The sequence below is a fragment of the Lampetra fluviatilis genome, chromosome 19, assembly GCF_964198595.1.
Source record: "Lampetra fluviatilis chromosome 19, kcLamFluv1.1, whole genome shotgun sequence".
Classification (NCBI taxonomy): domain Eukaryota; kingdom Metazoa; phylum Chordata; class Hyperoartia; order Petromyzontiformes; family Petromyzontidae; genus Lampetra; species Lampetra fluviatilis.
The window spans coordinates 7,311,113-7,439,961 of record NC_136293.1 but is presented as its reverse complement, the minus strand read 5'-3'; the positions used below and the strand labels follow the sequence as shown (position 1 = coordinate 7,439,961).

General features: G+C 51.5%; 2 protein-coding genes across 2 annotated transcripts; one reads left to right on the top strand and one right to left on the bottom strand.

The window, feature by feature from the left end:
- Positions 1-7,805: 7,805 nt before the first annotated feature.
- Positions 7,806-91,767, bottom strand: TBC1D4 (TBC1 domain family member 4). The gene is made up of 19 exons (XM_078864911.1): positions 90,694-91,767; positions 80,821-81,039; positions 49,326-50,477; positions 47,240-47,329; positions 45,355-45,459; positions 43,753-43,885; positions 41,830-42,035; positions 40,754-40,873; positions 38,868-38,957; positions 37,740-38,131; positions 30,032-30,231; positions 29,366-29,656; positions 22,199-22,363; positions 21,502-21,660; positions 20,965-21,209; positions 20,491-20,650; positions 19,085-19,254; positions 17,739-17,948; positions 7,806-16,965 (listed from the first exon to the last, which is right to left on the bottom strand). The coding sequence occupies exons 1-19, from the start codon at positions 90,883-90,885 to the stop codon at positions 16,708-16,710; spliced, it is 4,557 nt and encodes a 1,518-aa protein (XP_078721037.1). The 5' UTR covers positions 90,886-91,767; the 3' UTR covers positions 7,806-16,707.
- A 6,335-nt stretch (positions 91,768-98,102) lies between these two features.
- On the top strand, positions 98,103-105,963 carry MZT1 (mitotic spindle organizing protein 1). Its single transcript, XM_078864910.1, has 3 exons — positions 98,103-98,203; positions 101,628-101,773; positions 104,687-105,963. Exons 1-3 carry the CDS (start codon positions 98,152-98,154, stop codon positions 104,720-104,722), a joined length of 234 nt encoding a protein of 77 aa, XP_078721036.1. The 5' UTR covers positions 98,103-98,151; the 3' UTR covers positions 104,723-105,963.
- The last annotated feature ends 22,886 nt before the right edge of the window (positions 105,964-128,849 follow it).

Here is a 128,849-nt window from a genome sequence, read left to right as displayed (position 1 = left end):
GTCTGACATTTTGTGACGCCGTGTGACGACGGGGGGGGGGGGGGTAAAAAATCGTCCAAAATCGCGTGACGTCATTTATGGACGGCCCCGATATACCTACGTGACTTTACCGACAGAACTAAAGAGTATCATTTGAGAATCTCTTTTATCACGAGGCTCGTGCTGCTGCTGCTGCTGCTCCACTCGGACGTTTGGCCTTAAATCTCCATTGCAGATCACCACGCACACGAGAAGCACAACGCTCGAAAGCTCCGCACAGATGGATGCAATCCGCACACTCAGTGTCAGCGAGTGGACGGACCAGCTCTATCTGCGGACCGAACCCATCGCTTGACCGCCGCCTCCTGGCACATCGGGGAGAGAGAGAGAGGGTAGGGAGGAGGAGGGTTGCCCACACGAGCAGCACTTAACCAGGCTCTACGCTCCGAGATGCGATGCGATCGAGAGAGCAGCATGCCCGGAGACGTGGACGCAGGGCCACGTGGTGGGTGAAATCTGTCTCGTTAATGCGAAGGCGCTCGGCCAAATGGAAGTCCAGAGAGACGTGTGCGGAGCTGTGATGAATCCTTCATCATCATCATCAGCCATGGTCAATCTACCGCTGGATGGATGTCTTCCCCAAGCCATCACTATCATCAGCCATGGTCGATCTACTGCTGGATGAAAGCCTCCCCAAGTCGTCGCCATCTCTCGCGGTCGTGCGGCACAACTAATGTCGCGCCCGAACACCACGAGCTGATCTCGATGGCTCCGCTCCATCTCCTCGGCGGCGGTGCTGAGCTCGGCCGAGTTCACTGCCCTTGCAGTTACGCGAAGCGTCCTGCGGCGTAGGCTCCGTTAAAAAAAAAAAATCTCAACAAAATAAAAAAAAAGCGGATAATGTCTCCCGGCATCACGAGGAGTGCTCCTCACGCAAGCCCTCGGCCCAAGGGCCTTCTGGGAGTGTGTCATTTCAGCAGCAGACCTCTGTATCGGTTTCGTTGGTTCGACGGATCGAATGAGGCACACACTTTAATCTTCATACACACGGTATACGTCAACTAGCAGCACCGCACGTCATTTGCACGTGACAGACCGTCCATCCTGTCCGTCCGTTCGTCCCGCCGCTCGCTCTGGGGCGTGACGTCCTGCCATCCATACAGCCAGCAAAACCTTTGTGTTGTTGCGTGTCCTGCTGTGTAGTACGATGCGGAGAGACGGGCATGCAGTTGGACACGTGGGCAAGGCACGAAGCCTTCTGGGGGATCCAGAGGGGTGCGGGCCCGAGGGCGGAGCCTGGCCACGCTGGGGAGGATAAAAGGACGAACTCCCACTCACAGTCGGGGCTGCTGCGAGCTGGAATGGAACTCGTCATCGTGATCATCGCCCTCGTCAAGCTGTGGGTCTGGCAGCGTGTTGGCTGTCCCGATCCCGTGTGTGGTTATCCCCTGAGGCTGTGAAGGCCGGAATAAAGAGAGAGAGAGTACCTCCTCCTCGTGTCTGTGAATTCTTACACCACATTTGTATTCTCCACAACGCCGCCGATGATACCGTTGCCTTGATGGGGGGGGCTTCCTTCTCAGTCAACATAATGCCCGTGACTCACGCACCTTCTCAAATCCACGTCTTCCTTTACGGGGAGGTGGGGTGGGGGGGCGACGTTAAACTAAACTATTTAAAAAACTACTAAACAATTTTTTTTATGTTACCAGGCAAGGCAGACTGAGCTATACAGCTCTTTTTCCGAAACGACCTGGCCAGAAATGATAGCCCAACAAAGGGGCTCTTCACGTGGAAATGTATCGCAGCCAAATAGTCGAAACGCATGTTCATGACAAAGGTGGAGAGAAAAAACCGAAGGACCCGAAAAAAAATCCACGCGACCGTGGGGAGAGAGACACGCAAACTCCAAATGTACAGCAGGCGTCAGGATCGGGATCGAACCCACGACCTCCTGTATACCAGGCGAGGTAGTTAACATCTAGCCACCGTGATGATGGTGAGAGAGAGAGACACGCAAACTCCAAATATACAACAGGCGTCAGGATCGGGTTCGAACCCACGACCTCCTGTATACCAGGCGAGGTAGTTAACATCTCCTAGCCACCGTGATGATGATGATGAGAGAGACACGCAAACTCCAAATATACAGCAGCAGGCGTCAGGATCGGGATCGAACCCACGACCTCCAGTACACCACGCGAGGTAGTTAACATCTCCTAGCCACCGTGATGATGATGAGAGAGAGAGACACGCAAACTCCAAATATACAGCAGCAGGCGTCAGGGTCGGGATCGAACCCACGACCTCCTGTATACCAGGCGAGGTAGTTAACATCTCCTAGCCACCGTGATGATGATGAGAAAGAGAGAGACACGCAAACTCCAAATATACAGCAGCAGGCGTCAGGGTCGGAACCGAACCCACGACCTCCTGTATACCAGGCGAGGTAGTTAACATCTCTTAGCCACCGTGATAATGAGAGAGACACGCAAACTCCAAATACACAGTAGCAGGCGTCAGGATCGGGATCGAACCCACAACCTCCTGTACACCAGGCGAGGTAGTTAACATCTCCTAGCCACCGTGATGATGAGAGAGAGACACGAAAACTCCAAATATACAGCAGCAGGCGTCAGGATCGGGATCGAACCCACGACCTCCTGTACACCAGGTGAGGTAGTTAACATCTCCTAGCCACCGTGATGATGATGAGAGAGAGAGACACACACACAAACTCCAAATATACAGCAGCAGGCGTCATGATCGTGATCGAACCACGACCTCCTGCACCCCAGGCGAGGTAGTTAACATCTCCTAGCCACCGTGATGATGATGTTGATGAGAGAGAGAGAGAGACACGCCAACTACAAACATACAGCAGCAGGCGTTAGGATCGGGATCGAACCCACGACCTCCTGCATACCAGGCGAGATAGTTGACATCTCCCCACCGCGGCGGCTCCAATAATGGGGGGGGGGGGTGGTAGCCCCCCCTTCTGACTCCCCCACCCCGCATAGCACGCACAGCAGGCGTGGTTCTTCCCCAGGGTGTGGCGCTCCGGGTTCGAGTCCTCGCCCAGCGGGTTAATGATTAGCAGCGGACTCTGAGCGCGGTCCGGCCGCGTGCGCGACCCTTGGCACGCGAACAGTCACCGCCCCCCCCAGCCCCCCCCCCGCCGGGAAGGGGGGGGGCTGTGGTGGAGGGGGGGGCTGCGGGAGATAGAGAGGGTGGGGGTTTCGCAAGAGGTCGGGGGTCACGTGTGGGGGCGGGAGGAGGGTCAGAGGAAAACGTGACTAAGCACTTTGTAGCGACCGCATATTTACAAAGACAAAGATCCCCCGTATAGCCGTAACAGACTGTTGGGGCAAGTGCTGTTAGCGAGCACCTATGATGGTCGGAAAGGTACAAGACCACGCCTGGCCGCCCTTTTATCCAAAGTGTCGATGTTTACACACCGCACCAGGTAAAAATATTTTGGCTGAGTCACCCTAGGTGAGGCCCAGGACCGGTTCAAATAATCGTCACTGCTGTTGGTCGTGAGCGGGAATTGAACTTGGGTCGCCGGGTGTGTAGCGCAGCGCGTTCAACGCTAAACTACCACTCCCCTGAGGTGCACGTGGGCACACACACACACACACGTGGGCACACACACACACACGTGGGCACACACACACACGTGGGCACACACACACACGTGGGCACACACACACACGTGGGCACACACACACACGTGGGTACATGCACATACCTAGCAAAGATGGAACGTTGCAGCAACGTTGGCATGATGATTGGAACCATTGGCGCAACGTTCCATGTTTTCTCTGTATGCACATACACGTGGGTACACGCACGTGGGGTACACACACGTGGGGTACACACACGTGGGTACACACACGTGGTACATACACGTGGTATACACACGTGGGTACATGCATTCCTCATCAGCCGCGTCCTCCCCTCGTCCCCGTCTGACAACGCCAACGAACCCTAAACTCCCTCTCGCCTCTCCCTCCCTCCCTGCCTCCCTCCATCTCCATTCCCTCTCCCCCTCCTACTCTCCCACCCTTCCTTCCCTATCTGCCTCCCTCCCCTCTCGATCTGCCTCCCTCCCCTCCCCTCCCCCTCTCCCCCATCCCCCTCTCCCTGCCACCACTTTAATTCAGCAATTAACTTGAGCCGGGAGCTTCTGGGAATTCCGTGTAAGCACTGGGAGGGTGGGAGAGAAGCGGGGGAGGGGGGGGGTCTCCTCCTGTCCCCCCCCCCAACATAAAAAAACACACTGCATCCTCCGCCACACACCAACCACACAAAAGACAAAGATCCCCCGTATAGCCTTTCACAGACTGTTGGGGCAAGTGCTGTTAGCGAGCACCCTATGAAGGCCAGCACGGCACACGAGGGGGTGGGTGGCCAGCACCACGCCCGACCGCCTTTGTCTCCCCAGTGACGATGTTTACACACCGCACCAGGTACTCATTCGGAGGCTGAGTCGACCTAGGGGAGGCCCAAGACCGGTTCAGATAATCGTCAATGGGCGTTGGCCATTTAGCGGGAATCGAACTCGGGCCGGCGGGTTCGCAAGCGCAGCGCGCTAACCGCCACACCACCGCTCCCCACATCACACACGGGCATCTTGAGCCCACGAGATTTCTCCCTCTCCCATCATCCCTCGTCAGCGCAGAGATTGGGGGGGGGGAGGGCACGTGTGCTACTCGCTAACAGCACTTGCCCAAAGACTCTGCGAGTGCTATAAGGAGAGGAATCTTCTTGTCTTTGTTGATGCGAGTGATTGCGGGAAGCGGCGGTGCGAACCCGGGGCCACCCGAGTTCGATTCCCGCTCACGGCCAACGCCAGTGGCCGCACCTCCCCTAGGTCGACTCAGCCGGGAGTGAAGCTGGCTACTCGCCCCCTCGTGTGCCGTGTCGGCCTTCATCGGTGCTTCTCGCTCACAACACCTGCCCCAAAAGTCTGTTGAAGGGCTGTCAGGGGGACCTTTGTCTTTGTCGAAGGGCCATGTACAGTACGTGGGGGGTTGACGTGGATGGGTGATGCAACAAATGCTCAACTGCGCTACGAAGTTAGCCTCATCACTTGAATCTAAGTTGTTTTATGGTTGTTATTGTTTGACTTGCATCCCACTGGGATTTCTGCACACAGCGTTGAAACACGGTGTTTTTCTTCTGGAAGACTTTGCTGTTTTTTTTTACCCTGGATTTTTCTGTTGCGTGGAGTCACTTGAAGATGTTTCTTGTTCGTGTTTTTGTTTTGTTGCGGTTGCACCCGAGTCAAGAGCCGCGTGGCTCACAGGGTTATACCTAATACATGAAATTGAAACAAAACTGAAACGAAACCGGCTCCCGAAACGAGTTTGATTCGGGGCCAAGGTTAACATCAGTGTGGTGAGTGATATCTGAGCATCATAATGTGTTAATGTGTGTAGGGGATGCTGTCAATTAGACTCGCGTGCCCTCCACGACCCGAGGAATCAACATCGTCCCGTGGATACGAGGCGTGCCGATTGATCTTTGTTTCTTAGCAACACCGGTTACGGTCATAATATAGGTTTTTTTAAGTGGTTACATCGCGAAAATATATATTAAACCAAGAAAAAATCCTATATTATGGATATTGGTCGCGAAAGTTGAAAAAGGCCAGCGGAATTTTGAGTCCAATTCTGGCTCCGCTTTCTCAGCAACGTCACCGGGGATGGAGAGACGCAACGAACGTGCGTGCTGAACTTCTTTCGCACCGTACGTCGCCCAACCTAATTGGCGCGTCGTTGGCGGGTGGTGGAGGGGCGGGCGACTCATTGACAGAAATTCCCCACACAACCAGGCTCGACACGAAGCGATTGAAAATCTGAATGTTGGTCGTAAAAAAAACCCTCCGTATATTAAGAAAGACTGCATATGCAGGGGTGGTCAAAATGCCAGGACACCGAGCTATTTTAGGAATTTTAACAAATCACATAAAGTGACTTCATTTATTTTTAAATCCTTTATATTAAGTTCACTTGCTTGCGCGCTTACGACCGTGCAAATCTTTCGGTCGTTTTTTAACCCACTTCCCGTGATCCAATCGAGCTGACATTTTGCACACAGACTCGTTGTGCGTGACAATTTATTTTCGTGAAAATTTTTTTCCAAAATTTTCCACTTTTTAGGAAAAAAAAATGTCATATTTAATTAAAAATACCAATGTGATAAAAATGAAACTCTTACTCAAGAAAAACAGAAATGAATAATAAAATAAAACCGATGCCACGCATATAAAGGATTTATAGTGAAAAACGTTGTTTTTACGGGTTAATTTTAACAAATGTCCAACGACTTCCATTGACACTAATGCACGAATTGAATGCATTTTTTACTTTTTTTTTACTGGGTGCAATTGTGAAAAAACAGCCACGTCAGACATGAGTACATCGAATCGGCATAACCATTGGTTCACTGCAGCTCAAAGACTCACTCGTGGGTGAGGTGAGGTGAGGTTAGATGCTCACGTGCTCGGCATTTGAAGGCGTGGAGACCAGACCCCCGTGATTTTGCCGACTGCGTTCAGGAAGGCAATTTCATATCCAGATAGATGAGTGAAGAAGAAGGGAGTTATTCATAATAAAGGTTTTTTTGGGTTAGATCGCATAAATATAAATGTGTCGTTACCCTCCACCACCCGACACAGCCAATTAGTACGGGATTTGTCACGTAAACAACGCACCAGTTAGTTACCACTTCAGCCCACCGGTGTGTTGGAGAGTAAATCCACAACATTTCCAATGTGAGTATGACGACGTTTCGCTGGTAATTACATCCAGCATCATCGGGCGATTTGCCAGATGAGCAAATCGCTATTTTTGTTTACGTAACAAAAATCCCTTACGAATTGGCTGTGTCGGGTGGTGGAGGGTTACGACGCATTTATACTTACGCGATCTAACCCTAAACACCTTAATTATGAATATTGGTCGTGAAAGCCGACGTGTTAACAAGGGAGTTTCTGTCCAAGAAGCACGGTCTGTCTTAAAAAACGATTAAAGGTGTAATCATTGAACATTCATCAACTATATTATGTTGAATTGTCTCCATTAATTCTAGGTTCTTGATTTTGTAATCGACAGATTTGAGGTGACCCCACAGTAATAAAACGAAGTTATTAATAATGATAATCGAAAACATATTAAATTAAATAATAAACAATTAACATGTTTTAGTGAGTGTTAAAACAAATTAAATAAGCCCGTGTGTCCTGACTTTTGGGCCACCCCGTGTAATACTTTTACAGCCGTGCGTCGATCCACACTGTCGGAGCTATTTGACCATACTTCACCACCCTGGTCAATGCGGGTAGATTAAGAAGGATCACTTACACCATTGGAACCTCATTTGCCAGTACAAAATATGATAATAGTTTTTTTTACCTACCTATCTGGCAACAAAACTGACACCTTTTTTACGAGGAGTCATGTTTGCATTGACCACAATACCTGCGGTCGTAATGCAAACAAAAAACACAACTCTGATAATGTGTGCACTGTCCTTGAAGTTGCGCCTTTTGGCGTCATCTGGTCCAACCCATGTGAGACTAGGCTCTAAGGAAAGCTCTCTCGGGTGTGGACCAATCAACTTCAAGGACAGTGCACATTATCAGAGTTGTGTTTTTTGTTTGCATTATGACTGCAGGTATTGTGGTCCATGCAAACATGACTCCTTGTAAAAAAAGGTGTCAGTTTTGTTGCCAGATAGAAGGGTAAAAAAACAATTATCAAGGATCACTTAGTCATACAACACAGACATCACGACTTAGCGACTAATCCACTCCAGTCCAGAGTCTTTATTTATTTATTAATGTGCACGTGTGTGCGTGCGTGCGTGTATATTACATACAAAGACAAATATCCCCCGTGTAGCCTACGTAGGTTGTTAGGGCAAAGCGGTGTTCGCGAGCCGCCGCCGCCGCCTATCGTTTTCGCAAATCCGCCACGAATCCCGCGGACTTAATTATATTCCAGGCCACGGCTGGCATCAGTGGCGAGTGATATCGGCACCTGTCCAGGACCTCCCCTAGGTTTACTCGGCCTTTAACCGACTACCCGGTGCCGCGTGCGCCCATCGGCGGATGGGTCGCGCGCAGAGGTCGCAAACGGGTTTTGATTCCGTACCCGTACCCGGCCGCACCAAGGTCGCAAATGGGTACCCGTTCCCTACCCGTACCCTACCCGAAATGAGTGCCAAACGGTTACTCACCAGTGAGTCACGGCCTACCCGCACCCGGCCGCACCAGGGTCGCAAACGGGTACCCGTACTTGGCCGGGTACGGGTAGCCGGGTATCGGGTAGGGTACGGGTATCGGGTACCTGGTTGCGACCTCTGGTCGCGCGTGGTGCTGACCACCCACCGCCCTCTCGCGTGTGCCACTCCGGCGCTCGATTCCGGGCTCGGCAACAGCACTCGTCCCCGAAAAGGATGTGAGGCTACACGGGTAGAAGAATCATCGTCTCTTTCTGTACATTACAAACATTTAATTCAAGAGGCAAGCAAGGAATGGCGGCTCACATCACCGCTCGTGTTCTTTTGCTCGGTGGGGTTTGCCGCAGCAGCATTCGCGAAGGCAGTATCATCATCATCAGCAGCTGCAGCATTATCATCATCAGCAGTGCTATGCGGAGATCGCTGCCCTTTTAACACCTTGTGAGCTGGAGCTGTGACTGCCAAAGTGAGAAGCAATCAAGAGTGAAAGGGAGGCGGGGAGTTGATAAAGTTGGCGATGGTGGCGGTCGCGTTCAGAGACAAATTGTGGCGTTAGGATTTGGGTAGGGATAGAGTCTGGTTAGCTCGTTGCGGTTAAGGGGTCGATCTAGGGCTGAGGTTATGTTGGATAGTGTGGTTAGGATTTAGGTCTGATTGACCAATGTTGCTAGACTTAGGGCTGGGGTTATGTTGGATAGTGTGGTTAGGATTTAGGTCTGATTGACCAATGTTGCTAGACTTAGGGCTGGGGTTATGTTGGATAGTGTGGGTAGGATTTAGGTCTGATTGACCAATGTTGCTAGACTTAGTGCTGTGGTTATGCTGGATAGTGTGGTTAGGGTTCAGGTCTGATTGACCAATGTTGCTAGACTTAGTGCTGGGGTTATGCTGGATAGTGTGGTTAGGGTTCAGGTCTGATCGACCAATGTTGCTGGGGTTATAGGGATCGAGTCTGCTTGACAAGTGCGGCTCGGGTCATGGTCGCGATGTTATAAAGTTCGTCTCAAGTTCGGGCTGTGCTCCCCATGGCGAACGAGGCTCGGGGGTCCAGTTTGGGCGATGGATCTCATTGGCTCGCCCGCTTCGCACCACCGCCACCTCCTCCTGCCCGTGCCCAGAGAACCCCACCCCGTTCCACTTTCGGACTCCCTCTTCAATGTTGGCCTCACAGCGCCACTTACCGATGCACAGCCAGACCGGGAACCCACCGGCGGTCCCACCAACAACGCCAGACCGAAGCTCGCTTTAAATGGCACACGATGGCTGAGAATACAACACTGCCTCGTGACGTCACGAGGTCTTTAACATCTGTCTCGCTGGCAGACGACGGCGCTTTTTTGGTGACTTCGTCAAAACAAACCGAAACCCGAGTCGAACTTTTGTCGCGAGAGGTCTCCGGCCCAATCGGACGCGGCAACACTGGAAGAGAACAGCGCTGAAGTTGGTGCTCGGAGAGGAACGATTTGATTGGGGGCCCGCGCGCGGTGCTCGAGATCCAAACACGAGCCCAGGCATCAACCAGAGCCCAGCCATAGTCCTAACCACACTGACCAACCAGAGCCATAGTCCTAACCATACTGACCAATCAGTCCCCAGCCATAGTCCTAATCACACTGACCAACCAGTCCCCAGCCATAGTCCTAACCACACTGACCAATCAGTCCCCAGTCATAGTCCAAACCACACTGACCAATCAGACTCCAGCCATAGTCCTAACCACACTGACCAATCAGAGCCATAGTCCTAACCACACTGACCAATCAGAGCCACAGTCCTAATCACACTGACCAATCAGAGCCCAGCCATAGTCCAAACCATACTGACCAATCAGAGCCATAGTCCTAACCACACTGACCAATCAGAGCCATAGTCTTAACCACACTGACCAATCAGAGCCAAAGTCCTAACCAAACTGACCAGAGTCCAGCCATAGCCCTAACCATACTGACCAATCAGAGCCATAGTCCTAACCACACTGACCAACCAGACCCCAGCCATAGCCCTAACCACACTGACCAATCAGAGCCATAGCCCTAACCACACTCACCAACTGGACCCCAACCACAGCCCTCACTCGATTGACACTGGCTAATCAGACCGCAGCCGTAGCCCTAACAATCACCAGACTAGCCAAGCTCAGCCACAATTATATTGACACTCGTGAACCAGACCCTAACCCTGAACCAAACCACGCTAGCCAACCAGATCCGAACCTAAACCCCAATGGCACTAATGGTCTAGACCAGAACCCCAACTACACAAGCCAACCAGAGCCTAACCCCAACGACACGAACGTATATGCCCTAACTGGCCATCTGACACTAAACCTCTACCCCTAACCCCAACCTCCATCGTAATCATCATTGTCATCTCGCCGCCTCTGCTTTCATTTAAAAAAAATCCGATTCTCGATTTCCCGAGGTCGGTGGAGAGGCGCGGCGGTGTCGTTATGGCACACAGTGAGACAACAGCAAATAATAATAACAAACGTAACAAAATAATAACACATTCAATTAGCATCTAAATACATTAAAAGCTTCACAAGATGCTGTGTACAAGACGCGGTCAAACTCGCGATGAGGACGTCCACTTTTTTTCTGAGACTCCACGAGCTCACGCCACTCTCACCCAATTTTTCCACTGCCACATCTGAGCCGAGCTAGCGCGGACCCCCTCTCGGGACGGGTCGTTTCCCACCGGCTATTTGCCGTGTCAAACCGGAACCGTGCTATGCGGGTCTCAGAAATCATCTGACTGTGGGTCGGGGCCAAGCAGGGCCAGGTGCAGGGCTAATCATCCGACTGTGGGTTGGATGAATTTTTTTTACCAGGTAAGGCTCACTGAGCGAAATATCTTATTTTTTTATCGACCTGGCCACAAATCATAAATCAACGAAGTCGCTCATCACGTGGAAAGTTATAGCAGCCAAAAATGCTCTAAACGCATGTTGATTCTAAATGTGGAGGGGAAAAAAACAGAGGACCCGGATAAAAATTCACGTGACCATGGAGAGAAAGAGAGACACGCAAAATCCAAATATACAGCAGCAGGCGTTAGGGTCGGGATAGAACCCACAATCTCCTCCATACCAGACGCAGGAGTTAACATCTCGCCGCCATGATCGTCACGTGTGCCGACCGCGTGTCTGGACTCGTTCGTTCGTCGGCGGTGGCGCCGAGGCCTCGAGTCTCGGGTTCCCGTAGTTGGAGAAAAAACGACAGCACCTTAGTTTGGCTTTGCATGGTAAGGTTGGGGATGGTTTAGTTTTAATTGTATGTTTTTGGGTAATTTGTTTGCATTTCCTGTACTTTGCCCCCCCTCCAATCGTGTATTTTTTTTTTGTTTGGAGTTGTAACGTTATCACCCGCCACTACTACACATCTGTGAAAAAGAGCTTTATAGCGCATCGGATTCTTCCAGTACAAAAAAAGTCAATATTCCGATTCTGAGCAGAGCGCCAACATGGTTCGGCACGGCCCTGGCACGGCTCGGTTGTGGAGTGGAAACAAAAAAAGAGAGGCGTTTCGGTCCTGAGTTCATCACGAATGCACGCACGCACGCGTTTACTGACCCGCTCGGCACGTGGTAGCGTGTGTGGGTTTTACATTCAACTGCTCATGCGTTTCAGAGCAAGTTCCCCCCCCCCCCCACACACTCCAGGGCTTGCGACCTGCTGCGGAGACGTATTTACAAGTTAAGCAATTTTCACTGAGCTCCATCCAAATACGAATTAAGTGGTTACAAGCCGCACAAGCCTGATGATTGTGAAACGCGCTCCACGTGACGCAGACGGCCGATTTGTGTTCAGAGACAGCTCGTGTGCGTGTTTGTCTTTGTGCGTGGGCGTGTTTGTCTGCGTCTTTGTGTGTGGGCGTTTGTGTATGCGTGTGTTTGTCTGTGTTTGTCCGTGTGTGCGCGTTTCGCTTTGTGTGTGCGTGTTTGTCTTTGTGTGTGTGCGCGTTTATCTTTGTGCGCGTGTTTGTCTTTGTGTGTGCGTGTGTGCGTGTGTATGTCTTTGTGTGCCCCAGAAAACGTGGAGCGCGCTTATTAAAAAGCCACCTCCACGTCTATCGGCGCCTAAAAAGTAATTTGTCTGAGCCAAATTTAGTTTTACTGGAAATGGAGTTTGTTTTTTATTGTTGATCATGTTTGTGCAGTTTTTGTTGTTGGTAGATGTTTGATCGCAACTCCGTTGTTTTTGCCCCGATTTCTACTTTGTAGGTTTTTTTTGCTCCCGATGTCCGCTTGCTTGCTTGTTGTTGTTAATTATATTTGGTTGTTGTTGCTCTGGATTTATTCTTTGGTTGTTTTGGATCTCATTCGTATTTGGTCAGGGAAGACTGGCGAGCCGGCGGCAGCGGACAGCTGGAAGTTAGAGGAACCCTTTAAAGCTTTCGTGACTGCAGGGATTCATCTTCTTGGTTCTTTCGGTAAAGTCACGTGACTTTACCGAATGAACCAAGAAGATAGAGGAACCCTCTTCGAAATCTTCAACATCACAGCGCGGGCTGTCCTGTCCCGACGTTCAAAACGTCCCCAACCCTCGATTAGCAAATCATTTTTTTTAATTCCCCTAACGCCAGTGTCTCTCCTCTCCTCCAACGTGCAGCACGTGGCTCCAATCGACGGGGACTCGAATTTTCCTTCGCAGGAGCGGAGTGCTTTACTTACAAAATGAGCTGCAGACACCACACGTGACCAAAGCCAGCCTTGACGGCCTCAACCCCTGCAGCACCCCGGACAGTTGCGTCACACGGGGCGCGCCACGCTCACTATTTAACACGATTGCTCTCGTGATCATTTTTCCTGTTATTTCGTGCCGCGTGCGCTGAGTTGCTTCGTCTCGTTACGGCGCAGAGAACTCCCAAAAGGCAGGAGCGGATTGTCGGGCGAAGGACGCCGATGGAGTCAGCGCCGGCCATCGATGACTTGCACGCAAAAAAAAACACTAAAAACCCCCTCCATCACGTGGAAATGTAGTTAGTTCTGCCAAATGCCAGCTATTGAGAATTAAGAAATATCAGTGCGACTGTTGTCATGCGACGGGATATGTGGCAGGGACGAGGAGAAAAGTGCTGCCCCCTACTGTGTGGGCTCGATGACACTTCTCGAAGGGATCTCAGAAGTAGTTTGGTGATGTCCGCTTCAGTGGACCGTTCTCCAACTGCGAAAGTTTGTACTACCTTATGAGGTGACCCCGCTGAGCGCGCGACCGGCATAACATTCGTGGGAAAAGGCCAAAAACGAAGCGGGATGATCGCGGTAACCTCGAATTCCATCACGTGATTTCGCACATCTCTCACAACGCAACCCCTCAACACCGAATGGTAACATCAGCATCGCACGGGTTCAAACATCACCCCACCCACCCCTGACCACCACTTCTTGGCGACAACCAAAACAACGAACACACGCACGCGCCTGCTGTGTGTGGGAAGGCAGGCGAGGCAGGCAGGCAAGGCGTACGAATGGTGCGTGTGGGCGCATGCGTGCGCACGTGTGGAAGCTTCCTCGAGCCCAGAGAGGAGAGCGCGCAGGGGGAAGGGGGGGGGGGTGTGTGGGGTGCACGCACCCAACATTCACGGTCTGTATTTTAATTTTGTTTTTTTTGGGGTACACTTTAAAAAAAAAAAACCCACGCACGACCATTCGCTTTTTACTCGTTCATTCGTATGACCGATGAGAAGCGCGCGGCGAATTCTCCTTTAAGAGCACATGGTGCAAACGTCTGTGAAAGCGTGACAGTGAAGGCGACAGTGAAGGCGACAGTAACGACGACGGTGACCCCGCTACGCTACGCTAACACGTAGCCAGTGCATTACAATCGACACAAAAAATAAAAACAGCCTTCAAAGCGATTCAGTCGATGGGTTCTCCCGCTGCGTTATTTCGGGTCGAGCAGCGTGCTGTTCGCCACGGATGTCCGACGTTTCGGTCCGCGTGCCTGGCGAGCTTTCGCGCATTCCAGCTCCTAGAAGAAGCGTCAGAAACACCAAGCCGGGCGGTGCCGCGCGGCGGTAACCGCCTCGATAACCCACGCGGGGCAGTACAATTCAGGCCACAGCGGCGTCGTTTCAGTCGACGGGCCTACATCAGGAGCCGACGTAAACCAGGTCCAGTGGAACGTACGAGCACGAGGGGGCGACGTTAGCACGGCCGCGGAACCAACATGGTCACCCTCTGGCCCACCCGGCAGCACAAATGGCTCGCGCGACAGTGAAGTCCGTTGGCAGGTCGCGTGCGTTGGGGTAAAGTGTGGATTAAGTGCCACCCCCTTCCAAGGCGTCTGGCCAGCGCGCCGAACTTAGTCGGCCGAACGGCGTAAATAGCAGTGGACGCTCCTTTGGGCCAGCAGTGGCGAGAGAGAGTGAGCAGGGCTGCAGGGCTGCATGGCTGCACCTTTACCCAATGTGCGTCCGCTCTGCGACGGCGCTTCGCAAAGCGACTGCTGCTGCTGCTTCCATCGCCGAAAGGCCTCCACAGAGGCCTTCCTGCGTTTGCTGCCGCGAAACAGTGACAATGACTGCAATAACAATGGAGAGGATGAGCGGTAGAAAGCATAAACCAGACTCACTACACGTGTTGTGGGCAAGGGGGGGGGGGGACGACACACGAATATCGTGTTTCCTGTTATCCGCGATGCTGTTACCCGCAAATTGACTCTACTTAACCGTTGAGAAAACGTGCATATTAGTGGATTACGGGAAGAACGGATACACAAACGCCTCCAGGTTTCTCTCGAGCCAGAGTCGCGACTCGGAGGGTTATCATCCCGTGTCGTCCCGATTAGCGGTGAATTCATCGGAAATTATTCCCCGTGCAACGTCGCATATCTGACTCGCTGGGCGGATATGCAAAACGGTTGGATTTGAGGGAATTAGAGACGCCACCGTGCACCAACACCGCACCGGGCACGGGGCGGTTAACTGATCACGGCGGACACGCGACGGTCGTATAGACGACGCCGTACCATGCCGCCGACTCCCGGTTATCCGGGTTAACGGCGAGGGTATATAGGGGGGTGGTGAAGGCGGCCCGGGGTTAAAAACAAAAGCGGGGATAACGCAAGTGAGGCCTGGCCTCGTGGGCCCCCCCCCACCCCGGGGTTTTTATTGCTTCTTCAAGTCGCCGGTTTCGCCGGCCGCCGCAATGGATAATTCTGTCCCACGGATGACAACCGCGAGTTAACACAATCGGGTGACGGAGCTTCTTTGACTCTTAGCGCTCGACACCGCCGCCCCCCCCCCCCTCCACATTGGACAAAACGATGATTTTGACGCGAATGGGGGTGTGGGGGGGGGAGAAGGGAACATAATTAACGGCTCTTCTCTCGTAGCCGTCGTGTCACGCACAAAAAAAAACTCTCGCTGCATTTCCATCGGGTAGTTTGCTACCGTGAACAACAATACCGAGGATGTCCTGAGGACGGCGACACTGACGATCAGTCGGCTTCAGTCCAGGAAATTCTGTAATTTGGTCACGGCCCAGACGTGCGCATCTACGGCACAGGGACCGTTTAGGTTTTAAATTGATGAGTTTCTGCTTTTTGTGAGCGGCCTTTCCGAGCGATTTCCATAATCGAAGGAAGTGCGATCTCAACCCTTCCGCAGTGCCGGAGGGACTGCTCCGGGCTCGCGTCGTCGCGAGCCGGGGGACGCCCCAGAGAAACCCCTCTCCCGCGACGGGGGTTCAGGGCCAAACCGTACGGGCGACGTCCGACGTTTCCGCACCGACGTCGAGCGAAAGCGTCCGCCGTGCCGGACGGTTTGGCGGCGGGCGGCAACGGCGAGCGGCAATTGCGATAAAAAAAAAACCGGCACGCAGCAGTGATAACGCAACAGGATCCGTCTGGAGTGTTTCTAAAAACCATCACGCTCTCTCTCTATCGCCCGACCTCTTTTACTTTCTGCTGTGCCACCACCTCATCCACCCACAACCCACTTCTTTCACCTCCTCCTGCTTAGAAATTGCGACGTGGACTAAGGACTGCGAAGCCGAGGGGTGGGGGATCCATCGATGGCGTCTCTCACTTCGTCAGCCCAGGTCTTTCCCGAGGTCACGCGACTCCCAGGGCCTGGACAACACCGCCAAGCACTCGACCGCCTGCTTCTGCCGTATATTGTCGTGCGTTGTTGTCATCCGGCATAATCGTTTTTTTAGGGGCGTGGGCGCGTGTGCAGGCGGTGGCGATTGGCTGCGTTTGTGAGTCGAACGGCTGCGTCGACGCACGCGATCCGAACGCCACGGCCGGCGCCGAACCTCCCAGCAACGTCGCCCAGACCGAAACCAACAAAACAAAACCAACCCAACAAAACAAAAGAACAATCAATTCATTAATGCAAACCCCGTCCCTGTTTCTAACCCCGTGATGACACAGCCCCCCTAGTGCAGCCGCCGTTTATGGGGGGGGGGGGTTAAAATTCTTCAGAGGTCAAGCAGGGGTCGAGACAGGGGTCAAGCAAGGGTGTGGGTCAAGGTTCAGGAGCCCAAATCCGTTGCGTTGGGGCGTCCGCCCGGCAGCTTGGCGTGACGCGACGAGGAGGAGGAGGAGGCGTTGGAGGACGAGGCGGCGGTGGACGAGGAGGTGGGCGAGGAGGAGGCGGAGGAGGAGAGGGCGGCAGCTTGGAGGGCGGGTCGCTCGGACTCGCGGTTGTTCACCGATTGCCTGAGCCGCGACTCGCTCACACGCAGGCGCTCCATGGCCCCCTCCAGGCAGTGGATGCGCTCCCGCGCGCTCTGCATGTGCACGCGAACACGCATGTGTACGCGAACACGCGTGTGTGTGTGTAGGTGCGCGAGTGTGCGTGAGTGTGCGTATGTGTGAGAGAGAGAGGGTACGTGTGAGTGTGTACGTAGAGAGTGTGTGTGTGCGTGTTCTTGTGCACGTATGCATGTACGAGTGAGTGCATGTGATTGTAAGTTCATCCATGCACGAATGCACGTGTGGGTGTACGAGGGAGTGAGTGTGTGCGCGCGTGCAAGTGTGTGTGCGAATGTGTTAAATGCATGTAAGTGTGTGTGTGTTGATGATGACGATGATGATGATGCGAGTCAGTGGGCCTCTACGCAAGACGATGGGTCTCTGCGTCAGTAATCCGGGAGGAGACGATCAACTCGGCACACTGGGGAAGTCCGCTTGAACCATCGGGGCTGGACGGCCGCAACCCAGAATCGAACGCAGGATCCGAGCAGTGCCGGCTCAACGGCACACCTGATGAGCAAGGTTGGCTACGTACGGTGCGAAAGAAGTTGAACATACATACATACGTCTCCTAACCCCTATATAATCCCTGCCACCTTGTATGCATGCGTGCATGTAGGACTTCTTTTGCACCGTATGCAGCCAACCGTGCTAATTGGAGGTGCGGGGGAAGGACAACCAACTGAATCCAAAAAGCAGTTCTCAATAAATGAGTGTTCAATTCCTGTACGTATGTTGAACTTTTTTCGCAACGTGTGTAGCCATCGGAGGTGCCCACACCCCCCCCCCCCCCCAACGTGTTCCCTACCTGCAGCTCTTCCACCAGATCCTGGTTGTGCCGCTTGAGGGAGAGGCAGGTTTTCTCCAGCCTCTCCGCGTCGGCGGAGGCGGCGCCGGTGCCGGTGGAGGAGGAGGAGGAGGACGGTCCGCCTGGTTCCTGCAGCGCCATCTCGTCCTGCAGCACGTGGTATTCGACTTCGTAGGCGTGAAGCTGGCGCGACAGGTCCATCTCGCACACCTGGCCCACGCACGCACGATCGCAGTTGCCAATACGTTAGCATATGCAACACTAGTTACTTGCGCGCAAACACGTCGACGCCCACGATCACTTTGTACCTTCTTTTAGCCCCGCCCCCCCCCCTCCCGATACGTTCCATTCATTGGCTACCACATTCTGATAAGCTCCCCCCCCTTCCCCCTTAACTTGTATTTAAGAGCTTGCATCTTGTATTCCTGCCTCACTTGATGCAGCAAATCTGGCTGTGACGGTCCCACCTGATGACGGAGACTTGTGTTGCCTCTGAAACGTCGTGATTTTTATTTTATTTTATTCATTTTGATTTCATTTTTTACCTACGTGACTTTACCGAAAGAACTAAGAGTATGAATCCGTGCAGTCACGAAAGCTTCAAATCTAGAATTAAATGATCACATAATACCAGTAACACCCCGGTTTCTGTTGGGGGTGCGTTCCCCCGCACCTCCGATTAGCACAGTTGGCACAGTACGGTGAGAAAGGAGTTCAACACACACACGCACGTACGCTGTTGCAGTGTGTGGCGACGAATATCCAAACGACGAACATCGAAGCGGTGTACAGGGTAGGGTGGAGGCGAAAGCCGAGAGGCGGCGGACACGAGAAAGGACGGACGATGCTGTCGGCGACGCAAGCGTGGGCTGAGGCGACGCAAATCTGGTGGCGCTGTGGATTAAGCGACGACGTATTTGCGAGAGAGAAACGACTTGGAGGAGCCGCGGACGAGCGGAAAGGCAGCGGCAGCCAACAATCGCTCTGCGGTCCGTACGTATGTTGAACTCCTTTCGCACCGTACGTAGAAAACCGTGCTAATCGGAGGTGCTGTCCACGATATAAAGGTGTTATCGGCCAATGAGTGAGTGTGAGTAAAACAAAGGATCCAGAGAAAACACACGCGTGCATGTTTAACGATCACGATGATGGCGGTGGTGATGGTGGTGTTGTATGTATAGCAATGGTGGCGGTGGTGGTACTGTAAGTAGTGATGGTGGCGGTGATAGTGGTGGTGCTGTACGTACAGCGACGGCGAGTGGCGGTGCTGTACGTATAGCAATAGTGATGGTGGTGATGGTGTACGCGTAACGATGGCGGTGATGGTGGCGGCGACGACATCGCACCTGGTTGATTGTCTTCTCCATTTGCACAAGGCCCAGGTTGGGCAGCGTGGTCTTGAGGAAGTCCATGATGCTCTCGAAGCTGTCGCACTGCATGATGAGTGCCTGATGAGAGCCCAGCAGGGACAGCGCCACCTTGAAGATCACCTCCGTGCCCTGCAGGAACAGCATGTCTGCGCACGCATGCAAACACACACACAGACAAAAGGAATAACCAGAGCTGCCACCTGATCCGTCCCCGGCCACGACCCCTCCTGGCATCATCTCGCCCGCCGGCTCTTGGCTACCCTTCACGAGCGAGGTTCCAGGCGCTCAGCAGCACTTCTATGCTAGTGGCTGGCGCTAACACTATAGTGACAGCATTTACGTCACTACACACACACGCCGGCGAGCATATACACGGGTGTGTCGGCAGGGTGGAGGAACTGGGGCAAGGTCCATGGCAGACCCCATCTGGAAGCCCCTGGAAGCTGCTGGTGGGTTCGAGGAGCATAAAAGGAGCAGAGAGCGGGAGCTCAGGGCTGCCGGATCTGGGAGCGAACTCGTCCCGTCGCCGCTGACGTCTTAGCCGACTTCGCTGCTGACGTCGTCGCAAGATATTGCGCGGCCGGGTAGTTGTTGGCCGTCTCGTCAGCGCCATCGGTGTTACACGGTCAGGGTTTTGTTGAGGCTCGGCTAGACGACTAGGTGAGAGTGCGAACCTGTGAAGTGTGAAGTTATTTACACTATGAGACCTCCTTTACCAGTGGCAAAATATAGCAATAGGTTTTTATCCTTTCAACTGGTACAAAAACTGACACCTTTATACAAGGGATCATGTTTGCAATAACCACAACACAAGCAGTTAAAATGCAAACGCCTTTTGGCGTCATCTGGTCCAACACCAATGGAGACTAGGCTCTAAGAAAAGCTGTCTTCGGGTGTGGACCAATCAACTTCAAGGACAGTGCATATCATTATCATTATCAGAGTTGTTTCTTTTTGTTTGCATTTTGACTGCTTGTGTTGTGGTTATTGCAAACATGATCCCTTGTATAAAGGTGTCAGTTTTTGTACCAGTTGAAAGGGTAAAAACCTATTACTACAGTGGCTACTTTTTCTTCTTTCGTATTCAGGTGTTCAAGCCAGATAACCGCGTCAAGAGCAGTAGAGGGGTGTAACCGCTGCGTTGACTCCTTCGTATTTGTGGATCGGGGCATCGCGTCGTTATTCGTTGGACGGTCTCTGTTCCGGATGACCACAGTCGCGCACAACTGGAAAGTTTTTTTTATTTTCCATTTGCGCATCAAGGTATCCGCCGCATCTGCCACGGCCTGTGCAGTGGATGGATGCTGTTTAGTGTGGACCATGAGCTTCCACGAGCGGATACTGAGACGACCGGAGGGGCGGCACGCGGAGGGCGCCCGTACCGAAGACGCGCGCCACGAATCCGAGCGGGAACTGGGATGCGAAGAGCGTGAGGAACCAGGGCGCCGCGTAGAGGCTTGGCCCGATCTCCGACTCCTCCAGGTGCGCGTACAGATCGGGGTGGTAGTCGTGCAGCAGACGAGACAGCTGGTACATCTGGATCTGCGCGGAGACACACACACACACCCCGCACCCTCCGATTAGCACGGTTGGCTACGTACGGTGTGAACGATGTTCCACGTACATACATACGTACACAGACCGGGACACGGCTGGAACACGGGAACAGTGACAACCACTTCCATGTGGGCCATTCTTTAACGTGGAGGGTTGCTCTGCTCTGAAGGGGAGATCAAAATTGACTGTCTCGTGATATGAAACCATCATGCCTCTCCCCACCACCTCCCCCTCTCATCTGCAGGGACAGCATCATACCTCTCCGCACTTTCCCCTCTCCCCACCACCTCCCCACTCACCTGCAGGGATAGCATGTCGGGGCAGTACTGGCGCCGCAGCCCCAGGTGGTAGAGCAGGTAGATGAGCGCGTGGAAGGCGTCGCACTCCGGCAGGTGCAGCAGCAGCACGCCGGCCACGAAGCTCAGGCCCTGGCAGTAGCCCACCTCGGAGTCGAGCAGCGAGTAGGCCTTGAGCAGGTTGTAGAGCGCCAGCTGGCCAGAGCCCAGCTGCGCCGAGAAGTACGGGTGGGTGGGGAACGTTCGGCCTGCAGTGGGAGGGGGGGGGGGCACGTAGGGAGAGAGGGAGGAGAAATGAGGTTGGGAGGTGAGAAGGAGTGATGGGGAGGATGAGTAGGTCAGTGGCCGCGACGATGTGCGGTGGCGAGGTGCTGGCTCGCAGGCGCAAATTGCAGCTCTGCCGGTGACGTTCACGCGGCGCAACCCAGGGGGGTTCAGGGTGACGAGGTCAGGCCACGGGCAAGGGGGGGGGGGGAGCTCGGCGATGCCCGGCACCCCCCCCCCCCCACCCCCTCCGCCACGCGGCGTTGCACGGCATACCCAGGTCGATGAGGATGGCATGCTGCTGCGAGGTGAGCCTCTTCAGCAGCTCGGGGTACGGCGTGTCTGGGGGCGCCTGCTTCGGCGGCAGGCGGTGCCGCAGACGGTACTGCTCCGCCAGGAACTGCCAGATCTCTCCCCGGCGCTGCCGTGGCACGCCTGCGCCGGCGGGAAGTGGGATGGGGGGATGGGTCAGGGGGAGACGCGGCGCGACCTCCTGTATACCAGGCGAGGCAGTTAACAGCTTGCCACCGCTAATATACAACAGGGATCAGGGTCGGGATCGAACCCACGAACTCCTGTATACCAGGCGAGCTAGTCGACATCTCCGAGCCAACGTGATGATGATGATGAGAGAGAGAGATACGCAAACTACAAATATACAGCAGCAGGCGTCAGGATCGGGATCGAACCCACGAGCTCCTGTATACCAGGCGAGCTAGTCGACATCTCCGAGCCAACGTGATGATGATGATGAGAGAGAGAGACACGCAAACTACAAATATACAGCAGCAGGCGTCAGGATCGGGATCGAACCCACGAGCTCCTGTATACCAGGCGAGGCAGTTAACATCTTGCCACCGCTAATATACAACAGGGATCAGGATCGGGATCGAACCCACGAGCTCCTGTACCGCAGGCGAGCTAGTCGACATCTCCGAGCCACGGCGACGCCGTCACCCCCCCTCCCTCTCACCCTGGCTGATGGCGGCGTGCACCTTCTCCATGTCGCAGCGCACGCGCGCGCGGTTGGGCGCGCCCAGCAGGCGCTCCCACACGACGGTGACGTCGCGCAGGCACGGCGTCACCTCCGCGTAGTCCAGACGCGCCTGCGCCTTCTCCTGCTCCAGCTGCCTGCGAGCTGCAGCAGGCCCCACGGAGACGGCGGCAGCGAGGGGGCGGGGCGGGGAGGGGGCGGGGGGTGCGACAGGGGAACCGCGGTGGCGGCGGAACAAACGCGACCGTCAGTTCGAGGTTCGAGATGGCCCAGAAGTTTACTTCCCGGGTCAAGCCCGTTGAGCTAAGAGGCCGACTCGGCCGGCAGACAGCTATGTGGCTCTTCTTCAGAAGTGACTTGGCCACGAATGATAGTTCAACAAAGTGGCTTATCACGTGGAAATTTACAGCAGCCACATACTCTTGCACGCATGTCGATTCTAAATGTGGAGGGAAAAACCGGAGGACCCGGACAAAAATCCACGTGGCCACGGGGAGAGAGATACGCAAACTCCAGGGTCTGGATCGAACCCACAGCTTCCTGCATACCAGGCAAGGGAGTTAACATCTCGCCACCGTGGCGCCGAGAAACAGCTGTGCCAGTTAATCGCAGAAGCTTACGTCTTAGCAAGTTCAGTTTGCTCAACAAGGTGGGAAGAAGAGCCGGAGAGCACGAGAAAAATCCTCATTTGCAAGAAGTGACCGACCCGGGTCACCGGAACGACAAAAGGCAAAAATAAATAGAAAACGAGGCACAGCAATGAAGCGAAATAGAAATCGGCGAAAAAACCAAACGCGTCATCGCAAGAGAAATCTAAAGTACCGCACGAACGTACATCGATATTAAATAATACATTCCCTGGAGCGCAAGTGGGTTCGGGAAGACTGTCACGTGACAACTAAATAAATGCCCAAGTTTATAAACGCGTCAATCTCGTCGGGTGGTGGAGGGTTACATTACAGGAATTTTTGCACAAAACTACTACCATGTAGCGCAAACGAATAACGAATATGAACCATCATATGCATTCATTGTTACATTTATAATTCACATCGACTGCTACGAAAAGTAAATGGGCTCGGGCAGGGCACGTCGTGGACATCAAAGATGACGGACGGCGGTCGAGACTAAGGATGGAGCGGCAGCTGAAGGAGAGGAAACGCTCCCGAGACGACTTCCACCGGGGAGATGGAGCGATGAAATCCAGCGCCTCTTACAGATGGTTTGACGCGTCGCGAGATGGTGAGAGACGATGGGGGCAGCTTGGTGAAGGCCATCATCCATGAGTGGATAGAACCTGTCTGATGATGACGATGATGGATGGGCTTGTTGAAAGCCGACAGAGAGAGGGAGACGGCACGAACGTTGGAAGGCACCGCCAATGTGATATCTCTGCGCGTGCAACGAAAGCCGCACTCGCTCGCTCAGAAAAAATTTCTCATCGCAAAACGTTTGCCTGGATCGCCGGCAGACTGGTGTAGATGTCACCCGATTCAGGTAGTACCTCCGATAAGAAGTTCAACATACGTACAGAATACATAGTAACCACAGTCATAGCTAGATAGGCAGATGAGAAAGACGCACTGGATGTGGTGTTCCGTGGTGCGGAGATGTATTTCCCGGATGACAGAACTGGCTGGAGAAAGGTAATCCCCGATGCTATGAGCAGCGAGGAAACACGAGCAGCTCCACTGCTCGCGCGACTCATCGCAGCGAATCCCGTCGCCACCTCCCGTGCGTGCAAATCCTCGGCCATGTCTGGATGAAATCGCTTAAATTCAATGCTCGATAACAACAAATGTCTCCTTCCAACCGAGGTTGACGATCGCTCGGGGGCTGCGGCGGCGACGAAGCCACGACGTCGTCGTTGCTCCGCTGGGAGAGCGGGCGCGCGGTGGGGCGTGTCTCTCGGCGCGACTCCCGGCCGGCAAATCCCACAGGAATCGGGGGGGGGGGGGGGGCGGGGGGGGTTGGGGTGATAACCAGCGGAGTGGAGAGATGACAGCACGGGACCGCCCCCCCCTCTTCCCCGTACCCCGGCCCCCCCAGATTTTGTTTTCAAATCGAAGTGCGAGTAAGCAAGGTCAGCCGCGCAAATGAATAATGAACGGACAGACGGTCAGATGGATGCTTGGAGAGATGGAGGGAGACAAGAGGTATTCATTTGTCCGGGGACGGACGAAGACGAGACAAAACGAGAGTGAGACAGCCACACGCACAGACGAGAGATGATGCAGATATCTGACCTTTGGAAAAAAGCAGCATCTTCAGAGGAGAGACGGAGAGCTTCAAAAGAAGGCAGCCGCGACTACCCAACTGCTCCGAATTGTTTCGGACAAGGAGCGAACAGAATAACTAGACGCTGGTAGGCGAGACCAGAGCACAATGCCAGATCGCAACAACAACAACAACAAAGGGAGGAGGATGCCGTTGCAGGTCGTGCAGTGCAGCGAATGAGGGCACGACGCCGTTGTTGCCGCTGCCTATCGCTGGCACTCGGTGACTCATCCCCCCACACACACGCACGCAGGCACGCACGCGCGCAAGCATGCTTTCGGCGCACGCACAACGGTACATTACGCACGAACGCCCACGCAAGCAGTCGTGGGCCGAGCTGGGCTGCCTCTGGGTGGGTGGGTGGGGGAGAAACATCCAATTACTCGAGACGGTGATTCACCCGGGAGAAAGTGTGAGCCCACGGCTGTCGATGCGATGCTAGAATGGTTATTGAAATGCACGCGCAGTCGCCTGTGTTTGAGTTTCGTGCTGGGGGGGGGCGAGGCGGGGGGGGGGGGCAGAAATGGTGGGGAGGGGGGCAGGCGGGGGCACCGAATTGCCGGCGCTCCATCTAACACCGCCAAATAAAAGAAAATAATTTAAACTGAAACATGTGTGAGGTTAATAGATTAATGATACAGGAGGACGGCAGTGGGGTGTAGGGGGCGGGATTGTGACTGGGCATTGCCGATCGGTGTGGAACAGTACCGCCAGCATTGCTCTGACCCTGGCGATCACTCTAAAAGTGACAGTGCCACCATCACCACCACCGGCTAAATGGTATTTACCCGGCAAAACACTTGGCAGCCGATTAATGAGAAAAATTATCACTCCACACGCAGCACCGTCAACATGGCACTAACCGCACAGGGCACAACCTAAGAGCACAACCACGTAGCAGCACCACACAAATATCACCCCACCCACCCCCACCTCCCCCCCAACTGTCCCAGCACAGACCCTTCTGCTACCTCGACCCCCCCCCCGCCCGTCACGCCAGGCCCCCCCCCCCCGCCCCAGGGCACATTACATTGGGAACAATCTGTCTGGTGACGTCAAGGATCGCCAAGCCCCTGCGAGCATTCCCACTCGACCGCGTCACATCGTCTGGATCGTATCTCCCGCCAGCACATCGAGTTCGTCGCATCATCGCAACGCGTGCTCTCCGCTCCCCTCCACGCGCACGTTAAGCCACGCGCGCATTCAAGTCCGGCGCTCAGGTCTCCACCACTTCCATATCGTGAAAGTAGGTCACACGGCGTGGGCACGGGGGCGGCTACTGCTGCTGGCCGATAACACTGGTCTACTATGTTTTAAAAGGTCGTCTGCTACAGAGATGAAATGTGCTGTTTGTTATGGGTTTTGACGCGCTGAATTCAAATATGACAATTAAAATAAGTGATTGGCTACTGTTCCCAAGATATTTAAGTTATTACATTTTACGTTTTACTCATAAACCTAGGTTTTTTTCATGTGTTTATGGTCGCTTCACATGATAACATGTCACCTGTCCTGTTCATGTAACACTTAAAAAAATCAGCCAAAGGGTTATATAAATAAAATGTGTGATGAAACAAAAGGCAAAAAACGATTATGTATAAGTACATAGTTTAGTCCTGATTCAGTGTCTACTAAGCACGTCATGGCTTGTCTCTTGTATTCATTAAATGGAGCATCTCTTGTCACTGTCCAGCAACAATCTGCAAGCGTTGATGGGCTCCATTTGCCCTGAGAGTGTTTCTCCATCGTCGCAATGTCCTGGTGACGTCGCTCGCCATGCTCGTCGCTCACTGCTCTGCAGTTCGGTGGGAAAAAATCGAGCTGAGAGTGCAAAAAATGTATCTTTAGTGACATGTTGCAAGTAAGTCGTTTGTATGCCTTGAGGAGGTTTTCCACCAACTCCCTGTAGTTGTCTGCCTTGTTGTTTCCGAGAAAATGTGTTGCCACTAACTGGAAGGCTTTCCATGCCGTATTTTCCTTGCCACGCGGTGCACTGTCAAATGCATCATCTCGGAGAAGTTCACGAATCTGAGGACCAACAAAGACACCTTCCTTTATCTTAGCTTCACTTAACCTTGGACATTTTCCACGGAGGTACTTGAAAGCTGCTTGTGTTTTGTCCATGGCTTTGATAAAGTTCTTCATCAGACCCAGCTTGATGTGCAAGGGTGGTAACAAAATCTTCCTTAATTAAACAAGTGGTGGATGCTGAACACTTTTCCTCCCAGGCTCCAATGACTGTCGGAGTGGCCAATCTATCTTGATGTAGTGGGAATCTCTCGCACGACTATCCCATTCGCAGAGAAAACAGCAGCACTTTGTGTATCCAGTCTGCAGACCAAGCAAGAGCGCAACAAGCTTCAAATCGCCACAAAGCTGCCACTGATGTTGGTCATAGTTTATGCACCTTAAAAGTTGTTTCATGTGTTCATAGGTTTCCTTATTATGGACTGTATGACCAACTGGAATTGATGGCAAAACATTGCCATGATGCAGAAAAACAACTTTGAGACTCATCTTCGATGAATGAATGAACAGTCTCCATTCATCATGAGCGATGTTGAGGGCTGCCATCACACCATCGATGTTGTTGCAGGCTACAAGATCACCTTCCATGAATAAGAATGGGACAAGATCCTTTTGACGGTCACGGAACATGGAAACCCTCACATCACCTGCCAGGAGATTCCACTGCTATAGTCTAGAGCCCAACAGCTCTGCCTTACTCTTGGGTAGTTCCAGATCCCTGACAAGGTCTTTCAGTTCACCTTGTGTTATGAAGTGTGGTTCAGAGGAGGAGGATGATGGGATAAAATCTGAGTCATGTGACCTTGATGGTTCAGGACCAGAAGTTTCATCCTCTTCCTCGTCTGACTCAAGTGAGAATGATTCTGGTGCATCAGAAACCGACAGTCCTTCTCCGTGGGGTACTGGGCGTGTAGCTGATGGAATGTTTGGATAATGCACAGTCCACTTTTTCTTCTTGGACACACCTTTCCCAACTGGAGGCTCCATGCAATTGCTGATATGATCCGTTGGCTCTCTCCAAATCATTGGCACTGCAAAAGGCATTGATTTCCTTTTCAACCACTGGCAAAGATTTGTTGCACACGTGTTGCTGCATATGTGTGGGGCCCACATCTTGTCCTGATCTCCAATTTTGCAGACAAAATAAAGGTGATAGGCCTCTTAACCATAGTGGCTATACTGCGCTTTTGTGATGCAAAAGTCACTTCACCACAAACATAGCAGAAGTTATCTGCTTTGTTCACACAAGTACGAGGCATCTCTGCTCACTTTGGCTAAACAGAAATGTGTCCCTTTGCAAAAGCAAACACTGGCAAATAAAAGAGCACGACAATAAGATTTCAGGGCAATTTGTTCAACAAAGGGATGTAAGCCTAGTTATGGTTGCATCATCCATGACTTATAGGAATAACATGATGCAATTCATATCACGTATGACGCAACACCAGCTTCAGATTGCATCATTCATTGTTTTGCTCAAAAAGCAAGTACTGTCCAAACCCAGTCAAAGATTTATTCACAGATGCAGTCAAAGATATATTTTAATAATTCTAGATTTGAAGCTTTCGTGACTGCAAGGATTCATATTCTTAGGTTTTTTCGGTAAAGTCACGTAGGTAAAAATATAAAAATTAATAAAAGTAAAATAAAATAAAAATCACGACGTTTCGGATACAGCTATCGTGCTGTGACGGTTCCACCTGAAGACAGAAGCTTGTGTTGCCTCCGAAACGTCGTGATTTTTGTTTGATTTTTATTTTACTTTTATTAATTTTAATTTTTCACCTACGTGACTTGACCGAAAAAAACCTAAGAATATATTTTAATAAGTTGTGGTTTAAATTGAGATCCCCTCCCTTTATAACTCACTTATCCTCTGCCATCCCCAAGTCAAGGGTCGTATAGACTGACCCAGTAGCATAACTTTGCTGTTTTTTCCAGGATTTTTTCTGTTGCGCGTAGTCACTTTAAGATGTTTCTTGTTCATGTATTTGTTTTTTGTTTGTTGCGGTTGCACCCGAGTCAAGAGCCGCATGGCTCACAGGGTTATATCTAATACATGAAACTGAATATCATGAAAACTAGAGCCAATTAACAATGTTAAGCATCATCTTGATTCTCAGTGGCCCAGAGTTAGTAAAGTTGAACTATATTTATTTTGGAAGAATTTTGCCTGTAGACCAGTGTCTAAGCCGAGAGCATCTGGGAGGTGGGACAGGGGTGATTGGCCCGGTGCCCCCCCTCACCACCACCGCTCCACCCAACGGATCACCGCTGGTTGTTTTCTCTGTTGTGTGAACTAAACACATTTTTATTTTACCTGGTTAAGGTCCACTGAACGACAGGGTGCTTACATTTTTTTTAACACTCATATGGGATTATCGTTCTTAATGGAAGAACGGATAATAACACTGTAACACTTGTTCACCATCATTGTCAACACATGCCTGGAATTTTCTCCAGGTGGTCTCCAGAGCCCAGAGGAACATTTCTTGTGGTATTGTTGCAAATTCTCGGAAGCGTTAACATTTTTTTGAAGCATCCTGTATATAGTTATTTTTCAGAATCAAAAATGATAGCTCAAAGAAGTGGCTTATCATCATGTGGAGATTTATAACAGCCAAAGGCTCTCAATGCATGTTTCTAAATGTGAAGGGGAAAACCGGAGGACCCGGAAAAAAACCATGCGACCACAAGCAGAACATGCAAAAATGCATGTGTCCAGGTCAAGATCGAACCCACGACTTCCTGCATACCAGGCGAGGGAGATAACATCTCGCCACCACGGCACCCCAGCATGGAAACCACACAACAACAGCCACACAACCCACACAACCACACCTTCGCGGAAGCGATTCTGCCGCTCCACGCGGATGAGCAGCAGCTGCTGGTCAATCGCCTTCCTCCAAAGGTGGCGCAGCTCCTCCCGAGAGCGCGCGTGGCGGCGCTCCCCACCGCCGGCACCCGTCTCGATCACGATTGGCTCGTCCGCCGGCGGCGCCCGCGGCGCGGTTGGCCGCATCACGGGCGACTCGTCTCCCATTGGCTGAAAGTCGGAGTCGAGCAGCGAGCCGATTGGGCTCTCCTCGAGGGGCGGAGTCAGCGGCGAGAGAGGGAGGAGCTCGCTGCCGTCTGAACGGGGGTTGGGGATCAGATGGGCATATGTCCAATTCATTAAATAAAAGTAATCGGTGCGTGGATATTTGTTTACGTTAATTTTTGCAACACTCATTAGGAGCACATGAGACGTATTCTGAATCCAAAATGGGTGCCAAACTAGCCACGCACGATTTCATCCTGACCTCTAACTAACCCGACCACTATTCTGCCCCCTTTAAACCCAAATCGCACACCACCTGTGAGCCCCCAAAATCAACCCCAATTGGCTGCAACATTTTTCTTCCTCTTCTTCTGAAGCAGCAGCGCTTTCGCCCGCACACCCCGTGCCCCCCCCCCCACCACCTCGTCGCTCATCGTCAACTGCGGTTGGCGGTGGCGACCTCTGACCTCTGGTGGCTGCGGCGGCGCGGGAGGCTGCGCAGCTCTTCCCCGGCGCGACGACGCGCAGGAAGATGTGCTGGCGCCACGAGATGCGGCGCTGCTGCACGGGGGGGCAGCTCGGCCGCCCGGGGGGGTTGTGGCCCCCCAATTCAGACCAGACCCCCCGCAGGGAGGCGGCGGAACCGGAGCCGCCCCAGTCGAGGTCACTGTGGGTCGTGATGGTTGGGTGCGGGGGGGGCAGGCGGGAGGGGGGGGGGGGTCGCATGGAGAGACAAACGGACGCACGTACAAATGCACACGCGCGCACCGTGCGAGTGAATGAGTACAGGGGGAGGTGGGTGCGTGTACATAGGTACTGATGTACTCACAATGACAAACACACGCACGCACAAAAACAACACAACAACAATACCCGCCATTCGCCACTAAGTGGCGGAGACGTCACCGGGGCCCCTGTGCCAGGCCAGGTGCACAAAAAAACAACTCTATACACACACACAAAATTTGTACGAAGAAAGATGCCCCGTATAGCGTTGAGCAAGTAGCACCTATGAAGGCTGGAATGGCACACGAGGAAGTGAGTAGCCACCACCACGCCCGGCCGCCTTTGTCTCCCCAGTGGCGATGTTTACACACCGCACCCGGTACTGATTTGAGGCTAAGTCGACCTAGGGGATGCCCAGGACCGGTTCAGATAATCGTCACTGCTGTTGGCCGTGAGCGGGAATCGAACCCGTGTCACCGGAATCGTAGCGTACACATACACATTCACACATAATTAACCGCATAAACACACACAAACACTGACTGGCATGCACACACAGACAGACACACACAACTACAAACGCACGACAAATGCACATCGGGCAAAACACACGCTGGTACGACACACACGCTGGTACGACACACACGCTGGTACGACACACACGACACACACGCTGGTACGACACACACGCTGGTAGGACACACACGCTGGTACGACACACACGCTGGTACGACACACACGACACACACGCTGGTACGACACACACGCTGGTAGGACACACACGCTGGTACGACACACACGCTGGTACGACATACACGACACACACGCTGGTACGACACACGCGCTGGTATGACACAATGAGGTGGGGCAGCATCTGAACACAAACAAGGAAGTTATCGTTGGTTATCTTTGGAATGAAATCACGCGTAGACACAGGTGGCCATCGTCTCGCCACCACTGAGTAGAAACAAAAATCAACGCGGAATCTCTGACACCTCGAGGGGCGGGGGGGTTAAGTACGGTCGATTAACACGGATTGGGGGTTCATTGGGTGAACAAGGCCCGTGCAGAACACGTACAGGCGGTGACGCACGCGTGAGGGGGAGGGGCGGGTTATAGTGCTGGCTGCTCCACACCCGAGCGATCGTTTGAGCAACCAAAAGTTGTCGCAACTTAAAAAAGAGAAAATCGCCCGCCACTGCTTTGCCCACATGCGAGCCAACAGTCGCGCAAGCAGCAGGGAAAGTCAAATGGTGAACTTTTACTCGAGATTGTATCGACCAATCCAGTCACGTGGTGATGAATTACGTCGCAACGCAAGTGGCAAAGCAGATCGACGCTCGGAAGTCGACTTTGTTGTCTCCAATGCGTGCAGCAACCGGTTGCGTGCAATTGCTCGCAAGCCGATTGCAGAGACGTCGACGTGCAAGCGAATCGGATGCATGCCACAAAGTTTGCGCAAACTGATCGCTCAGATGTGGCCCCCTGGCTTTGTTGCTCACGAACAAAATTACTGTAAACGGGATGCCTCAATCAGCTAGAGTTGCCACCTGTCCTAGATTTCCAAGGATTGCCCTCTTGTTGAGGAACATAGTCCTGAGTGTTCCCCCTAGGACATTAACAGTTCTGCTTCTTGTGACTTGCGTAGTAATGAAAATACGCTACTCAAGACGATGCATTCAAATGTCGTACTCCCCTAATCCACTACTGTAAGATATTCTTATTCTTCTTCCAATGATTTTTCCCAAATATTTTCGACCTCACAGTATGCATGTTGAACTTCTTTCGCACCACCATACATAGCCAATCTTGCTAATAGGAGGTGCGGGGAAGGACAACAAACTAAACGCAGGTGGCAACCCTACAATAATCAGATGGATCCCACCGCCCCTCCACCACTGTCCGCTAGGAGCGGAGCGATTAAGCCCCCGCGCGATCCGGTGACGATTCAGGGCCGTCGAATCAAATGATTAAAAATAATAATTAATGTGATGGCCTCTAGTAGCTGCAGGGCTCGCAGGGAACCCGCTGCACAAAACAAAATGTACTGAACTGTAATAGACGAATCGGTAAAAAAAAACGTTGAATCTCACACGTGCTCAGGAAATGATGTGAAACGATTAATCAATGCATTGTTACATCCCTGGGCAGTTCCACTCATCAGGCAACCAGTCAACATTGGTGAACTCATCCTAGTAAGGCATACCCTAACAATACATACCACAACAATGCATACCCTAACAATGCAAACCCTAACAATGCATACCCTAACAATACAAACCCTAACAATACAAACCCTAACAATGCATCCCCTAGCAATGCATACCCTAACAATACAAACCCTAACAATGCATCCCCTAGCAATGCATACCCTAACAATACAAACCCTAACAATGCATACCCTAATGATACATATCCAAATATGTATCATCAGATTACGTCTGACACCACCACGGGATTCTTCCAAGCGTTCCCCATTGTCCCCGCCCCCCCCACAGCCCCCCCAGCAAAAGCAACGTGACGCGCATCATGTCCACGTGAATCACGGCCCTAATTGGTGGTGGAGATATCACTCCCAAAGCGGACAGAGCCCAGTGCTTTAATACGCCACGCGATCTACCCGAGTGTTTAAAGCGTCTCGAACGTTCGCCCCCAATGGTGAAGCAACCCCTGGCGGGTCACGGAACGAAGTCCCATCGCGCAGGACGTGCACGGGGAAACGCACGGCAACGGGGGGCCATCATCTTCCCATGCACAGCATGCCGAGGAAGTTCTGCCCGCGGTTTTTTTGCCGTCCGTAAAAAATTAAATGAATTCCAGCCGTTCTCAATCCACCAGTAGACGCCACGGTGGTGAGATGTTAACGACCTCGCCTGGTATGCAGGAGGGCGTGGGTTCGATCTCGACCCTGACGCCTGCATATGTGGAGTTTGCGTGTTCTCCCCGCGGTCGCGTGGCTTTTTCTCCTCCACATTTATAAACATGCATTTGAGAGCATTTGGCTGCTATAAATTTCCACGTGATAAGCGACTTCTTTGAGCTATCATTTGTGGCCAAAAGAGCGACATGGCTCACAGTGGGCCTTACCTGGTAAAATTAAAATCGTTTAGTTTTAGTTGAGGATGAAGAGCTCCCCATGCCGTATCGGTCGCAGGTTTAGTTTTGAAAAAAATACAAACTATACTTCACCTACACTGGCCAATGTTTGGTTGGTAAAAGGATGGGCGGCGTGGGTTTGTGTTTGTTGTCGCTTGCCACTGATGTTAGTCGTGGCTGGCATTCAAACTCGGACCGCTGGGTTCACAGTGCAGCGCTAATCACCATGTCCACTGCTCCCATCCCTTTATCCTGTCAAAAACACCTTCCAATCTCCCTACCTCCCCCCTTCCCAGCCGGCCCAGTATTTTACAACTCACAAATACATCAAAAATGTCACCTTAAACGTACACGTTTTGAAATCGTGGAACTGCCCCGCCAAACACCGACACACGGCACCCAAGGTTTAGAGGTAACAATCACATGGCCATCGGCGTTAACTTTGCTCAGGAAGTTCATGGCAAACCCAGCGATTAAAATTTTAAGCCAACGATGGCTACGAGTGGATGGACATCAACGAGTCTGACGATCACTGCGCTGCTGGCCATCCGCGAAAAAGAGCTTCATAGCTCACCGGATTTATCCAGGATAAATATTATGATTCTGAGGCAACTGCCGATGACCACCTAAGAGCAAAGCGTGACCGACAGTGAAGAGGCAGAACGAACGAGTCTGAATGCAGAGGCAGACGGAAGTGAGTTAGTACCGATATCAGAGACTGTGCTGTTGCACTGAGGAGTGCCAAAAATGGCACATCAAACAAAGCAATTGGCAATCTTATATAGATGTATATAGCACCTTAGTTCAAGGTGCTTTTACAATAATTCTGAAATTGTACAAAAGATCATAGTGGTTAAAATAGAGAGTGCAGTTATTAAATGTGGTGGAGATGGTGGTGGTGCAGTTTTGGAGGACAAGGTGAGAGTGGTTAAGGAGGGGTCGGGGTAGACCTGGTTGTAACTGGGTCGCAAGCAGGATGGGCTAGGGAGCAGAGATGGGTCGTTTTCAGTGAGGAACGGAAGCGGGTTCATGAAAATATTTATCGTGTTTAATAATTGGCTGATCTGAAAATAGCGGGCGAGTGGAGGTGGTGGTGGCGGGGGAATTTAATAACTAAGAGCGTTTGAATGAATGCGTGACTGCTTAGGTCGAATGAATGAGCCAACGGAATCCACCAACGGGAGACTCGGCTAAAACTGTGCAGCTTGTCGTCGGCAAAACTTGGCCGAAATCAGAATTAATAAGCATGTAAATAATTTACATTTATAAGGCAGAATTCATCCACGGCCTGCCTTGATTAACCCCGATAGCCACGAGCTTCCCGATCAGCGCCACCGATATGGTTGGGTCAAGGCAAATCCGCGGCGGTGGCTAAAGGAAGACGCAGCCAAAAACAATAGCAGGCTGGCACACCAAGCCTCGAAAGCAAACCTTCATTAATGCACGTTTTGCAATTCTCCCCAACTCTATCACGGTTACATCGCTGCGAAGGTTTTCATGGCTATGCTGCCCTCTCACAATGCCCTTTAGGGTTGCGTCGCGCTCTGTTCGGTACGATGTTCGACGTTTCGCTCCCGTGCCGAGAGCTTTTTCAGGAGTTGAAATGTCAGACGTCGTGCCGAACAACACGAGGAACAAGCCGAATCTAGATCGGCGAGCTGTCCCCGGCGTCATGGGTTAAGCCGAAGAATCCACTTGTTAGAGAACGATCCACAGAAGCGGATACCACAGAACTCCTTCTGAGATCCGTTCAAAGTGACCTCTGGTTCGGACAATAGAGCGCAGCACCTTCCCCACTCAAACCCGCTACAGAGAGGAATGTTCGTCGCACGACATGTCAAACAAATATTTTTTTTATTCTCAGGCCTGGAAATTTTTGCCAAATTGAGTGCAGAGACACATTTGACGCAGAGCGATGTGATGCGCAGCCATTGTGTTTCTGGGCTGTAACAACAGGCGGCTGTCTGGATATATACCTAAAATGTCAGCCAACATCATATAGAACATCCATTACCCCCTGCCATCTGTGCCGTGTACTTTCTGCCACGGTTTCACATCCAAGCTCAAGATCCTACCCTCCCCTCCTGCTCCCTCTGCCCCGGCTACGTTGCCCAACGAGGCTTGGAGCTTGTAAGGGGTGTTTCCCGCCAGCTCAGACGCGTCTTCCTTTATCCTCGTTAGGGAGGGTGAAATCACTGCTGGATCATTTACAGCAGATGCCCGGATTTGGCTTTCGCGCTGGACGCGGGGTGAGAAAACCTGGGGGTTGATTAATTTGTTAATTAATTTGCCCATAATCAACCTGACCGCCCACCACCAGTGACGCTATAATCACATACGCCGTGCCCCCCCAGAAAGCCCCTTGCGTGCCCGCCTCACCCCTTCCCCCCTCCACACCAGCGTTCATACCCAGACCCCCCATGCTCGGCCACAGGGTTTAGCATCCGCAGGAGGCTCGGCGAGGAGGCCGAGGCTGTGAGGCGGTGGCGCGGGTCGGCAGGGTGAGCCGCCACATTGCTAGCGGCACACACACACGTACACATGGGGCGCGCGCGTCACACACGCGCACACGTGCAGTTCAGTTTTTCATCCGCGTCGGAAACGGTGCTTCCACATTACCGCTTGTCCCTCGACACGTCAGGGCGGGGGGGGGGGGAGGCAGCGACGTGAGCCTCGTGCTCGTTGCGGAGGTTCATGGATAAAACCCGGTGACCGCCCTGATTAATATCAGGGGTTCATGCGGGAGCCAACGACGTGCAAGATAATCGGGGAAAACGACACCGCAATCGACTCGCGCGCGCCACGACCCGAACAGCGTTTACCGTCACAGCCAACAAATCGTCACAACACACGGGTCGAACGCAGCAGGCCTCTAACCCCGCCATGTTATGTGCACCATGTTATGTGTGTGTGTTTTGCGGAAAAACCCTCGTAACCCACTGTCCAGAAGGCTGGCTTTTTTGTCGAATATTCGTGGGTCATTGCAAATCTGGCTAAACGCCTGCACGCAGGACGATCTGATTTGTCTGGCTGGATCAGGTGGTGGAGGTGTCACGGCGAAAAAAAAAGAAAACCCCGTTGCCAGACCGTTACGTGGCCTAAACAAACCAATTATGACCCCGTATTAACCAGGACAGCCACTGGGCTCGAAACGCAAATCTCCGCAACAAACGCGCTATATATTTATATCACACCACGCGGTTAAGTCAAGTCAAGTACGGTAAATTAAAATGTTTTCTTAAACAAGTGGCGCCTTTCTGGCACAAATCTGCCACTCAAAGCGCAAATCACGCGTAGCGCCCCCCCCCCCACTTACCTTCTCGTAGCAGAGGCAGGCTGCTGCTGCTGGTGCTGCTGCTGCTGGTGCTGGCTGTTGAGGAGGTATTTTAGCAGGCCGGGAGCAGAAGGGGAAGGGTGAAGAGTAGCAGGGCCTGGGGAGGCCGGGGAGCCGGAGAGACTCCCCTCTCCCTCCCCTTCCCCGGGACTGCGAGGAGGAGGAGGAGGACGACGGGAGGAGGAGAGAGAGGAGAGAAGCAGGGACGGAGGAAGAAAGCGCGGAGAAGGGACAGACAAATGCACACACAGGAAGGACACCGAAAGCGAGAGGCGTATGTCGACAGGCGGTGACGTTGATAAGGAGAGATCCCAACCGAATAATACGAACGGCTCGTATTTTGTCGCTACACGCCGGGGCCGTGCGTCTCGCTGGGGGTTCCTGACACGGCTCCCAAGCTCCGGCCCACGCGTTTTCTCACTCGCGCAATCAGACCAAGAATAAAACATTCTATTACAAAGAATAATATCGGTCGCGAAAGTGTACGCTTTATATTTTAAGGGCCGTTTGTTATTTCGGTCGATCATTCCTCTAACAAGGACACCGCAAAGGCAGGAGCAGCAGAGCAGAGCACGCAAAAGGAGACACGGCGATCTACGTGGGGCCCAAGAGGGAGGGGCAGGAAAGGTCCGTGGGGGCGTTCGAGAACTCGGGCGTTCATGGGCTCGGGAGATGGGAGAAACAAAACCAAAACACTCAACCCCTTACTTTTCTGTACAACACAGACCGGCGCATGCGAGGCAGGGAGAAGAGGGCAAGCAAAGGGGGGCAGGGGGCAGCACGAGTAATTCAGGCAACGGGCGGGGGAATCTACGGCTCCAGCGTGCCGGAGAAGACCCGCGACTTCGTTTCACCTGGCCCGCGACCGCACACACGGCCGACTACTTGGAACGGGCCCCGCCAACGACACTTAGCCCATAAACAAGCTCCGTGGCCACACTAATCGGGCGCTAGAGAGCAATGTTTGCGACCTGGCTCGTTCGGGTCGTTGGAGGTGGTGAGCGAGGGGTGGCACCCACCCTTTGCGATGGTGCGTCTCGCTGTGGAACGAGTAGAAGCGCTGCAGCTTGCTCTTTCCCACGGCGGCGGCCGCGGCGGCCGCGGCGGCCGTGGAGGAAGACAGCGACGAGGAGGCGGAAAAGGAGGCGGCGGCAGAGAAGGAGGAGGACGAGGCGGAGGCGGACACGGAGGAGGAAGGCGGCGGCGGCGGCGTTGGCGTCGCCCCGGCCTGGCCCGTCGACTCGGCCCGCTCGTCGGCGAAGGTGATGCGCCGCTGCGTCCCGCTGCCCTGCGGCAGCGAGTGGCTGAAGGTGTGAGCGCGGCGCCGCATCTGCAGCGGAGATTCCGGCGTGGGAGGCGAATGGGGGCTGAGCGTCGGCGAGGGGGGAGGCGACGCGCCAGGCGATCCGTCCTGAAGGGGGCAGCAGGGGACAATGATTATTTTGTTTTACTAAATTAATGACGGAATGTTTCGGGAAAATGAGTGTTTTTATTTTTGCTATTTTTTTTATGTTGTTGTCATTTCCCCCCCATGGTGGCCACAAGGACAGAAGAAAGATTATAAACGAGAGGAAGGCGACCGGCCGGTCCATCCGGCTCGTTGGGTTGTGAGTGACAGATCGCTTATATAATCGCATCATCGAGGAGTTCTGGTGAATCAGCTTCCACCACCACCACCACCACGCGTGGCTGTGTGGCCAGCCAGTTCCACACTGCCACCACTGCCACCACTGCCACCACTACCACCACTACCACCACTACCACCACTACCACCACTACCACCACCCGCAGCGAATATAAAACACAATCACTTCCCCTTGGCCTCAGTGCTGAACTTCCCCATGGTGTCGACCTGGAGGTAGAGTTTGTAGTCGTGTGGATCGACTCGGTCGATGTCATTTAAAGCTTGGGCAGCCCTCGAATAAGTCCTACACAGATTCGTCTTCTCCGAGGAATATGAACATATTGAAGTATCGTACGAGAAGCAAACCATTGTCATTTGTCCAGGAATGCCACGCCGAGTCTCACGGCTCTTTCTTCAAGAAGGTCCTGTCTAACACTGCTTGGCCACTTTCCTTTGCAGCGCTCCTGCCCTTTTCCCTCGTCCTGCCCCTCTCGCCTGTCCCTGCCCTCTGCCCCTGCCTTACCCTCGTCGACTCGCACGCGTTCAGGCTGCGCTCACGCAGCGAGTCGTAGTTGTCAACACTGCCCAGGCGGCTGCGCATTCTCCCACCTCCCTGCGTACGCGCGCACACACACGCATACGCACGCACCCACACACACGCGCATGCACACGCACACACACACACACACGCACGCACGCACGCACACACACACGCGCACGCACACACGCACGCACACACGCACACACACGCGCACACAAGCGCACACGCGCGCACACGCACGCACACACGCACACGCGCACACGCACACACATCATCGTTATAATTTTTGTTGTCATCATTGCTGTCATCAAATTCATCATCGCTGTGGTCAATGTTGTCATCGTCATCGTCATCATCACCTTCGTCATTATCGTCATCAACATTGCCTGTCATCAACATTGATGTCATCAGTTATCACGACTGCAGTTACTATTGTCATCATCGTTATCAGATTCATCGTCATGGTCAACATTCTTATGATCATCGTCATTGCCATCATCGTCATCATCATTTTTAATCATCAATAACGTCGATGCACGTTGCGATGTAATTATTTTATGTTTGTATATTTTGATGGTGACGCCGACACACGATGGCCAACTCGATTGAAAGAAGCCACCGGATTCAGCCTATATTGATCATATTTATTTTCTTTATTCATGTTTATCGGCGCATGGTACACTTCCAAAAATAAGCAAACCGCCCCGAGGTATGGGTCGTATGCGTCCTTTGTTACAGCGCTTATAGTTCAAATTTCGCAAGGTTGGCCGATTCTTTCTATTAATAAACACAAGAGGGGTAGGGCAAGTGGGGGCGGGAGGGGTAGTGGTGGGGGACTGCATGAGATATTTAACGTCCACTGTGAAGCAGACAACGCGTAGTATTTTACAATTAATACGACACCACCGCTGTACTAACCGGGGTGGCCTACTAGAGCTGAACCGCGAAGCTCTCCTTCCACTGGGGCCGTGCCACAGCCCCCCCACCCCGCCCCCCCCATTTCACTGCTGCTTTATAGTTATTGCTTTATAGTCAATACGTCGGTTTTTTGCACAGTGATGGGACCATTCGTTTTCCCAATCAAATGTGCAGGGAAACTGGCAGGCGCAGCGGCGCAGGAGATATGCGAGGGTGGTGCACGCTGGGGAGCCAGATAAGACTGGGGCGGTGGGGGCTGGGGGCTGGGGGGTGGGGGCTGGGGGGTGGCGGGGGTGGGGTCAAGTTCAAGTGCGCATTAGCAAGCGCGCGCACGCGCGAGAATGCCAGCAGTTGCGTTACAACGTGGGGCGTATCTCGGCCCCGTTCTGTGATGTATATTCCAGAGATATTGTTGTTGTATTTTTTTACGCGCCTCCTATTCATGGGGCTTATCAGTCATATGCTACGCAAACAGAACACAGTAACGACGCGGGAGTTATCTCGACGTAGATCGAAATGGATCCCTCTGTGTAGTCGTGCAAACGTGCGGTTGCAATAATAATATTGACAACGATAAAAATGAGAATTATAATGACAATTTGCGATGATGATCCAATCCCAAATCAATTTCAAAGTCACCCTCGTTAACGTCTTCCAAGGCACTCTCCCTTGACTAGCGCTCTCCTCCCTCTCGTCTCACTCTAATCCCCCACCCCCTCCTGGGAGGAAACTGGAGAACTCAGGGGAAAAAAAAAACCCCGTGGAGGCAGAACAGGGGGAAAACCTCCGCTCAGAAAGGTGTCAGAATCGGGAATCGAACCCAGGTGCTCCTTGCTGCGAGGTGTGAGCTTTGCCACCACGCCAGCTACCCTGCCGCAAAATCCCGTTTGGTCGCGCCTCCCATGGACAAGCGACGTCCACCACCGCCCCGCCCCCGCCCCCGCACTCACCCTCGAGAAGATGTTCTCCAGGGAGTTGGTGAATGACTTCTTGGCCTTGTTCTTGAGGATGTCCAGCTTGGACTGGCTGGGAGAGGAGCGCAGATCTCCCATCCCGTGCGTCGGCTGACCCTGAGCGAAGAGATGGGGGTCGGAGGTCGAGCGAGAGCGGACAGGGGGAAAAAGACGACCATCAGGGCGCGAGGAATGACTCCTTGTTGGTGGCAGAGGGGGGAGGGGGCGCAGCAAAATCCACGGTTGTATGGCGATTCTACGCTCTCCGTCCATCGCCAAACCGCGCAGACAAAGCGTGGTCATCAAATAACCCCCCCATGACCTCGCAGCCATGGGGAGGCCCCCATCCAGCAGCGGATTGACACGAGGGCTGTGTATGTGATCGCGATCGAATCGTTTTTGATACGTGTAGTACAGTCTGTGTAAGATTTTTAATTGGTGCACACGACCCGCTTGTGGTGTGCGAATTGGAAACACGGACAAAGAAGCACGCACCTCCATGCGCAAAGAAGCATGGAGGTGCATTCTGGGGATGTCCACTGAGAGGCGAGAAGAGGAAGACGTGGATTAGAGGCGTCACACGTTACTCGAGCCTTGTACGTGGCAGTTGCTTCGTTACTAAACAACAATATCTTTAACTTGTAAAGCCCTGCACAATCGTCGCTCGACATCGAAGACAGCGACTGAGAAACGCGAAGAGGAACCACTGACGAGCGGGAACGCAGCGGCCATGCGGTGAGCCATTGTCAAATTGCCCCTTTCCCCACCCCCCCGAGCTCTGCAGTCCTCTATATATTAAGGTGTTATCGACCAAATAATAACGTGAGAGGAAACCAGAGGAGTCGGAGAAAACCATCATGTGCAAGGGGGAAACACTCTATCCCACACAGATGGAATAAGTGGAGCCCTGCATCTTTTTCTCTACCGCCTTCTCTCCTGGCGAGCCAGGGGTACGGCAACTTCCCCGACGGCCCCCCCAACGGTAATGGGTTAGGCTGCGCAACATTCGCAATCCGTCGTACCCTCGCCGCTGCCTCGACAGCGCCGCCAGATCCCTCAGAGTGCCGCCTTACCTGCTGGGGCATGTCGCCCAGGTGCGTGTGCGTCTTCTGCTTGCCCTCGCACACCTGGCGCAGGACGCACATCACCACCTCGTTCTCGTCCTGGTCGCCCGTGGGACGCTGGCGCTGCACTCGCTCAAAGATGTCGGCCTGCTCGTTGTCCGACAGCAGCGCCACGTGCTTCTGGATGACGAGCTTCGCCTTGGGCGGGTACAGCCCTAGCGGCCGCCAGAGGGGTCGGAGGTTGAGGGGAGGGGTGGGGGAGTTGAGGAATGGGATGAGCGGTAGTGTTGGGTGGGGGTCGAGGGGGTGAGAAGGTAGATGAGAGAGGCGGTTGCGATGCGAGCGGGCCGGATGGAGGGTTGTTCGGCACAACGTCCGACGTCTTGCTCCGCGTGCTCGGGAAGTTTCTTCAGAAGCCGAGTTTCCTCCACCCACATTGAAGACTCGGTCGACCAGACTGAAGGCATTCTCACCCGTGCTGCTGGTCACGAAATCACGTTCGCCCATCCACGCACACTCATCCAACCCATGGATCCACCCACCCACTCACTCACTCACCACACTGCAGGCCATCTCACTTCTCTTTCTGCTTCATCCCTTGTCCTGCTCCACTTTGAAATTCCCTCCTCCCATTGCCCCTTGTACCCCCAAGTTCTTAAAATAACCTTGCTCAATTCGAGAAACGTTTTTTCACTCATCTATTATCATCTTCAAGATCGCTGTTTTTATTTCTGGCCGCTTGGGAGTATTTGGGCCTTCGGGCCCTGTGCTCAGCAATCGCGACAAAATAATAAACCGCAGAAGACATTGCACGACACCGAGCAATGACGCCACCAACCTGGATCGCACGGCGGTGTTCGATTGTCGTGCTGTCGTCATCACATCAATATCAAGCAACATCTCGCCATTTGCCACGAAGTGACGGTGACGTCACAACGAGCCTGTGCAAAGACCTGGTGCACTTTGCGGCCATGTGAAGTGTCAAAAGTTCGCTGACAGGAGGTCATGGGACAGACCCCGGTGCCATGTGGTTGACCGACTGAGATGACTGGCAGACGCACAAGCTGTGGCCCCTACTGTGCCAAACTGCTGTATTTCAGCTGCCCGGCACTCCGCTCGTTTGTGCAAGCGTCGCTCCTCTGCCCTCCGTTGTTGTTGGAGGTCGACTGTTTCCAACTGATGAGTAGCGTCATTCACGTCTCGACACCACCCTCCCCCTGATCCTCCCTCCCGGAGTATCCTGCACGAACGTGTGGGTAGTGCTTGTTTTCTATATTGTTTTCAAATGTATCGCAACGCATTCGTTTTTTGTGAAGTGGCTGTCGACCGGTCAGAGCCCATGTCAACTTCGCTGCAATGGAGGTCCCCCGCCTGGTTTACTATTGTGTTTTTATTTGACCAGGTAAGGCCCCACTGAGCTATGTAACTCTTTTCAGAAGCGGCCTGGCCACAAATGATAGCTCAACGGAGTGGCCTATCATCATGTGGAAATGTATAGCAGCCAAATACTCTCAACGCAGGGTTCTAAATGTGGAGGGAAAAACTGGAGGACCCCGAGAAAAATCCATGCAACTAAATATACAGCAAGCATCAGGGTCGGGATCGAACACGCAACCTCCTGTATACCAGGCGAGGTAGTTAACATCTCGCCACTGCGACGAGATGTTAACTACCTCGCTTGGTATACATTATACAGCACCTACACCGCGACCTACAACCCAAACGGAACTAGCCATGAATCTTACGAACCTCGTTCAACTCAAGAAACGCGTTACACTAGTATCCACTTATGCCGATCAAGAGCGACGTTTTATTCTGCCCCGCTTGGCGTTTCGGGGGCTTTGCTTCTGCGCTCGGCAAACCCTGATGGAGAAAATGAACAAATAAAACACTCGGCAATGATGAGTGTCGCGGATCTCTGTGCACGCTTACCCTCGATCCTCTCGCACAGCTTGTGCAGGTAGTGCATGGGGCAGGCCTCGCAGAGCTGCACGGGCGTCTTGGCGTTCTGCAGGCTCGCCGCCGTGTGGAAGGCCTGCTTCAGCGTCAGCATGATCTCGTCCACCTGGAGACCCACGCAGACAACCGCGGTGAGGGGAGGGGGGGAAAGCCGCTTCGATAATAAGTAAAACTTGTTACGCTGCGCCGCTGCTACCACGCGGTATAGACTAAACAATAAAAAGTAAACCATTTTTTATTTTACCAGGTAAGGCCCACTGAGCTGTATGGCTCTTTTTCAGAAGCAACCTGGCCACAAATTATAGCTCAACGAATTGGCCTCCTTATCATGTGGAAATTTATAGCAGCCAAATAATATAAACGCATGTTTCTAAATGCGGAGAAAAACAGGAGGACCCGGAGAAGATCCATGTGACCACGGGGAAAGAGACATGCAATCTCCAAATATGCAGGCGTCAGGTTCGGGATCAAACCCACGACCTCCTGTATATCATGCAAGGTAGCTAACATCAAGCCAACGTGAACCGGCGCCATATTCCACCCCCCCACCCTCAAGCTCTGCAGTCCTCAACACATATTAAGATGTTAACGGCCAATTTTTTGTGTGTATACATGTGGAAACTAGAGCACCTGCCGAAAACACACGTGTGCCATGTGGCAACACTATCTCGGACAAACAGACGTTTCTCAGTACCGCCTTCTCGCCAGGATAAGGCCCAACTCCTTGACGCCCGCGGGAAGAGAGTTTCACAACGTTTGTGCGATCCACCAACCATCGCCTCGACAGTGTTGGATTACAGGCTGCGGAGATAGCGACAACCGCCACCCGGATAAATTATCATTTAGTACTCTCCCAAACCCACCTAACTCCACCCGATCTCCATCTACGTTCACCACCACCATCGTCGTCATCACCATCATTAACGTTGTCGTCTTGTTGGACACGGTGGCATACATCTGCAAACCAGGTCTACACTCCTCCCCGACTTCACCGACCCGCACTGGCCAGCGTGTGTATGGTCACATAACTCTCACAGCCCGAGCGGTGTGGTGGGAGGCCGTCATTCAGCAGTGGATTGAGGAACGGGCTGTATCGAGTACGTACGTCATAAGCCACAGGCAGAACCGTGTGACTGTCGGGCAGCTTTCGGGAGGAGGGAGAGAGTGTGGAACACAATCATGGGCTGTAGAGGGCAGCAGAGTGTAAGGGCAGCAGGCCAAGGCGATAACACAAGGTGGCCCAAAAGTTTTGTGACTCGAAATAGAAATAGGGGTTTGGGCTACTAGGGCAAGGGTTAGGGGCTGGGACGATTGGGGCTGGTGAAAGCTATGGCTACTAGGGTTGCTGTTAGAGGCTAGGACGATAAGGGCTGGGGCTAGGGTTACTCGGGATAGGATCTATGGGCTCTGGGCTAGGCCTACCAGGGCTGGGAGTTAGGGTTATGGGCTGGGACTTCAATTGCCTAGGGCTATTGGCTCCGGGCTAGGACGACAAGATGACGAGGGCTAGGGGCTAGGACCACAAAGGCTGGAGGCGAGGTGCGAGAGTCACAAGGGTTAGAGAGCAGCACTGACCAGGGCCTCGCTGGCGCACTGGAAGACGTAGCACACGTAGTGCGTGACGCCAGGCTCAGCACTCTCGCGACAGATGAAGCCAAAGTGATCGACATGTTTGATGCCCTGTGGGGGGGGGGGGGGGGAGCAGCAGGGAGGGGGGCACATCACACACAGCGGACAACACAGGAAGGAGGACACGCATCAGAGACACGCGTATAAACAAAAATACAAACACATGCACAAGCACACACATACGAACAAGCAGATGCACACGCTCATGCACAGAGATAGATGTACAAACACAAATGCACGTGCAAAGACAGATTAACAAATGTGGCATACACACCAACACGCATTCACACGGATGTACAAATGCAAAGACAAAGATCACCCATATAACCTTAACAGACTGTTGGGGCAAGTGCTGTTAGCGAGCAACTGTACAACACAAAATAAAGTGGGTGGATAACACCACGCCTGGTCGCCTTTGTCTCCCCAGTGCTGACGTTTACACAAAGACAAAGATCCCCCGGAAAGCCTTAACAGACTGTAGGGGCAAGTGCAGTTAGCGAGCACCTATGAAGGCCGGAACGATACACGTTTACACACACACCACACCAGACGTGCAAACCCACACACAGCGCACGCGCGCACAGCACACACACACACGGCATCGTCACCAACCCCTCCAGTCATTCATTATTCACGCCGCAACTTTCCGCAGGATTTTGTGACAAAGCGCGCGCCCCCATTACTAATCTCACCCCTCGCGCTTTTGGGATTTGGCGGCGCCATAGGGGCGGCAGAGGTAGCCTGTGAGCAGCTGTCACACGGGCCGAGTCGGAATGTCTCCACGGGGAAAAACGCGCAACGGTGGCGCTGAAGCAGGAGGGGGCCCCGTCCATTTAGGCGAACTAGGCGGTCGCCCCGAGGGCGCGCCAAGTTAAGTGGAGCGCCAAATTCGTGGCAGAGTCATGGATGATTTTGGATTTGTGATAATACAAATTTTTATTGACATTTTTTATGCATTTTTATCTGATATCAAATTGACGTATCGTTTAGTTGTAGTGTACAAATCTATTCTTTACATTTCGCGTCTCCATTTTATCTAATCTCAGAAACATCGGTTGGCCAGACAGACGCACGGACAAACCGAATAATCATACGCTTAAAAAACATTAAATGGAAAATGTGGGCAAAATGTTTTCCAAGTTTACTAAAAACGTCAGCCTAGATCTGTCCTTTGGGTTTGGGGGCGCCGATTGCGTGGTTCGGCCTAGGGCGCCAGCTGGGCTGGCGGCTAGTCTGGGGCCGCCCCTGCGCTGAAGCTAAACTACCCTAAGGCCGTGGTGGAAATTCCACATTCCCAAGGCAGGTTCTGTGTGTTGTCTTGGTGTGGTCTGGGACTGTTTTAGGCGTTGCTTTGGTGCCTTGCCCAAGCTTGGGAATTGGTGTACATATGCAATTTTAACTCATATACTTTACTTATTTTACGTATTTATTTTTAGTGATTTGCTTAACTTTCCTATACACTGCACTCCTATGGTGTTCTTGTATTGTTTGTTGTCGTAACCTTCTAACAAGCCCATACTGGACATCTGTGAGAAAGTGCTTTGCGGCTCATCGGATTTCTCCGGTATAAATAAAGATTCTGATTCCGATCAGCACTCTACACCCCACAAGACAACTCGTGACATTTCTCGTAGGCTTTCAAGACACAGTTGATGAGCGCCATGCCCAAGGCCCGAGGGACAGAGCGGGCAGCGAGCGAGACAGGCGATAGCCGTGAGCGCAAATTGCGCCAGCGTCGGGGGGACGCCGGGCGCGCGTGGAACAGATGCATGGCGCGCTTGCGCGGATTGGGGGGCGAGCGGAGAAGGAGCGGAGGAGTAGCGGCAGAAACCTGGGAGCAGGATGAGATGTCCTTGAAGTTCTTCTCAATGGCCACGGTTTTGGTGTCCGGGCTGATGAGGTTGATCTCAAAGCGCCCGACCTACGCGCGACGATCCACCAAAGCACCACGACCACAACCATCACCACCGCAGCAACAGTCATAATAATAATAACAACAGGGGTTAACATTATTATGATCATGATGATCAGATTATTACCCAGCATAATCATTCACAGTTCCAAGTTGCCCATCAATTCCATGATACGGGCAACCGCTCAAAGTAAAATCCATGAGCCATGGACACAACAAGCGTACATGACCAACACCCCTCGTGTTGCTGACGCCGCGCCAAGGTGTTGCATAACGTTACCGTCGTTATCGTTACGTAACTACGAGACGTCTTTGCACAACTGGTATCAACCAGGTACACCTTGCAAAGGGTAACCTTGGTTCTCATTCTGGACTCGCCTGATTAAATACAAAAAAGGCAACGCTAATTTCCGCTTGCTGCCATCCAATATGGATGACAAAAACAAAAACCCACCCGACTCTTGGAGACGGACGAGCGGATCAGAGACACGGGGCCATCATGGCTGTGTCGGAGGCACTGAGAGCCAGCAGCAGGATGGTGGTGGGGATGGTGCATTAAGAATCACGTATGTGCGTGTGTCAAACCATTATTGTTTTTATGTAATATTGTGATAGGGCGCTGTTTTCGACCTCTTCTGCAATGCGGTTTCTATTTGCTTCATCGATGTACTTGTGTTCTTGTGCAGACACGCGGATTGCCCAGGTTCGCCACTCGTTAAGCAAAACAAACCTGAATCTTGAAACTACATCAAGACCCTTCCAATATGCCACTCTCCTCCACTGTGTGTTTTGCAGAATGGGACGCATCCGACAGAACGTCCGGTGGGGAGAAAGAGCGATGATTGTTACATCGCTGGATCGCGAGAAACGGCAGCGGCTTTGGGAGACATTCATCCAGAAGTGGATTGACCACAGCCGGTTACGCCGATAATGTATGAACGTCAGCATCTCTAAGGCCTCTCTATTCATGCGCTATGAAGAAGGGCCTTTGCCTGAGTTTTATTGACGAATGTCTTCGGTTTTTGTTGTTCATTGTGTTCTTGCACCACTGCCATTGCAGCAAACAACAGCATCACCAGATAATTGTTTAAGGTACGAGGAAAAGCCTGACATTTTGACTTTGGAGCTCAGCTAATCTGAGGACCTGCCCTCGTGTGAATCCGGAGGCAGGGGTTGGGTAGATGTTGGGGTCAGGTGTCAAGGTCAAGTTTTGCAGAGGCTACTGCGAGAGAGACGCTATAGAACGAAGGGGCTCACTGTCTGCCCCCCTTCCCCCACCCACCCGCGACGCCACTCTTGTTTCATGTCCGCAGGCTTTGATGTTTCTGATCCGCACAGAGCACTAGGGTGTTTGCGAGTCAAATATCACAACCACCAAGCTATAAACTTGGAAAGAAGCAGTGGAATTGATGATCTCAGCCCAGTTACCGATGACTGCACAACCCCCCCCGCCCCTCCACCACCATCAGATTAAACTTGGTTCCGCATTTAATTTGGCCAAATTCCAGCGCTGAAATTTTAAATACTGGTTTGGCAATCACGTGTCAAACCTTAACTTTCATGTGGCAGGGCGAGTGGTGAAAGCGCTGCTCTCTCACTGTGTGGCCCACAGGTCACATGTCTGGATCTTGGAGGTAGCTCTGTGATGTCCACTTCCACGGGCCGTTCTCTGCGAGCGATCCGAATGAATTCTCGGTTTCGTGATGATGCGACGTCCAACAGTACAAATCGAAATAAAAATGAGGAAAAATTTGCAAATAAAAGACCATGTCACTGCTGGGTGGCCCGCACCACGCCCGGCTACCTTTGTCTCCCCAGTGGCGATGTTTACACACTGCACAAGACACTCATTTGAAGCTACGAAGATCTTGGGGAGGGGCCCAGGACCGGTTCAGATAATCGTCACCGGCGTTGGCCGTGAGCGAGAATCGAACGCGGTTCGCCGGGTTCATAGCGCAGCATGCACTAACCGCTCCCCACGCACTCAAGCACACTCTGCACTCGCCTGGAAGAGCATGGTGCGGTTCTTGTCTGCGTCCGACGGTTGCACCAGGCTCGGCGCGCTCGCGTGCCGCCTCCTCTGCCCGCCGGTGCGGCATGCCGCAGCGCCAGCGCCGGCGCCGCCGCTCGCCTGTGCCGGCTTCCGCTGCAGGCTGCCCGCCGCGCTGTAGCACCGCCCTCGGAAATCTGGCACGCCTTCCAGATCGCCGCTGCTGCCACCGCCGTCGTTGGTGTCACCGCCGCCGTTACCACCGATGTAGGAGAAGCTCCCGCTCCGCCCGCTCGTCGGCGCCACGGCGGCGAACACTCCGACGCCGAGGGGGTCCGAGTCGAACGCCAGCGAGTCGCAGGTGGCCACGGCTGACAAGCCGCTTGCCGCCTTGCCTCCATTACCACCGGCGCTGTCGTTGCATGCCGACCGCCTGGCCGAGATGACGATGCCTTCATCCGGGACGAGGTCGTCGTCCTCCTCCTCCTCCTCAGACGTCTTGGCGCACCGCCCATCGGTGCCGGCGGCGGAGGCAGCGGGCGGGGAGGAGGAGGACGAGCTGAGGGACAAGCGAGACTCGGACAGCAACGCTGATGACGGCGCAGTGGCGGCGGCGGCGGAGACCGTCGGAGTGGCCGGCGGCACGTTCGGCGCCGGCTCTCCGATGTCACCGATGAGATCCTGCGACCCGGGGCCGTCGGCGCAGTCGGCGCCCTGCGACGAACGCCGCGAATCGCCGCCGCCGGCAATGAAACTGGGGCCGTCCGAAGCCGGCGCCGGGTTGCCGTTGCTCTCGCCGTCACCGCCGCCGCCATCGAGGCAGCGCAGGCGTGAGCGCGTCGACTCAAGGAGGCTGAACTTGGCGATGCAGTCGTCCACGAGTGTGGGCGGGGCCTTCTTGTGTGCGACGCTCACCCTGCCGCGGTACAGCACCTCGAACTTGTGCGCGTTGCAGAAGGCGTCCTGGGCTCCCCCCACACCGCCCACGCCGGATGATGGCACTACCGTCGTCGCCGGTGCCGCCGGTGGAGCCTCGGAGCTGCCCCCCGGCGCTGCCGCTGCCGCTGCTGCTGCCGCTGCCCCTGCTGGCTGCCCCGGCTTGCCACGGCCGTCTTCTTTGATGGCCGCCTTGCCCACTTGACGGATGCAGCTGATCACTTCTTGGACCTGGAGGAGGTAAAATGGGAAAAAGAGTAAAGGCGCAGCCCCTGCAATTGCTTACTCATGTAACTGTTGGCGAACAGGGCCTCCGCTAGAGGGCGGCTCCAGAGAGCCCCGCAAGAGGGAATTTGGCCTACTCTTCCACGCCGGCTATACATCCTGGTAGAGGTGGGAGTACTAAGACTCCACCCCACCATGTGCGGGCCTGTCAATCGACTGATTGTGGTGTTACCCATTCATACGACTGGGTGGACAAAGGCGGAGGGGGATTGGAAAAACTTGCACCATCGTTTCAATTGCAGTGCCGGGAGAGTGCAATGTTGCCATGGCAGCGTCTTGAAGGGGACACAGGAGGAAGAAGTTAGGGGGGGGGGCAAGGGTCAAACTCAATTAGAGTCTCTTGTCAATCAGCCGCGGTCAGGTGGATCTGTGGTAGAGAGAGCCGCTTGCAATCGGAAGGTCAAGAGTTCAAATCCTGGCTGGGGGAGAGGGGGGTTAGAGTGTGACTCGGCCCATCATCCTTCCCTCCGGGGTTGATAAAATATAGCACCACTCTCTGGGGGACGTCAAGAGTGGTTGTCCTACGGGAGACTCACCCCCGTCATAGAAATGTGGAATTTCCACCACTGGCCCTGCAGGGCTGTAAACTGCAGATGACCATCAATGCCTCATTCAGTGCTCACTTGAGCAGGAAATCAGCGTTGACTCTTACAGATGCATTATTGTTGTTGTTAAAGCCACCGGGCAACCACTTAGCAATTGTGCTACTTAATCGTGAAAGAAAATATATTTTCAACAACTTAATTTGCCACAATCTCACAACTTAAATTACTTTGGGTGTGCCCCGAGGCAGCCTTTGCCACTCCACTCTTGATCTTGGCCTAGGGCTGCCCGACAAACCAATTTCCACTTTTGCTGTGAAATGCACAAGTACAACAAGTGCTGTAAGCGAGCACCTATTAAGGCTGGCACAGCATACGTGGGGGGGGGGGGGGGGCAACACAATGCCCAGCTGCCTTTGTATCTACAATGCACAAAGACCCACCCCCGTATAGCCTTAACAGACTATTGCGGGAAGTTCTGTTAGCGAGCATCTCTGAAAGTCACACACACACAGAAACTAACCAACACACACAATCACTCACCTACACACATAAAAAGAAAATAAAACACTTCAAACACACACACGTACACACGAGCTCACACACGTACACAAAACACACACACACACCCACAACTCCACTCATAACTCAACGAGCACTCAAACACAAAATGCTCGGAAGCTGAGGCTGCGTTCAGGAAAGGGCTAAACACACAAAGACACACAGAAAGTTTTCCACGAAAAACTGAACTTGACTCGAGACTCACCCAGTGTTCACACCGACACCACCACAACACTCATGCTTACACCGCCCCATTGCTCACACTCGCACCGCCCCGACTCCGCTCACACTCACACTCACTGGCGGTATGGTGTGTGTGTGCACATGTGTACGTGGGTGTGAGCTTAGTCTTCGTTTTGACTACGTGGGTGTGTGTATGGCACACGGGGGGAGGTGGGGGTGGTCCTGATAATGAGTGGGAGTGTGGGGTGCGAATGTAAGGTAATATGTGACATGTGGGTATTTGCTAATAATGAGTGGGGGGGTTATGTTGTGGCAGGGGGGGAGAGTGTGTTCAAGGGTGGGCGGGCATGCTGATAATGTGAAGTGTGTGTTGTGCGCGGCTGTGTGCATGCCATAGGTGTGTGTGTGTGTCACAAGGGTGTGTGCTGATAATGCCGTTGTCGTAGAGTAAGGTGGGGTGTGTGTGTGTGAGATACAGGGGTATGGGGAGCGGGAGTGTAGCGGTGAGCATGCCGCGCTATGAACCCGGGGGTCCGAGTTGGATTCCCACTCACGGCCAATGCCAGTGACGATTATTTCAACCAGTCCTGGGCCTCCCCTAGGTCGACTCAAACGGAGTACCTGGTGCAATGTATAAACACGGCCACTATAGAGACAAAGGCGGCCGGGCTTGGTGTTGGCCAACCACCCCCTCGTGAGCCGTGCCGGCCTGCACAGGTGCTCATTGAGAGTACTTGCCCCAACAGTCTGCTGAGGCTATGTGGGGGTTCTTTGTCATTGATAAAGGGGCCATGGTTGTGTTGTGGTATGCGTTATGGTGCGAGGGTGTGGGTGGTACCGCGAAAGTGTGTGTTGGGATTTTACCATGACCCCCGTGTGGCCTTTAACAGGCTGCTGGGACAAGTTCTGTTAGAGGGCACCTATTAAGGCCGGAACAGCTACAAGCAAGCCACATTTGCAAACACACAACGCACACGCGCAGAGAGGAAGAGAGATGTCAAGAAGTTGATGCATGTGCACGCATCAGTCTGTTAAGCCAAGACTATTATTATGAATTATTATTGATGTAGACCCTCTTCTCGGAGGGCCCTGCCAAGTTTTCACAGCAGGTGGTGATGTTGCAGTGGTGTTGCCCGAATTCAGTAATTCCGTAGGAAGTTTGTCAGCACTGAGACGTTTGGCCAATACTGGTTACATTTTCATGTTATTTTTGGCTATGGTAGGAAACTGAAGAACCCAGAGGATACAGAAGCAGAACAGGGGGAGAGCATTCAAACTCCACCACAGTCAAGAATCTAACTCGGGGCATTTGTGCTGTGCGAGGCACGGGTGTGATCCGGAGTTCGATTTCAACTCACGGCCAAACACCAGTGATGAATATTTGAACCTGTTCTGTGCCTCGTCTAGGTCGACTAAGCCTTAACAGGAGTACCTGGTACGGTGTGTAAACATCCACAGTGGGGGGAGACACGCATCCCCTTCGTGTGCCGTGTCGGCCTTCGCTCGTTGCTCCTCCTCGCGAACAGCACTTGCCCCAACAGCACGCCAGAGGCTACACGGGGGATCTTTGTCTTAAGTATGCGAGAACTGGCACGCACGTGCGTCCACTCACACGGATGTGTGTGTGTACGTTCGCACCAGCGTGCACACACGCGTCTTATTTCACACGGGCGCTGGCGTGGGGACGCTAAGAGGAGGCCTGCGCTCCAAGAACCAATCGCAGTTGGCGGTGGGGGTGGGGAGCATTACATAACGTGGCAGCACCCTCACCAGGGGACACGCACATGCGGAAATTCCGAAGGCTGCGAGTTCACTGCCACGTTCAAGACCCCGGCGAAAGAACGGCCCTGCTGACCCGATGACACACTGGGGAGATGCGCTCTCAACAACCGTGTCCCACCAGCAACAGCAGCAGCAGCAGCAGCGACAACAGCAACAGGTGGAGCAACAAGAAGCAGGTGTGGGGGGTATTCCCCCCCCCCTATAAATGGAACTATCAGAGGACTCCTCCAAAAAAACCGCAAATGCACAGCGAGGTGCAAACCGATGAGGCGCGCGTGTCGCCGACGACTGCCCACAACACGACCACGCTCTGCATTCTGGGGGAACGAGCAAACCTCGCCACTCGGCTACCCCCCCCCCCCCTGGATGCTGCCGTGGAGGTGGCCGACAGCATCAAGCACTTGATTGTAATCCTCGTGGCCACGTGAAAAAACAAGGAGACGACCACCACCGTTCATCAACATCGAAGCTGCGGAAAAAAAAAGTTAACCGCTGCTTAAAATAGAATTTCTCTTGAGTTTTGTCCCCCCTCCCGCCCGCCTCTTGCCCCCCCCCAGTTTATTTCAGCTCTTCAATTGGCAAGTATCCATTCAGAAATCTCGCACAGCAACGCATTGCCAGGGCAGCCGCGGGTGGAGAGATTCCAGTATGGGCGCTTCTCCCATGAACACGCTTAAGAGCGTTCCCGTTCAGTACCGCGAGAGTCAACTGACGATTTGAGGAATCGCGACTTGTCGCTGCCTCCATCTCTCTCTCTCACGAATAGCAACGCTTGGGCGCGACCGCAGATCCGGTTTACACACGGACGGAGCGAGCAAACGCATTGTGGTCGGAACGCATTCCAGCATCGCTAACACCACCACCACCGCAGCCGCCGCTACTCCCCACAAAGACAAAGATCCCCGTATAGCCTGAACAGACTGTTGGGGCAAGTGCTGGTAGCGAGCACCTATGAAGGCCGGAACGGCACACGAGGGGGTGAGTGGCCAGTCCCACGCCCGGCCGCCTTTGTCTCCCAAGTGCCGATGTTTACCCACCGCATCAGGTACTCATTTGAGACGACTTAGGGCAGAGCCCAGGACCGGTTCAGGTAATCGTCGCTGGTGTTGGCCGTGAGCGGGAATTGAACTCGGGTCGCCGGGTTTCGTAGCGAGGCGCGCTCCCCGCTCACTCCTGCTCCCCACGCACACACCAAGGCAACCCAACCCGCTGCGTGGTATATCTCGCTTCAAGTAAACAGGGGGAAGCGCGTACGTACGGGGAAGGGAGAGAGAGAGAGGGAGCCAGCCACTCGATAGATTATCATTCGGCTGTCAGATTTGTATTTCGAATTGTGCTGTTAATTGTTTTGCCCGAGGCTCAATAATAGGGGAACAGCTTCTCTCAAAACATCAAACCGCAAGGTGTAACAACATCCGTGCTGGTCTGCAGGACCAGTCGTACCATCAGCAGCAGTAGCAATAGCGGCATCTCTGGTCACCGAAGACAACGATGACAACAATAACGACAAGAAGAAGTTAGGCACGATGTCCGACGTTTCGCTGTACGTTGCTGGGAGCTTCTCGCGGAGCTGGATTTTGCCGCGTCCCTCCGACAGCTCTCTAAGAATCTCGCGGCGCGTGCGGCCAAATGTCGGAACGACGTGTGGCGCAGCCGGAAAACTCGCTGGAGAGCCGTGTGGCACACAAATGCGAGGTCGCGCGCGGCCGCTCATCGTGTGGTCGGCTGAGAACGCCCCACTCGTTCGCAAAGATGTATCCACGACTGATTTATTGATTAAATAGTAAAAAAAAAACGCGAGCGCGTGATTGTTGCAAACGGATCGTGCATTCAAGAGGAGGCCACAGATGACCTCCGCACTTATGACCTAATCGGTTCCTAGACGTCGGTCGTAAGTCGAATCCTGATTTCCCATAGGGCGAAATGTTATGCATTGGGGTTCCGTTCCTGGAAACCCATTACCTACCATAAAAATACCAAAATCGACCACGAAAATAAATGCAAATAACGCTACCAAACATTTACTGTAACTTAAGAGAATCTCTTCTTGGTTCTTTCGGTAAAGTCACGTAGAATGGAAATAATAAAATAATAAAAATAAAACATTATAAAATAATTCTCACGAAGTTTCGGACACTGTCTCCCCGACAGACCTGGTCTTCACCCGAGGATGGCTGCTTGCGTTGTGGCCGAAACGTCGTGAGAATTATTTTATTATGTTTTATTTGTATTATTTTATTATTTCCATTCTACGTGACTTTACCGAAAGAACCAAGAAGATGAATCCCTGCAGTCACGAAAGCTTTAAATCGAAATTTAAGAGAACCTTTACAAACTTCCCCTCCACATTAAGCACCCTCCCTGTCTAGTTTCCGCTCCTCTCTCAAGACCCACCTCTTCTCCCTGGCCCATCCTGAACCTCCATCCCTAGGCACCCCCGTAATTCCGATACCGACTAACCGCCCCTCCCCATACCCCATCCCTATTCACCGTATCACTTTTAGAAACCCTAATTGTACCACTCAAAAACCTTGGAAAGCGCTTTGGATAGAAGCGCTATGTAAATATAAGATAAAAACAGACACATTTCAAATTCCTAAAGTTCTATTCTGCACGTGCATCACATTTCCTCTTCCGGACGTAGCGAACGGCGAAAATGTAAAAAAAAATTCAAGAAAAATGACAAAGCAGTGAAGAGCGTTTCGAAACTGGTGGGTGAAATCAGCTGTGTTCACTCTCAGCGCAGCTGCAGACGGCCGAGCTAGACTCTGCATACGCCACGAGTGTTCCCGTGACATGCGCACACTCGTCAGTCCACTCGGCGTCGGTAGCAGTCGTTAGGCGGTCGTAGATACGAGATGTGGTCATTACTGTGGGGGTCTTAATTACCAGAAGGAAGGTCGTAAAAGCGGGAGGGGGTCGCAAATTCGAGCCGTCGTGAGTCGGGGGTCACCTGGATACGTCCGATTCGTGGACACCGTCTGTGGTTGGGAGGGCCACAACCGGAATCTGCATCTGAGTGCACATCCCGTGGGCAAGTATTGAAGGCGGACACAGCTTCCAAAGATGGGATAGGGTCCGTTGTGCTAGGTGTGCTTATCGATGGAGGTATGTCGAGTTTAGTTTCCTTAGTCCGCTTAAGGACGTTCGAGCTTGGGTCTCATTGGCTAATGTTGTTAAATTATGCACTCCTGTGGATGATGGAGGCGTCAAAATATTTCTCTCTTTTCAAGTCGAGGGTCAGATATATATGGAGGAGGCATATTTCTAATGCTAGGCTGGTGTCCGATTGGCTAGCGTGGCTACAGCTAGGGCGAGAGTGTGAGTCTGTGATTGGCTCATTTGATTGTGGACGTGGCTGGTTTGGTTGGCGATGGGGTCTTATTGGCCGGTGTGGGTAGGGGGTTAGAAATAGAACGGGAGTCTCTTTGGCTAGGGTTATGCAAGGCTATGGTATGGAAAGTGTTCCTCGGGATATGATTAGGTAGCCCGAGTCTCCGATTGGCTCGTGCGGCTAGTGTTTGGGCTTGCGTAAAGTTTCTAGATTTGAAGCTTTCGTGACTGCAAGGATTCATACTCTTAGGTTTTATCGGAAAGTCACGTAGGTAGAAATAAAAATAAATAATAAAAATAATAGAAATAAAATTATATAATTGTATTTCTATTATTATTTATATTTTCTATTTTTATTATTTATTTTTACCTACTTGCATAAAGTACTGTATCCGATTGGCTAGCGTGCTACATGCCATTTCACTGTACAGGCCAATCCATTTAGAGATACCCCACTCATTTCTAATTATCCTCTCCTACTTTCTTCTCACACACAAAATTGGATACTGTGAAGGCAACGAACGGGAAGTGTTGAAGGACTTGTTAAGTGCATTGAGATTGGCGCGAGACGTGCAAAAGCTTTTAATCAACATCTAGTCTACTTTATCAGTGCTGTCTTAGCGCAGTATCTCTAAATGGATCACCCTTCTATTTCTCCGATCCTCGTGCCAAGTGTGCTCTTTTCACGCGCTGTTCACATCCCAGTCTCCACACCCCCCCTCCCCCTACCCTGTGCCCACCCTACACTATTCCCAAAAGCGGTAGGTAACCTTGAGGCCAGACAGCGCTGGCAAGTGCCGGTTTCCACCCACCGGCATTCACCTTCACACCACAACAACACCGAGCGCACAATCGCCGGCATCGTTACGAGCCACACGGGGGAGCGGTGGCAGCGTGGGGAGGTCCTGGGCCGCCTGCGCTACCAACAGAGCGGCCTTCGCGCCACCCTCCCGCGTAGTGCCGTGGAGAGTAGCGCCCGTCGCCTGACGGTCAAAGCTATATACAGGCGGTCAAACCTATATACAGGCGGTAAAAGCTATATACAGGCGGTCAAAGCTATATACAGGCGGTCAAAGCTATATACAGGCGGTCAAACCTATATACAAGCGGTAAAAGCTATATACAGGCGGTCAAACCTATATACAGGTGGTCAAACCTATATACAGGCGGTCAAAGCTATATAGAGCGGTCAAAGCTATATACAGGCGGTCAAAGCTATATACAGGCGGTCAAAGCTATATACAGGCGGTCAAAGCTATATACAGGCGGTCAAAGCTATATACAGGCTGTCAAAGCTATATACAGGCTGTCAAAGCTATATACAGGCTGTCAAAGCTATATACAGGCTGTCAAAGCTATATACAGGCTGTCAAAGCTATATACAGGCTGTCAAAGCTATATACAGGCGGTCAAAGCTATATACAGGCGGTCAAAGCTATATACAGGCGGTCAAAGCTATATACAGGCTGTCAAAGCTATATACAGGCTGTCAAAGCTATATACAGGCTGTCAAAGCTATATACAGGCTGTCAAAGCTATATACAGGCGGTCGAAGCTATATACAGGCGGTCAAAGCTATATACAGGCGGTCAAAGCTATATACAGGCTGTCAAAGCTATATACAGGCTGTCAAAGCTAAATACAGGCGGTCAAAGCTATATACAGGCGGTCAAAGCTATATACAGGCGGTCAAAGCTATAATATTGGCGGTCAAACCTATATACAGGCGGTCAAAGCTATATACAGGCGGTCAAAGCTATATACAGGCGGTCAAAGCTATATACAGGCGGTCAAACCTTTAATATTGGCGGTCAAACCTATATTTAGGCGGTCCCCGTTTTTACGACATTACAATGTGTTCATGGAAACCCCGCCATGAATCGGGTCGTCGTTAAATCGGACCCTATTTGTTCCATAGACGGCAGGGAGTGTAGAAACTTCGCTTGCCGATGTGTTTTTTCCCCCTTATCGGCCATGTTCAACAGGGGTTTAATATGCAAACGTCCACAAAAACACTCGAGATTAACAAAAGCTCCACGTCAAAGTTGCATCGGAAACCGGACCGACTCTGTTCAAATGCGTTCGGAGTCGTGTCGGGAGACGCGTCGTGAAATCAAGTTTCTGCGTCGTAAATCGATCCATGGTGGCGTTATATAAATGTGAATTGTCGTAAATAAGACCGTGGTCAACTGGAGACCGCCTGCATTTTGAATTTTCAAGCAGAGCTGGAATTTCAACCAAATTAAGTGCAGAAGCACGTTTAATGCGATGGGGTATTATTTGAGTGCAGTCGTTGGAATCTGGCTGAGACCACCATCTTACTGTGCTCAGGATTCTGGTTTAATCACGGCCACCTCTGCCTTGAGCAACTCCAGGTTCTCAATGCTATTGACCTCTGAGCCACCCCTGCAGATTGAAGGCTGCTCATGACAAGACCCCCTCCCCCCACCCCTCGCAACCACCAAACACATATGGCAATAGTCGCCAACGACGGGCTATAGCCCACTGATGAGTTCTAATGAGGATGAAACTGGCATATGGTGGTTTCCTTCGATGCCTTTGTGCAGCACTAAATTAAAGACTCCACAACCTCGAACTCAAGCCGTTGCTGACGGCCATCGCAAGAACGTGCGCGGTAGAATGTAGTGACATTATCAGGGCATGCAGAACATGATGGGGGACTCAATCCTGCTAGTGTGCATGGGGAGCGTTGGTGTAGCGGTGAGCGCACTGCGCTACGAACCCGGCGACCCGAGTTTGAGCCCCGCTCACGGCCGACACCAGTGACGATTATCTAAATCGGTCCTGGGCCTCCCCGAGGTCGACTCAGCCTCAAATGAGTACCACAAGGGAGATAAAGGCGGCCGGGCGTGGTGCCGGCCACCCACACCCTCGTGTGCCGTGCCGGCCTTCATAGGTGCCACTCGCTAACAGCACTTGCCCCAACAGTCTGTTAAGGCTATTCGGGGGATCTTTGACTTAAGCCTTTGGAGAGAAGTGCATTCGCCTGACGATTGGAAATATGGGGACGGTGGGAGAACTGGCGGCCCGAGTTCCCATCACACTCTCACTGAGCCCCCTACGACTCCCCATCGACTCCGCACGCATTTACTTTGGCCTCGCTCACAGTCCCCCTGGCACAGGCTGGCAGCAGCAATCACAGCCCAAAGCCAAACCGTACCGGCCTCACTCTTGATTCTGTCACTTACGGTATTCATACTTGTTATCACAAGCAGTCGCCGCGATTGTAATAATAATGATGATAAACCGTTATTGTAATGTTGTCCGGGGGTAATAACAGTCACAGGAAGCCTGCGGCTTGCTCGCTCGCTCGCTCACTTGAGAGACGGCGGCAGGCAGGGGGGTGCGTGCGTGTGAAGAAAGAGGGAATAAGCTTGGTTGGCTATGTAAGGTGGGGAAAAAAATTCAACATACATAGGTCAACTCAGCCTTAAATTAGCACTTGGCGTGGTGCGTAAATATCGGCACTGGGGAAAGGCGAGTGGCCAAGCACGATTCCGGAAACGTGTGGTTCCGGTCACACCGCGGATGAAATGATCACGACGATGATGATGATAAAGCGATTAATTTGGCCACAACTCAAGATGTCGCGTGGTCTTCTGCGACTAAACATGCTCCGTGTGCCAAATGCTGAATTGCAGCTCCACGTAGGTTGGTTGGGGGGTGGGTTGCTTTGGGGCAGGTGACAGGAAAGCAAGGGGGGCAGGTTAGACAGAAACAGAGGCAGCCAGGCAGGGTTGGGCGGACGAGCGGATTGAGAGACCCGCCAAGTGCAGCACCTTCATTGCGTCGGGCGCAGGAGAGACGAGACGCACGGAATGGGAAGCCACCAGAGGGACAGCGGACGCCACTCTCTCCCAGCCGCCCCGGCCACGGAGACGCGATGTCCATCGCATGGCGGTGGAAGTGATAATTTTTACTCTCAGAGCTGGAACACTGAAATTCAAAATATTGTGCCGACTAAAATTTGTATTTTAGACGTGATGGTTTTGTTGTGTTCAGGCATTGTTGACGGTGCTTAGACCATCAGCTGGCTACGCTTGAGAAACTGGTTTAAATCACGCGCAGGTAAAACCTGGATCCCGAACCCAGCCTCTCAGTCAGAGGCGGCTCAGCGCTCCGACCTCTGAGCCACCCGGCCACTGCGCTTACTCTTTTAGTAGAACTCGTCAGATGATGATGATATTGAGGACAATTGTAAACACCAACATCAATCCCACGCACAGCCACATCAACATCCATCCCTGGCGCTCTACAGTACAGAGGGTTTCAAAACTCCCGAAGGCTGAAAATCCCGATTTGACCCCAGGTTTTCAGCTCTGCCACTAAGCGACATAAGGTCGCACACTCATAACACAAAAATTGCTTGCCACGAATGCACCACGATACCTCGCCGATTTCGTCAAGAAACATAAACAATCACGCGAATTCCGGTCATCCTCGCAACGGCTTTGGGCTCGCCATCGAACAAAGACGCTCAACGCATCGCACCCTTTCAAAACACGCTTCTGTGGCCGTCTGGAACACTCTTCTTTCGGATATTAGGAAGCTACTGGAGCTATGCACTTTTAAATCTAGATTTAAAACTAATTTCTTTAAAACTCCTTTTTGTGTTTAGTTTGTTGTCCTTCCCCCGCACCTCCAATGAGGACGTCTGGCTACGAGAGAAGTTCAACGTCCATACATTCAATACATTTACCTTTGGTGACATCAACGCGCGACGGTTCGTTTGTGCTGTGTGCGCTGTACAGTTGCTGCCACTCGCGACGCTTTGGGGCATGCGAGTTTCTCGGTATTGATCACGGCGGCGGCGGCGGTCAAGTGACACGTTGTCGAATCTCACGCTCCCCCCACCTAGCGAGCCCACGCACGGGAGCACAGGCCAGCAGACGAAAGGTGAAAGTCTACGAACCCTGTCACCTGCCCACAGCCAGCACAATGAGCCTGCCAGTCAATGGATCAGCGTGTCCAACGCCAACAGCACCACCACTGCCCAGCTTCCTTCTTCCACGGAAACAATAGGCAGCGCTTAGCCAAATCAACAACAACAACAACAACCGTCATTCGCCACTAAGCGGCGGTGACTTTACCACGGCACTTGCGCCAGGCTATGTGCACTTTCAAGGCAGATATGCACCACGGAAGATGCACAAGTGGAGAATACAAGACTCTTCTTGGTTCTTTCGGTAAAAGAAAGAACCAAGAAGATGAATCCCTGCAGTCACGAAAGCTTTAAATCGAAATTTAATACAAGACTCTCCTGTGTATGTGTGCGTGAGACTGCGACACTTCATGTGGCCTTCAAGTGCACATAGCCTGGCACAAGCAGTGGTGACGTCCCCGCCACTTAGTGGTTGTTGTTGACTGCGGCTACGAACGCCAGACTATGAGGCATGTTGCTTCACACTGCTCCGTGTACAAAGTTTTAAGGCAAACGCGGCCGGGCATGGTGTTAGCTATCCACCCACGCGTGAGAGCGTTTGACTGGCAATCTGAAAGTTGCAAGTTCAATTCCTGGCCAAATGCTGGTTTGGGGGTTGACTAGCCCATCATTGTTCTGGGACAATAAATTCTGTACTGCTTTGTGGACAGTCAAGGGTGGTAATTTTTTTTATATTGGCTCCTACGATAGGAATGTGCTGACTTTAATAGGTGCTGTGAACATCACTTGCCCCTAAAGCCCGCAAAAGGCTGTTATTGTATGAAAATAAGAATAGGTGTTAAGATGTTCAAACACCAAATAGACACCTTTTGCAAGTAATCAAGTCTACATTAACCACACGTACTTGTGGTGAACATGCAAACAAACATGCTCTGATAATAAATGCGTTGTTAATGATTGGCCTACACCAGAGGCAGCCTTCTTTATGGCCTAGTCCAGGGGTGGGGAAACTTTTATTCTGCCAAGTGCCAATTTGACATTTACAACATCATTCGCGGGCCATACAAAATTATCAACTTAAAAATTAGCCCTGTTATATTTGGTCAAACATGTAATTAACTCAACCCTAATGTGATGGCTGGAACTGCTTCTCTTTGGCGAGGCGTGTGATGATGTGAGCTGGTATTGATGATGTTGCTACTCGCAACTGCTTTTCCAGGTTTGCTCCTCGACTTATTGAATTTCGAGTCCCGCCTGCGGTTGCCTTGGCAGGGCCACACCAAATGATTTTTCGGGCCTCATACGGCCCGCGGGCCGGACGTTCCCCACCCCTGGCCTGGTCTCACCAGTGTCAGACCAGAGAACGCCGAAAGGCGAACAGCACAAAAGGCGACATGTGTTTGTGTGTCTGCCAGGTCACACCGGTCAGTTGCCCCAGCATTCTAATGCCCGTGAGTGACCTTCTGCCTCAGAGTGCACCTAGCCTGGCACCATACTCTTTGGTTTTTTTCGGTAAAGTCACGTAGGTAAAAAATTAAAATAAATGAAAACAACTAAATTAAATCACGACGTTTGTACAGTGACTTTGACTGTAACGGTTCCACCTGAAGACGGAAGCTTGTGTTGCCTCCGAAACGTCGTGATTTAATTTAGTTGTTTTCATTTATTTTATTTTTTACCTACGCGACATTATCGAAAAAACCAAAGAGTGTGAATCCTTGCAGTCACGAAAGTTTCAAATCTAGAATTATAGCCTGGCACCACAACTTAGTTTATGGTCCTGTCTGTGAGTGAGCGAGTAGATGGAGAGCGGGTGGTAAATAGAAGCGTGCAATTTGAGCGCGGGCCCGTGCGTCAGTGTTTATCTCATTGGTCATTGATGATTTCGTACGGCCAATGAAGACCACCGATTAGAGATGCAATTCTAAGTGATTGGCATTATATACAGCAGCAATCATTGCCCACCTACTGACAAGTGCCCCACGTCACATATGAGAGACTCACCCGTGTCTCATAGTTTCTCACAGAGTGAAACAAAATCAGCTTCAACTTGTCTGGGTGTTGGCGAATTACAGATAATGCCGTGTGGAAGGGCTCGCTGCAGGCAGGAGGTCATGGGACAGACCCAGATGTTATGAGTTGACAGACGACTGGCAAGATGCACCATCTGTGGCTCCCCACTGTGCCAGTTGGCACACTACACCCTCTCCACACACACAGTCTCACTTAGACACAGACGCACACAAATTGTCAAGCATTGAGTGCGATGAGGCAGTACCCACACACAGAAAGACAAATAGACACTTGCTGTGTTTGTAAATTAATTGCACAAACCACTGCTTCACAAGTCCTCCGATGAGATACACACATACAAAGACACACACGTACAAATGTACTGAGTTCAACTGAGTCGCAGACGTACTCTTTGGAGCCAACACATTTATTTAACACCAACACACAGGGTAACTGCCCCTTAACAGAATACCAACCTATGGTGGTGACCACCAGGCTAACTACACTAATTACAATTTAAATAGCTTCTACGGACCAGACCACAGCTCGGGTCCAGGTCCACATGTTGGAGACTCGGTAGAATGTAGACGAAGGTTTCTTCAGGATGAACAACAATGCCGGCCCCTCTGGGGGACCCGGCTTAGATCCTCTGCGACGTGGCCGGCTCCGGCCTTGGCCACGCCCACCTTCCAGAATCCTCGAGCAGGATCTGGACCCCGACCACGTGACCACCCCTAGCCCCTCCACTCGGGGCCCCTTTGTAGACTTAACCAGTCACGTGTCCTCTCGGGTCAACCAGAGTGCCATGGCCTTCAGTAACCCCATTCCCATGGCTGGCACTCCCACACCCTATGGTATAGGGCCGGCACTGCACGCCAAGCATGGTGCCATCAGTGCTCACAGAGCCCCTCTAGGGCCGGTACTACACCCATATCATCGTGGTGTCCGCGATGTCGTTACATCGCACGCCGTGCCTCTCTAGGTCCGGCACAGCACAAAGACAACCACCTTAGCCTTAACGCTGTTGGGGTAAAGCCTGTTAGCGAGCAACTATCAAGGCCGGGAGGGGTAAGGTGGCCAGCACCACGCCCGGCCGCCTTCGTCTCCCCAGTGGCGATGTTTACACACTGCATCAGGTACTAATGTGAGGCCGAGTCGACCTAGGGGAGGCCCAGAACAGGTTTGGATAATCGTTACTAGTGTTGGCCGTGAGAGTGAATCGAACTTGGGTTACCGGGTTTGTAGGATGGTGCGGTAACCACTACACAGACACAGCCCTCCTCACACTCAAACAAAGACGAAGATCCCCCGTATAGCCTGACCATACTGTTGGGGCAAGTGCTGTTAGCGAGCACCTAGGAAGGCCGGCACGGCACATGAGAGGGTGAGTGGCCAACACCACGGCCGGCCATCTTTGTCTCCCCAGTGGCGATGTTTACAAACTGCACCAGGTACTCATTTGAGGCCGAGTCGACCTACGGGAGGCCTATAACCAGTTCAGATAATTGTCACTGGTGTTAGTCGCGAGCGGGAATCCAACTCGGGTGGCCAGGTCCGTAGTGCAGCTCGCTAACCGCTACGCTATCGCTCCTCACAACTCACACACACACACGCGCATGCTCATACGAGGCTCAATTTGCTACTTATCCCACACACCTCGTAATCGCATTCACGAATTTTTCCCAAGGGCCTCACTTTGAAAGTGAGAAGAAAAAAAAACCAAGGCGCCAACTCAGCAGGATCTCTCACCTACTCCAGATCTAACGCTGATCCATTACGACAGCACCAGCAACTCACCATGAGCAGTACCCACTTAAGGCGGAGTCAACTCCGGGGAGGCCAGAGTACCGGTGCTGATATCCACTTGCCACACCGATGTTAGCCGTGGCCAGGAATAAAAATCAGGTGACACGGGGGGGTGGTTTTTACAGCGCGGTGTGCTAACCACCGGTGCTGCTGCTCTGCTCAACTCCATCAGATTCATCCAGATTGTATTCCATTGGCATGGTCTTCCTTGACGACCGGGTGGCGTGGAAGAGTTGGCCAAATGCCCTCGACAGGGGGCTCCGTTGAGCTCCCTCTAGTGGAGGTTCCTCCGAAAACAAAGATCCCCGTATAGCCTTCACAGACTGTCAGGGCAAGTGCTGTTAGCGAGCACCTATGAAGGCCAGAACGGTACATGAGGGGATGGGTGGCCAGCACCACGCCACGACCGCCTTTGTCTCCCCAGTGGCGATGGTTACACACCGCACCGGGTACTCATTTCAGGTCGAGTCGACCTAGGGGAGTCCCAGGACCGGTTCAAATAATCGTCACTGGTGTTGGCCGTGAGCGGGAATCGAACCCGGGTCGCCAGGTTCATAGCGCAGCGTAGCGCTAAACGCTACACGACCGCTCCCTCCACCGACAGTGACATGAGCAAGCAAATTGCCTTTGCCCAGGTTGGGAGAACAACACAGGTGGGCGGTGGTGGCTACGATGCTCGTGGCTGCACGTATCCAGCACTGTGTAGCGAGGTTTGGTGGATCACCACACGGATGTTGCAAAACTCCCTTCCCGCGGGCATTGAGGAGGAGCCGTACCGTGGCTGGCCAGGAGAAGGTGGGGTACAGCACGAGGACTAATCGCAACCTATTTTAATCTGTACGGGGATAGAGCGTTGCCCCCCACTCCTCGCGTGCGAGATATTTTTTTTCCGGGCGCTCTGGTTTACACCCACATTTTTTTTTTAATAAAAAAAAACAAATGCAGCAAGACCCTCCTGAAAAAGTCTAGCTCTCCTGGATAAATGATTACGTTATTTAACACCCCACCTGGGTCTTGATACACATGGGTGCGCGTGTTTTTTTGCGCATGGCACACAGGGGCTGCGGGGGTGGATTGTAAATGAATTAGCTGTTCCTAGAGCTGAGCTGCTTTGCTGGATTTTAAGAATCAGGATAATACATTTTTTTGAAAGGGCACCTTTGATTTTGGTGTCGATGGTGTGGGCAATGCTGATGCAGCTATAAAAACAATATCGCAGTTTTACTCCAAACCAACTAACCAAGCCACCAACCAACCTACGTGGAGCTGCAGTTTAGCATTTGGCACACGAGCATGATTGATCGCAGGGACCACGTGACATATTGAGTTGTGGCCAAATGCATCGCTGTATCATCCTCGTCATCATTCAGGCAGTGGTGTGGTCATGACCACGCCTGGCCGCTTGCCTTTCCCCAGTGCAGATGTTAACGCACCACGTCAGGTGCTCATTTAAGGCTGAGTCAACCTATGTATGTACGGTGAACTTCTTTCATACTATACGTAGCCAACCGTGCTAATCGGAGGTGCGGGGGAAGGACAAACTAAACACAAGAAGCAGTTCTAAATAAATTAGTTTTCAATTTCGATTTTAAAGTGCATAGTTCAAGTGGCTTCCTCATAATAGGCTTCCTCCCCTAGGTAATACATCTAGGGGAGGTCCGGGACCGGTTCAAATATTCGCCACCGATTTGGTTGCAAGCGGGAATCGAACTCTGGGGTCTCCGGGTTCATGAGTGCGCAAACAACTGCGCCACTGCTCCCCAAACGTGCAAACACACTCGCACAGACCAGTAAACAAGCGCACACGCACAAACGCACATGCAAACACGCCCACGCTGCAGCTGAAGTTTTCGCTCAAGGTGCAACCAGCAACCCAACCGCCACCACGCAGCCTACCCGACCTCACAAACGCGACACAGTCCCACCACGGAAAGTGTAAACAGATTAAAATGCAATACATTCAGATTGTGTGCGCGCCTATAGCGGAGAGCGGTGGCGCAGTGGTTAGTGCACTGTGCTATGAAGCCGGCGACCAGAGTTTGATTCCCACTCAAAATATGGGTACCTGGTGCGTTGACTCAAAGACTGGGGAGAGAAAGGCGTGCCCGTAAAAGGTGTTGACCACTTACCCCCTCCTGTGCCGTGCCAGCCTTCAAAGGTGCTGCTCGCTAACAGCACTTGGCCCAACAGTCTGTTAAAGCTATACGGGGGATCTTTGTCTTACATAGAGGTAGGTGTGCTGCAGTGGACAGAACATTTTGGTACAAATCTCAAGGCCTGAGTGTTTGATTCCCGGTCACAACCAACATCAGCGGCGAGTGATAACTGAAGCAGTCCTGTGCACCGCCTTCTCCAAACCGTACTTGGCCAGCGTGGTGAAGTATGGTCAAACAACTCCTACGGCTGACATCGTGCAAAGAAGTCTTCATCCAGCAGCGGCTTGATTACAGGCTTTTTACACGATTTCATTTATTACGATGAAGACAAACATCCACTGGACATCCTTCAACAGACTGTTGGGGTAAGGGCTATTAGCAAGCACCTATTAAGGCCGGCACACGAGGGGGATGTGTGGCCAATCCCACACCTGGCCGCCTTTGTCTTCCAAGTGCTGATGTATAGAAATTGCACCAGGTAGTCATTTAAGGCTGCATTGATCAAGAGGAGGCCAAGCGTGGTTCAGGTATTCGTCACCGATGTTGGCCGTGGTCGGGTGGAGTGCGTTAACAACTCAATATATTTCGTGTTCAAGTATATAGAAAAAGACAAAGATCCCCCGTAAAGCCTGTACCAGACTGTTGGGGCAAGTGCTGTTAGCGAGCACCTGATTAAGTGTATACACACACACACCGCACACTGGATCAAGTGCATAGACACGATACTGCATATATATAATACAGTACCTATATATGTCATGTCTGTTTGAGAGAGGCCAAGGAGACGGGGAGCCAAGTGGGCAAGCAAAACAAGCCAACAGACCACAGCTTCTGCAGCAGATTGTAAATCCAAAAATACATCGGCCTCTCCATCCAACCCTGACCTTGTCTGCTACACCACAACCACCACCATCCACCACCATCATCCAAATCTCCAAGCCGCCACCCCCAGCCCAGCAACCCCCACCAGCCCCGAAAAACCACACGGCAGCAGCAGCGATAAACGAGGACGATTGAGGCAGCAGCCCTCTCACACGCCTGCCTCCGACCCTACCGATTTGAAGCGGCATGTTGATGATGTTAATATATTTTTTCAATTTCCTGCGTTTCATCCCGATCGTGCTGTCGGCGTCGCATCACGAGACGAACGAATTCAACCATTCGGAACTCTCGCAGAGAAGTGCGACCCATCGTGTCAGGGAGCGGCCCCGCGGAAAGCGGAGATTATGCGTGACACACGTGACAAGCCTCGAAAGCTCGGCACGTGGTCCAAGGTGGTTTAAAAAATATATATAATCGGTGGACCTTCCCACTTAATTGTACGAAATAACGAGCGAACTTTGTACCCGTGCCATTCGTAAAGCGAGAGGCTACAAGGAAGCGGGGCGCTGCATTTCACATGCGGGTAGAGTCGGCAGTGGTTTCACAGCAGGGGAGGGGGTGGGGTGGAGGGGCAATGTTGTTGCTGCCGTTTATCCAATCAGGCCATTTGCAATTAATGTTCATGTTTGGCGATTTGTAACAAGACGCCGGCACGCATGGCCCTGCTCTCTTTCAAATAACATCAAGAGATCTGTAACATTCACCATGAAGCAGACAGCACGCAGCATTCATGGTAAATACGCGCCACCGCAGGATTAACCAGGGTGGCCTGGGGGATCGAACCACGAACCCCTGCAACAAGTGGCAAACGCGCAACCGCTCGGCCACGTCACCGTCGCCCGTCGGTAAAGTTGGCAAGTTTGGCTGCCACAAAGGGGGGGGGGGGGGGCGGTGGACGGTGGCGGAGGAGGAGACTAGGGAGGTGCATTTGTCCACACTGGGCTTGACTTGCACTCGTGCGTGGACTCAAACCCAGCGACAGAGGTTTGCTCGAGAGCCGAGGCGGTGGGTGGCCACTGGCTGCGCCGGGCGACACCGGACGAGAGTGGTTTTCTGGAGCAGGAGGCGGGAGGGGGGCCTCCACTTCTCTCGAGGGCGAGCACCGACGCTTGACGGCCAAGGAAATTACGCGGGGCAGTGCGCGCGGAGAATAAGTGGAAAGCGGCACGCCGTCGTGCCTAAACAGGGGAAAGGTTTTCAACCGGTGCCCGTCGCCTCATATGACCCGCAGATCCCGATTTGAAAAAGTAGTTTAAGCACAAAATAACACAGTTGAGCAAATTGTTTGGTGATGCTGCTGCTGACTGAGTTGGCATTGGTGCACAAGCACAATTAACAAAACAAACTCAACAAATACGTGGATAACACCGGGTGGCCTTAAACTAAAAAAAATATATAATAGATGTCGTTTATGTGCTATGAAAAAGGACCATTGCCCGAAACGTCACCTATTACATATTTTGTTATAATTTTGCAGAATCGCATAGCAACATCGCCCAGCACTACGAATCTCCTGCAGGCGAAACCTTCCTTACTTTGCGATGGGCCTTGTGCAACGATGCATGGCGCGAACGTGAAATTCGCTAATCATTTGCTTTCATCATAAACGTGGACACTGATGGACAAAACTGAAACGAGGGCCGGCAGGTGCCAAGGAAGCCGGGAGAAGATGCACGCCTGGAATTACGCCGAGAGACAGCAGGGTGGTTGAACACGGGATCGAGAGTACGCAAAGGGGTCAAGAGACATCGCGTTGACCGTCAAGATAACTTGGGGCGCAGCGGTGGTAGAGATGTTAACTGCCTCGCCTGGTATGCAGGAGGTCGTGGGTTCAATCCCGACACTGACACCTGCTGCTGTATATTTGGAGTTTCTTCTCCAAATATAATTAAACTAACCAGGCCCAAACCGGCTTAGCTTCCTAGATCTGATGAGACTGAGTGTATTCACTTGGGTTGTTTGGTCTTGGGTGTGGGTTCTGAACCAGAGGCCCCTGTGAATTTGAGCCAAACTTGAGCCGTTCCCAACTTTAAAGAGTGAGCGAGAAGAATGCTGGCGAGGTTGTGCCTCACTGTGACTGAGCTTGCCTTTTGCTGCCTCTTCCTGTGCATGCCCTGCCTTGCTCAGTACCATCTTTAACCACCGTGCAAACCGCAGCACCATAAAAATAAATACATAATTCAGGATATGTTGTTCAGGCTAATAATACCAAGTCACAACACTGTGTAAGAGCATCAAGTCGTCATCATCATCATCATAAAGCAATCGTGATAATCATCACAATCGAGTGATCATCATAAGAAAATTGATCACAAAGTCACCATTATCATAAACTTATCGGAAGGTCAACGTCACCATGAAACCATGTTAATATCAAGTCAGCAGCATTGCCTGCAGCACGACAAGACTCAACTTTCCAGCGACTTCACGGCCCTGTGGTCCACGCAATCCCACAGTCACGTCACTCTCCGTCATTCCAGCTCACACATTTGTTTACACGTGGGTCGGGTGCGACGTGTGGGACACCTGTGCAGGGTGGTGGAGGAGGAGGGCAGGTTACCCCTGACAGGGATTGGAGTGGCACCCAGAGGTTGGCAACCAATAAGTAAGGACAAGGTGCAATTTATACTAACGCCACCCCTCCACTCATACCCTCCCCAAGCTCACACCCCACCTCCTCCCCACCCATTCACCAGCACGGTCCATGTAGTGTCACCAAACAAGTTTGTGTGGAGAGTCCCACGTAGGAGTCGAACCTTTTTTCCATCTCGTTTGCACTTCTCTCCTGTGTGTAGTGTCCGTCTCGTTTGCATAGTCCCTCTCGTCTTGTTTATATACCGTCTGTATTGCTCGCTCTGATAACCTAAACGTAACGTTTACATGTGATGTTATGCTATCTGCACGAATCTTATATTACAATAATAACATTATATTCTTGCACGCATAACCCAACGCGCGTATCGCGTATCACGCCTACGATCAAGTCACCCGGAGCGCGACCCATTTCATCAGGCCTAGGAAGCTTAGCAGGCTTTGAGCCTAGACCAGTGCTTGGATGGGCGATCACCACGCACATGCTGCATATAACAGGTGTTGTTGTTGTACGCTGCAAGGGTTAGGACTTTTCGGGTGGTGCGGCAAAACTAATTGTTGTACTGCACCTCTACGATCCCACGCTTAAGCTCCCCACCTTCACACAAACCCGCACTGACCTACGCTTGATATAATCTCAACGCTCCGCATGGCCGTGGGGAGGCCGTCATCCAGCAGTGGAGTGACAACAGGGCTCCACATGACATCACGAGCGTAAGTAAAATAAAATCAATTGCTTTTGATCCGCACAGTTCAAAGCGTTGTTACCAGCCGAGTGACGTAATGGGAAGACCTCTCCCCCGACGGTTGGGGCCTATCGGTAGCGCGTTTGCGGCTTGTTGCAGAGGCTCACGGTTCAAATCCAGAGGCCGCCCTGATAAATACTGCAGTGTGAAATACCCATAATAATACTTCTATTATGCTTTATAGTGGACGTTAAAGATGCCGTCACGTCATTTGCAAAAAGTAGGCCAACGCGTTCCGGCGTCACGGCTCAAATTTGTCAAATTCGAAAAGGTTCACCGCAAGCCACTCAATTTAGATTACGGTACACATGGCAATCACCCCCGCCCGCCGCTCCCCCTCCTGCGAAAACTAGCCAGGACCCTACGAAAATAGATTCTCGAGACTCAGCGAAGCTTTCCTGAGTAAACAAGTGTAATAATACGACCACTACAACTACAACAGACAGGCCCTGAATGTCAGCTGTTGGGGGGCCATGCAACAGTTGTGGGATCTGGAAGAAGGAAGGGAGCGATGGCGCAGTGCAGCTGTGGCAGGGCGGCAGTAATGGCATTTGGCTGCGGTAACCTCCAATGTCAACAAATACACCGCGCGTGCTTCGGCAGGTTTTATTCCGGCAAAGCTCAACCCAGGACGGTATGTTCCCGTGACGTCTTGGTTCGGGTTTTGTCATCTCCACGTCCAGAGACGCGCCCCTCTTCTAGAAGGCACACAGCACCGTGAGGCCTGGGGCGTTAAACAGCGGCACCACACGCGCCCGTCTAATCGGCGCTTTGAGAGCGGCTGTGCAGCACAATCAATTAGTGGTGGTGTGGGAACCATTGGCGTTGATTGGTGGGTGGGCGCCATTCAAAAATAACTTTTGAGGACCACTGCATTGACGCACGGGTTGAGAAACCCACAGCCGATGGGCCACACACAAACCGCTACGTCACTTCAACTGGCCCTGCAGCCACACAAGGCCTCCTACTCCACAACGGATCCCACAACGATAGGTATCACTGCCAACATCTGGGGGTGGCGATGTCAAAACGGCATTATGGGGAGCTTCACCAGACACGAGTGCTTCTTATCACCCACATTCAAATTCGATTTGGCTTCAGAGAGTGGCAACTGTATAAACCATGCAGGTGTAGACTTGGCTTTATGTCAAGAGGCAACACACTTGGTTAACAACGCACGTAAACACACGCACACACACAAAGATCCCCTGTATAGCCTTAACAGACCTTTGAGGAAAGTGCTGTTAGGGAGTAGCACCTATGAAAGCCGGCACGGCACACGAGGGCATGTGGTGGCCAGCACTACACCAGACCACGTTTGCCTCCACAGTGGCGATGTTTACACACCGCACAAGATACTCAATTGAGGCAAAGCCGACCTGGGGGAGGCCCAGGACCGGTTTAGATAATCGTCACTGGTGTTGGCCATGAGTGGAAATCGAACTCAGACCGCCGGGTTCGTAGCAGTGCGCTAACCGCGACGCTACTGCTGTCCAGAAAACATACCCACACATCCTAACATACCCACACACACTATCATGCCCACACACACACCTACTAATATGCCCACACTTGAGCAGCCATTATTATTGTTGTCCTGCTGCCACCTAGAATAATAGGACCGCAATTTTGAATCGGAAACTTGGGAATCTAAAGCACGGCTGTGTTCATCATACACACAGCATGGTGATGTCACATGACATGCAAGGCAATCTGGGAGGACCGATTCTATGGTCACAATCACACCTCTTACCGTCGAGAAATCACTGTGCGCATGTGTCATTATTGTTACTCCGTAGGCGGTGTTTGACTGATTGACGTCCTGGAAAAGGCACAGCTCAACGATAGGGGCAGTGGTAGCAGACAGCTAAAATAAACTACAAACTATTTTTGTTATTTTACCAGGAAAGGTCCACTGAGCTACATAGCACTTTTTCAGAAGCGGCCTGGCCACAAATGATAAATCAACGAAATGGCTTATGCGGAAATTTATAGCAGCTCAGTATAGCATTCTTCACAACGCATTCAATCACCGGACAAAACAGGGCAGTTCCGCGGTCGGTTTTGAACGATGAACAATTAAAACACTCGGCAATCTCCCCCACCGTGGGGGTGGAGGGGGTTTCCCCAGCTCCCCGGAGTGAAATACAAAAGCAGAAGGTGTATTATAGTGAAGTGCGCTTGCTCACTCATTCGCTCACTCGCTCGCTCGCACAAACACCAACGCTGCCACTATCAGAACCGTCGCTATCAGCGTGCGTGGAGGAGCAGTGTAAACAGTCTCGGTGTGCACGAGAGCCCATCCCAGGCAGCTGTCGAGAGATAAAGAGCTGCCCGCTCGCGATTCTCGCTGGCCGGCCGGATTTACGGCTGGCTGACTGGCTACATTTTTTGATGCATTTCTGAGCGGCTGGGTGGCTGCATGGCTTGGCGCCGCTGTTGGCGAGATGCTAACTGCTGTGCCTGGTATGGGAGGTCGTGGGTTCGATCCCAACCCGATGCCTGCTGTATGTTTGGAGTTTGCAGGTCTCTCTCTCTCCCCGTGGTGGCGTGGATTTGTCTCCGGGCCATCTGGTTTTTGCCTCCACATTTAGAAACATGCTTTTAAGAGTATTTGGCTGCTTTAAATGTCCACGTGATGAGCCACTTTGTTGGTGCTTCATTTGAGGCGAGGTCACTTCTGAAAACGAGCTATATAGCTAAGTGAGCCTTACCTGGTAAAATATTTTTTTTTTATAGTTTTAGTTGCAAAACTTGTCTATCTCAAGCTGGCTGGCTGGATTTCTGGCTGGCTCACTGGACGACTGGCTGACTGACTGATTGGCTGGCTGACCAGCTGACTCGTTGGCTGGCTAGATTTCTAGTTGGGTGGCGAGCGAGCTTGCTGTTTGGCCGACTGGCTGGCTCGCTGGTCGGTTGGCTCGGCCAAGCAGCCAGCCAATCAGCGCAGCTCCTGCAAAAACAACTGGCTGCGTCTGCGGTGATCGATGAGGAATGGGAGAAAAGTTATGGGATGGGTTTTGGGTCAGAGAGCTGTACCCATCCACCCAACGACACCTCCCCTGAGCCCCCGTTGGCATTTGCATTCCACAGTGTATGCACTAGGAGGGGAAAATGACACGTGGTTGGGTGGTGGTGGAGGCAGTTAGTCATGGCCAGAGGAAGGTCTTGAACCTGAACCTGGGGCAGGGAATTGACAGCACAATTGGCCAGGGGAATGTAGTTCCAAACTGTGGAGGCAGCCGAGGAGAATGAGCCATCTCCCACTGAGCAAAAGTTAACTTGAGGCTGCCATAAAGCCTCGGTTGCTAGAGCAGTGAGTTAATGGAAGAGATAGAGTGAGATAAGAGATGAGAGGTAGGGCAGTGCGTGGAAGGGAGTAGAGTGATATGAGAGGGGAGAGGTATGAGAGTGCGTGGAGGAGAGTAGAGTGAGATGAGAGGGGAGAGGTAGGAGAGCGTGTGAAGGGGAGTAGAGTGAGATGAGAGGGGAGAGGTAGGAGAGTGCATGGAGGGGAGTAGAGTGAGATGAGAGGGGAGAGGTAGGAGAGTGCGTGGAAGGGAGTAGAGTGAGATGAGAGGGGAGAGGTAGGAGAGCGTGTGAAGGGGAGTAGAGTGAGATGAGAGGGGAGAGGTAGGAGAGTGCATGGAGGGGAGTAGAGTGAGATGAGAGGGGAGAGGTAGGAGAGTGCGTGGAAGGGAGTAGAGTGAGATGAGAGTGGAGAGGTAGGAGAGCGCGCTAGTGGCGTTCGTCCGGCGTTTGCCCATCGTCACAACCGCAATTTCCGCCATTTCAAGCCGACCTCCACCGACGATCCCCGTGGGACCGATGCACCACTGCGAACAAACACCGCGGCGATGGTGGCCGTCGTGGTGGTGGCGGGGAAAGCTCACTGCGCTGATTAGAGCGACGGACGTAACTCATCGAAATTACCACAGCGCGCTAACATTGAACAGCACAATCCAATCCGATGAATTAAAATTATTTTACACCCGTCCCCCCCACCGCCCCAACCACCCCATCGTTGTCTTCCCAGTGCTGATGTTTACACACTGCACCTGGTACTCGTTTCAGGCTGAGCCGACCTAAGGGAGGCCCAGGACCCCAGGGCTGACTATGCTCACCACTTCGCGTTAGGCGTGGCCGGGAATTAAACTCAGGTTGCTGTATTGGTGGTGCAGTGTGCAAACCACTGTGTCACCGCTCCGCATACACACACACACTCAGGTATACACGTACCTACAGAGACAAGGATCCCCTGTATAGCCTGAACAGATTGTTGGGGCAAGTTCTGTTAGCGAGCACCTATGAAGGCCGGAACGGCACACGAGGAGGTGGGGTGGTCAGCACCATGCCAAGCCACCTTTGTCTCCCTAGTGGCGACATTTACTCACTGGACCACGTACTCATTTGAGTAAGCTGAGTCGACCTAGCGGAGGGCCCAGGGACCGGTTCAGATAATCGTCACTGGGTGTTGGCCGTGAGCGGGAATCAAAATCGGGTCGCCAGATTCGTAGCGCAGCGCGCTAACCTTTACACTACCGCTCCCCACTGTCAAACACACACACACACGCGCCTGGCCGGCGACCGACCGCCGGCCAGACCCAAACCCTGCCCTCTTGCTCTCTTCCTGCCACGCGAGGCAATTGCACAAGCCTTGAGCAGCGAACACACACTCTCATCAACACAGCCATTGTTCGATGGCAAACACGCAACACCAGGGTCGCGTTTGTACTCTTGACAGCAGCCAGGCGTGTACACACGTGTGCGTGCGTGTGGGAGCGGTTAGCGTGCTGCACTACAAATCTGGCGATTCCCCGCTCACGGCCAACAACCGGTCCCTGGGCCTCCCCCCTAGGTCGACTCAGCCTCGAATGAGTACCTGGTGCGATGTGTGAACATCGCTACTAGGGAGACAAAGGCGACTGGGCGTGGTTCTCGCCACCCACCCCCTCATGCACAGTGCCGGCCTTTATAGGTGCTCGCTAACAGCACTGGCCCCAAAAGTCTGGAAAGTCTCTCTCTTCTTACAGCAGCTGGCATGACGAGAAGGCACGTACACACACACGCGCATGCGTGTGTGCTGAGCGTGCATGTAATGGTGTGCGTGCGTGTGTGTGATGCAGTGGTTAGCGCACTGCGCTATGAACCCTGCGACCTGAATTGGATTCACCGCTATAGCCAACATCGGTGGCGAATTACATCACAACTCCCCAAAGTCAACTCCGGCTTAAATAAGTACCTGATGTTGCATGTAAACATCAGTGGTGGAGAGACAAAGGTGGCCTGGCATGGTGCTTACTCCACCTCCTATACCATGCCGGCTTTAAATAGGTGTTCGCTAATAGCACTTGCCCCAACAGTCTGTGAAGGGATATATATGGGATCTTTGTCTTTGCATGGGTGTGCGGCGACACTGTGTATTCTGCATTGGTGTGTACAGTTGTGTATGCGTGTATCCTTCGTGTCGGGTTTGAGAGTGTGTGTGTGTGAGTGTAAGAATGAGCGTGTGTGAGTGTGTGTATGTAATTAGATTAGTATATGCAAAGGGCTGGTAACCCCTCCACATTTTCCATGACATTGTCGAAAAACCACGGTGAAAACATCCAAAATATGCTTGTGCCAGAGATCCCAAGGGGACAGGCACATTAGGCTGCCAATCATCAAAGTCAGTCATTCCACAACACCTCGGTCTGTCCCGTGACCTCCTGCCAGCGAGTTTTCCTCAATTAACGAGACCTCAAGGTACACCTAGCCTGGCACAAGCGCCACGGTGACGTCATCACCACTTAGCGGCGAATGGCGGATGCTGTTTGCATGGAGAGCTCAGGTGCACGTGTGAACACGAGTGCGTTTGTTTGTGCACAGCAATCTGGGAAGAGGCTGAATGCATGAATGGGCATCCATGTGGGTGTTGTGTGTAGTGGTTAGCGCTACGCTGCGCTACGAACCCGGCAGCCCGAGTTTGATTTCCGCTCACGACCGACACCAGTGACGATTATCTGAACTGGCCCTGGGCCTCCCCTAGGTCGACTCAGTCTCAAATGAGTACATGGTGCGTGGCGTAAACATCATCACAGGGAGACAAAGGCAGACGGCCGTGGTGCTGGCCACCCATCCCCTTTGTGTGCCGTTTTGGCCTTCATTGGTGTTCGCTAACAGCACTTGCCCCAACAGTCTGCCAAGGCTATACGGGGATCTTTGTATTTGTTTTGTGTGCTAAGGGCAGGGGTAAAATTCCACGTGATGGTTTGGCACTTCTCCTAAACAACGCCATACGAACGGGCGCCCATTGCTACGGGACTACCATGAGCGATCAAGACGGAAAGTCCAGAAAAACCGCGGGAAGGCCAGGAGAAGACCTTGATTTCTCCCCGCGTTCTGTTCCGTTACTTTACACCGCATGCTTGCAGTCTTAATCCTGACGGGGCGTACGGGCCCTTCTAATGTTCCGCCCTCAAAACAGGTTTGCGCTTGATATTCATGGAAAACGAGAGCGCGGTTTCGTAGTGCGGTCGTTTATTAAGCAAAGTTTGCAGCCACGTGACCCATCAAGCCACAAGACGGCCTGTGACCTGCTTTGAAAGCCACTGTTGGTTGTACCACCCACAACAAACGTAGCGCAGTACGACGTCGCATATCCACCCTGACCAATAAGCCGCCCATCTCACCCAGCGGGCTGCAGTGTTTGTGCACCATAGGGGGTAAACAATCATTCTCTCGAAGACGTTCATTCGCGTCGTTCCTGGGCGACCTCTTCACGCACACACGGCACCGTGTTCTCAACCTCGCGAGCTTTCGCTCACTTCTGCAGCACAGCGCAAGCATTTCCCCCCTCCGTGTCACAAGGGGCTTGAGCTCTCCTTGCCCAGTCACCTGCGCATGCACGGCGGCGTACACAGTCAACCAGCGAGTCGGACATGCGACATTTGTAAAGGAAGGGCCTCATGCGACAAAACTATCAGCCATGCACCAGCGCGCGGGGAGTATGCCACGTGTGTGTGTGTAGCGTCCTGTGAAACCCGCAGGCTGACTGCGTGTGAGCGTGTTGATGTGCCTGCATGTGTGTGTGGGCAGCAGTGGCGCAGTGGCTCAGCGGTTAGCACACCGCGCTACGACACCCTGCGACTGGAGTTTGATTCCCGCTCATGACCAATAAACATTGGTGAATATTTGAACCGGTCCTGGGCTCCCCTAGGTCTACTTTGCCTTCAAGGAGTACCTGGTGCAGTGTATAACACACCACCATGGGAAGAGACAAAGACGGCCGGGAATGGTGTTGGCCACCCACCCCCTCGCATGCCAGTGCCAGTCTTCATTGGTGCTTGCCAACAGCATTTGTCCCAAGAGTCTGTTAAAGGCTATATGGGGTGTGGTCTTTGAATTTTATTTGTGTTTGTATAGCCTTGTGGAGATGGGAACAGTAGTGTAGTGGTTAGTGCACTACACTGTGAACCCGGCGACCTGTACTCGATTCCCGGGCCGTGGCTAAACCAGAATGGTGCTTATCTGAATGTTCTGGTTCTCCCCTAGGTCAACTCAGTCTTAAATGAGTAGATGATGCCTTGTGTAAACATCAGCACTGGCCAGGTATGGTTCTGACCGCACCAACGCATGGTGTGCTGTGCCTGCCTCAATAGATGCTCGCAAAGATTGCTTGCCCCAACAGTCTACATGAGCTTCATGGGTGATCTTTGTCTTTGTGCGTTGCAGTACTGTTACACTCGCAGACTGACCTTGTGTGACAGTGGTGTATGCGCATTTGTGTGCATGTGTGTGTGTTATGCATTTCAAGGGCAGGTTGTACGTGGCAGTGTTTGTGTGTGCATGTGTACGTGCGAGTGTGAGCGCAGGCTGTATGTAGCTGTGTTGTTTTGGAACTGCTTTGTGTGTTAAGTTTTTGTCCTTCCCCCGCACATCCGATTAGCACGGTTGGCTACGTACGGTACGAAAGAAGTTCAACATACATATGTGTGTCTGTCTGTAAGGCGTTTCTAGTTTTTTTTTAATTGCGTTGTTTGTCTTGGGGCCCTAAAAATAGATGACCATTGATCACCACCGCCTCCTCCTCCGGGGCAGTGGGTGGGCTTGTTATTTGCGATGTTGGCTTTAAGTGTATTAACTTTAACGGCACATTGTGAACTGGAAAATGCCATGTTTTTGTGTGTATGTTGTCTTGTTGCGAGTAATAAAGTGCACATGTGCTCGCGCGTGTATGTGTGGGTCGACTCGGCCTCAAATGAGCAGCTGGTGCAGTACGTACACATCACCGCTAGGGAGAGAAAGGCGGCTGGGAGTGGTGCTGGCCACCCACCCTCCTCGTGTGCCGTTATCGGCCTCCATAAGGCGCTCGCAAACAGCACTTGCCACAAAAGTCTGTTAAGGCTATACGGGGGATCTTTGTCTTTTGCACGTGTGTGTAGCCAGGAGCGGTGACGCGGTAGTTAGAACACTGCGCTACGAACCCGGCAACCCAAGTTCAATTCCCACTAATGGAAAACACCAGTGACAATTATCTGAACCGGCCCCAAGCCTTCCGTAGAACAGCGGTTGGCAACCTCCAGTTCCGGAGCCGCATGTGGCTCTTTAAGGACTGGTTCGTGATACGGTTGGCTACGTTACGTTGCGAAACAAGTTCAATGTACGTATTCTAGATTTGAAGCTTTCGTGACTGCAAGGATTCATATTCTTAGGTTTTTTCGGTAAAGTCACGTAAGAATATCAATGTACGTACACATATACATAAGTGAAGGAAAACCGTGGCGAGCGGGCGTGCAGGTGTAAACTCACGGGCTGGCCGGCGGGCGCGCGGAACACGTGGCAGGAGGTGTGCGAGTCGGGGTTGTCGGGCTGCGTGCGCACCAGGTACGCGAAGCTGCCCGGCTGCCGGCTGCAGTGCACGAAGCGGGAGATGTGCGCCGCACGCTGCTCGAAGATGAAGATGGAGCTGTTGCTCTGGCTGCCGGCCGGCACGCACCGCACCAGCGGCGGGCACACGTACAGCATTACCTGCGGGAAGGAAATGACGTTGGTGAGCTGTCAGTTTTCAACGCATCCCCCCCCCCCTACCCCCATAGTGCGTAAACGGTACGCCGGTGCACAACTAGGATGACTGTTTTTTGTAAACTATTTTTTTTATTTTACCAGGGAAGGACCACTGAGCTATGTAGATATTTTTCATAAACGACCTGGCCACAAATGATTTCTCATCGAAGTGGATTATCGTGTGGAAATGTATAGCAGCCAAATACTCTGAACGCGTGATGTTGATTCTAAATGGGGAGGGGAAAACCGGAGGACCTGGGAGAAAAATCCATGCCACGACAAGAACATACAAACTCCTAATATACAGGTGTCAGGGTCGGGATAAAACCCACAACCTCCTGTATACCAGGCGAGGGAGTTAACATCTCGCCAAACAGAGAAACGAACGGTAGCTGTGGGCGATTTATTATGTAGAGGTTGTCGTGGGTCTCGGTGTGAGTCTGTGGGTCTCTAAAAGAGTGAGCCTATGGGGGCGAGAGGGGAGAGGGTAAGAGAATGCTTGGAGGGGAGTAGAGTGAGATGAGAGTGGAGAGGTAGGAGAGAGTGTGGAGGGGAGTTTAGCGAGTTGAGAGGTAGGAAAGTGCGTGGAGGGGAGTAGAGTGAGATGAGAGGGGAGAGGTAGGAGAGTGCGTGGAAGGGAGTAGAATGAATTGAGAGGGGAGAGGTAGGAGAGTGTGTGAAGGGGAGTAGAGTGAGATGAGAGTGGAGAGGTAGGAGAGTGTGTGAAGGGGAGTAGAGTGAGATGAGAGTGGAGAGGACAGGAGAGTGCGTGGAGGGGAGTAGAGTGAGATGAGAGGGGAGAGGTAGGAGAGTGTGTGAAGGGGAGTAGAGTGAGATGAGAGGGGAGAGGTAGGAGAGTGCATGGAGGGGAGTAAAGTGAGATGAGAGTGGAGAGGTAGGAGAGTGCGTGGAGGGGAGTAGAATGAATTGAGAGGGGAGAGGTAGGAGAGTGCGTGGAGGGGAGTAGAGTGAGATGAGAGGGGAGAGGTAGGAGAGTGTGTGGAGGGGAGTAGAGTGAGATGAGAGGGGAGAGGTAGGAGAGTGCGTGGAGGGGAGTAAAGTGAGATGAGAGGGGAGAGGTAGGAGAGTGCGTGGAGGGGAGTAAAGTGAGATGAGAGGGGAGAGGTAGGAGAGTGCGTGGAGGGGAGTAAAGTGAGATGAGAGGGGAGAGGTAGGAGAGTGCATGGAGGGGAGTAGAGTGAGATGAGAGGGGAGAGGTAGGAGAGTGCGTGGAGGGGAGTAGAGTGAGATGAGAGGGGAGAGGTAGGAGAGTGCATGGAGGGGAGTAAAGTGAGATGAGAGTGGAGAGGTAGGAGAGTGCGTGGAGGGGAGTAGAATGAATTGAGAGGGGAGAGGTAGGAGAGTGTGTGAAGGGGAGTAGAGTGAGATGAGAGTGGAGAGGTAGGAGAGTGTGTGAAGGGGAGTAGAGTGAGATGAGAGTGGAGAGGACAGGAGAGTGCGTGGAGGGGAGTAGAGTGAGATGAGAGGGGAGAGGTAGGAGAGTGCGTGGAGGGGAGTAGAGTGAGATGAGAGGGGAGAGGTAGGAGAGTGCATGGAGGGGAGTAGAGTGAGATGAGAGTGGAGAGGTAGGAGAGTGTATGGAGGGGAGTAGAATGAATTGAGAGGGGAGAGGTAGGAGAGTGTGTGAAGGGGAGTAGAGTGAGATGAGAGCGGAGAGGTAGGAGAGTGAGTGAAGGGGAGTAGAGTGAGATGAGATTGGAGAGGTAGGAGAGGGCATGGAGGGGCGTAGAATGCATTGAGAGTGGAGAGGTAGGAGAGTGTGTGAAGGGGAGTAGAATGAATTGAGAGGGGAGAGGTAGGAGAGTGCGTGGAGGGGAGTAGAGTGAATTGAGAGGGGAGAGGTCGGCAGGTTGGTGGAGATGGAGGCGTGGGATCCTACAGACGTGAGACACGTGCGATGAGCTCAGGACCATTTGTAACCTCCACCACAGATCACCACACTTCCGCTCTACACTCCCAACGACAATGGCTCCCTGTCTACTTTCGCTGCGTGTTAAAATTTCTCACGCTCGTCTATAAATACCTCCATGGTCTTACCCCATCTTATCTTGCTTCTTTCATATCTTACGATGTCCCATTCTGTCCTCTACACTCCCAAACTCTACTGTCGCTCTCTGTGCCTCCAAGGTTTTGCACGCCCTTTGCCAGTGCAATGCCATCGTCCAGCCATCGCGCACACAAACTGGAGTCTTTGCTGAGAGTGAACTTTTTCCCTCTGTACGTATAAGGCTGGAGAAAGGCATGAGGGAGGGAGGTGGCAGGGAAAGAGAAGGCGGGGGTGGTGGGGTCATACAAATATTGATGCCCTTGCCCGTACTGTAACATGAACATGAATCCATGTTACCAGGTGGCCATGTAGTGTGGGCTCTGGTCTGTGTTGGCATTCGCAGTGTAGCGATGAGCCCGCGCTTGCAGAATGCCTGTGCACAGCAGTGGCGGTGTGCGTGATAACGCCCTATGGGTTTGCAGAGCCAAGACACACCGACTAAAATCCTTCTTCTTCCTCCTCCTCCTCGTACTTTGCCCACTAATGCAGAGTGTGCCTTCCTGTTCATCCTTCTCCACTAACTCCTGTCCTGGTCCACAACCTCCATGGCCCCCCGTCCTTCACATCCCGATTCGCCTCTTCAATCCACCTCTACTTAGAACTGCCTTGCGGTCTACAGCCTCGTGCTGCCACGTTCACCACCTTCGTTCATCAAAAGGCGGTTTTTCCGATCTGCCTCCCGCCTGAGTCGTCTTCTCTCAGCTTGTCTGAGATGGGCATCACTCTTGCCTTGTTCCATATCTAGATATTTATGGTCCAAAACCAAAACATTGTCTAAAATTCTAATTCGAGTTGCCCAGGTTACCCAGAAGGTTGGATCGCTGAGCACTGCTGAGATCCTGGGATCGAATTCTGGCTTTGGCCCATTCGTGATTAAAACCAGGTTCTCAAAGTGTCTTGAGTTGATTATCTCAGTCCGATCACGAATAACTGCAGAAAAAACATCTACCGTATTAAGTTGGGTTTTAAATACGGAAACATTTAATCACACTGAGAAAATCCTCTCCAGTTTAACTGCTATGTGATGATCATCTAAACATAGCTCAGTGCGTGCAAAAGTTGCCGGGCCAATCGTGTGGATTTAATGTCATTCCAGAACACGGGCTGTTCTGGAATGCACAAAGGGCGATGCACCACTCTGCTTGAGTTCCAAATGGACGTTTTTCATTTCACAACACGATGCAGATAGGAGTTAGAACATAATTTGGGGTGAAAAAAAAGAGACTAATTTTTTTTTAAAAACCAGATATCTAATGAACCGTAGCAATGGAATTCTACGTATGGCAGGCATGACTTTCATGAGACATAATACTGGTAGGAACCTCCTGGTTACACCAGCCCACAGGGGATTATTGTGTCCGTCCGTCCATCGTGCAGGGAGGGGCTGGGTGGGGAGGTAGGGGCTGGGTGGGGAGGGGTGGGTGGGGAGGGGCTGGGTGGGGAGGGTGGGGAGGGGCTGGGTGGGGAGGGGTGGGAGGGGTGGGGCTGGGTGGAGAGGGGCTGGTCACCCCGTGGTGCCCTTATAAAACTCAACGTTTAACCTACTCACGCCGGCTTGTGCCCGCCCTGACAGTCGGGCATATTTGCGGAATACACCACGCCGCCGTTGACCCTGGCCATTGACCGAGCAACCCAACGTTCCTACCAGCTCCCTCCGCAGGAATGGCTGGTCAACCAAGAAGAAGAGGAATGTGTTTTATAACAACGCCCTTGTGCAACCCAGCGTGTGTGTGTGTATGCTAATGAACAGACCGAGTTGGACACTCAGTAAGTAATGGGTCCATTATGACAGCTGTGAAGGAATCTACAACCTCCCACAGTGAACAGGAGGAACATTTGGGCAAATACAGGGAATGCTCATGTATCCATATGCGAGTTAATATATTTTCCCGTGAATTCCACTCCTTGATTCCTCCACCCATGTTGAGGACTCTACCAGATTGATTGTATCAGCTCATCAAGTGTGTTCAACCACCACTCACCCTCCCACTCTCCCACTCGCCCACTCACTGATTGATTCACTCACTCACCCTCCCACTCAACCGCCACGCTGCGGCTCACAGTACATCTCTTTCTGCTTCTTCCCGACCACCGCTCGACTGCAATTCCCTCCAAACGTCTCTTTTTGCACGTTTTTACAACCTTGCTCAATTCAATAAACGTATTCATTTGCATCAGCTACACCGTCAATAGTGCTGCCTGATGCTGACCTGAACTGCCACACCGCAATCCAAGCCGACAACATCTGACAGTCCCAGGCATAGCTTCCCATTCAAACGCTGCACAAGTTTTTTTTTCAAGTTTCATTTATTAGGTATAGCCCTGTGAGCCATTCGGCTCTTGAATCGGGTGCAACCGCAACAACAAAAAAATGAACAAAAAAACATCTTAAAGTGAATATGTGACTGAGTGCAAACAGAAAATCCAAGTAAGCTGAGGTTCTACCCCCCCCCCCGCTCACTGCACATGTTTTCGCCCTCGTGCTCACGCCTCTCCGCTGTGTTTTCTGACCGTGTGCGAGGCTGCCCTTACACGGATAATGTCTCATCAATGAAAGTGGTCCCCTCCTCTGACAATTAGAGAAGAGCACTGCCCTATTGCCTCAGCAGACCGTTTGGGGTCAAGTGCTGTTAGCGAGTGGCTACTTCTTCTTTCGTGTGACTGATGTAGATGCAGAACAACAACTACAATTTCACATTCAGGTGGTGAAGCCAGATAATCGTGTCAGGAGCAGTGCAGTGTATCGCTGTGATGTCTCCTTCGTATTTGTGGATTGGGCATTGCGCCACTGTATGCTGTACGGTCTGTTGTGGATGACCACAGTCGCAACAATGCAGAGTTTGTTATTTTTCCACTTGTGCATCAGGTATCCAAATCTGCCATGGTTTGTAAGGATGCTGTTTAGGGTGGACCATGAGCTTTGTGGAAGATCAAAACCAGGGATGTTCTGCGTTGGGTCTTTCACAAGCTGTTTGTTTGCGAGTTCCTTTGAACTCCAGCTCTCCAAGCGTCACTGGGGTTGAACTCGCATCCTTGCGTGCCGATCGGCATGGAGCAGCGATTGAATTAGGTTCGTAAAACGAAATCTCGCAGCACGTATGGAGAAAAACCGAAATTTAGTTTGCCCAAGAAGCTCCGAGCACGGCGTCTGTCTTTTCGCTACACGTGCTGGGCACTTCTACAGGAGCTAAAACGTCGGACCTCGTGTCGGACAACAACACGGTACACAACCCGAGTTCACACGCGAGAGCTGTCCAGGCGCAAACCCGCTTAACTTTCCGAGATCCGAATATATTGAGCGAGCGAGGGGTGTTTTCATCCCAGCTAGGCTTGCTGCGATATGTTTGCAATTATTATAAGACTCAGGCTTATGTTTAGTGAATCGCAGTTGACGATCTCTTAATAATTTGTATGGATAATGGAAGTACAGTAATGCACCAAAAGTAATATAATAATTCTAAACATAAAGCTACAAGACACTGACATCCCGATGATCGTGGACATTAAAATTTAATGGCGAAAATCTATATTGTGGCAATCGAGGTCATAGGTCATGTGGTGGTTGGCAAAGCTCAGGCTCCCCAGGGGTGAAATGTGCGCCCATCAGAACAGCTGAGGGTCACGTGTTTTCAACGGCTGGCACTGACAGAGCAGGGTAACACAGACACACGCTCTGATACAGCGGTTGGAATTGGCAGTGGGATACTTTTTCGGACATTATCTCATTACTCAGGGACGTGGGTGGTGGGTGGCGTGGTTAGTGCCCTTTGCTATTCGAACCCAGCGAACTGGGTTCGATTTCTGACACGCTCTGATCTGGCGGTTAAAAGTTCGCGGTCGTATTTTTATTTTAACAAAAGCCTGTACACGTGATTAAAAACTTTTGACCAAATCATGCGAAATACACCCGATCCCGTCAAACCTCATGAGCAAGCTAAGCCGGGTAGGGGCCTGGATAATGCTTGGCTTGGCGACCACCCTGCACAATAACACGGTGTTATGTTTATTTTTCCGCGAGTCTACGTTTTGGGCATTGCGGAAAAAATCCATTGTTGCAAGGCCCTGTACTTTTACGCTCCTACCGTCTGCGCCTCCCCCGCCTTCACAGACCTGCAATGACCGACGTGGTAAATTACAAGTTGTCAAATAAACCTCGCTGCACGCACGACGTGGATTAGATAGGAGGCCCCTCATCCAGTAGCGGATCAATCAAGGGGGCTGTAGATGGACCACATGCAGTACGTAGAACTGGAGGTTCAGTGCAACCTCTTGTCCCATTGCTCAATGAGCTTTGACGTGAAGCCACGCATGCCTTAGTTTGTCTCTCCGGGCCAAATGCGGTTGCACCGAAATGCTGTGAAATTTTATACTTTTAAAAGTCCTGTCCTGGCAATGGAGGATGCTAAAAATCATGGGTGGGGAACCTTTCCTTTAAAGAGGACTCGAACCACCAGACTGATGGTTTCATCTCACTCACCGTGCGCGAGTTCAACCATCATACGGCAGGTCGCAACAACACACACACTCACCCGCTCACTCACCACACTGCAGGTCACAACACGTTCACTCGCCCATCCGTTCACTCCACTTGCAGTTCAACTTTAGAATTCCCTCCCATCACCACCTCTTTTCCTAAAGTCCTCAAAATAACCAAGCTCAATTCAATTCTAGATTTGAAGCTTTCGTGACTGCAAGGCATCATATTCTTAGGTTTTTTCGGTAAAGTCACGTAGGTAAAACATCAAAATTAATGAAAATAAAATAAAATAAAAACAAAAATCATTTTATTTTATTTTCATTAATTTTGAGGTTTTACCTACGTGACTTTACCGAAAAAACCTAAGAATAAGCTCAATTCAAGTTATGTACCGACTCTCAACTATTACATCTTCAACATCTGCTGTTTGTCGCCGGCTCTGTCGTTTTTTGGGCCTGTGCTCAGTGATTTTTTTTTTCAAACAGGACTTCCAAGTACTTTGTGCAGCGCAATACATAAACACACACACGTACACCTTAACAGTTGCGTCACCGCAAGAGACTCGTGGAGTGACACCACAGTTAGTGCCCGAGTGACGAAACCAGAAACACTGTGTCCTTTTCCATGTCCAAAATACCCCCCCCACCCCACCGTTCTGGCACCTGATTATAGTTCCACTAAGATGGTAGCAGTGATATACTGTATACACAACAACACAACCCTAAGGCATTCGTCAATAACGCCATGGCCGTAAAAAGAAAAAAATATATAACAGGCAACGATTCGGGCAATGTCCCTTCTGCACAGAGGTAGTGATGTATGTACGTATGTCGTTTGTGGGCGAGGCCGCTGGCTGTGTGAATTAAAGTCGCGGGTTGCATTTGGCCCTTGGGCTTAGCCTCCTCCTCACCATTGCTGCAAAGCAGACCGTCGCATATCCGACCGTCCAATATCCGCCCTGAGCAATTATCCACCCACACACCCAGCGTGCACGGCGGTTGTGTAACTGTCATTTCAAATATATATAGATATTCGCAATTATGCACTATACACACTAGTTAATGTTCTTAATCTCAGGTACATTCCCTTACTTCTGAAACAAAATAAAGCATTTTCATTTCTTTAAAGAAGTTTATGCTTTACTTTGGACGGGCATGTATTTGCTGTGATTTGTATAGCTGTCATGTTATACAGATGTTCACACATCGGACCTTTTCACATAACCCCACCTATAACCTAGCTCAACCGGCCAATCTCATTAGATGTTTTACTGTACTTTGTACATGAATTGAGCAGCAGCTAAAACAATCTTTGTCCAAGTCTTTAAATCCAGCCGCTGTATCCCACCCGCGTACTCGTTTACACGGACAATGATAAGACTGCACAGAGACCCATAGACCCACACAGAGACCCGTAGACTCACAGAGGACACATATGGACTCACACAGTGACGTAAAGACTCACACCGAGACCCATAGCCTTGCTAAGACCTATAGAAACCCATAGGCTAACAGAGAACCAGACTCACACTGAAACTCTATGGCTCACAGAAAAATACAAAATCTCACTTCAGAGACACACATTCTCACGTAGAAACCTCACAGATTCACACACAAGAGACTCATATAGGCCACCGATGCTTTTCCACGTTTTCTTGCCGTGTGCCACATTCACATTTGGGGGCGTGATTGTTTTTTTCTTGTTGCTATTTGTGGAAAAGGTGACGAGCAACTTGCCTGTGGCCAGTTCGGCTCATGCGACGTTCAGGGGAAGAAGGAGGAGGAGGGCAGTGAGCTTGAAACTCGAAAAGGTCAATAGACGAAAACGTGGCTTTCGTTGGCGCAAACTGGTTCCAGTGACCATGGACTTGAGTTAAGTTTAGGGTCGCAGTGGAGCAATAAGGTCGGAGTGGGGGGGGGGGCACGGCTGGAATGTGTCGATTATGTTCGAGTTGCGGTGAAATTTCCGCTCAATATTAACACAGCCGAAGAGTGGTGGTTTGATGGGTCTCCATCGGGTTGACGGGTGAATTTGAGTTTTTTTTTTAAACTTCACGATGATGATACATTAATTGAGCAGCAGCTAAAAAAATCTTTGCCCAAGTCTTTAAATCCAGCCGCTGTATCCCACCCGCGCACTCGTTTACACGGACAATGATAAGACTGCACAGAGACCCAAAGACCCCCTAAGAGACCCGTAGATTCACAGAGGACACATATGGACTCAAACAGTGACGTAAAGACTCACACCGAGACCCATAGACCCCACCGTTTCAGTCGGAGATTTTACACGGGAGATCCGTGGCTTGCGTGATCACAGCAGCAATACAAAGGCAAAAGAAACCCACCTCCCCCATCAATATTGCAGAGCGACTTACAGGGGGGGGGGGTCCCTTATGGAATATTGCCACAAATTCACGAATTATCACAGTCCTACAATACAGTAGAGCAAAAGTTGGATTTACATTGCCCCTTAAATGAGACCGCATCTCAAGGCGCTGTGCTGAAAACAGGAGGCATGTTTATTTTATTGAGGCTGTCACTGAAACGCAAACTTATATATATAATCCATGCACTGTATCTACATCGAGACACAATGAGTGACCTAAAAAACACACACACATTTAAAGACGTAAGGACGTTTAAAGTAATCCAACTCGCACAGAGACGTCTAAGAATCACACAGACAAACCCCCGTACTTGCACTTTGATAATCGTATGCAGTAGAATGTGTTTAAGATAGTCTCGAGAATGCGACCACATCTCAAGACGCCGAACAGCGAGCAAGTGACAGGCAAGGCATGAATGGGCGCCGGAGTAAATACAGCAGACGTGGCTGGAGGAAAGGCAGGTTCAGACGAATGATGCTTGATGAGTGGAGATTAAGTGCCTGCATTTGCTTAGCTGGTGGGGTGACCGATTCGTGTTCAGTGCTGTACCTTGCTGCTGCTACAAGACTCATGCCTCTTGCTCAAGATCCCACGTGGACCTCTCTCTCTGTCTGTGCGTCAAGTGCTGTGCCCGCCGTCGCATCAAACACAATCTCTCTCTCACTACACACCACACAAAGTTACCTCTCGCTCGATCTGCTCCTTCTCCGAGCGTCTCAGCAGCTCCGCCACGATCCAGGGCAGCATGGAGAGCGTGGCCCTCTGGTCCAGGGCAGTGCTGCCCAGGTAGGCGAGGCTGAAGGCACGCTCGGCCACGCAGCTGACCGCCTTGCTGCTCGTCGATGGGTGACTCTCTCCATCCACCACATCGGCCATACTTCCTCACCGCTGCCACACGTGTGCTGCCCGCACGAATCTCTCTCTCTCCACGTGTGCTGCCCCTTCCACCTCGGCCCCGCTGATGACAGCGGCTGTGGCTGCCCCGGTCACAGAGCTGCCATGCCTGGGTCCGGAGCGTGTCACGTCTCTCTCTCTCTGCCAGGCAAGGCAGGAGGAGGAGGAGGGAGACTTGCAGGCAGGCAATGGCAGTGAGGTATGGGGAGAGAGGTGCGGTGTGTAGTAAGTAGCCAGGCGGCGGTGCAGTCAGGCGGGCGAGACGTGCAGAGTAGAGTCGGGCCGGTGAGCGGCCAAAGCACGAGGGCAAAGAGGGGAGCAGGTAAGTAGATGGGCAGAGGGGGGACCGGACGGTCGGGTGAGTAAACAGGGGGGCAAGGTAGGTGGGTAGTTTGGGCAGTAGGTCATCGGGCTGTTAGACGGGGCAGGCAGGAGGGCAGAGCGCGTCCCGCCGGAGTCAGGAGCTGCCCGCGACCGGTCCCGCCTGTCCGCCTCGCTACCTCCTCTGGCTCTGACTGAGTCCCCTCCTTGCAGCCCCGAGTGACGACCTCCCCCCCACTGCTCCACTCCGCTCCGTGTTCCCAGGTCCTCACTGCTCCATTCCACCGATTCCACTCCGCCCCGTGAGGACAGATCCCCCAATGCTGCACTCCTCTCAGGTCTTTACTCCGCTCCGTATTTCCCAGGTCTCCCACTGCTCCACTCCGGGTCCCAGGTCCCCCACCGCTCCACTCCACTCCGTGTTCCCAGGTCTTCACTCCGCTCCGTGTCTCCCAGTTCCCCACTGTTTCACGCCGCTCCGTGTATCCAGGTCCCCCACCTCTCCACTCCGCTCCGTGTTTCCCAGGACCCCCACCGCTCTACTCCGCTCCGTGTTCCCAGGTCCCTACTGCTCAACCCCGCCCCGCGTTTCCCAGGTCCCCGACAGCTTCACGTTCCCAGGCTCCCACTGTTTCACTCCGCTCCGTGTTTCCCAGGTCCCTACTGCTAAATTCCGCTCCGCGTTTTCCAGGTCCCCCACCGGTTAACGTACCCAGGTCCCCACCGCTCCACTCCGTGTTTCCCAGGTCTCCACCGCTCCACTCCGCCCCGCGTGCTTTCCACGCGCCTCTGGCAAGCGGCGTGATGCGCACGGCGGCCATCTTACGTAGGGGGAGGCGTGCGTGACCTGAACGAGCGCGCCACTCGAATGAATTGTATGGTGCAAAAAATAAATCACAAAATTAATACGTTCGTCAATGATTAGGGACATTTCCTTACCGTATAGAATGCTAATTAAAAAAAAATTGGTCATCGGGAAAATTTTAAAAATGTTTAACTCTCGTCCGACTCCACGGTGTAAACAAAATCCAGCCTCCGACTTATTCTCCACTTTATTTATTTTGGCCGGTCTATTTACGTCCCACGAATAAGGTCCATTGCCCGAAACGTCGTACGTTTTTGTTCATATCTCCTTTCAAGGCAGGGCCCGAGTGCTCGTGACTGAGCCCTCGAGTTATAAAGAGTTTCTAAACCCTCCTGTGACGTCAAACGCCGGGGGGGTGTGACCCCCCCCACCTAAGATGGCCGCGGCGCGCACAACCACACCGGGAGAGGCGCGTCCAGCTCGAACGCCATTGGCTCACGGTCACCCACGTGACCGCCGCCGAAGCCTCGCCTTGTACGCGCGAGGAAATATAAAATCCTCTGTGTGTCTATGTTGTGTGTCTCTCTCTGTGTGTCTGTATGTGTGTCATTCTGTGTCTCTGTGTGCCTGTGTTGTGTGTCTCTCTGTGTGCCTGTGTTGTGTCTCTCTCAGTGTGTCTGTGTTGTGTGTCTCTCTCTGTGTCTGTCTGTGTCTCTCTGTGTGTCTATGTTGTGTGTCTCTCTATCTCTCTGTGTCTGTGTTGTGTGTCTCTCTGTGTGTGTCTTTGTGTGTCTCTCTGTGTGTCTGTGTTGTGTGTCTCTGTCTGTATGTCTCTGTCTGTGTGTTTGTGTTGTGTGTCTCTCTGTGTTGTGTGTCTCTCTGTGTTGTGTGTCTCTGTGTGTGTCTACATTGTGTCTCTCCCTGTGTGTCTATGTTGTGTGTCTCTTTGTGTCTATGTTGTGTCTCTCTGTGTCTGTGTTGTGTGTCTGTGTTGTGTCTCTCTGTGTGTGTCTGTTGTGTGTCTCTCTCTGTGTGTCTATGTTGTGTGTCTGTCTGTGTGTCTGTGTTGTGTGTCTCTCTGTGTGTCTATGTTGTGTCTCTCTGTGTGTGTCTATGGTGTGTCTCTCTCTGCTTGTGTATGTGTCTCCGTGTGTCTCCGTGTCTGTGTTTTGTCTCTCTCTCAAATTTAGTTCTACCTGACGACGGTTGCTTGTATTGCAATCGAAACGTCGTACTCTTATTATTTAATTTATTTTCTTTCTACGTTACTTTACCGAAAGAACCAAATAGTATTATTGGATCTTTCGGTAAAGTCACGTATAAGGGAAGTAATAAAATTAAAATAATAAAGCATATTAGGTTTTCTATTTTATTAATATTTTATTATTTCCCTTCTGCGTGACTTTACCGGAAGATCCAAGAATATGAATCCCTACAGTCACGAAAGCTTCAAATCAAGTTTAAATGCAAAAGAGTTTAAACACGCAACAGTGGGGCTTTAGCGGCCAAATGTTCTCTTTAATAGGGGTGGGTTTTTGTTCTTTGGTGGGGTATTAGATCGCGTAAATATAAATGTGTGGTGTTAAGCTCACCACCACGTTTACGTGACATCTTCTTACCGATTGGCCCGTGACGGGTTTAGCGACACGTTTATCACGATCTAACATCCGCCCCCCTGCCCCCCTCAAAAAAAGAAACTTCTCTATTATTGCAAATACAAAACATCCCCAAACCCTTATAATCAGTTTGCCTGTAGAGGCTGACTCCTTTGCCTGATGACGACCGCGCCTGTGTTGCGATCGAAACGTCGTGATTTGTTTGATTTCATTTTTCTACCTACGTGACTTTACCGAAAGAACCAAAGAGTATGGATTCCTGCAGTCACGAAAGCTTCAAATCAAGATAATACCAAGACAATTAACACATTCCTGCGGAGGGAGCTGGTAGGAACGTTGGGTTGCTCGGTCAATGGCCAGGGTCAACGGCGGCGTGGTGTATTCCGCAAGTATGCCCGACTGTGAGGGCGGGCACAAGCCGGCGTGAGTAGGTTAAACGTTGAGTTTTATAAGGGCACCACGGGGTGACCAGCCCCTCCCCACCCAGCCCCACCCCTCCCACCCCCACCCAGCCCCTCCCCACCCTCCCCACCCGGCCCAGCCCCACCCCTCCCACCCCCCACCCAGCCCCACCCGCCTCACCCAGCCTCTCCTCACCTTTCCCTCCCCACCCAGCCCCACCCTCCCCACCCAGCACCACCCCTCCCACCCCCACCCAGCCCCACCCTCCCCACCCTCCCCTCTCCACCCCTCTCATTTTTGGATGCGCCATGGACGGACGGACACAATAATCCCCTGTGGGCTGGTGTAACCAGGTGGTTCCTACCAGTATTAAACTTGATGGATGCGATGCTGAACTTTTTTCTAACGGTTCGTAGCCAACCGTGCCAATCGGAGTTTCCAGGGAAGGACAACAAACTCAACACAAAAAGCAGTCCTAAACAAATTCGTTTTCAGTCTAGATGCTTTAAAATGGTAAAGGTCGCGGTGGCAACCTAATATCGGAAGGAAGAACGTTCCAGACGGCCGCAGATGCGCATCTATACCAATTGAGCGTTGTCAAACTCGCGTTCTGAAAACTAAACACAATTCACCGGCAAAACCGGTAACACCGATCATAAACATGTAATCATGCAATTTACCCGCAGGATCGTTCATTTTAAGAGATAAGTACTACTCTAAGTGGCCGATAACGGGGAGTTTTCACTGCATTAGGCAGAGTTGTAACTCTTCGCCAACGTTATAATTCACCTTCATCCAGCAGTGGACCGATCATGGCTGATGGACATAATTGGGCTATATTGTTGCAATACGGGCTTTGGTCGAACTTCGGATTCGAGGAGAATCAATGTTTATTTGTTTTTCCTATTTGGTGAATGTAGCATCCTCTAGTGGCAGCACGTGGTAATGGAAACCGTGAGTTCATGCACAATGGATGTAAGTGTACGTATTCTATATCAAAATACAATACTGTAGAGTAATCAATTCCTGTCCTCATTATTCGATAAATTACCGTGTATACGAACATTTTAAACGAGTATTAGTGAATATGAGACCCAAACTACTAATGTACTCGCACCCACAATAAAACTGGATTTGATATTTTAAAGAAAGTATATTCCACATTAGTATAATAGCTTCGTTCAAAGCGAAACTTGAATTTAAACAATACACACGCAGCCATTGTCAGGACTTACACAAGAACACACGAAAACTGTGCACGCACATTTTTTGTGTTAAACAGGCTCCCGTGACTTTACCGAAAGAACCAAAGAGTATGGATTCCTGTAGTCACGAAGGCTTCAAATCAGGATTAGGCTCCCGTTATTTAGATGGAGTGCTCTTGCCAATAGCATCTGGTAACCCAAGCAGTAATTATTTAACAAGCCTGACCCTGTCGATGACACGCAGAATGTTGATACCGTTGCAGGGTTTACTAACTTCAACACACCTGCTGAACAATATTGCTATGGAAAGCCAGTGCAATATTCAGTTGACGCAATGGTAACACTCGTGCGGACCTCACACCAATAAGTACCTGGGTTAGACTCCCGATTTGGACACCTATTTTTGTAGTTTGCACGTTTTGACCCTGTTCTTCACCGGTTTCCTTAGCGTTCTCTGGTGTCCGATCATATGTAAACAAAACAGAATGTCATTGGTGTGGTCCAAATAACTGAATGTAGCAGGACCCTCATGAAAATGAGTCTTCGGACTCAGTTTAGCTTGGCTGGGTAAATCTGGAATTGTATGTTGAGATAGAACGTAGTTATGTTCATATACTGGAGCGGCTTTGTTTTACAATTTCTAGAAATGTGCGTGTCGCCACCTGCTGATTAGTCTAGAGCATTTCAAGAGTTCAACAAATCCTCTCGGCGATTAGATGAACTATTGGCATCTTCCATAATTTTCCTTTTAACAAAGAAAATGTGTGGACGTAATTGAACCCATTAAATGTTTTTTTCATAACTGCACACTGGTCAATTTGTTTTAAAATGGTTCTGACAAGCATTGTCTCGTTTTTAAGCAGTTGAACGAAAATGGACAGATAACCTTATGACATTGGTGTATGTAAATGTATTCAAAAATAACAAAAATACCCCCATTCTTCAATAACACTGTGGCCTTCAATGAAAAGATTAGGCAACGGTGTTCGGCAATTGCCAAAATTGGCCCAACGGTTCTAACCACATGCCACGCAAGGGAGACAACATAATTTTGTTGTCCAATTTCACAACAGTCGCCACTCGCCACGAAGTGGTGGCGATGTGCACTTTACACACACTCTTTAAGTGAAACATCAACCCTGAAATGACACTCAGGGTTAGCTAACTACTTGAACTTGCTTGAGTTAAGTGTGGGATTAAATTGTGGAAAAACATACACTCTAGATTTGAAGCTTTCGTGACTGCAAGGATTCATACTCTTAGGTTTTTTTGTCGGTAAAGTCACGTAGGTTAAAATAAAAAAATACAAATACAAATAAAATAATAATAAATGAAAATAAATCAATTAGATCACGTCGTGAAAATACATCAATTAAATCACGTCGTGATTTAATTGATGTATTTTCATTTATTATTCTTTTTTACCTACGTGACTTTACCGAAAAAACCTAAGAGTATGAAAAACATACACTTCACGTACAATTATCGTCAATCATTATCTATCAGAGGTGGGACAAAGTCATTGTTATGCAAGTCCAAGTCGAGTCGCAAGTCATCAAATTCATGACTCGAGTCTGACTCGAGTCCAAGTCACATGACTCGAGTCCACATCTCATAGGTGGGACAAAGTCATTGTTATGCAAGTCCAAGTCGAGTCGCAAGTCATCAAATTCATGACTCGAGTCTGACTCGAGTCCAAGTCACATGACTCGAGTCCACACCTCTGTTATCTATCCACTGCTGGATGAAAGCCTGTCCATGCCGTGGCCATCTCTCACCGTCTTGTAATCCATATATGTCACACAACCAACAATCTCTGCCACAGCTACTATGAATGCCATAACGAAGCTCCGTTATTTCTGAGGTTGTGTATATGGGCTAGGTACACGCGTCAGTGACTGGATTTGTTGACACTATTTGTTTATTTGTATGTAGGCATTATCTTTCGTGTAAATAATTCGTTGTTTTTGCTCAATGTCCAGTAAATTGCTGCCACTGTCGAGATAATCTTGGGTTGTGGTCGTCCACGTAAACGGAGCTGCTTAGCTCAGTGGAGCCCTTACCAGCTGCAATACAATCTTGAGTAAAATTCCATTGCTCCGTCTCCACAATGGAGGTGTTTTTGCGTGTGTTTATTCCTCTTTTGACTTTCACCCCATCCTTCGTCTCGACCACCGTCCATCATCCACCCATGCGTTCTCGCCATGACGTAACTTCTCAAATTCGTGGTTTTCATTTTGCTTTCTCTCGTAATTTCAAGCATCCACCTCCTCTTCACGTTCTAAAAACGACAAAAAGTTTTTTTTCCCAGGTAAGGCCAACCGAGCTATGTAGCTCATTTTCAGAAGCTCAATGAAATGGCTTATCACGTGGAAATCTATAACAGCAGCCAAATGCTCCAAATGCAAGTTTGATTCATTCAACTTTCCACTTTTCAAAATGGGACCTTTTTGCCAGTATCAAAGTATGAAAATAATAATTGCTATTTACCCTTTCTGGCAATAAAACAGGTGTTAAGATGTTCAGATACCAAAAAAAGTTTTCTATCTGGCGTTTGAACATATTAACACCTATTTCATTGCCAGAAAGGGTAAAAACTATTCAATTTTTTTTTCATATTTCCACTTTTCGTTTCACCTCCGTTCCTGTCGAGATTACTGTGCCATGTCACAGCAGGTAACCCAGCAAACAGGCGCCGTTGGTACTCTCCTCTAACCGATCTATTTGATGCAATTAATCGATGCAGCCGATTATTTCATCGATTTAATCGATTAATCGATTAACGCTGACACCCCCCACCTCCCAACCCTCCAACGTTGCAGGCAGGAGCCATCGATCGTCGATTCCGCGTCACCCCCCTTCCCCCTCTCCCCCCTCCCCTTGACCACCGGAGGAGGCAATGGCGGAGCAGACAGCCGAGCGCATCAACTCGGCACGGGAGACGCTGGACAGTAGGGGTCCCACGCACCCCCCTCCTCGGGCATCTTCCTTCCTCGTATCCCCTCGTCACCCGGGACCCCTAAAGAACCCCCTTTGCCCCCTACCCCCCTTCTCATCCCGCTGAGACCACCACCCCCGTGATCTCTCGTTGTAGGCCTCAGACCATGGGCTCGCCTAACGCGCGGCCGGGTTGCGAGGCGCCTAGGGCGGCCTGGGGCTGGAAGCACGCGAGGCCGAGGCTTCGCGGCTCCACGACTCGCTTGCGGATGTTGTAATAATTGTACAAGTACAATCTAGATTTGAAGCTTTCGTGACTGCAATAAGCCATACTCTTTGGTTCTTTCGGTAAAGTCACGTTAGGTATACAATAAAATCAATCACGACGTTTCGAAAGCAAACAAGCGGTCGTCCTCGGGCTTAAAAAAATATAATCCAGCAGTGAAACTGCTGAATTTTATACCTACGTGACTTTACCGAAATAACCAAAGAGTAATTGTACAAGTACATTGTGCAATTTGTATAGCGGTTTTGATCGTAGGTCAGAACGCTGCGTGGAAGTAATGGATGTGTTTATTTTAGAGACCACCGTTCTCTCCATGTGGAAGGCTGTATCATGAGTCTCTGTGTACCGTCGCTATGCTGAGAAACGGTGGGGGATGTTTGTTTTGTGGCGAGGCAGTCGTAGGCAGAGTGAAATAAAATAAGTTATTGAGTCTGGACTTAAACAGGGACCAGGGAGTTCATATCTGTCAGCCTCTTAGCAGTGCCCTAGCTTATTACAGCCCAATTCAGACCTTATTGGGTCACCCCGTGTCCTTATAAATCTCCAACGTTCCTCCTACAAAGTCCCGTCACAAAGGAGAAACACAAACAGATATTCATAATAAAGGCTTTTGGGTTAGATCGCGTAAGTATAAATGTGTCGTAACCCTCCACCACTCGACACAGCCAGGAATGTTTGTCACGCAAACAACGCCCCAATAAGTTACTGCTTCAGCCCACGGGTGTGTTGGAGAGTAAACGCACAACATCTATATTTATCCTTAAGCGACAACATCTACATTTATCCTTAAGCGATGTAACCCAAAAAACTATTAATATTGTTTCGCGAAAGCCTATGTGTTAAACTGACAAATAATATATTTTTGCCCGCATTGGCCTGACAACTCAATTTCCCTGTTCAAGAATACGGGTAAAGCGTATGGCTTGACACGGTCTGGGGAGTTGACAGCACTGAGTGCAGGGAGGGGTCCAATGGAGTTCCACCAAAGCATGAGGCCAGCAGAGGAGAATGAGCGACCTCGCACTGAGCGACGGTGGACTGGTTCGACGGAAAGCCTCGGTTGCCGAAGCAAAGGCGGTGCGGAGTGAGAGGACAGGGGGGAGAGGTGGGACAGTGGGTGGTGAAGAGTAGAGTGTGATGGGAGAGGAGAGTGCGTTGAGGGGAGTGGAGTGAGATGAGAGGAGAGAGGTAGGGTAGTGTGGAGGAGTGAGAGGGGAGAGGTAGGATAGTGTGTGGAGGAGAGTGGGATGAGAGGGGAGAGGTAGGATAGTGTGTGGAGGAGAGTGAGATGAGAGGTAGGAGCGAGTGTGTTGAGAGTGGAATGAGAGGGGAGAGGTAGGATAGTGTGTGGAGGAGAGTGAGATGAGAGGTAGGAGCGAGTGTGTTGAGAGTGGAATGAGAGGGGAGAGGTAGGATAGTGCGTTGGAAGCGAGTAGAGTGAAATGAGAGAAGTAGGAGAGTGCGTGGAGGAGAGTGGGTTACGATGGGAGAGCTATCTGCTGTGGCAGAATAAAAAGTATCGCGAATGGGCACTTCTGTTTCTGCTGAGGATTTGCTGTAACTGTTGCTCATGTTTCTGAAGCGGACGGACGTTACTCTCTGTAGTCGGCTAGGTGGGAAAGTGCTCCTCCCATACTGTGGAATAGAGAGGTCACTTGAATGGGACTTCAGAAGTAATCCTACAATCTCTGCTTCTGTGGGTCGTCCTTTGACACTAAGAGTCACAGTGACCTGTGAGAGATGCAACTGCATACTTGGTGTCGTGGCATGATACCGATGGCAAAATCAGAAGAACGTTTTTGAAAATACAGTAATACTTTTTTTTTATGAAGCCATTGGCATAACTCTTGTAAGGTCTTCGTGAAATGCATACGATGACATCTGCAGGCATAGACTCGTCACCGCTATAAAAACGTGGAATTTCAACCAGTGGCTCATGACCTCAAACCAGGGCGAGTCTATTCCCTTGGCAACCACGCTCGACTTAATATAAAGTGGTACAAATTTGATCAACCGTGAAAAGGCTTTTATGCAGGTTGACCTTCGAACGTGTGATTGAAATGCTCTCGCCACAGCTTCGCCTATAGATAGGCTTGTAACGATGCATTGATTTGTCAACTAAAGTCGATGCTTGCGTTCATGATCCAGCATTTGAGTCGTGCGTGTCAATCATTTGCGAGAAGGGGGGCACGAGAACACAGCGCAGATCATGACACATCCCCGGGTCTTTCTGAACAGGAGAGCTGTTGTATACCAGCACCGACAAGTGTAGGATTAGATTTGTTATATACCAGGCTAATGGTACAAACGTAACTGTTTAAATGAGACGGTAAAAGCGTGACAAACAAGTCAATATTTGAATCGAGTCACCATGCCAAATCGTGGCAATTTGCGGAATCACTGCAAGTGGGAGGAGGAAGGTAGGGGTGGGGTGTGAATCGATATGCGCTTAATGATCGATGTGGTCAGTGTACGGTTGATCGATTTGAGGTCAGCGTGTAGTTGACGTTTGGTCGGCTGTTTATAGGGCATGCAGCTGTTGTCCCTGCGTGCATTGTCTGCGTGCGTGTCTCTTGTGTGTACGTGCATGTCTGCGTATTTATTCGTGTCTGCGTGTGTCTAAACGTATGTGTGCGCATGGCTGTGCATATCTGAATCTGTGTATTCATGTCTCCCATGTGTGCATGTGTCCTGCATGTGTGCATGCATGCCTATGTGCATGCGTAATGTCTGCGTCTGCATATGTCCATTCATGTCTATGGGTATGCGTGTATCTGTGTGTGTACAAGTCTACATGTAAGCGTGTGTGTGCGTGCACGTCTGTGTGTATCTGCATGTGGGGAGCGGTGGTGTAGCGGTTAGCACGCTGCGCTACGAACCTGGGGACCCGTGTTAGATTCCCACTCACGACCAACATCATAGGCTTGCTAACAGTACTTATCCCAACAATCTGTTAATGCTATACAGGAGATCTTTGTCTTTTTTTTGTGCATCTTTGTGTTTCCCACACCTCCAATTAGCACGGTTGTCTACTTACGGTGCGAAAGAAGTTCAACATACATACATCTGCCTATGCGTGCGTGTGTGTACGTGCGTGCGTGTAAGTGCGTGCGTGTACGCACATGCGTCAATGTTCTCTCGCCCCCCTGCAGCGCTCATGGAGATGTCGCGGCTGCTCAACACGGGGCTGGACGCGGAGAGCCTGGCGGTGTGCGTGAGGCTGTGCGAGCAGGGAGTGAACCCCGAGGCGCTCGCCAGCGTCATCCGGGAATTGCGGCGCGAAGCTGAGGCACTGCGGGTCCGTGAGCAGCTCCACCGCATGGGGATGGTGGGGGGGGCGATGGTGTAGAGCAGTGGTTCTCAATCGGGGGTACGAGGAGTCCCTGGGGGTTACGTGGCAATGTCCCAGAGGGGGTACGTGAGGTGATTTATAAATGTGTGAAAGGATATCATACGAGTCATTGGTAAATAATCACGTATGAATCTGCCAATTTCAAATAACTACGGTAACATTAAAATCCATATTGTAACCGAGAACGCAATAAAGACCTTTCTAAACTCATCGATCGTAAAGAATGTGGTTTCCAGGAGTAACCAGCGAGCGCGAACAAATTACGTCGCGCATGCAGAGCATCCGTTGATTTAAAAAAAAAAAAATTATTCGCTTGCAGTTACGAGCTAGTTAGGATACCTCACAAAATGGACAATTTGTTAAAATATTGACGATCATTATTCATACATTTATTTATCAGAACCATGTTGGGTCATGCAAAGGGGGTATTCGGTTAAAACTAAATTCATCAAGGGGTACGGGAGCCAAAAAAAAGTTGAGCCGCTGGTGTAGATGCAACGGGGCAGGGCATGTGAACTGAACTTTTCACCTTAAAGCGGATGCTTAGGGGGGGGGCAGTAGGGTGGTGCAGAGGTAACACTGGTGACTCCAAAGCAATTAGGGCCTGTGTTTGATTCCGACTCAGGTGCCTTTCTGCGTTGAGTTTGTATGTTCCTCCAGTGGTCTGCATTGAGTTTCCTCCGGGTTTTCCGGTTTCCTCCCGTAGCTAAAAAAAGACATACAATGTAACGAGTACATATATAGATTTCAGGTTTCCGCAGCCTTGCTTAAAATAAAATGTTCAACTTGATTCATATCCGAATAAAGTAAAAAAAAATGTTATTGCAACTGATGTTGGACAAACATCCTAACTCAATTGGGATTACACAAAGCAACATCATCCCCGACTACACAAAAACTTTGCAGGATCCTCCTGAAAAATAGTCTTGAAACTCTGACTAGGCTGTGAATATTTGATTATTGCCTTCGACCACATCATCCGGAATGGACACCCAACAAAGAACATTTAAAAGCTGAAAAGTGTGAAAATAGAGTATGGAGGGGGTGCACATTTGGAATCACATTGAGAGATGGAGGAACTCGCGCATTAGGAGGCACACGTAAGTTTGGATCATTGTATTGACCATTGTGGAGATGCAGCTATGAAATACACTGTTATGCAAGTGGTAGACGACTGATTGTTACTTTGCAAGAAATGGTGACGGATTGGGGAGGCCGTCGTCCAAATGTTGTTCCATTTTTCCCCCGCTTATTCTGTCAATGTATGTATTTCCAATCTCATTTCACTCCTAAGGGCCACTTATATTGATCATTGCAGACACCATCTGCCAATGTGCCTGTCCTGGAATCGAACTGGGTTTTCCTGAATTGTTAGGCAGCACATGGATAACTACAACACCCACCACTCCGCTTTACTATACGCTCTGCCGCCCTCACTCCATATGCCACCTCACCACAGTAAATGAACGATAAATCATTCTTGTAATCATCGGCCGTGGTCAATCCACTGCTGGACTAAGGTATTCCCAAGTTGTCGCCACCTCCCGTGATCTTTTGATGTACCAATCCAGCTTGCTCTGGCACACAGCCGTCTTGATTTCATCGCTCTATCTCCTCGGCGTCTTCTCAGATCAACGCTGCCCGATAATCCTCGGTGTGCGAACATGCATCAATTTAGATTGGAGCCCACTCCACCGCTTCTACGAATAATAACGATAAAAATAAAATAACCCCCACTCACCCTCTGTCTGCGTTAACCTCCAGGGGTCGCTTCCACTACAGCGAGAATGACCACTTCATTATAAATTATGACGCTTGTAATTGGTTTATCCGCGCATTGATTTCTACTGTACATGCAGTCCACGCAGCACTAAATTGCATCAATTGCTGATTACGGGGAAAAAATAAAAACTGCGGGGAGAGGGGAAAAAAAACAAGGACATTAGCATTCACTTGGTGCAGCTTGGCATTGGCCATTGCCCCTGGGGATGTCGGGTGGAGCTTTAGGCTTTGAGTAGCCTTCCTTCCCTTCATTTTATAAATTCTGTGTCCCCCCCCGATGTAATCCAGATTGTGCTATCACCTCGCCGTTGTCATGAGACGCAGAATTCATTGGGTTCTCTCGCAAAGCAGTGTGACCCTTCGTATTAGAGAATGGCCCACGCAAGTGGATATTGAAGAGCTCCCTCCGAGATTACTTCACGTGACCTCTGGGGCTCGCAGTAGAGGGCAACACTTTCTCACCCCCCCCCCAGCTACCGATGTTTTTCACATGACAGTCAAACCTAGACTTTAAATTCTCGGAGCTAATGTAGTCATTGGTGAAACAGCTGATTCCATCAACTCACCACACTTCAGAATCCAGTTTAATCGGAAGCGGCCGAAACCCACATTCCAACGCAGGATCTCCTCGTTGCTGGCTCAGCACCCTACCTATGAACCCACTGGGCCACCTCATTTTCTTTACCTTCCTACGGGATTGTTCATCTTCTGTCTTCTGCTTGTCGCACGACTACCGCTTGTAATTGTATCACGTGCACGTTTGGTATTCGCGTAATTTCGCTTTAGCGCAAGGAAGGTGCTAATGTTTCACAGACGAGTATAGTTTCACTCGAGGGGGAGATGTTGCCACGTGGCAATTAGACAATTTGTGAGTACATCTTTCAAATTCGGACACCTGCTCACGTTACCTGCTCCTTGTAAAATAACGCCGCCGGATGTTTTAACGTCCACTGCGAGTCGTGTATTTTCCGGTTAACGCCCACCGCAGTATTAATCGGGGCAGCCGCCGGGCTCTTGGGCCCTATCGCCGCTTTGGTTTTTAAAGCCCCTTTGGTGCGGGTGTGACGTGACCCACAGGCCGCGGAGAACGCCGTGGGCGGGAGGCCCGGGTGAAAATCACCGCAGCGAGAAAACCCCAGGGGGAACTTGACGGTGCCTGCTCCATTTCACCCCCACCCGTCGATCGCGATGAATCCATGACCTCTACACACAAGACGCTGCGTGCACGTTGTGTTGCGGGTTGCTTCAAACTCCAGTCCCCTCGTGACCCACCATAGTTCCTTGTTCAGCGGTCTTCGCTGTTCAAACGCAACCCTAGGCCCTTACATGCTGCACGAGCCCGATAATTGCTAAACGGTAGTCACCACGTAACGTAGAGAGCGCTTCTTAATCGGCATGCCTCATTTTGATAGGCACGACCAAATATCTTCTACATAGCCTGTAACAAACTGCTATTCGTGAGCACTTGTGAAGACTGGCACGGCACGCGAGGAGATGGGTGGCCAGTACCAAGCCCGACCACTTTTGCCTCCCCTGGGCTGATATCATACTGCACTAGGTACTAATTTAAGGCTGAGTCAAACTAAAGGAGGCCCAGGATCTTTTGAGATATAATGTGGAACACATGTATACACACACACTTGAGATCTCACTCTTATTTTCAATAAGTTCTAAACAGAATGTGACGGACACGTACACACCTCTGATTTTGGATTGTCAGTCTCTACGTGACGTGTGACAACAAGAACGACAACAGTCGTCACTTGCCACGAAGCGACGGCTCGCTGGCAGGAAGTAACACGGGACAGACCCAGGTGTTATGGGTTATCCGACTGAGATGCCTAGCACCTCAGCTCCCCACGCCGTTCCCGACTTGTCGTGTGACGCACAGATCTTAATTTGAACGGGCTCTCTTGCGCGTCACACAATGCATTTTCTCAGTCATCGGGCTCCTTTGTGCAGCTCTTAACCGCTCGGAATTTTGTTGCAACGGTGCGACACCGGTACACTTGCAAAGAAGTGCCGTGGTGGGTCGCGGGAACTGGTAGTTTCGGGGGTGTGAGGGGGGGGGGGGGGACGCTGGACTCTGTGATTTCCATAGTACACTTTGAGCACAGCTTGCATAAATCCTGCACGTTCACTCCCTTGCACACACGGCGGCGGCATCAGCAGCAGCAGCAGCAGCTGTTCCATGCCCGTGACAGCCTGGGAGGGAGTCGCCCACCTTTTGTCGTGCTGCTCTCGCTGGCAATTTACTCCCTAACAATGTCACCCGCGAGTACGTTCCGCGATGGGTTTTGATGTCGCGTGTTTGTAAATAAAAGCCCGTTTCTACTTACGCGGTCATTTGCAAATGTTTTTTATGTATAATTTTTCGCCGCAATTATATTTTAATTGCACCGCCGTGGTCACGTGCCTAGGTGACAATCTTCGTTCGGAACTCTTCCCAGCGAGCAATGCACCCCCCCTCCCCTCCCCCCGGTGTGCACAGCCTTGGAAGATGGATGCCTCAGAGCGAACTGTCTCTGACTTCACTGAAATTGTCCTCTCGGTCCGCACCAGGAATCGTCATCAGCCATGATCACTCCACTGCTGCATGATGGCCTCACCCCCATGCCGTCCGCCGTCTCTGGCAGTTCTTGCGACGTAACAGTCCATCGAGCATCGGCACCACGAGCAGATCTGACCGAGAGATGGTGATGGGTTGGGGGACACCATGCAGCAGTGGATCGATCATGGCTGATGATGAGTGGAGGTGTAACGGCACGTCGATTCAACGGGTAATCGATGTTTTTACTCACGATGATTGTGGGCAACAATTGATTTTTTTATTTGGATGTTAGATATGGTTTCAGATGACCCCACCCACCCAGCTGCTCGCGACCGCTATATTCATGTATTTTTTTTACATCGCTTATTTAATCGACCCTGAATCACAACAATGAATTGAATCCTCGCAGGAGTTTGTAATAAGTGTCTGTTGTTGAAACATTTGGATTTACCCTTATAGTCATATTGTAAAGGTACCCAATGGTCATCAGATTTCACAAGCTAAGCATGGCCGGGCCTACATAGTGCTTGGATGGGCGACTGCCATGCATTGCAGGTGGTTCGGCTCCTGTGCTACGTTGTAGGCAGCAGAGAGGACAGCATACAACTCCATTTAACGTATATGCCCCCCTCCCACGTCCCCCCCCCCACCTTTAACCCACACTGGCGTGGTGAAATAAGGTCAAACAACCCCACATGACCCGGCACATGGAGAGTGAGACAATTATTCTCTGACCTGCAGTGACCACCATGTGCCACTAGGGGGCGGACTCCACTAGTCTCGGAGCGGCCTCGGAGAACTGCAGCGAGGGATTTAGTTTCAATGGCCAGGCAACGGCACCCGTCTTCTTGGTTCTTTCGGTAAAGTCACGTAGAAGGGAAATAATAAAATAAAAAAAATTTAACATAATAATTCTCACGACGTTTCGGCCACAACGCAAGCAGCCGTCCTCAGGTGAAGACCAGGTCTGTCAGGGAGAGCGTCTGAATGACGCTGTCTCCCCGACAGACTTGGTCTTTACCTGAGGACGGCTGCTTGCGTTGTGGCCGAAACGTCTACCCGACAGACCTGGTCTTCACCTGAGGACGGCTGCTTGCGTTGTGGCCGAAACGTGAGAATTATGTTTTATTTTTATTGTATCATTTCCCTTCTACGTGACTTTACCGAAAGAACCAAGAAGATGCATCCCTGCAGTCACGAAAGCTTTAAATCGAAATTCAACGGCACTCGGTTTGGGGGCAGAGATGAATCAATGACTTGGCTGGAAAGTTTGCCAAGTCTCAAGCCTCGCTGAGCCTCAATTTTTTTTCTTCCGCTTTTGCATGGAGGGGCGATGTGGTCACGTATAATGGTCACTACAACGAATGCCATTTTTTTAATAAGTCGACTCAATCTTTATTTGATGTGCCAATACCGCCCTAAATAAAGTCAGCACCAGTGCACATTACAGCAGAACGGGAACGGTACAGGAACCTAGAGAAACAGGACAGCCGACTGTCCTGTAAATGACACTCGTCATAGGAATGTGGAATTTCCATCAACGGCTCATTGGTGTGTGAGAGCCCATTGAGACACCGGTGTATGTTTCTGTTTTAGCGGCATAAAAAGGGGACGTGTGGATTACATAATCACAAGTAAGGGGCCGTCCATAAATGACGTCACGCGATTTTGGACGATTTTTGACCCCCCCCCCCTCGTCACACGGCGTCACAAAAAGTCAGACCCCCCTCAAATATGACGTCACAAAGCTCTGCCCCCCCCCCCAAATAAAACATGCTTCAAATCGCTTTAAACTATTGTCATTGTAGTGCGTATTTAATGTGGCGCTGAACTCTGATGTTGTAGGAGAAAACATTTATTAAAAAGTCTATTTAATTAAGTAGAACGTGTTGTCTATATGTATTTAAAGTTGCGCATTTTTATGTAACGTCACATTTCTCAAACCCCCTCGTCACACATCGTCACAAATGTCTGACCCCCCCCCCCCCAGGTGCGTGACGTCATTTATGGACGGCCCCTAAGTCAGAATCAGAATCTGTATTCATCCTGGAGGAATCCGATGAGCTATGATGCTCTTTTTCACAGATGTCCAGCGTCATCAGCCGCAGCATTGGCGTCATCATCATAATCATCATAATCACCATGTGTACGGATGCCTACTTTGTTGAAGGCGATATTGGCATAATAAAATAAAGATTGAATGATTGGCCATAACAATCATCAACAGTAGCATCATCATCACGACAATCATCATCAGCAGCAGGGGAGCATTTCAAGTGGGGAGCACATTGGCGTTAGAAGTGATCACGGCCCGCGGTTGAGACTAACAAAGGAGTGGCAGCCAAAGCATGGAGGTGGTCACACTGCTGTGCAGTGGGCTTGAGCAGGGACGAGAGGAATGACGGAGTGACAGCCAACAAAGGATGTGGACGTGCCCAGAGAGGACGTCCATCGCAGAGACGCAGTGGGATCTGAGGATGGAATTGCGCATTAGAAATTTAAATCATTCATTATCTCGTACAAAGGTGCCGGATGGGCCGTTAGTCGCACCGTCGGACCGGGAGACAGTTGGCAACGTCTTGGCGGAGGCCTTCATTCAGCAGTGGATAGATCACGTCTGACGATGGCTACGATGGTGGCGTAAAGGATGCGCATGGAGGAGGAGACGTGTGGGTGAATGTGCCGTGTTCGCCAGATTACAAAGGACGCGCAGCAAACGTGCGCCCGGTGTCAATGCAGCTCTACAAATGTGACCACGCGCACACTTATCGGATTATAAGACGCACCGCCCTCACCCCTCCCCCCCCCCCAACATTTTGTTCAAAATACCGGGAGGGGTTGAGGAGGAGGGGGGGTATGGAAGGGCTCTTTAATAATGGGGGGGGGATGTGGGCTGCTGATGAGGAGGAGGCGCTAGAGGGAGGGGACGAGATGGATGCGAGTCGGGGTGGTCTCGCATCTCATTGCTTCGCCTCTTATCGGCCACTTTGACAGCCAAGAGCCGTGATGTCAGTAGGGGTGGGGGTCGCGGTGGTGACGGTGGGGGGGGGGGTGCACCCCTGTAGCGTCAGGGGGATGAATGAAGATGACTCCCCCCCCCCTTGTTTTTTGAAGGCTTGCCCCCCCCTCCCCCCCCTTCTGAATTCTTATCGTAAAGTGAAAACTATTAGTAGATTTAAACTAAACAGTTTTTGTTTTACTTTCCCAGGTAAAGCCCACTGAGCTCTATAGAAGTTTTGTTTTCTTTCTTTCCAGAAGCGACCCAGCCACAAATGATCGCGCAACGAAGTGGCTTTCATCAAGTGGACATTCATAACAGCCACGATACTCTTCAACGCACGTGTCTAAATGTATCGGAGGGCAACATCGGAGAGCCCTGAATGAGCCACCCTCATAAAGAGGGAGGAGTCCGGTGCTCGCAGGGGGCGGGGCTGGTGGCGGAGTGGGCGTGGTTATTATTAAGTGGGCGGGGTTCAGGGAGCGAGGGGAGGGGCTGCCGGCTCAACCCACGTGTCGTCTATTTACGACTGAAACAGGATTTGTCCACAACTCTGGCTGTCGCCTGATGATGCTGGTTGTCATTACAGGCGAAACGTCACGGTACTCGAATTGTAAATGTCGTGGGTTTACGTGACAAACCTTACTAATTGGCTGTCGGGTGGTGGCGGGTTTAACGACACACTTACGTTTACGCGATCTAACCCAAAACACCTATTATGGATATTGGTCGCGAATGCCCACGTGTTAGACTCACATGTCCTGAGTTGAGCCTCGCTGAAATGGTGCAGCAGGTACCCGCATCTGTGGTGCATCGGCCAGTCATCTCAGTCGACCCATGGCACCACCTGGGTCTGTCCCGTGACCTGCCAGTGGGCGTTCGACACTTCGCGTGGCCTTAACGGGCACATGGCCTGGCACAAACTTCGTGGTGGCGTCACCGCCACTTAGTGGCAAATGGCGGTTGTTGTTGTTGGTGGTTTGCGCATTGCACCACGAGCTCGAGTTTTAGTCCTAGGCCATGGCTAACATCAGCGGCGAGTGACATCCGAACCGGTCCTGGGCCTCTCCTATTTTCATCAACCCTCACTGACCAGCGTGGTGAAGTACGGTCAAACAAATCCACATTACCGACACAGCGTGGGGAGGACTTCGTCTGTGAATTATTATTTTAACCTCTCGGTCAAGCGGATGTGTGGTGATGCACACCTGTGATCTAACGCGTCAGAGGCAAGGGTTGGTGGATCACGTAGAGATGCCATATAACAGTAAGGAGAGAACAAGCTGCTAAACCATCTGTGTAGCCCACATTTCAAAAGTCATGTCCTCTCTCCGTACGCATGGCGACTTTGCTGCGTGTACTCCAGTTCTTCTGCCACGTGGAGCCAAAATGCTAAACTAGAAATGTCTCAGCAGGTAAGGCCCACTGGGCTGTTAAGTTTATTTTTCAGAAACGATCTGGCCACAAATGATAACTCAATGGCTTATCACTTGGACATTTATTGAAGCCAAATACTCTTAACGCACCTTTCGAAACGTGGAGGGGAGAAAAAAAACTCGGAGGACACGGAGAAGAATCCACACGGCCACGGGGAGATCGCGCAAACTCCAAATGCAGAGCAGGCGTCAGGCTCGGGATCGAACCCATGAAACCTCCGGTATACAAGGCGAGGTTGTTAACCGCTCGCCACTCCGGCGCCCATCAATAAGGGGCCGTCCATATATGACGTCACGCGCTTTTCGACGATTTTTGACCCCCCCCCCCCTCGTCACACGGCGTCACAAAAAGTCAGACCCCCCCTCAAATATGACGTCACAAAGCTCTGCCCCCCCCCCCCCAAACCATATTGTCATTTTGAAAATAAAACATGCTTCAAATCGCTTTAAACTATTGTCATTGTAGTGCGTATTTAATGTGGCGCTGTACATTTATTAAAAAGTATATTTAATTAATTAGAACGTGTTGTCTATATTTATTTAAAGTTGCGCATTTTGATGTGACGTCACATTTCTCAACCCCCCCCCCACTCGTCACACATCGTCACAAATGTCTGACCCTCCCCCCAGGTGCGTGACGTCATTTATGGACGCCCCCTAACAAACAAAACAACGAATCGGTCAAACGTCCCAATGTGGCAGGACCCTCCTGAAAGCGAGTCTTGAGACTCAGCTGCGCATACCAGCGTGAACATTGTCACAGCAATGGGTTTTCGCCACCTCCGCCGTCGATGCGGCCGACGTTTTAAAAAGGAATCTCCACTGTTCCCGAAGAAGCTCCCAGCACGTGGCGCGAAACGTCGGACGTCGTGCTAAACAGCAACATTCGGCAACGACTTGAATACGAGATTACATCTTCTTGGTTCTTTCGGTAAAGTCACGTAGAAGGGACGGCTGCTTGCGTTGATGCTGTCTCCCCGACAGACCTGGTCTTCACCTGAGGACGGCTGCTTGCGTTGTGGCCGAAACGTCGTGAGAATTGTATTTTATTATGTTTTATTTTTATTATTTTATTATTTCCATTCTACGTGACTTTACCGAAAGAACCAAGAAGATGAATCCCTGCAGTCACGAAAGCTTTAAATACGAGATAACACTCTTGTGTGATTACTCGTCGTACTGTAGTGGGAGTAGATGTGGACTCGAGTCATGTGACTTGGACTCGAGTCAGACTCGAGTCATGAATTTGATGACTTGCGACTCGACTTGGACTTGCATAACAATGACTTTGTCCCACCTCTGGGGAGTAGTATTGTCGAACACGTGCTGAGGTTAAGCCGTCACTAACGCTGGCGTAATTGTGAAATGTGTCGACCTAAAACTTACACTTACGGAAGCATTATGTCTGCAAACGTCAATTTGAAAAGTAATCATTATAGAACAGCTTCAGAAGAAAGTAGAAAATCTCTGGGCAGTGCACGGGCAAATTAACATTCATAGGAAACGTCACCGGTAGGTCTGTGAGTCAGACTCTCTCACTGCGGATTCATTAGGCCGGCGTGTGGCGAGATGTTAAGGGGCCGTCCATAAATGACGTCACGCACCTAAAGGGGGGGGGGTCAGACATTTGTGACGATGCGTGACGAGGGGGGGGGGGGGTGAGAAATGTGACGTCACATAAAAATGCGCAACTTTAAATATAGATAACACGTTATATTTAGTTAAATAGACGTTTTAATAAATGTTTTCTCCTACAACATCAGAGTGCAGCGCCACATTAAATACGCACTATAATGACAATAGTTTAAAGCGAGTTGAAGCATGTTTTATTTTCAAAATGGAAATATGGTTTTGGGAGGGGGGGCAAAGCTTTGTGACGTCATATTTGAGGGGGGGTCTGACTTTTTGTGACGCCTTGTGACGAGGGGGGGGGGGTCAAAAATCGTCCAAAATCGCGTGGCGTCATTTATGGACGTCCCCTAACTACCTCGCCTGGTATACAGGAGGTCGTGGGTTTGATCCCTACCTTGACGACGCCTGCTGCTGTATATTTGGAGTTTGTGGTGTCTCTCTCCCAATGATGGCGTGGATTTTTCTCCAGGTCCTCCGGGTTTTCCCTCCACATTTAGAAACATGTGTTTAGAGTATGCGGCTGCGAAACATTTATACACGATAAGCCACTTCGTTGAGCTATCATTTGTGGCCAGATCGCTTATGAAAAAAAGCTACAAAGTTCAATTTTGTCTTACCTGGTAAAATAAAAAATATAGTTGAAAGTTTGTTTCTATCTCCAAATTTCCAGAGTGCTGCTTAGACTCGCTGGCTTGCCGCAGGTTTTATCAGCGGCGTAAGGTAAAATACCACTAGACTTGCAAGTCACACCTATACATAACAATCCTCAATATTGAACCCTATGTTTTGATCGATACCACACTTTGGGGACGCAAAGTTGACAGTGGTTGGAATTAAAGAACTCGTCCCTGCCATGGTAATGTGGAATTTACACCACTGGTTCTGCAGGGATGCAAACAGAAGATGAGCACCAATGCCTCGATGCTCATTTGAGAAGCAGGAACTCGCCTTGACTGTGTCCCTACGGTCCCATGAACCGGTGCATGCAAGGATATACACAGGCATTCCCCGTTTAACGCGGTAGATACGTTCCTGAAGTGAAAAACGCGTTAAGCGAAAACGATTTCCTCTAAATCGTGTAACGACGACGTTTGGCGAGATACGATACACAGTAGCCATGCACACACAGTAAGGCGGCGGGACACATAAGTGAGGGTACGCTGCCGCGTTACTGTATCATTCCGCGTGCTTGAGCCAAGCAGCTCAAGAAAGTAGTTCGTTGTCGACTACTCAGAAATCGCGTTATAACGGTGCGCGTTCCGCGTAATAACGGTGCACCGCGTTATAACGGCGCGGGTTTCCGCGTTGTGCGAAATGTGTCCCCAAATGGAAGAGCCGCGTGATGGCGACAACGCGTTCTAGTGTGACCACCACATCCCCGAACCGACCCCGCTATGAAATCCCTGGAGCCACCAGCGGTTGTGATTCACGGGGGGAGGTGGAGGTGGTGGTGGTGGGGGGGTGAGAATGTCGAGGGGCTGTCTGGTGACTCGTCGGTCCGTGTTGTATGAAGCGAAACTTCTTCCCACACCACCACCACCGCCGCCAGACATCAACCCTCGCCAACTCCCCCGTGTGACCTCTCGCCCCTCCCCCCCTGCTCCCCACCCGCACCCCCCCCCACCCACCAAGCTACGCCAGGACCCCACCGCCACCCACACGCGTTCACCTGTGATCAGCGGAGGGGAACACAGGCGGTCTCAGTGTTCCCGATTTCTCAGCCCCGACCCCCTCACCACAGCCACCACCACCGCTTGCATCGTGACCACCACCACCAACACCACCTACTACTATCAAAACAACCGCCACCACCGCCACCACCACCGCTTGCATCGTGACCACCACCACCAACATCACCTACTACTATCAAAACAACCGCCACCACCACCACCTACTACTATCAAAACAACCGCCACCACCGCCACCACCACCACTTGCATCGTGACCACCACCACCAACACCACCACCTACTACTATCAAAACAAACGCCACCACCGCCACCACCACCACTTGCATCGTGACCACCACCACCACCAACACCACCACCTACTACTATCAAAACAACCGCCACAACCACCACCACCACTGTCAGCATCACCACCACCACTAACTTCCATCACGACCGTCACCACCACCAATCACGCACCACGGCCACCGTGGAGAATGAGTCAGGGAGTGTGGTGGGTGGACACGTGCCCTGAGACAGATGGCACACGGAGACCGACGGAGCAGACAAACGCATCAAATAAAATCTGATTTAACAGACACAAACACGGATGGGGCAATACATTTGACAAAAAACAGCCAGCCAACCAGACAGGCAATACAGTCACATGGAGCAAAGCCAGACAGACACAGATCTAGACATACTGCCTGCTAGTGAGTCAGCCACGCAGACACGCACACGTACAGCTAGACAAAGACACACACATACAGCTAGACAGCTAGACGCACAGCTAGATATTCACCCAGATACACACACACAGCGAGATAGCCACCCAGACACACACACAGCGAGACAGTCATCCAGACACACACACATACAGCTAGACAGGCAGACAGCCACGGTCCAGCCATGCCCCCCCAACTCCCCTCCTCCAACTCCCACCGCCTCCCCACCGCCCACTCACCTCCCGGCCCCATCTCAAATTACCACACAACCAAATAATACAGCCCTTCAAACACAAGTTAATTAAAGAACAGATATACCCCTCCCTCCCTCCCCCCCATCTGCCCCCCACCAAACCCCCCCCCCTCCCTGCCCCACAGTTCACTGAGCCAAAACGAGGAGGCAATCGTTGGCGATTATGGCCACTGCATGGGATATTTTGTTTTCTGCGAGCGAGTCAGGGGCAGGGGAGGGGGCTCAGAGGGTCTAGAGTTGGGGACAGCAGGAGGCGAGGGGTAGGAGGACGGTGGGGGGTGGGGGCTATGCCGCCGCCTTTATCTCCCCACGTCGTGGTGGCTTCACTCACCTCGGGACTCACTCACCTCGTTAAATTGGCGAGCCAGGTGCGCGGCGCGCGGCGTTTCGATGTCCTCCCCCCCCTCCCCCCCCGCGCTCTGTCCCACCCACCCACCAACCCACCCCGGGTAGCCTTTGGCTGGTGGGGGCCAAGTGCCGTTAGCGAGCAACTCACGGATGGATGAAGGCCGTCATTGAAGGGGGTGGGGTGCCCGGCCACCTTTGTCTCCCCCCATGGTAATCATGTTTTTATCAGCGCACCGGGTCCTTATTTGAGGCTGAGTCGACCTAGGGAAGAGGCACATGACGGGTTCAGATAATTGCCGGCTGCTGTTGGACGTGAGCGGGAATCGAACTCGGGTCGCCGGTGTGGGCACGTAGCGCAGCGCGCTCACCGCTGCACCACCACACACACAAAGATCCCCCATAAAGCCTGTAACAGACTGGTGGGGCAAGTGCTGCTAGCGAGCACTTATGAAGGCCGGAACGACGTACGACGGGGTGGGTGGCAAACACCATGCCCGGCCGCCTTTGTCTCCCTAGTGGCGATGTTTACACACCGCACCAGGTACTCATTTGAGGCTGAGTCGACCTAGGGGCAGGGCCCACGATCGGTTTAGATAATCGTCACCGGCGTTGGCCGTGAGCGGGAATCGAACCCGGGTCGCCGGGTCCGTAGCTACCCAGCGTAGCGCTAATCGCTACACTGCCGCTCCCCACACACGGAGACACACGGAGAGACACAAACACACGGAGACACACGGAGACACACACACGGAGAGACACACGGAGAGACACACACGCACGGAGACACACGGAGAGACACGGAGAGACACACACACGGAGAGACACACGGAGAGACACACACGCACGGAGACACACGGAGAGACACACACGGAGAGACACACGCACGGAGACACACGGAGAGACACACACACACGGAGAGACACACGGAGAGACACACTCACGGAGAGACACGGAGAGACACACACGCACGGAGATACACACGGAGAGACACACGGAGACACACACGCACGGACACACACGGAGAGACATACACGCACGAAGACACACGAAGACATACACGCACGGAGACACATGGAGACACACGGAGAGACACACACGCACGGAGAGACACACGGAGAGACACACGCACACACGGCAGCGCTGCTTGATAATGTATTGCATTCCATGCGGGTACACTCTCCATGTCTCATAGAGAGGGCAATTGTTCCACTTCTTCTGGAGGAGGAGGGAGTTGGAGTTGCGGTGGGGGTAAGGGCTGGAGGGGGGGGGTATGAAGAGGGGGTATGGGGGGGGGGATTAAGCGGGGGGTGGGGTTATGAAGGGGGGGGGGGGGGTTATGAAGGGGGGGGGGGGTCATGAAAGGGGGGGGGGGGTTCTGAAGGGGGGGGGGTCATGAAGGGGGTGGGGTTCATGAAGGGGGGTAATTCTACCTGTTAACGCAGAGCGATTGAATTTGGGTGGATCGGAGTGCTGGAGGTAACTCGCTCAAGCGCGTACACGGAGACACAAAGGCGCGTGTGTGTGTGTCTTTGTGCGTGTGTGCGTGTGTCTTTGTGCGTGTGTGCGTGTGTCTTTGTGCGTGTGTGCAGTGGGGAGCGATAGTGTAGTGGTTAGCGCACCACATGGCCAACACCAAGAGGCGGTTATGTGAGCCAGTCCCTCCCTCCCGCCTTGCCTCCACCCCCACCTCCCGCACCCACACTAGGTCGACTCGGCCTCAAATGAGTACCTGGTGCGATGCGTGAACGTCACCACTCGGGAGACAAAGGCGGCCGGGAGTGGTGCTGTCCACCCACCGCCTCGTGCGTCGTGCCGCCCTTCATAGCTGCTCGCTAACAGCCCTTGCCCCAGCAGGCTATACGGGACATCTTTGTCTATGTGCAATAGGGAGTGGTGGTGTAGTGGTTAGCGCACTGCAATGTAAGCCACGAGTCTCCCCGTCGATCTCCGTTCTCAAACCTAGCAGCCTTCAACAACAGCAGCGGGGCGGGCGGCGGGGGGGGGGGGGGGGTTCCGGACCGCCTTTGTATCCCCGTCAAACTGACGTTGACATGCGCCTGCTCACCGAAGGGTGGCTAATTAAAAACATCTCACGCCCAGCCATCTCTTCCCTGCCTCTCCCCTCCCTCTCTCCCCAACACCATCCCGACCACCTCACTCACCCTCTCCCCAGCTCACTCGACAACTTCATCCGATCTTCTCGGCAACTCCTAAGGGGAGGACGTCCACAGAGTGAAGGGAGCGATGAAATCAGCTCGTGCGTGGGAGCTGTGTTTGGTTTGAGAGGGGCCTTCATCTGTGATGATAACAAAATAACGATTCCAACTTTATTACCTCGAAGAGAGAGAGAGGGAGACAGAGACAGGGAACGGTTCAGAGGCGCGAGGGGCAACCCACGCACGAGTGGAGAGGCACCGACAGCAGCCACGCGACGAGCCGGCGCCAACAATTGCCCAAGCTCTGCGGTCCTCTACATGCCAGTGACGTGCGGTGAGGTCAATGGCTGGGGAGGCACTGGCTCGTGTCAGAGCCAGATTCACACACTGAGGGAGGCGTGGCCTCGTGGAGGGGGCGTGGTCTCGCTGAGGGGGGCGTGTCCTGACTGAGGGGGCGTGTTAGACACGTCCCCCTCAGTGAGGCAGATGTGATAGGTGCCTCCCCCTGGTGCTTTTTCATTGCAGATTCATGACGAGACCAGCGAGCCTAAATATCTTTATACACATACGTGAAATAAGTTACTTGGAGTATGGAAGGCGAGGACATGAAATTAAGGGGTCTAGAAACATTACATTGGTGACATACTGAGATAGTAGCAGGCACGCGCTTATTGCCCGCGCTCCATCCAGTTACTGAGGGATTGCGCAATCAGAGGGGAGGCTGAGCTCGTCGCTGCCTCACCTCTCGTCTCTTCCTGTATTTGCAGCGGAGCTCCGCAAAGTTGGCGATTTTGACTCTAAAATGATTGGAATCGTACAGAAATTGCCTTTATAACACAGATCAGTGTAAAAATCTTAATATTTATTTTATTTTATTATTCTTTTTTTTTACTTTTCTTAACAGCTCCCCTGACCGCACGTCCCTGCTACATACCAAGGTGCTGTCAGCTAATTAATGAGTGTGCGTTTACATTGGGAAAGACACCGGAGCACACGGAAACAAACAAAAAACCCCTCCGCACACGTGCGAGGGACAACACTCGATCCCATACAGACGGATTACAATGGAGCCCACATTTGCCACGCGGTATTTTCCCAGCGAGCCAGGGCACGGCTCCTTCTCGATGCCTACGGGAAGGGAGGTTCACAATTGTGCTCTGCGATCCACCAGCCCTTACTGCCTCCGCAGTGCTCGGTTAAAGGCGTGCGTAGCCACCACCACACATTTATCCCGCAGTGGATTGGTGATGGCTGACGATTTTAATCGTTATCAACGGTGGGAAACTTTTTCCTTACTGAACATTTTGCCTACTGCCGGCCAAACAGAACTTTCTAAATCTCGTTGAGTATGTGTGTGTTGAACGTCGCTCGCACCGTACGTAGCCAACGGTTGCTAATCGGAGGTATGGAAGGGTCCACACGTCCACGGATTCACACACACCCACCCACACCTCAGAAATATTAAAACCAAGGTGCGTGTCGACCGAGTGGTAAAGGGGCCCTGGCAGTGACGGAAGTGACCGAGCACATTGTAGCCAGGCTCAAAGTGTCCCACCCCCCGAGTACCTGATCAGTGCGGCCAAGACGCTCACAGTGTAGCATAAACACCGCTTTGGTGATCGTTTCCAAGTCGCAGGCCGCATATTGTGGCCGTAGGGGTTGGGTGAAATGAGGTCAAAGACCGCGTGTGAAGTGAGGTCACGGTCCGCGTGTGAAGTGACGTCACGGGCCGCGTGTGAAGTGACGTCACGAGTCACGTGTGAAGTGACGTTACGGGTCACGTGTGAAGTGACGTCACGGGTCGCGTGTGAAGTGAAGTCACAGGCCGTGTGAAGTGACGTCACGGGCCGTGTGTGAATGGAAGTCAGGGGCCGTGTGAAGTAACGTCACGGGTCACGTGTGAAAGTGACGTCATGGGCCACGTGTGACGTGACGTCACGGGCCTTGTTTCGCTAACGGACCGTAAGTTTTCCACCCTTGTCGACAACTGTAAAATTAAATGTTTGCGAAATAAATTACGCACACACATCGCAGGCATGGGGTTAAGTTTACTCTTACGACGCACAAAAAAATCCGACTTTAAAAATTGTTTAATTTTAATAGGCTATTCTGAAAAAAAAAACTAATTTAATATTAAACCGAAGGTGATTCATTATAATTTGGCAGATAACAAAAGACAAACACGCTCACACGAACGCACGCACGCACGCACTCGTGTGTGTGTGTGTGCAGGCCAGGCTTTGGCTGCGCGTCTGTGTGCGCGCGTGTACGTGTGTTGAGGTGGGGGGGGGGTAGGGAGAGACCCCAATGCTGACTTGTTGTACAAATACTAGCTTAACTCGCCAAAACCGCGAGATGGATATGCAGATGCGATAATGAATTCCAAGAGAGAAAATTAACTGTCAAAAATAATTAGATTTCCCGTGAAAATGTTGGCTTGCGTGTCCCGCCGCTCTGCGCATTCCTTTCCAAGCTGCGCGATGGCACTCCACGTGACCTTCGACGGGGACGCAACGAACGGATGAGGGTTGCCGTAGGGGGGGTGGTGCTCTGCTTGCTTGTTTGTTTTGCGAGCGCCTATTAAGGCTTATCTCGAGCAGCTCCGGCAACGGCGGTGGAGGGGTGAGGTGCGGCTCACGATGGGAAAGAGGTTCTCGAATTCAAATCCAGGGTTGGAACTTGACTGGGTACCATCATCTATCCTGGGGGGGGGGGGAGGTCGATAAAATTGGGTACCGCTTTGTGCATGTACAATCGTTTACACCCCAAGGGGAGTACACTGGAGATGGGCACTAATTGGCACAATGCTCGTTTGAGCAGAAGATCCCTTCGGCTTACGAGGGCTTGGAGTTAGAGCGGCGTGGCCAACACCACGCTCGGCCACCTTTGTCTTTCCACTACGGATCTGCAGTGCGGTGCGCTGACACCCAGAGCACGCGGCCCATCGCTTCAGACCGCACGTGGCCCGTGACTTCGCTTCACAAGCCTGAAACGTCGACTAATCGTTGTCTTGTTATGCGTGCTTAGGCATCGCTGCCAACGCAGAAGCATCGTGAAGAAGCAGCATTATATCTTTAGCAAGGGGGTTGTTACAGAATCAAACTCGGGTCGCCGGCTTCGTAGCACAGTGCGCTAAGGGGCCGTCCATAAATGACGTCACGCACCTAGGGGGGTCAGACGTTTGTGACGATGTGTGACGAGGGGGGGGGGGTTGAGAAATGTGACGTCATATCAATATGCGCGACTTTAAATAAATATAGAATTGTTATAACAACACTCTTACAACATCATAGTACAGCGCCACATTAAATACGCGCTACAATGACAATAGTTTTAAGCGATTTGAAGCACGTTTTATTTTAAAAATGGAAATATGGTTTTGGGGGGGGGGGGGGGGCAGAGCTTTGTGACGTCATATTTGAGGGGGGGGGTCTGAGTCTGACTTTTTGTGACGCCGTGTGACGAGGGGTGGGGGTCAAAAATGGTCCAAAACCGCGTGACGTCATATATGAACGGCCCCTAACCACTACACAGCGCTCCTGGCATTAACACACACTTGTGTGTCTGTGGGGAGCGGTGGTGTAGCGGTTAGCGCGCTGCGCTGCGAACCTGGCGACCAGAGTTCGATTCCCGCTCACGGCCAACACCGGTGACGATTATCTGAACCGGTCCTGCGCCTCCCCTAGGTCGACTCAGCCTACTCAAATGAATACCTGGTGCGGTATGTAAGCATCGCCACTAGAGAGACAAAGGCGGCCGGGCGTGGTGTTGGCCACACACCCCCCTCGTGTGCCTTGTCGGCCTTCATTAGTGCCCGCTAACAGCACTTGCCCCAACAGTCTGTTAAGGCTATACGGGGGATCTTTGTCTCTTTTGTGTATTCACGTCACATTGTGCTGCGATCCGAACCCGGTGGCCCGAGTTTGATTCCCGCTCGCGGCCAACAGCAGTGACGATGCTGGGCTTCGCCTAGGTCAACTCAGCCTCACAAAACCAGTACCTGGTGGGTGGGTAAAAACATCGCCACTGGGGAGACAAAGGCGGTCGGGCGTGGTGCTTGCCTGCCACCCACCCGCTCGCGTGCCGTGCCGGCCTTCAGATGTGCTCCTCGCTCTCAGCACTTGCCCCGGACAGTCTGCCGAGGCTACACGGGGGATATTTGTCTTAGTTATAGCGCGTCACATTGATCAGCAGCAGCATTTGAGGCTGGCGGGGTGGGTGGGTGGGGGGGGGGCGCCGGGCTAAAAGTGCCACTAATTGCGCCGGACATGGAACTCGTCCCCGCCGACGCCTCGTCTCGTGATGAACTGACCACTTTGCGAGACGCGTTGAGGTTGCCGCGCGATCCGTGCTGAGCACTCGGCGCGGCTCCGTTCCGCGCCCATTAACGACCGCTGGAGGCGGCGAGACTGTAATGGAACTCGCCGACGTGGTGGTGGTGGTGGGGGGGGGGGGGGGTGTTGGGTGAGATGATGAGTAGAGGATGAGGACGTGAACAAGAGGGGAGGAAGGGGAAGAGATGGGATGGGATGGGGGGGAGGAGGGGGTGTACTCACCCCCCCCCCTCCCCTCCAGGCAGAGATTAGTGACCTTGCTTTATTATCCATCTCTGTGATGCAACTGAAGACTGCGAGGAACGACTTCTGTGTGGAGGAGTGTTTGCCCGGACTACACGCTGCAAGATGTGGGGAGCGGTGGCGGAGCGGTTAGCGCACTGCGAATCGGTCAGCCCTGGGTGTAGGTATGTCCACCTAACACAGGGTTTTTTGTGGCAGTGGTAGGCTTGCGCGACCAATATTATCCGCAATAAATGTTTATTTGGGTTCAATATAAATGCGTTGTTAAACCTGCCACCGCCAATTCATAGTAAGGGTTTGTCACGTTAAACAAAGCGTGTCAATTAGTGACTACTTTTTCACATCCGGTGTGCTGAAGCACTAACCAATTGGCACGTTTTGGCAAACCTTACCGACTGGTTATTGTCAGGTTGTGGCGGCTTTAACGACATTTATATTTACGCGATCTCACCCCCTAAGAAGAAACTTCGATATGAGGGCTAATATTGTTCGCGAAACGCTGCTACTACTATACCACGTGTTAAACAGCACCCACCTTGGACCCTGGCAGTAGACGCATTATGTGTGTGTGTGGGTTTTGGGGGGGGGACATCCTTTGCGGAGATGGAGCGATGAAAGATTTTGAAAATCAGTCTCATAGATTGCTCGACGGGGGAGCGTTTGCGCAGCACGTTGAGCGCTTCGAGCCCGGCGACCCGAGTTCCATTCGAGCTCACGGAGGGTTCAGGCGCACGTGTGAACACGAGTGCGTTTGTTTGTGCACAGCAATAAGCGAAGAGGCTGTGATGCGTGAATGGGCATCCATGTGGGTGTGTGCGTGTAGTGGTTAGCGCTGCGCTGCGCTACGAACCCGGCCACCCGAGTTTGATTGCCGCTCACGACCAACACCCAGTGACGATTATCTGAACCGGTCCAGCGTCTCCCCTGGGTCGACTCAGCCTCAAATGAGTTTCCGGTGCGGTGCGTAAAAACATCGCCACTGGGGATACAAAGGCGGTCGGGCGTGGTGCTGGCCGCCCACCCCCTCGTGTGCCGTGTCGGGCTTCATTAGTGCCCGCTAACAGCACTTGCCCCAAAAGTCTGTTGAGGCTATACGGGGGATCTAAATACCACACGTCACCATGAGCCATGATCAATCCACCGCTGGATGAAGGCCAAATACCACACGGCTCAGCCGCAAAGACCCTCGGGGACACACTGACCATGGCCTGGGTCGTGCCGCTCCAGAACACTCGACCACCTCGACTCCACCTGGGTGAAGACGTGGAGGAGGAGGAGGTGTGGGTGGGTGGGTGGGTGGGTGGAGGAGGAGTGGGTGGAGGGGTGTGTGGGTGGAGGAGGTGTGGGTAGAGGAGGAGGTGTGAGTGGAGGAGGTGTGGGTGGAGGTGTGGGTACACTAGGAGGAGTGGGTGGAGGAGGAGAGGGTGCAGGAGCAGGAGGTGTGGGTGGATGAAACGATGAATATCGATTCTTCCAGCTCACGATACAGAAATTGATTCCCGTACTATACGAATCGACACTTCGATTTGTGTAAGTTGTACATCATTAATAGATTTACGCCCCAACGATGAACGCTGGTTGAACGCCAAGTTGGTAGAAATGTATCAATGAATTGATTAATATCGATTCGGACGCTCTCGATACAAGCATTGATGTGCATGTACAAGAATAGATTACTCAGGATGTATGTAAATGATATGCAAATGTTATCTTTCAGCCAATGGAATGAAAGCGGGAGAACAAACGAGACGGAACAATACAAACGAGATGGAACAATACAAACGAGATGGAACAATACAAACGAGATGGAACAATACAAACGAGATGGAACAATACAAACGAGATGGAACAATACAAACGAGATGGAACAATACAAACGAGATGGAACAAAGGGATTGATCAAACAAAAGAGACAGAATAATACAAAAGAGACATAACGGACGATAATTAAGAAACAAATATAAACGAGACAGATCAAGTAAAACAATTACCAACAAGGCGGATATAATATTGCATCCAATCGTGATTCTGAACCGTGTTAAATTAGAACAATGTCGAGTTGGGAGGTGGTGGAGGTGATGGTGTAGGTGGTGTTGGAGGTGGTGGTGGTGCTGGTGGTGTCGGTGGTGGTGTAAGGTGGTGATTGTAGGTGTGGCGGAGGTGGTGCATGTGGTGATTTAGGTGGTGTAGGGGTGGTGGTGAAGGTTGGTGGTGTTGTTGTAGGTGGTGTTGGTGGTGGTGTAGGTGGTGGTGGTGTAGGTGGTGGAGGGGGGTGTAAGTGGTGGTGGGTGGTGTAGTGTGGTGGTGTAGGTGGTGGTGTAGGTGGTGTAGGTGAGTTGTAGGTGGTGGTGGTGTAGGTGGTGGTGTAGGTGGTGTAGGTGAGTTGTAGGTGGTGGTGGTGCAGGTGAGTTGTAGGTGGTGGTGGTGTAGGTGGTGGTGTAGGTGGTGGTGTAGGTTAGTTGTAGGTGGTCTAGGTGGTGGTGTAGGTGTAGGTGGTGTAGGGGGTGGTGTAGGTGGTGGAGGGTGGTGGTGGTGTAGGTGAGTTGTAGGTGGTGTAGGTGGTCTAGGTGGTGGTTGTAGGTGTAGGTGGTGTAGGTGAGTTGTAGGTGGTGTTGGTGGTGTAGGTGAGTTGTAGGTGGTGGTGGTGTAGGGTGGTAGAGGTGGTGGTGTAGGTGGTGGTGGTGTAGGTGGTAGAGGTGGTGGTGTAGGTGGAGTGGTGGTGTAGGTGGTAGAGGTGGTGGTGTAGGTGGTGGTGGTGTAGGTGAGTTGTAGGTGGTGTTGGTGGTGTAAGTGGTGGAGGGTTATTTTGTTAGAACGCCACGAGTCGCGCTCTCTCACTCGCTAAGGAGGCAATCACTGCCAATCATCTCCGGACTGGCCGCAATGAGAGACACCGCTCAATCACGCGGTGTCAGCGGCATTAACTGCTCACACGTCACGTTTTCAGGGGGGGTAAACGCGCTGATGAGAGGGGTGGAGGTGGTGAGAGGCGGGGGGGGGGGGAGTTACCCCACTGCTCCCCCCCCTCCTCCATCTTCCCTGACTTCCCCCGCAAACCCCCGCACTTGCTCTCGACCCCCCCTCCCTCACTCCCCCACAACCCTCAGGCACCCCCCCGCTCCTCTCCCCCCCCTCCTCTCCTCCCCCCTCCTCTCCCCCCCCTCCTCTCCCCCCTACCCCCCCATTCCTCCTCTCTCCTCTCAGGATAATTGTCAGAAGAGGCGCGCTGCGTTTCACGCGCGTTGGACCCCCTGCGTGGAATTGTCGCTGTTACGATGGCCGGGGGGCCGCTTGAGGGAGGGGGGGGGATCATTGTTTTAGTGGTGGTGGGGGGGAGGTGGTGTGGGTGGTAGTGGGGGGGGGGGGGGGTAGAGGGGAGGGGCTGTGCCCCCGGTCTCTCTCTCTCAAGAGTTGGTTCGCGTTAATCATTGTGACGCGTGGAGTGCTGGATAGCGCTGAAAGGCACCGAGAGGTCTTGCGACCTCGGAAGATCAGGTTCGATCCCTGACCCTCCTCCCCCACCCCTGCCCCTTCTGCACTAACATCTTAATGTATCGATAGAGAGATGGATTATACCGGACTGTATATATCTATACAGAGAGAGAGAGACAGAGCTATAGACAGATGTGACGGATTTCAATTTAAAGCTTTCGTGACTGGCAGGGATTCATCTTCTTGGTTCTTTTCGGTAAAGTCACGTAGAATGGAAATAATAAAATAATAAAAATAAAAAACATAATAAAATAATTCTCACGACGGTTTCGGCCACAACGCAAGCAGCCGTCTTCAGGAGGAGAAACAGGTCTGTCGAGAAGACAAAGTCTGAATGACAAGCCCCAGGCTTAAATAGTCGCTCCAAGCCTGGGGCTTGTCATTCAGACTTTGTCTCTCTCGACAGACCTGTTCTCCACCTGAAGACGGCTGCTTGCGTTGTGCCGAAACGTCGTGAGAATGATTTTTATTATGTTTTTATTTTTATTCTTTATTATTTCCATTCTACGTGACTTTACCGAAATAACCAAGAAGATGGACGGATGTCACGATAATCATCGTCGTCGTGAGCCGTGGTCAATCCACTGCTACATGCGCACTTCAAACGGATACACAGACGGAGCGCGTTTTTTTTTTCCCCACGCACAGTGTGCATCTTTGCACACTCGTCGAGACAGACGGTTGGATGGACAGAGATATGGACGGATAGATGTGTAAGGGGGTGATAATGGGGCCGTGGTCGAGGCGAATGTCGGATGGCCAGCAAAAGGAGGGAGTGAGCTCAGGGCCGGATGAAAGCAAAGTGCGGGGCCTGGAGCGTGCGATGTTATAAAGGGGCCCTAAATAAAATAAAATAAACACGTAAATATTAAAAACACGAATTTTTTACGAGCATACAGCCAGATAAATACGACAAATCGCTAACCTTAAACACCCAGTCGTTCATACAAGTTTAAGGCAGTCTAGTACTACAGTAATAGAGCAAGTGCAGAATCACCGAACTGGAATTGATAGCTTGAAAGCATTTAGCGCGGGGCGCCCTTGAAAGTGCGGGCTACTACATATGTAGTAGCTACTACATATACTTGTGTAGCTACTACATATGTAGTAGTATATGTAGTAGCTACTACCATATATAGTAGTAGATGTAGTAGTAGCTACGACTTGTGTGCTACTGGGGCTACTACACATGTAGTAGCTACAACATATACTTGTGTAGCTACTACCATATGTAGTAGTATATGTAGTAGTAGCTACGACTTGTGTGCTACTGAGGCTACTACATATGTAGTAGCTACTACATATACTTGTGTAGCTACTACATATGTAGTAGCTACTACATATGTAGTAGCTACTACATATACTTGTGTAGCTACTACATATGTAGTAGCTACTACATATACTTGTGTAGCTACTACATATGTAGTAGTATATGTAGTAGCTACTACCATAATGTAGTAGTATAAGTCGTAGTAGCTACGACTTGTGTGCTACTGGGGCGACTACATATGTAGTAGCTACTACATATACTTGTGTAGCTACTACATATGTAGTAGTATATGTAGTAGCTACTACCATATATAGTAGTAGATGTAGTAGTAGCTACGACTTGTGCGCTACTGGGATAATCTGGCGGCTGCGAGAGCTCCTTGTGCTGACGGAAGTCACCCGGAGCTGAGCGCTTTTAAATCCAAGACGCACTTGATGTGGAACCGCTGCTTTTGTGTGTGTGTGTTTAGTTTGTGTGTGTGTGTTTAGTTTGTGTGTGTGTGTGTGTTTAGTTTGTGTGTGTTTAGTGTGTCTTTAGTTTGTGTGTGTGTTTAGTTTGTGTGTTTAGTTTGTGTGTTTAGTTGTGTATGTGTTTAGTTGGTGTGTGTTTAGTTTGTGTGTGTGTTTAGTTGTGTGTGTGTTTAGTTTGTGTGTGTTTAGTGTGTCTTTAGTTTGTGTGTGTTTAGTTGTGTGTGTGTGTTTAGTTTGTGTGTGTTTAGTGTGTCTTTAGTTTGTGTGTGTTTAGTTGTGTGTGTGTTTAGTTTGTGTGTCTTTAGTTTGTGTGTGTGTTTAGTTGTGTGTGTGTTTAGTTTGTGTGTGTCTTTAGTTTGTGTGTGTGTTTAGTTGTGTGTGTGTTTAGTTTGTGTGTGTCTTTAGTTTGTGTGTGTGTGTGTTTAGTTTGTGTGTGTGTTTAGTTGTGTATGTGTTTAGTTTGTGTGTGTTTAGTGTGTGTTTAGTTTGTGTGTGTGTGTTTAGTTGTGTGTGTTTAGTTTGTGTGTGTTTAGTGTGTGTTTAGTTTGTGTGTGTGTGTTTAGTTGTGTGTGTGTTTAGTTTGTGTGTGTTTAGTGTGTGTTTAGTTTGTGTGTGTGTGTTTAGTTGTGTGTGTGTGTTTAGTGTGTGTGTATTAAGTGTGTCTTTAGTTTGTGTGTGTGTGTTTAGTTGTGTGTGTGTTTAGTTTGTGTGTGTTTAGTTTGTGTGTGTTTAGTGTGTCTTTAGTTTGTGTGTGTGTTTAGTTGTGTGTGTGTTTAGTTTGTGTGTTTAGTTGTGTATGTGTTTAGTTGGTGATGTGTTTAGTTGTGTGTGTGTTTAGTTTGTGTGTGTTTAGTGTGTCCTTTAGTTTGTGTGTGTGTTTAGTTGTGTGTGTGTTTAGTTTGTGTGTGTCTTTGGTTTGTGTGTGTGTTTAGTTGTGTGTGTGTTTAGTTTGTGTGTATCTTTAGTTTGTGTGTGTGTGTTTAGTTTGTGTGTGTGTTTAGTTGTGTATGTGTTTAGTTTGTGTGTGTTTAGTTTGTGTGTGTTTAGTGTGTGTTTAGTTTGTGTGTGTTTAGTTGTGTGTGTGTTTAGTTTGTGTGTGTTTAGTGTGTGTTTAGTTTGTGTGTGTGTGTTTAGTTGCGTGTGTGTTTAGTTTGTGTGTGTTTAGTTGTGTGTGTGTGTTTAGTTTGTGTGTGTTTAGTTTGTGTGTGTTTACTTTGTGTGTGTGTATTTAGTTTGTGTGTGTGTTTAGTTTGTGTGTGTGTGTGTTTAGTTTGTGTGTGTGTTTAGTTTGTGTGTGTGTGTTTAGTGTGTGTGTGTTTAGTTTGTGTGTGTGTTTAGTTTGTGTGTGTGTTTAGTTTGTGTGTGTGTTTAGTTTGTGTGTGTGTGTTTAGTTGTGTGTGTGTTTAGTTTGTGTGTGTGTGTTTAGTTGTGTGTGTGTCTAGTTTGTGTGTGTATTTAGTTTGTGTGTGTGTTTAGTTTGTGTGTGTGTGTTTAGTGTGTGTTTAGTTTGTGTGTGTTTAGTTGTGTATGTGTTTAGTTTGTGTGTGTGTGTTTAGTGTGTGTTTAGTTTGTGTGTGTTTAGTTGTGTATGTGTTTAGTTTGTGTGTGTGTGTTTAGTTTATGTGTGTTTAGTTGTGTATGTGTTTAGTTTGTGTGTGTTTAGTTT

Coding starts and splice junctions, on each gene's coding strand:
- TBC1D4 (XM_078864911.1), bottom strand. CDS start 90,885: ATGGCCGATGTGGTGGATGGAGAGAGTCACCCATCGACGAGCAGCAAG. Junction 21,210..21,501: donor TGCCATCCTCATCGACCTGG/GTATGCCGTGCA, acceptor CTCCCACTGCAG/GCCGAACGTTCCCCACCCAC. Junction 16,966..17,738: donor ATCTGGTGGAAGAGCTGCAG/GTAGGGAACACG, acceptor GTGCACATGCAG/AGCGCGCGGGAGCGCATCCA.
- MZT1 (XM_078864910.1), top strand. CDS start 98,152: ATGGCGGAGCAGACAGCCGAGCGCATCAACTCGGCACGGGAGACGCTG. Junction 98,204..101,627: donor GGCACGGGAGACGCTGGACA/GTAGGGGTCCCA, acceptor GCCCCCCTGCAG/CGCTCATGGAGATGTCGCGG. Junction 101,774..104,686: donor GCGAAGCTGAGGCACTGCGG/GTCCGTGAGCAG, acceptor CGTGACCCACAG/GCCGCGGAGAACGCCGTGGG.